General features: G+C 41.6%; 1 protein-coding gene across 1 annotated transcript; it reads left to right on the top strand.

The window, feature by feature from the left end:
- Positions 1-15,749: 15,749 nt before the first annotated feature.
- Tmem200a (transmembrane protein 200A) lies at positions 15,750-103,073 on the top strand. Its single transcript, XM_048425376.3, has 2 exons — positions 15,750-16,669; positions 99,881-103,073. The coding sequence occupies exon 2, from the start codon at positions 99,897-99,899 to the stop codon at positions 101,370-101,372; it is 1,476 nt and encodes a 491-aa protein (XP_048281333.3). The 5' UTR covers positions 15,750-16,669; positions 99,881-99,896; the 3' UTR covers positions 101,373-103,073.
- The last annotated feature ends 41,106 nt before the right edge of the window (positions 103,074-144,179 follow it).

Consider the following 144,179-nt stretch of genomic DNA (forward strand, 5'->3'; position numbering starts at 1 on the left):
AATTACCAAATAATGGGGAGACAGAGTCTCAGTTGGACATCTCTTGTCACCAAACAAAGCTTCCAGTACCAGAATTGAGTAGTTGGTCAAAAAAGTCCTATGCCTACATAGAGCTTTTACCCCTATGTTCTAGCATCTGTGGCATAGGAAGTTACTCTATACACTACTAAAGGAGAAACATAAATACTAACTCAACTGTAAATGCTTTGATCTACAATGGTGTCCTACCTGAAAGATATGCTAGCACATTGATGGCAGAAAACTTGTGCAAGTAACCAACTAATACCTGATTTTACTTAAGGCCCACGCCATGAGATGGAATCCATACATGATACTTCTTCGATGACCAAGAACCAGAGAGTAGATAGCCCAGGGGCCTAAGCAAAAATCAAATACTATTGTTATACTAAAGAACATAGAAATAAAATGACTCCTAAAGACATTATATTATACTCAAAAATCAGTGCCTTCCTGGACCTGGAGGGAGGGGGAGGAACTTGAACTTCCCACAGGGCAGGAAACCCTGACTGCCCTAAGGGACGAAGAGGGAGGAGGAGAGGGAGTGGGGGGAGTGGGAGGGTGTTGGGAAAAAAAAGAAAAAAAAATCAGTGCCTTGTGCAGCCATTGTTAAAGAAGCTTCCTCCTGCAGCAGTTCTGAACAAATACAGAGACTCACAGCAAGACATTATGCAGAGTGAGTGACATTGGAACACTCAGCCCTAAATAGAATGTCTCCATCAAATTCCTTCTCTCAGGGCTCAGGGAAATCTGTGGAAGTGGAAACAGAAAGATTGTAAGAGCCAGAGGAGATAGAGAACACTAAGAAATCAAGACCTCCTAAATCAGTGTGGTCCATAATGTACATATGAACTCACACAAACAAAGGCTGCTTATAACTCTGCACATAGGTTCTTCTGTTATATCTTTTGGTTTCCAGTTTGGTGTTTTTATGGGGTTCATGAGAATTTCACGGGCCTCTGTGTCTATATCTATTACTTGTGTCTTCTGGGGCTCTTTTCCTTCTGTTTGTTTCATACTATTCCAATTTGTTATTTTTAATAATATTATAGTATCATTCCATAGCAGCCTGCTTGTTTTCTAATGAGAGACAAGAAGGGGGTGGAGGCAGATGAGAGGGGAGGGAGGTAAGGGGAAACTGAGGAGTAGAGAGAGGGGGAACCATAATCAAGATGTACTATATGAAGGGAAAAAATGCATTTCCTGCCAAGAGGTCAGTTAGGAAACACAATAAAACTGTGGGTTGATTGCATTTTGTAGAAAATTCTTTAAAATACTCTCACATGTATAGAATTGGAGAAATTTCAGGAAGGCTTCAATTCATCCTACAGATCTCAGCATGAATTCAATTTTGCTTTTTACTGTTAAATCATAAAGTGAAAGGTAGTTCTAAAGTTTGCACTCGTGTATTCATGCCAGCCTTGTAAAGTGTTCTGACAATTCAGAAGTTAGCTTCTGTTTGTGTTTGAGACAGGGTATTACTCTGTAGACCATGCTGGTCTGGAACTCTCTATGAAGCTTAATGAGGAGGGATTTGATTGAGTTAAAAGTTTTTGCTGTATCTATAGCCAAGAGTCATATGGTGCTGTGTGCTACCTCTGTAAGCAAACTTCTTGAATCTGCTAAAACCCCTTCCCTTTATTTTTACAAACAGACACTGGCATTGTAGCCATGTTAACCTTATCTGCCCCACTTCCATGAACATGCTTGCTACAGAAATTTTCTCCCCATGGACCTCAGTTTTGTAAGTCAAAATTCAAACCTACCAAATAATAGGCAAGATGAAAGTTTCAGTCTGTAAATGGTGTAAGAAATCATGGATCTGGACAAATCTTCTCAGAGCATTCATGGGCGTATTGAACCTGTATTCCTCAGCTCTCTGAGTGGTGTTAATTACTCAAAGGTCTATTTCTGTAACAAGCCCAGTTGGGCTTCAATTCACGGTAATTCCCCTGCCCCAGCTGTTCAAGAGCTGCAATGACAGGCAGGAGCTGCTGTGCCCAGATTGGGGGTAACTTCTCAAACTCATCATTTATCTCTAGGACATCTCCCATTGGCTGCACTAGTGACAGGATGAAAAAGGCTCACTTTGGTTGTTGCTTTTAATTATAAAAGTGAGAATACCACTATAAAACTGATAAGAAAAACATGTAAATAAAAGTCATAGCAGGGCAGTCGTGGTGCAAGCCTTTAATCCCAGAATTTAGGAAGCAGAGGCAGGTGGATCTCTGTGAGTTTGAGGTCAGCCTGTGTTGTGGAGAGGCTGCTTGTTAGTTTCCCAGCTACCCAGACTCAAAATAACCACACAGACACTGTATTAATTAGACCACTTTTTGGCCTATTAGCTCTAGCTTCTTATTGGCTAGCTCTTACATTTTAATTTAACCCATTTCTGTTAATCTGTGTATCGCCATGTGGTTGTGGTTTACCAGCAAAGTTCTGGCCTAACTGCTCCTGGTGGTGGCTACAGGGTATCTCCCAACTCCACCTTGTTTCTCCCAGCATTCAGTTTAGTTTCCCCTGCCTACCTCTACTCTGCCCCGCACAGGCCCAAGACAGTCCTTTATTAACCAATGGTATTCACAACATATAGAGAGGAATCCCACATTACCTCCCTTTTTCTGTTTAAATAAAAAGGAAGGTTTTAACTTTAACATAGTAAAATTACATATAACAAAACAGTTATCAAGCAAGAATTACAGTTACAATATTTATATCTACTTTATCTTTTATCATAACTAAGGAAAACTATAATTATAACTATTCATTCTTCAACTCCATCAAAGACCCCAGAAGGATATAATATTACCTAAGTTAACTGGAAGTACATTGTAAGCATCTTCCAAAACTCTAGAATTTATAGAGACATCTCACTGCCTGTGCAGTCACCCAAAGTTCTTCTGTACCATTGAGGCATCCACCTTTAGCCTACAGGGCCATAATATGCAGCAGGCTTTCCCACAAAGCAGGAAATTTCAACGACAATTTCACTTACATTGGCAGTTTGTCATTTATTTTCTTCTGTGTCCTACAGAATGTCTGGTAGACTCTTTCATGAAGCAGGAACCCGAAAGTACTATCTTACCTTCTTTAGGTAACTTCAGCAGTCATTTTTCTGTGGGTCATGCATGTCCAGGTCATAAAGCATACCATCAAGCAGTCCTGGCAAGAGCAGTTTCTTGTCCAAATGACTAACCAACGTCATAAGGAGCCTCTTTGGTGCCCATCATCATCTTGAAGTAGATTGGTGCTGCCAGGAGCAGATGTGCCTCTTTGTCATGAAAGTCCTAACTTCTTTAAACATTTTAAATGCCATATTCTTTGAAAGATTTAAAGAATACTTATCTATCTGAAATATATCTCTGTACATCTAGAAAACCTAACAAACATGTCTATGAACTTGATTATTATAGATGACTCTCTATTAACCTATATATTTTTAATTATACATTATATTTTTAAATGAGTTGCACAAACACAATACCTTAATCAAGAGCAGAAACATACATATAAGAAAACTGGCCTTAAGTTTGTATCAGTAGACCAAGATCCATACCAATGCAAAGTATTCATCTCTATATCATATCCCCCTTTAAATATAAACAAACATTTATAAATAATCATTTATGGAATTTGGGCATAGTTCTCTCCAAATTGCATCCTGCTTTTTGTTGGGCAAAGTAACTTTTAGGGGTATTCACAGCGACCTTGCGGGGGATCTTGGTCCATCAAACTATATTAGTCTGGAAGGATTCCACAGGTTCTCATCCTCTGTGGAAACAAAAGAAGGACCCTTTTTCCAAAGCAACATATCCTTAGACTCAAATTTTGAAGACTAGAAACCTTTAAAACATATATGTTGGTTTAGCTTAGCAGTCCTCAGAATCAAATGTCTCTCTGCAGTCAAAAAAATTCAAAGGAAACACAATAATATACATAATCCAGACTCTCTGTGTATTTTCCATCTTTACATGACTTATTTTTTCTTTACTCCTTTTTATCTATGACGGTTTTACTCTGTCTCTCTAAAGACTTGGCTCTTGTTTTTCTAAAAAAATGATTGACTTCCTTTTATAGCTCTTTATACTCTTTTTTCTTCTCTCTCTCAAGCCTAAGTACATTTATCCAACACTGTGACCCATTTAGAGGTCCTTTTTATCTGAATCTGTCTGTATTATGTATCTGTAATTATTTTCACCAGAAGCCCAATCTTTCTTAATGTTAAACAGGCATTGCTAGGGCCAACACAGTCCTGCCTGCTTGCTCTGCCCAGTCCGTCATGGTAGAGGTCTGTTCACCTCCTCTGTGAGCAGTACAGAGTGCCCCAGTCCCAGATTTACAGTGTGTCTATGTCAGGCCATTAAGCAAGTTGTAGCACTCTGCTCACAAACCCCATTTAAATGCTCCATAGCTGGACCTCCTGAAAGAGTCAGAGTCCTTTGTGCTGGCAAACCAGGAAGCTGCTGCTTTTTAAAGAAGCCGCACAGTTTTTACTGCACCTCTCTTAAAGCAGTCATGGTGTCCCTGCTTACCATGAGCCCATCTAGAAAAAAAAATTGTGGCTACCAAGAAACTGTGCTAAACTCTGTTCTTCTTTTGCCTAGAATTCCTTTTCAAGCTTTCTCAGGTTTTATGTGGATTTAGCTAGCACATGTTGGAGTGCCAATCTGTTGTGAGGAGGCTACTTATTAGTTTCTCAGTTGCCCAGACTTGAAATATCCACACAGAAATTGTATTAATTTAAATCACTGCTTGGCCTATGACTTCCAGCATGTCTGTTCCCAGTGACAGCTACCTGGTGTCTCCCAACTCCACCTTCTTTCTCCCAGTATTTAGTTTAGTTTTCCGTGCCTACCTCTTTTCTGCCCTGCACAGGCCCAAGACAGTCCTTTATTAACCAATGGTATTCACAGCATACAGAGAGGAATTCCACATCAAGCCTGGTCTACAAAGCGAGTTCCAGGACAACCCAGTATTATTACACACACAAAAAAAGCAAAATATGTTATGGACTGAGGTGGTAACTCAGTCAACAAAATGCTTTAATGCAAGCATGAAGGATTGAGTTTTATCCTCAGAGTACACACTTGAAGTATAAGGACACACTTATGATTCTGCACTGGGGAAGCAGAGATAGGCAGGTCCCTGGGGTCTCACTGTTCAGCCAGCTTAGCATAGTAAGTGGGACTTGGAATACAAGTCTCAAAACACACAGTGGATGGCATTATAAGAATAATACTTAAAGTTGTCCTCTGCTTTTCACTGCACATATATGTGCAACCACACATTCCACATACACAAACACATACGTAGAAGAACCCCCTCACCCTCCAATTCAATTTCCTGACCACATTCTCTTTTGATTGTTTTGTATGTCTTTTAGCATATCTTATACACACACACGTGTTTTTAAAAGATGTAATCATATCATACAAGATGCTTTATGACTTTTTTAACCTAAATTTTCTCCTTTGATATCTGCCCATTTTACAATTACTATAATATTTTAATAGAGTCAATACTGAAATCTATTGCTTTATATGTATGTATCTAAACTCTTTGCCCCTCAATGGATGGGCATTTATGAGAACACAAAATGAAATTCTGGGTGAAAATAATCTAATGAACAGGTTTTTATTTTCTTCTCTCCATCCCATTTTCCTTTTCCTTCCTTGACCCCTCCTTCCCTATGTCCTTTCTTTTGTTCCTTCCTCTTTCTTTCTGTGCTAGATATTAAACCCAGGATCTTTATCCTGTTAGGCATCTATTTCTCGGTTCATTCTTCAGGTCTATTTAGCAGATGTGGAATGACTGAAAAGGCAATTCATTTCTCTGTTCACTGAATACCAGTGCTGGAAACTATACATAAAAATATAGCCCTCTTCAAGGCAGTGTTCCAGTCAATGACAAACTGCAGCTGCAATAGCAACCCCATAGGATTATAACAGAGCCGAAAATTCTCACCCACCTAGTTATCCCATAGATGAAGGACAGACGAAAGGGAAGAGTTTGCAGATAAAAAGGAAGAGTCCCATGGTGAAAGGCTTAGCTGAAACTTGCATGCTATTCAACAAATACTTTTTTTTTTAAATCTGAGAATGTCTGGGATGATGAAGTAGCTCAAATGATTAAGTGCTTGCTGTGGAGGCCAATGACCAGTATTAGATCCCTGGTATTCATGGCGGAAGGAGAGAAACAGTTCCTCCAAGTTGTCCTGTGACCTCCACACTCATGTTGTGGTGTGCATACAGCTGTCTGCACAAGTACGTGCATGTGCACGTGCACACACACACACACATACATGAGAGAGACAGAGAGACAGAGAGAGACAGAGACAGAGACAGAGACAAAGACACACACACACATACACACAGGCACACTCTTAAGAGATTAAAAGGAGCGACTGTGAACCTTGACAGTAGAGGAGTTTTATTAACCAACGTGAAATACCTGCCTACAGGAAAACATGCAATGAAGGATACCAAGCACGTCATCATGGACCTGTTTCTGAAGAGTGACACTTTTTCAAGAGCCATGTTCTGGTCCTGATAGGAGGGATTCTAGGTGTTAGCTCTGTGTGTCCCTGACCCAGAAGACTTTCCATTGAGAAAGGCTGTAGGGAGGGAAGACAGGAATAGGATCATCCAGACGCATGGAAGCCAAGGCAACGCGCGTGTTTGTGTCTTGGTTTTTTTAACCGAAAAATTCAAAAATAAAGTCTTATTTAAAAATAGCATGAATAAAGGCTTAAGGAAGGCATTTTTACATACCTCAACAATGCACCTGTATTTCAAGCTGTTACAGAAAGAGCCCATAAGTTAGAAATGTCAGTTTTATGGAAAAGCTGCCATAAGCCACCATTCATGTACGAGTGTGTAAAGGAGAACTTACACTAGTGAGTTCAGTGGAGTATGGATGTGTGGTGACGGCCTCTACAATAGGCAGCCCTGTGCCTTCATGTTTGTTCTGCTCCCTGGCTGGCTGACTTACCAAGAGCCACTCTGCTCCTGTGAAATCCACTTACGTTAGGTGCCCTAGAAAAAAAAAAGAGTCCTGTCCTGTACCTTTATTGTGCTTCCCCCATGTTTAGGTAGATTTAGATGAGCAAGTGTTTACCACTGCTCTGTGACAGCCTAGAGTCCCCATCACGGTAGCATTTCTGTAGAGGCAGACGACCTAGGAAGAACAGGTGAGACCACATAGCTGAGGTGTGTGCGATAAGCTAGACTATCAAGGCTGGTTTCAGAACTCTTGGTAATAGTCACACAACAAAATTGCCTAAGCAATGCCTTTTGAGAAAACTTGTGCCTCCTGTTACGCACCACATGACTCTTCTTCTAAATTTCTATGCTTTATCACACACCACTGTAGCACCCCCCTTGATTCACATTGTTGCAATTAAATTTTTTAAAATTAAAATATAATCACATCACTCCCCCTTTCCTTATTCTCCCTTCAACCCTTTCCACATCCTCTCCTTCCAATCTCTGCTATGCCCTTCCTCACTCTCTTTCAATTTGATTACTTTGGCATTTCTTTATTATTATTGCTACCTATACCGAAGTACATAAATATATAAATACAAGCTTCCGAGTTCATTTAAGGTGGTTTGTGTATATATGATTTCAAGGCAGACCACTTTGCATTAGAAAACTATTTGGAGGGCATGTCTCTGGAAGAGATTAATTCTCTCTTTATCATGAGTCATTGATTGCTTGTTATTTGAGAATGAAAATCCATGACATTTTCCCTTTCCCTTAGTATATCTATTGAGATTATCATCCTTAAGGTCTTATTTAGGCAGCCATTTTGTTGAGGTATCATTGGTGAAAAGTCTCTTTCATTTCTAGGAGACATAATAACCCAGCAGATTTCCTGGTTCTGTGAATCTTACAATCTTTCTATTCCCTCTTCAAAATGTTACCTGAGCCTTAGGTGCAGTAGTCATGTTGCAGATGTAGCTAGTGAGATTGAACTACAGAGGTAGTTGGTCACTACCTCTGACCTGCTGTACTTTTCTATATTGGTCTCCATTTGCTGTAAAGAAAAGATTCTTCAATGGGGGGGTCAGAGTTCCAATTATTTGTGGGTATAAGAATAATGTAAAGAATTCAGTTAGAAATTGTGCTTTTTAGTGGGCTCTTGTCTAAGATCTAATGGCCTCATTAGAAATTATGTTTCTAGTACCAGGCAAGATTTACCCCTGGTTGAGTTGGCCTTAAGTCCAATTAGAAAGCTGTTGGCTACTGCCAAAGCATGAGTGCTACTATTGTACCTTTAGGAATATCTTTCCATTCTGGCCATTGCTATAGTTCATCAAAACAAGACAGAACTATTGATTGCTTCCCTCACTTGGCAGTTTACACAGTACTTTTAGGTACTATGAATCCTAGACCTCAGGGAAGAGGTTTTCAGAATAATTCATATTATTAAGGTTATGCTATCTAAAAATTTATATAAAGTCCTTTTTACATATATAAATTAAGTAAAAAGGCTGGGAAAATTTTCTAAGGTCATCTGTAAGTAGATCATAGATAGTAGTTAATTAAGAGATCACTGAGCTGTTTAGTGGGTTTTAAAATGCTAAAAAAAATATCGATATTTGTTTAGAGCAGACAAGTAAAGTACATTTTGCTTAGTTTAAATTGCATCTTTCTACATCCCACTTCCCACCCACCCCCCATCTTTCTTCCCCAAGACAGGATTTCTCTGTGCAACTGTCCTGGCTGTCCTGGAGCTTGCTTGTAGACCAGACTAGTCTCAAACTCATAGAGATTCACTTGCTTTTTCTTTCTATGTACTTGGACTAAAGGTGTGTGCCATCACTTCCTAGCTCTGCATCTCACTCTTGACCCTGAGTCTGGAGCATCCTTGTTACTATATTTACTCTATGTCTCTGTCTCTGTCTCTGTCTCTTTCTGTCTCTCTCTCTCTCTGTCACACACACACACACACACACACACACACACACACACACACACACTACAGTCACATGCACACATAAACTTTTTATACAGTTAAAACATGACACTCTTTCTTAAAGTCTCTTCCCCAAAGAATCTTTACAAGGTGAAATTATGTGTTCCTTTTAGCTATGGTAGAGGTAGAAACCATGGTGACTATTTTCCAATAGGAAATAATGAAAGGATCCTAAAAATCACAATTGAGTGTGATAGGAGCATACACACAGAGAGAACCAACAATGAATAGGTGCAAAGTTCTTCAAAGAAAGTGATGATGCATTTTGGAAGGTGGCCAGTGCTGAGACTAGGATGAGTAAAGATCATCAAGCTTGGGAACCCTCAACTAAAAGTTTTAAAGCATCATTTATGCATTTTTCATTTTAACATAAAGATAAACATTGTAATACACTGCTTGTGGACATTGATTCTATTGACATGAGTAGAGTGTGTTCAGTGGTGTGGGAAGTTCTTCTGCATATGTGTTATTTTTATTGGTTAATGGATAAAGAAGTTGCTTGGCCTATGACAGGGCAGAGTAGAGCAAGGTGGGAATTCCAAGCAGAGATAGAGGAGAAAAGAAGGCAAAGTCGGGTAGATGCCATGTAGCTGCTGAAGGATACAGACATCCTGGAACCTTACCCGTAAACCACCTAGTGATAAGATATAAAATAATAGGAATGCGTTAATTTAAGATGGAAGAGTTAGTTAATAAGAAACCTAAGCTATTGGCCAAGCAGTGTTGTGATTAAAGCAGTCTCTGCCTACAGTTCAAGAAGATGAGTAAAGTATATGAACAGAAATTGAGATGCTAACCTGAAACTTGGGCATTATCTCATACTCTTCCTAATTTGTGAATGCTTTCTAGTCTTTACCTGTGTCATTCTTCATTTATGCTTTCAAAGAGCTAAGTCAAGTTGTCATCTTTCTTTACAAAAATATTCATCCATTTATCCATCCTCTTCACTGTTATTAGAGCTCGTTGAGACAATTCCCTGATTGTCCCACACTCCTCAACCTGGAAGGCAAGGCTCCCTCTGAGCAAGTCCCCACCTTCTTTTCCAGGGTCCTCTTTATGCAATCACTCCTGGCTTAAATTCTCACTCTCCAGTCATTACTGTCTCACCTTTGAACTTGCCCCACTGCATTCTCCTCTGGAATTGCACACACATTTCTTCTCTTTGTGTTCAGTTATCTGCCCACTTTTTGTTACTTCCTTTTATTTCAAAGTCAGTCTTATCTGCCTTTGAAATGAGATCTTATAACTTGAAAATCTCCTTTGACCCCTAGTTCCTCAGTATTGGCTATTTCTTTTGCCGTTGTGATCCAATATCTGACAAGAAGCCACTTAAGAGAGAAAGAGTCTGTTTTGGAACATGGTTTAAGGGTATCTGGACCATCATCATGGTTTAAGGGCATCTCGTCTATCATAGTGGAGAAGGCACAGTAGCAAGAGGATAAGACAGCTTGTTACCTTAGTGTTACATTCATAGTCAGGAACCAGAGACAAGGGACTATTGGTACATAGCTGATCTTTTCCTGTTCAGTTTGTATTTAGTTTAGGTTACCAGACTGTGAAATGGTACTGCCCACACTCAGCACAAGTTTTTAATCCTCTATGGAGACTCCTTCACTCAACACATGCAAAAGTGCTCTTTTATATTTTTTTTTTTCGAGACAGGGTTTATCTGTAGCTTTTGGTGCCTGTCCTGGAGCTAGCTCTTGTAGACCAGGCTGGCCTCGAACTCACAAAGATCCACCCGCCTCTGCCTCCTGAGTGCTGGGATTAAAGGCATGTGCCACCACTGCCCAGCTCTTTTCTAATTTTTTAATCCAATAAAATGCACAATGAAGATTGATCATTGTGCACTCAGAGAACCCAGCAACCCTTACCTTATATCATCATTATGTGTACTTATTAAGGCATACTTCATGATGTATCTGTTTATGGAAATGGTTTGCTTTTTGGAAATGTCCAACTGACTATACCATAACACATATAAGGGAAAATATAGGTATTTGATAGAAATACTCTCCAAATTAATGAATGATTAGTATAAAACTGAAACTCTGTATATATTTTTATATTCTGCTACAAGGCAGTTTCCTTTGGAATGTTGTGTGGTTAGACTGGGGGAATACTTATACTTGTATGCTAAGGTTTTTCTTTCTTCTATCTGGACTTTAAAGCAATTCATATTTTATAAATATCAAGTAAGCATTGAATACTGAATAAGGAGACTTGGGTTAAAGCCATGGCCTAGCATTGGTATGTGATGTTGAGCAGGCAATTAACTTCATTCGTAAATTAAGCATTGAGAGAAGAAGAAAGACCTTACATAGACATTCTGCAAGTATCTGCCAGGAGCCTTAAAAGATAAATATAGGTCCCCAAATAAGATCTGGTGTGCTCAAATCTATATCAACTCTAGTTATCATATCAATATTTGTTTCCAGGATCCCTCAGGGAGCAGTGATCTCTAGTATCAAAGGGCATGAAAAGGCTACTGTAAGAGAAGATAACATTGGGTTTAAAGGTTGTTTTGAAAAACCAGTGTGTCAATAGTTTCTCATGTTCCCAAAGAGATGTGTAAAAGGGTATTCTGAGATACCCTTACTGGTGCAATTTAAACCATACTCTATTTTACCAACATTGTGGCTTAATTAGGATCTATACATCAGTAGAAATGACTGCTTGTTTACAAAATCAGCTGTATGTGTGTAACAATTTCTGTCAGTAGCAGAACTAAGACAGCCAGATATTTATAAGCATTTGGAAATTCAAACCACCAAATCATCTTATTTTTATTTAATAAAAACAGATCTAATGTAATTATATCAACAATGACCTCATCTTTCTTACTCTAAATCATAATTACAAGCAGAGAAAAACCCAGATAAAAGAAAATTGGGTTGGGCTTAAATTTTTGGTGTATAAACTAATTGGAAGCCCTGTATTTGATTTAGCAGAAAGTGAAGACTAAGTTATTTTCACAGTAAGTTGAAGTTATACTTTGCCTGTGTTTCTTTTGGCAAGCTTGTCCTGCCTTGATCCAGAAAGTGGCACTAACATGTGACCAAGAGATGTGTTGAATACCGGGTACATGCAAGACTAAAAAAATCTACAACTGCTATTTTATTAATATGAAATACTCAAAGCCAGGTCATGAAAACATATGACAACTATTGGAACTTTATGAATGGGGCCAAAAATACTCAGGCTAGTCAGTAGATGTTGGGATTTTGACCTAGTTGTTTGACTCGGTGGAATAACACACAGCCAGCATCAATTAGTATGCAGCTAAAAGTGGCAGCACTTGGTCTATAATTCTGGAAGGGGCTGAAATGAAGGATGGCATATGCAAGGAAGCTGTAAGGCAAATGGATTGTGTCCTAATCCAGCACTTCCCAAATTCTGATGTGCAAACCAAACCAATCACTTTAGAGCATTGCTGGCTTGCAGAATGCAGTTCAGCAGAGTTATGGTATGCATCCCCAGGTGTGAGCATTCTGTAGCCAATGATGACAAGGACAGATGTCACACTTAGTGCCCAGACACCAACCAACAAAGTCTGGTTCAGGACCACGGACAGCAGAACACGTGGCTAGCCCCAGAGTTACCTGCTATTTGTGTTGGTGCTCTATTTTCTGTGACCAGAATCTAATCACAAAATACACAATCAGGATTTCTTTTAACTACTTGGGCTGCTGCTGGCCATATGGCGGTTGCCCAGTTCATGCAAGTGCATGTCTGCCTAGAGGAAAGAACTGGAAAATGAGCCCCTTCAGCGTTTTGGTGTCCTCAGACAAAATGAACCCAATCAGTTTATTATCTAGCACAGAACTAATGCTAAACATATAAAGTGTCTAACTACCATGATGGTGTTGACATCATAAAGCATCTACCTGAGAGGGAGTAGCACTCTTGATTGCACGATTGTTGAGTGCTAGTAGCTCCTGAGGCTGCCAACCCCTCTGAAGAGTCAACGAGACATAGTAAAAAACAAAAATTTGAGGAAGTGCTATTCAGAGTTAAGTGGAAATGGAGTGGACACACTCTATTAGAATATATATTCCCATTACCCTTTTCTTTCTCCTGTATTCCTTCTACTTGCATCTCTAAGGATAGAATCAGAAAGGTCATTCTCTCAGTTGACTTTATTTGTCTGTGTCCCTGCTTTGAAATGTAAACTTGGCTGCCAGTGGTGTAGCGCAGGGGCTTCCAGACTATCAACCTATTCCACAGTTTGATCAAAGTAGTTCAGCCAAAAGTCCAGCAAAGAATTCCCTTTCTGTTGGTGCTTTCTTTTTCATGCTGAGGACCCTCTTCTTAGGTCTGAGGACAGTCTAGTCAGCATTGGTGACAGAAAAGGGTTAATTTCACCCAATCTGTCTAATAATTTTTCTCTTAGCCTTGTACCTGGTCTACTTAAAAATACCCACGAATAGCTGGAGAGATTGCTCAGTGGTTACAAGCACTTGGTGCTTTTCTAAAGGACACATGTTGGGCATCTTGTAACTGTGTATTGTAATTGTAGCTCCTGTGACCTGGCCTCCTATTCTGGCTTCCATGGGCATCTGTACACAAATGGTGTATACGCAAACAGGCTCACACATATGAATAATTTTTTTAATCTTAAAATTTCAATGGTCATGATGTTCATTCTAATATATGTTTCCATATTTCATTAAAAATTTCTTTTCACTCATCAGGCTTGTATAGTTATAGTGTACTGAGTGAAACCATTGACCTTCATAGTTAGACATTTTTTTCTCATTATTTCTTAATAGCAGGGAAAGTTCTTCTTTCTTTTGGTACCATAGCATTAAACACATTTGGTGAGTGGGTGTGTATTTAGTTAAATGTACTGAGTATGTAACAAGTCAGAAGAATCTAATATATATTAGTTTAACATATCTCATAACAGCATCGTGTACTTTTTTCTACTCAAGGAAAAAGAGGAATGATATTCAAAAGACCTTCAGGTAGTTAACCCAATTAGAGAGAGCAGTGCTTTCTCTCTACTTGGTACCCATGTGATCTTTTAGGATGGACTTGTTCTAATGAAAACTTACACATCTCAGAATGACACACTCACAAAAATAATTACATGTGGAACACTGGCAGCTTTTACCCTGAGAAGTTGAGAATAGTTGATTCCCATCCTTTATATCAAAGTGGATATAAAGCCGCTAAGTCCAAATCCATTACTGGCAAGGTATGCTCACTGGGCCCTTTTCAGATGGAAAATATTGGCCATTATCAAAGATTAAATAATTTATCTGAGCTTTCCTGGAACACTAAGTGCGAGAGAGGAATTGATGATTGTATCTTGGGGGTTGCCTGAACTATTGAACTGCAGATAATCCTCAATTTTCAGGGCAATTTACTACTGAAGCTTTCAAACAGTAATTATTTTAAAATATGCATTTAAGTCATTGAATGTTGGTACTTTCACTTAGTCATTGTTATTATGATTACTTGGCTCAATAATTGGAATATAAGTTCAGATTGGTAATTATGATCAGTGGTGATAAGAATGAGCTTCGATCTTCTTCCATGGTCTTTCTTCATCGATCTGAGGACTGCATGGCCATTTCGTGCCTACAATGTCCGGATTGACATTTTACAGGTCTCATTGTATGTTTTAGATAATATATCACATTAAATGAGCTCCCTGAATGGGTAAGAACCTGTTACTCATTCCCCGGCAAGTCAGGAAGAATTCGTCCGAAGTGTCCACTCCTGGGATCTTTAAGGAGAAGGAAAGATTCAAGGCATTCTTTTACAAGAGGTAGAAGCTTAGTAGGTTCACACTCTTAATAGGGCTCCTTGACAAATGGATCAGAAAACTTGAAGAAACTGAGCTAATGGCTTTGGGCCAAAGACTACTAGATGAAGGTGGGAGAAAAAGAAAACCACAGATGGTTTGCAAGGTGACTCACTTTTCCAACCCCCATCCCTTCTTCTTTAATGTTTAAAAGGCATTTTGGTCGTGAAATTTTACAAAAGTATTTAACCTCCAGGTTGTTTAGTTGATGTCAGAAGATTTTTAGTTCCATTGCCCATTTTTAGAGTCTCTCCTCATTGCCATAGGCTGACACCTTAACGGCCTTGTCCGGTCTCTAGGAGTTGCGTTACATTCATTTATTTTTGAATGTAGATTTTTTTTTTTCCTTTGGCATGGAATGCTAAGAAAGGAGATCAGTAGATGACTCATTGCCATAGCTACATAGCACAGCAGAATATTTGCCTCTTGCCTATGAGTTAAAAACATGCAAGGAACTCACTGGTTTACAAAACCATAGCCTAGCTAAGGTTGGTGTGCTCCAATGCGGTAGCTGGAGTATGAAACTCTTATTTCCTGAATTGACCTTCAGCCAGAGTCATCGCTTTGGTCTCTTGCAGAATTGCAAGGTAACTATTAATTTACTCTATGGATAAAACACGGTTTCTACTCACTGATAATTTTGGGTAACTCGAAGTCTTACTTAGATTTGAAATCTGGAGCTGAATCTCAGACTCAGTCATTCTAATTCTTAGGATGCATTTCGGCCCTGTGTCCCTCCCCCAACCCTCCCCAACTAGTCCGCTCCATCGGATCTAACTTCCCAGGATCCTAAAGTAGTTTTATCCCCTTGGGGCTCAGGGCCTGTAATATCCCAGCGAGGGGGGGGGGGTGTCTTAAGACTGATTCTGTTAGCACAGCACTTTTGCAGCCGCCAGGGGGACCCCGACCCACCCAGGTTGCCTCTGATAAGAAAGCATCCTAGGGGCGTGGGGCCGAGGGTCCTATGGCTTCTGCTTCCAGAAATCACGGAGTGGGTCGGAGACCCCCGGTTCTTATTGGGACTGGAGAGGTGGGGAATCTCCGGCTCCGGTTCCCGCGGGGGTGAGAGGCGAGTGGGTGTGTCCGCTTCCGCCCGCCAGCCTTCAGCTTAAGCGGAGCTCTGGATAACGATACTTTGTTCCCGAGATGGGTTTTGTGTGAGCGCCATCCTGGTTCTAGAAGTACAACTTTGCAGCTACGGAGGGGGGCGGCTGTGTTGGGGTCCGGGAGGAGAGGGGCGGATCCTGCAAGCAGCGCCAGGCACCGTGGGGCTGCAGGACCGGCGGAGTTCCCACGGGTCGTGGGCGGCGGTGCGATTGGCTCCGTCTGGGTCCCCGGCTGGCGGCGACGCTCCGGGAAGCCCGTCCCCGCCCTCGCCCCCGATCCTCCTCTTGGGAGTGGGGGAGAGCTTAGGAGCTGGAATCCGTCAGAAACCGATCCCCAAACTTTCCCTCGAGCCCCGTGTTCCTTTTGTCTTTCTGGGCAGCAGCGGAGACGCCTTAGTTGCGATCGTCTTGTCCTGGTCTCGCTAACCGTGTCCCACCGGTACTGTGGGAGGGCAGGGGTGTTGAGTCTCCCGGCGTTCGATGGCGGCGGCCGCGTCCCCCAGATGCGCGAGTCAGGGCGCCCGCACCCCGGCCTGACTCATCCTCCCGCGGTGACCGCACGGCGTCCTCAGCCTGAGCCCCGCGAGGATGGGGTGTGAGACCTGGGCTGCCCGCGGTTGCCCAGATTCCGCCTGACGCCCCCGACCCCGCCGCCTCCCACGCTGGTCCCCGGAGGCGCACACCGTCGCGACAGCTGCTGGAGCAAAGAACCCCGAGAGGCCACCGAAGCCCCGAGACACGGCGCTCAGGACAGGTGAGGGGACCACCAGGGCGCTGAGGGACTTACAGAGGCGGGTGGGCGAACCCTGCAGCGATATTCTGGGCTTCTGTAGCCCACTGTCCTCTCCGCTTTAGCCTGCAGAGTTAGGGGAAACAGTGACTCCCAAAGTTTGGGGAATGAACCAAGTCTGCCATCAGTTCCAGACTTCTTGGTCCCTGGAGCACAGGAGAGGTGGTGCGGGGCAGCCTATGAGCAGTCTGCGAGCGCCTGGCTCCGGTGTTTTCTCCCAGCTACACCCTCCTTTGTCTAGGTTCCAGAGTCAGCATTCTTTGTGAGGATGTCTACGGCGTAAATCTATGGAGGAGCAAAGTGTGGGCAGGGGTTCTTAGAACAGTATTTCAGTGTGGTCTTGTCTACGTAAGAAAAACGAAGAGGAGAGACAATTATCTGTAGGATTCAGCACGACTTTTCTCCCAACAGAGTCTGCCTTAAGTGAAAGAACTCACAAGGTTTGCTTCATAGATTGTTTTGCAATAATTGATTGTTCACACCAACACTGTGCGTTATGAAGGCGCAGGCATTCTGTGTTTGCTGCTTAAAAAAATTGAAGAGTATATATGTGTGTGCCTGAGTGTGAGTATGCGTGTGTGTTGTGTGTGTGTGTGTTAAGAAGCGACTCTTTGTTCACTGCTAAGCATTGATAGTGTTAGAGAGAAAGGAAGATACCTAGGTACAATTAAGTAGCTTCGATCAGTTCCTGTGCTCATTGGTCTGATAGGCAGATATATTTGAGTCATGGGGTTCGGTCCCTGTACATCTTAGTCTGGCTTACCTTCTTACCATCTTTTCTTCTGACGACCTTCAGTGGTTGACAGCAGAAACCATTTCAGGAAACGGAAAATGCAGTTTGTATTGAACAATTTCCCTTTGTAGTCAAACCAAGTTTCAAGTTTTTTGTTGTTGTTCATAGATGTTACCCATCGGCACAAGAGCTGATTCCTTTAATGGTGTACCATTTGCTGCATGAGGAAAACACATAAAATGACCTTTCTTTTCTGACTTGATTGTTGCTACTAGGGCATTTTATCATTCTGCTGAAAAGGAGAATGTATCTTGAAACTTTCGAAGGCTCACTTAATTTCCACGCTGCTGGTCCCCCACACTGAAGCATCTGTTCCTAGTTCCCTGCCTTTCAGACTGCTTAAGTGAGGAACAGGCAGTCTTCTGAAAGAAAAACCAGTGCTTCCAATTAAGTGAAAACTGCCCCCCCCATGCTTTAACAACTTAATGTTGTATTTTGAATTTTAAAAATGAATACTGGGGTGTTTATAACTTTTCTTTAACAACCCTACCAGATATCTCCTAATTATGAGATAATTTATAGCCAGGGCCATAATTATCTTTGCAGCTAGGCTGGGAAAGCCTTCAGTAAGAGATCAGTGGAAAGGAAGGCTCTGAATGTTAGTTCCAGGGGACTGGCACAGAGTAACTTAACCTGTTGCTTCTGAGGCTTGCCTAGGTAAATACAAAGTATCTGTATGACACTTAGAACCGGAAAGAACTGGATCTTCAGGAGCCCCTGGTGAGGAGGGATTGCTGTCTTTGTCCCTTTTATGGTAGTGCAATCTTTTAGAAATGCCTTTGAATGTGCCAAGAGTTGGATTGCTACATTTGGACTTTCACACTTTCCAGATTTTGACAATGGTTCATTGCACATAGAAAGACAACTGACGTTGGGAGAAGAGAATCTGAAATGATTGGCTAAACTAATTCTCACCCAAACTCAATAAAAAAAAAGGAAAAAGAAACTCATGTGTTGCCTATGGAGATAAGAAAAAAAACAAGCAAATGTCACTTTTTGCATTTCTTTTTAAAAATGAGATTTAAAAAAGGAAGTGTTCTCAGGAAGTCAAAAGTTCTTACATTGTTTATCATCCCAGAATGTAGAATTTAAAATATGAGGTGTTTTAAAAATATATTTCTTGTAGTGTTTCTCTCCCTAAATAGGAGACGGCATAGACTGTAGTTATCAAGAGCAGTATATTTGGAAAAAGAACTTGTGTAAGGGGAAGGAAAATGAACCTGAGATGGGATGAATCCTTGATGCTATCCAGGAATAGGAGACTTGCAGTTGTAGCAAGTTTATCTGCTTGTCCCTGGACTACAGGTGGGCGCTGTCTGCTAGTGTCTGATACGTACCCAGATGCTCAGAACACCAATGAGCACTTGGTGAGAGGTCATGCCTCAGAGGACACCTGACAGGAGCTAGGCTGGTGAGAAGACTGGTAAACACAGCCCAGGCTTTGAAGCACATCAAGTGTTGTGGTGTCTGTGGACACCAGGAGTCTGGTGCAGACTCCAGAGCAGTTCAAGCAGATCCCAACTGGCACTGCTTGGAGAGCACTGCTTGGGGAGCACTGCTTGGGGAGCACTGCTTGGGGAGCACTGCTTGGGGAGCTGTCGTCTTGACTTTGCTACTGATTATGTAGCATCGGACACGTTGTTTGGCCTTTCCAGTTCCTGTTGTCCTCATCTGCGGAGTGACCTCAGATTGGAGACCTTCACATTCTCTTAAATAATGCTACTGGATGAACTCTGGTGGAATTAAGGATATGGAAAAAATCTGAATGTGAGGGTGTGTGGCTTGTCGTGTTAGGGCTGGAGAAGGCCGGGATATAAGTTTCGTGGGTGTGGGGGAAGGGTAATGCCTGACAGCTGGAAATGAAAGCAATCTAGCCTGGGGCATGTGCTCCATCATGGTGATCCCAGTTGACAGGAAAATCAAAGTGCAAACACCAACTTTCGCTTTGATGGTTTTCCATGAGTTTTCACAAATAATAGCAATTGATTTTTCCTAACAACCTCCAGAGGTAATTAGAGCAGAAAGGTGATGGAGGCCAGGCTGGTGCTACAAAACATGCTAGCCAAGTGCACTCGATTGCCTCTCCGCAGAACTGCTGGCGATAGAAGAGAAGCAAAGCATGCCTTGGAAATTCTGAGTAAAGGGGAAGCGAGAGGTAAGCCTGTTGTCTGACTTTAGTGGAGGCCTGAATTTTTTTGGGGGAAAACCATTTATATTCTAGAAGACAAAAATGTGTAATTATGAGTTTCAGAACATCTGGGATGCCTTGGATTTTGACCAATGGTGTTTAGTCTGGTGGCTCCTGTTTAATGCTTTCTCCCTACCTTAGCCCCCCTTTCCCCTTTCTTCAATGGGGATTTACTTATCACTGAGTCCTTGATGAGACTATTCCAAGGACTCCCAGTGCACTGTAAAAAAAAAAGAAAGAAAGAAAGAAAGAAATTCCTACAAACTGTATAAAGCCGAGGATCTTTGAACCAAGGCACTGTTGGTGGTAGGATGTGTAGGAACAAGTCATTCTTTGAAAACTTTATCACCAGAAAGGAATTACACAGAAAAACTAAAACAAAACAAAAACCCAGGAGTGTAGCGTGTAGCACGGTAGGAAGATGGGGGGGCTGCAGATCTCTTCCTGTTGTATCTGCTACCATCTCCTTCTGAACATCATGCTGCAGAGGATGGTCCGTTCCCTCTGCCGATCACTCCTTTTGGGATTTCTGTGAGTTGGTCAAGGATTCATTTGATTATATGCACATGTAACTAGATTAGGCCAAAAAGAATTTGCTGGCTGGTGTGAACGGAAAGTCTAAAAGTGGAACTTGCTTCAGTTGCTAGTGGAACCCGAGATGCAGATAACTTTGTCTAGATTCTTCCTCTCCTTATTTCTTACCCCCATTTCTCTCTGGATCAGTTTTATCCCAAGGTCTTTCTTTGTGAAGAGAAAATCACTTTTATTAGCTCCAAAGCTATACTTTCGAGTTAAGATCTGTAAGAAAGAGAGATCCCATTTCTTTCAAGTCCCTTTTATACTGTTTTGGAAGGATTCTGAGGTGCTAGGCTTCAGTGGCCACAGCATCAGTCCCTACGTATGGTAAAGAGTGCTCCGTGGCAGGCCGGGATAGAATCTGTGCCAGGCTCTTCCTATGTGTGGTTTTTGGTAGCAGTCAGATGAGAAGGCGAGGGTTGCTTCTTGACTGACAGTTCTCTGAAGACCATAGAGAAGTGGTCCACAAAGCAAATGATGCTCCAGATAAAAAACAATGCACTTGTTACCATATATAATTGTTCTCACTTACACAGTAATGTGTTCTTCTGCACATAGGCAAGTCTGGTGGTGTGCACGTGTGCAAGTGTGTGGAGGTCAGAGGTGGACATCGGGTTTTCTTCCTTGGTTACCTTCTCTAGCTTAATATTTGAGACAGAGTCTCTCATTAAATCTGTATTCACAAGTTGGTTAGATTGACTGGCCAGGGAACTTCAAAAATCTGCCTGTCTCTCTTCTCTTTCCTGATCCTAGCATGGGCCCCAGATCTATGCTGCGACACCCGGATTTTTATAGGGGTGCTGGAGATCCAAATTCTCGTGCTCGTAAATGACAGCAAGCACTTTACCAACAGACCCACCTCCCTCGGCCCTAAACTGCTATGAGCATGCTTTAAGTCATTACATTATTTAAGCTTCGGAAAAGCCTTCTAGAGTGAGGAAACCAAAAGCTGGGGGAGGCAAATAACCACGTTAAAATTTTGTGAGCACTAAGTGGTAAGCCCTAATGGCCGCAGTCTCTGCAATATCAATGCTCAAGGCCAATGTCACGATACATTGTAATAGGCCAAATGGAATGGCAGGCTTGGTAGACTTTCTAATATGCAATCTGAGTGCCAGACATCAGTGTCATTCAGTTGCCAAGTGTGCCTGCTCACAGTCCTGTCAGACAGGTGCCATGATGAGGCTCCCGCCAAGTATTCGCATGCACAGATTCTTGGTATGGGACTTGGCATAATAGCAAGAGTCAGGGATGGGGCCAGGACCGGAAGAGTGAACAGGTGGGCAGATCAATGGAACAGCTACTGTTTGATTGTTGATCTGAGAACAGCAACTTGACCATATGGCTCCACTTTAAAAATCTTCCCAAGGCAAATCAATAGAATATGGAATGGGGATCTCCTCAGAGAGAGGGGGAGTCTATTAGTTGTCAGCCATTATGTGCAAAGAGAAGCTGACATTTGCAATGTGTTTGCTATGCACCTTAGATATAGATGATCTCACTAAAGCTTCACTCCAGTTCTGGAAGTGTAAGTACGATCTACCTCCCTTTTAGAGCAACGGTATGAGGGTCAGAGAGGTTAATATTGTTTGCCTGAACTCCTGGAGCCAGACAAGAATCTGAAGGAACTGGCACGGAATCCCAGATCTGTCAGAATCTGGAATTCACTAGGGAGTCACTCTGGTCCTCGCAGGGCAAGGTCAACTTCAAGTCTGAGTGAGAAGTGGGGAGTCCTGTGGACATCTGGTTACGAAAGAGCTGACCTTTAAGACTCGTGAGGATGAGATCAGAGCAAACCATGTAAAGAGTTGTCCAGCAGGGCCGAGTTTGGCTTTTTTCAAAACGCAAATATCTAGAAGGACGTTCCCTGTTCCTATCACCCTGTAGGGCAAACACACCAGCAAGTTAGATGCCTGAGAGGTTAGTTTTAGTCACTGCCTTCAGTTACAGAGAAGGAAACCTCTGCCAATGGCCATGGTCTGCATGATCTGGGGTTACCTTCAGACATATAGATGTTTTGCCTAGAAAGATGGAAAGTAAGAAATAGACACAGAGAAAGAGACGGAGAGAGAGAAAGCAACCAACCACATGCTGAGTATAGTAGATACGTGGAACCTTCTAACTATATAGTATCACCAAAGGTCCTGCTTGAAAGACTGTACTATGAAATATGAATGGCATAATGTTATTCTGCAACAAACGCAAAAGTTTTATTGATTTAGATGTATGTGCAATTCACTGTGTGTGCACACATGTGTGTAAGAAAAGCAATGAGATATATGAAAGCAAATCTCATAATCTATTTCAGAAAGTGAAGCTCAAGGAATTTTTCAGAGTAACGGAGAGCGCAGGGCTGGCTAGTGTTATGAAATCCACAGTTGCAACAGCTGGGCATAAATGCTGTGACAGAAAGGAATAGGACATCTGAGATGCAGGTCAGACACCGGAGGCTTCCAGCAGGAGGGAAGTGTGGGACTGTGCATGAGCAGGGGAGAAAAAAGAGCAGCAGGAGGAGAAAGAGGGCATTCGGTGCTCTGCAGCCAGAAATCACCAGGAACTTCCCCGGGGTTGAACAAATTATTTACCGCTCATTAAAAAGAGGGAGAATGTGCACAGGGGAATGTGAGGTGTCTCAGTAGGAGAGTTGGGCATCACTGAACGGTTTTGGCCGCTGTTCAGGCATTCCGTGATTCGGGAATGGAGATTGAGGTGGGGGTAACGCCGTGCCTCTGTGTCTCCATAAAGCTCATCTGGAAGGAGGCCGGGCTAAAGAAGCGAACCCTGGAGATGAGAGAGAGCAGTGTTTGGGATGGAGGAGGTGGCTCAGTCAGTGAAATGTGATTCACATGAGTTTGTATCCCCATCATGCCTGCAGTCTCAGCATGGGGACGGAAGGATCCCAGAGGCTTGCTATGGCCAGCCAGGTGGACCGAATTGGTGACCTCTTGGTTCAGCGAGAGCCCTTGTTTCAAAAAATAATATGGAAGGAAATCGAAAACAATTGACGCTTGATATCAGCCTCTGGCCTAGATACACACACACACACACACACACGCGCGCGCACGCACACACACACACATACACACACAGTAACAATCATTCAATATTGAATGATCAGGGGATATTTTGTCATTACTCAGGTCAGACAATGTTCATGTTTTTCTCCCATTGGATTAAGAGGTTCTTGAGGTAAGGGACGAAGTCCCATAGCATCGTAAGAGAGTCGCATAAGCAACGATTGCAACACAATAAACTAAAGCTGTGAGTGAGAAGAATATTGGAATTTTATGAAACCCAAGTAAAACTAATTCCAGGGGTGCTGAAAAGAAGACATTTCCTTTTTAAAATTCAGCATCTTTAGGCTGAGATGTGGCATGAATTAAAAAAACCCTCAGTCCTCCATCTAGGCAGACTTTTAGTGTCAGAGAGACACATTTTGCCTTCATTAGTAATAAGAGTCAGATGGGCCCAGAAAATATATATGTGCACATATTTATAGCATGATGGATACTTCTGAGGAATTATTTTTGCTTTTAATTGCAAAGTAAAGCATACTCTTAATTAAAATTTTGGAAACATATTAAGGATTAAAAATCTATGGAGAAATCTTAACTATAATCCTGTAACCCAAAGGAACCTGTAACATTTGGCATTTTCGTCTCCTCATTTTAATGAGTTTTTTTTCCATACTTAATATTACAACCTGCACTGTTTGCTAAGCCTTATGTGTTAAATACTTTCCAAATTCTGGGCAACTTTAATAATGTCCATGTAATATTAGGTTACATGGTGTATGTCATGGTTTATTAACCATACCCTTAAACATGGACCTCAAGGCTATTTCCAAACATTTGGCATTATAAATAGTACTTCGGTGAAAACTTTGTTCTAGCAGGATAATTTGTTTTTCTCTTTGAGACAGGGTCTAATATCTGTGACCCTGGCTGGCCTGGAACTCACTATGTAGACAAGAGGTCCACCTGCCTTTGCTTCCCAAGTTTAGGGATTAAAGGTGTGAGTCATCCGACTTGGCTATTTCCTTTGTTTTAAAGGAATATTACGCATTAGTGTGCATTCTATTAGATATAAATTCTCTCTCATTCTGTCTCTGTCTCTGCCTCTCTCTCTCTCTCTCTCTCTCTCTCTCTCTCTCTCTCTCTCTCTCTCCCCATTATATGTGTCTGAACATGAATGTCATGGTTTTCATATGGAGATTAGGGGACAACATTAGAGTAAATTCTTTCCTGCCTCTTTATGATAGCCAGAGATCAAACTCAGGACCTCATGTTTAAGCACAAGTACTTTTAGTCTCTGAGCCATCTTGTTGGTACTAACACGCACAAGCACATGCACACATGCACACACTTACACATGCACATACCTATGTACATTAATAAATCTAAAAATACTTTTAGTAGACTATTTATTTAAGTAAAATATGTGGAGGAATAATTCCAAGAAAGGCTGTACATTTATAAGACTCTTGATATTTAATATTTAACTGATTATCATAGAAAGTGAAGCTGTGATTGATGTAGGAGGGACACTCCTTTCACCATGCCCTCCCTGCCTGATTGATTTTTGTTTGTGTTTTAATGATCTGTGTGTGTGCATGCACACAACTGCTTGTATGTGTATATTATATATATATGTATATATTATATATGCATATAATATAAATATATGGATGTTTGCCTGCGTCTGTATTTGTCTGTATACTACACATATGCAGTACCCGAGGAGGCTAGAAGAGGGCACTGGATTAGATCCCCTGGAAATGGAGTTGCGGACAGTTGTGAGCCACCACATGGGTGCTGGAAACTGAGTCTGAGTCCCCTGCAAGATCAGCTAGTGCTCATCACCACTTCTCCAGCCCCTCGTTCACTGTTTTTAGACAAAAGAACCCTTGGTTTCAAGTTTTCTGCTAGCGTATGTCAATTGTAGATTTCTTTCTTTTATTACCAAATATGCTCTTTTAGAATATAGATTTATCAAATATTGTGTTGAGACACTCACTGTACTAAAAATGTTACAAGTGTTACTGACCAAGCAGTTAGGAATGCATGAGTGGGAAAATGAATTTTTGAAAGTAAGTAGTCTCACCTTCTTTGTGATAAAGGGGATAGAGGCTGAGGGTTCCACTACCTGAACCTGCATCTGTAACCTTGGTGTTGTGTTCCAGGACAATGTGCTTTTCTGACCATGCCCTATGTGCTAGCTTCCTTTCTGTTGCTGTGATAAAACACCCTGACTGAAGGTAGCTTAGAGAAGGGAAGGATTTATTTCCACTTACAGGGTGCAATCCATCACGGAAGGACATCAGGGTAGGAATGCAAGCAGGAACTTGGAGCCAAACCAGCTTCCTGTTCCACACTGCATTACCACTGACCAAGGACTTCGCAGCTAAGGAGACACAGTAGAAACTGTGGTGAATGCTGCTTGCTAACTGACTCACTCAGACTCATGCTTAGCTAGCTAGCTTTCTTATATAGGTCAGGACTATCTGCCCAGGGAATGGTGATGACCACAGCAAGGCTGGCCCAATGACGATGACCAATGAGCTTGATCCTCTAACTTATTAACAAATAAATCCCCACAGACATACAATTTCTCAACTTAAGCTCTCTTCTCAGATGATTCTAGGCTGTGCCAAGCTACTACAGTTAAAGCTAACCAGGAGACCCTGCGTTATGTGCTTATGACCACACAGTTTCACAAAGCTGGGACCAAGAGAGAGCAGGCCGGTGTTTTTCATTCCTGATTGAGTGCCCTGCACATGACTGGGGGAAGACTGTCCTGGGAGAAAGGATGTGAAGACACTAGGATTTCCCTGATAACTGTTTCTACTCACTGACTTCCCCCAAGAAAAAAACAAATAATGAGGCTGAGTTTTGAAGATTCTAATTCTGTACATTTCCAAAGAAAAACCAACCATGATATAGCATTGACTTTTAAGACGTGAATTTTGGGTTTTATCATAAGAAGAGGTGATTTGGAATATACTTAAACCCCCATAGACATTTTTTGTTCTTTTGATACACTGCGTAAGACTATTCATGAGAACTATTAAGCTTTCTATGTCCATCACTCTGAGGTGGGCTTTAAATGTCAATTTCATCTTACCAACAGTTCCCATTTTCCCATAAAATAATCTGCAACTGAAAGAAAAATTAGTTTAGCTTTCGTACAAAGGAAAATATCATAACTGTCTTATACACTTCAATCAATTTTTGACAAAATCATTTATGTCTATTTAAGAAATAATTGCCTAGAGAATGTTATTCAGTAGGTGTCATTTTGTCGCGTGTGAGTCATCTTACTGTGTTTATGTGTGTTTATATGTTTACATGTTCCACAAGTGTACCCATTAAGCCAGAAATCAGCCTTGGGTGTCTTCCTCAACATTATTATCAGTTTACTGATATAACTAGGCCACAGGGTCAGTCAGCACGAAGAATCTACCTGGCTCCACCTCTACAGAATTGGGATTACAAGCATGCATGCACCACTGTGCCCAGTATTCTGTGAACCACTGTGCACAGGGTTCTGGAAATCAAGGTCAGGCTCTCATCCTTGGATAGCAAGTGTTTTTTTTATCCCAGCTTGAGATATCTTCTTATATGCTATTGATACAGGAGTCTGTGTAGAAAGGTATGTCCTATATATTTATTATTCCTTTAGTGATAAGATGTGAAGGTTCTGATAGCATACATAAAGCAGCAAGTATGAACTGAACAGGAAGTTCATTAATTAATAAGTGAGTCAATCAATAGTGTCTGCTGGCACCTGCAGATGGGGAAGGGAGCGAACAAAATGAAAGTGGTGACTGAACTTCTCTTGGACGTGGAGGAAGCAGCAGCAGTCACAAAGAGGCAAAGCAGACTCAAGCAGTCGGACGGGCTAGAGGAAAGTTGTAATCTCACAAGATCATGGTCGGGACAGGCAGCTGGGGCATCTGAGTGGAGACCTGAGAGACAACGAGAGGCCCACCCCTGTGTCTGAGAAGAGTGGCAGAGATTTTATAGAAGATCACGGGGACGCCAGTGTACGGGTGTGCTTTGGGTTGTGATTGTGGAGCAATGGAGCACAGGAATCGAGGGAAAGAATATAAGATGGCACCTCACTGTGATCATGACTATTGGGGCAGGAGCGAAAGCAGCGATTATTTGGGAGATTTCTCTATGAGATTTCTCTATAATCACTAGTTATGTTTAAGAAGAGGTGTGCCTCACTCTGTGGCTGGAGACATTAGCTATGCAATGTTCACCTTCCAAGTTAAGTATAGACAGAATGTATAAATTAGCATAAGTGAATAGGTATGCATATTTGATATATATGTAAATAAAGCTTCAGTAGAATGTACTATCTTTGGAGTCTACCACAGAGCTTTTTTTGTTCATCTATTTATTTTACATCCCAGCCACAGCCTTCCCGCATCCTCTCTTCTCAGTCCCTCTACCCCATTCACTCCTCCACACCTCCGTCTTCTCCTCTTCCATCCCATCCAGGAAAGGGCAAGTCTCCTGTGAGTAGCAATAAAACATGGCATATCAAGTTGCAGTAAGACTAAGCACCTCGTCATGGGCAAGGCGACCCCGTGTAAGGAGGAAGGTCCCAAAAGTCCGTAAAAGAGTTATTGACAACCCTTATTCTCACTGTTAGGAGTTCCATAAGAGGACCAAGCTACACCACTTTAACATATATGCAAAGTGCTTAGGACAATCTCATGCAGGCTCCCTTGTTGTCAGTTCAGTCTCTGTGAGCCGAAGTTAGTTGATTGTGTGAGTCTTCCTGCAGTGTCCTTGACCCCTCTGGCTCCTACACTCCTTCCTCTTCATCCACAGGATTTCTGATCTCTGTCTAAGGTTTGGTTGTGGGTCTCTGCATCTGACTCCATAAGTTGCTGGATAATGCCTCTCCGATGACAACTGGGCCAAGCACCAGTCTGGTCATAGGCGACAACCAGTTCAGTGTATTTATCCTTTGTTGCTTGGAGTCTGAGCTAGGGTCCTTTTCATAGACTTGGGAGATTCCCCTGTTCCAGGCTTCTCCCTGACCCCCAAATGCACCCCCACTCCAGCAGTCTCCCCATACATCCCCCCTCCATGCCATGCTCCCACCCCGATTGCTCATGTTCCCATCCCCACCCTCTCTCAGTCCTCTCACAAAATCTGTTTCCTCTTCTAAGGGAGATCTGGGCATACCACTATGAACTCTCCATGATACCTAGTCTCTCTAGGTCTGTGGATCATAGCATAGTTATCATTTATTTTACAGCTAATGCCCACTTATGAGTGAGTATATACCATATTTGTCTTTATCTGCTGGGTTACCTCACTCTGGATGATATTTTTTCTAGTTCCATTTATTTGCCTTCTAATTTCGTAGTGTCCTTGTTTTTAACAGCTGAGTAAATGTACCACATTTTCTTTAGCCATTCTTCAGTTAAGAGACATCTAAGTTGTTTCCAGGTTCTAGGTATTACAAATAAAGCTGCTATGAGCATAGCTGGGCAAGTGTTCTTGTGGTATGATTGAGCATCCTTTGGGCATATGCCCAAGATCAGTATAGCTGGGTCTTGTGGTAGATTGATTCCCAGTTTTCTGAGGAGCAACCACACTGACTTGCAAAGTGGCTATATAAGTTTGCACTCCAAACAGCAGTGGAGGAGAGTTCCCTTTGTTCCCTCCTTTGTTCCCTTCTTTGTTCCCTCCTTTGTTCCCTCCACAAAATTGGAAAAATGTAAAAAAAAATAAAAATAAAAAAATCAATAATTCCTAAGGAACTAGAGGAGTCATTAAAAGTCTACCAACAAAAAAATAGAAAGAAAGGAAAATAGAAAGAAAGAAAGAAAGAAAGAAAGGAAGGAAGGAAGGAAGGAAGGAAGGAAGGAAGAAAGAGCGAGCGAGCCAGCCCAGGGCCAGATGGTTTTAGTGCAGAATTCTACCAGACTTTTCAAAGAAGAGTAAGCAACAGTACTCTCAAATTATTCCGCAAAATAGAAACAGAAAAAACACGAGAAAATTCTTTCTATGAGGCCACAGCCACCCTGATACTCAAACCACACAAAAACCCAACAAAGAAAGAGAATTAACCATCAAATGCACTGATGAACATTGATACAAAAGTACTCAATAAAATACTGGCAAACCAAGTCCAAGAACACATCAAAAAGATCATTCACCATTACCAAGTATGCTTCATTTCAGAGATGCAAGGATGGTTCAACATACCACAGAGCTTTTAATATTGTGAAACATATATTTTTAACTTTGCCTAGCATGATGCCTGTGTATTATACCCATTTTGTAAATGTTTGCCAAACTAACTATATAAAATATTTTATACTGTAAGAAAAAAATCATAGTAGAATATGAACTCACACTTAAGATACAGCATTTCCACTGTTTAAAAAATGTATATCCATTAACTATACCCTGAATTCCATAGTAACATGAAAGTGCAATTGAAATGTCAAAAATTAAAATATTGAAAATAAAAATGTAACACACAGAAACAATCAACACTCCATGGACTTTCCTTCACATCTATATGAATAGAAACCTTGGGAAATCCATATTTATAAAAAGGTTTTAGGGACTGAATGTGGTGTTGTATGTCTTTAATCCCAATACTTGGGAGGCAGAGGAGAATCTTTGTGAGTTCAAGACCAACCTGTTCTACATAATGAGTTCCTGGTTAGCCATAGATACACAGAGAAACCATATCTCAAACAAGCAAACAGCAAAACCCAAAGATAAATAAATGAAAATAAAACGTAAAAAAAGTTTCCATTAGCATCACATGGTCCTGTCATCTCTTCCTCAACTTGTGGAAATTACTTATCCTCTGAGACTCCCAATCCTAGAATTGACCTTTAGTTAAAATGTCTCTGCTAACACCTGCAGATCCGAGTGTTAAAGGAGGGCACAGTACAATCACTGATGTTTCTTAATGAATATTTAGCTCACTGTCTTTCAGGAGATGTGTTAAAATAGACCTAGGCAGTACCTGCTATTTGTTGAGAGAATACTCAGTGTCTCTCACTCAGCTTGTGCTAGGAGATTAAGAGGTTTCTATCAAAGGGTCAAGGTCTCAAGAACCACCAGGTGAGACCATGTCTTCAGCAGGACTGAGACTTAGAACAAGATGCCACACAGGACTCCTTGAGTCTAAGTCTAAGAAGGAGGAGTACTGGCAGAAGATGTGGCTTAATTCACAGCTGCTGCCATCTGGAGTCTGCTAAGTGATCTTAAAAGTCATCTTACAGAAGATACGTGAAAACGGCCGTGCAGGGCAACCTTCTCCAGGTAGCAATGCCACCTGTGCGCAGACCCGCTGTTCTGCGGATATTACTCCGGATATTCCCTGCCATGGCTGCCAGAGGCTGATCTGCTCGTTTGACAGGAGAGGCAGCAGCTGGCATGCTTGGCAGACCCCGGGACTCTTGCTATTCACAAGCCTGCGTGCCTAGCCCCCGCTTCATCTTTGTTCTACAGGCTGTACGTTGGATCCCTATGGGGGACAGCAATCTAGCAGCTCCTTGAAGCCCCACAAAGCTCCCCACCACCCTGTTCTTCACATGCTCCCTAACTTTGGAATTGAAGTTTCAACCCTGCTTGGTTGTCAGCTTCTATCAGAGGGTCACTCTTGCTTTCTTTCGCTTGTTTATTCTGCGTGTTCACCGTCTACTCTCCTATGCCCTGGAAATGCTGCAGGAAGCCAAGTTCTCTAAGACCCTTCTATTCCAGCTGAACGAGACAGCACATATGTAATTTATTATAACAGGGGAGGAATAAAACACGGTCTAAGGACAGAAAGCACTGTGATGGGGACCCTGTAACCTTTGAATGGAGACCACTGTGAGGTCTGATGTGCAACAGAGACCCGAATGAAGCGAGGAAGGAATTGTTAGGATATATCGGGGAGTCATATTTCAGACAGTGCGGCTGAGAGTGCAGAGTTGCTGAAGAGACAGTGTCAGAGGGCAGTTGTCTTAGACTGTTGAAGTCCTTGAAGACCAGTGCCACGGAACTGTGTAGGCATCCACGGAGGCTCTGTAACCAGACGGGAACCACAGGCTGTCTCCAGAGGAACAACCCTGGAATCTTCTAGAGTAGAAACTCTTCTGCTTTTCATCCTCACCACTGGGACCAGCCTCAGAGGGAGCCACGCATCTAGAGGAAGTCCACGTCGGCCTGTGGTTTTCTTGTCCTGCCAAATAGGACTGAGCTCTACCCCAAGGTTCTTAGACAAAATGTAACTGAGCGACATGCTGATAAAGACCTTCAAGCAAGAGTAGCCCAGAGACGCCCCTGAATTGAAGACATTGTCGTTTGTTTGTGAGCGAAATTGTGTTGTAGGTTGAGGAGTGTGCCTTGACACCCTGACAGTGTGAAAGCTGAAGTGTGGGGCTGCGGTTGGCTTTTCCAAAGGCCTTCATCCCTACTTAAGTGTGGAAACATGCTGTCAGCACAGGCCTTTCTCCTCCTAATCATGGGCCTCCAGTAAGGTGGGTGACAGGCATGAATTAAGAAAGAAAAAACCTGACATGTAGACCGAAGTTAATGACTCTTCAGAAACCATGAGAAATGCCCAAGACAACTACCTTACACCAGTATTCATTTGAGCAACAGAGACCCAGACAGAGCTCCTGGGGTTGAAGCCATGACTGTGTGTGGTGCTTGCAAAATCTGATGGGCAGGGAGCTTATACAGTCCAGGAGTAGAGGCAAGAATAACAAACCATAAATAATGATGTGATGAGTATGATGGCCGCCACAAAGTCGGCCAGAGACGGACTCCCTAGAAACACTTCTGAGACTGGGACAGAAACCGACCTGTCTAGAGAAGATAGGAGGCAGGCGGAGTGGGGGATCTGCACAGGAGGGCTCAGAAAGAAAGGAGGGTTTTTTATTTTGTTTTATTTTTGTTATTATTATTATTATTATTATTATTATTATTTGAGAAAACCCTGGATCAGAATGAGCTAAAGAAAGCGGTGCAAAGAAGTCAAGGACTCATCTGGAGTCTTGCGAGGGCAGTGGCGACATCTAATGCTTGGTTCTAAGGCCAGCATAAGGCTTTTATAAAGGAGAAATGTCGTGCATTGATTTAAGGTGTGTGTAATATCTAATCTTGATTGACAACTTGATAATATAAAACAACAAAACAAAAAACACCTCGCAAGCCAACCTCTGAGCCTCTCTGTAGAGAGTTGCTGAGGTAGGAAGACTCACCCTGAATGTGGGTCATTCTGGGATCTCACCATCCTGGGAGCTGCCTTTCCGAACTGTATAACAGGAGAAATTCATTGTTGTCTACTTCCTCTCTGCAAATGTGGTGTTAGCGACTTCCTGCTGCTTCTGCTGCTGTGGCCTCCCTGCCTTCACCTACTGCCCCTCCATCCATGAGCTAAAGCAAACCCAGAAGTTGCTTTGGTCAGGGATTGTCACAGCAATGAGATAAGTAATTAATACACATACTCTGGAAATTTTGTTGTAAAAGAGCAGGGGAATCAAATGCGTGAGGGACCTGGGTGATGGTGGCATATGCTGTGAATCCCGGCACTCGGGAGGCAGAGGCAAATGGATCTCTGTGAGTTCTAGGCCAGTCTGGTGTACAGAATGAGTTCTGGGACAGTCAGGCTTCACAGAGAAAAAGAAAAAAAAAGAAGAAATGCAGGAGGAGTTAGTAGCTTCCCACACTGATGGTGGCCGGGGTGCTGCAGGGAAAGGATAGAAGGGATGGGCTTTGGATGCAGCCCTAGTAGGCGACAATAACGGAGAGCGCCGTGTTCGAGGAGAATCCATGGTCTTGATACAAATATAGGGAAGGCAGTACATGCCAGAGATGAAGAAGGCTTCCTAGTTCTATTCACGAGTTCATTCTGGAACACACTACATGTAAGATGCCGATGAAGCAGCGCAGAGGAAAAAGAGGATAGGTGTTTGGACAGATGAGTCTGGAACACAAATGAGAAACTCATCATGGAGACGTAAAAGTGAGTCATCAGGAAGGTGTAGTTAGCAAGGAAGCCATAGAATAAGACTAAGCCTGGGAGTGTGTTTTGGAGCATTTTTTTCCCCCGATGGGTAGGAGCAAAGATGGGTTTGATGTATGTCATGTATCAGTAAAAGATACACGACTGCTGTCATGTAATAAAGCTGTGTTTATACATGGTTTGTTTTGTTTGTTTGTTTGTGATGACTTGGTACTGTTTCCCTCCCCAACTAAATCTACTACTATAACCTGTGGTGTGGTCTGCCATAGTTTCAACAAAATGTGAGTAGAAGTTACTGGCAAGTCTTTTTGTTTTAGCCCCTGTGGTAGTTATGACATCGTTAGAATGGAACAGGCACACAGGCCATACCTTCACAATAAAATGACAGAATAGCATATCTGAAGGTCAGTTCTACACTCACACTGGTCACTAATTCATTCCTACTGTCAACCCCATCACTTCTTTCCAATGTAGTAGGGCTGTAGTTTCTAAAGCATTCGAATATTTATTATTAGCTCATGTATTGTTTTTGTGATACATGGGTTTTAACCCAATAGCCCTTTAAGCATTTCTAAGTAGAATATTGATTTTCTAGGACACTGTAAGGAGAGTAGATGATTTCAAAGAGAAAGGCTTGTGTAGCTAACAGAAGACTTAGTATGAGTTCATTTGAGGTTATTAAAATGGAAAAGGAATGTGTTGATGAACTTGGGCTGAGCATCTCCATTTGGAGCCCTGCTTGCTCTACTTCATGTGATGGTGAACTCTAAGGGAACATCATATTCTTGTTCTCATTTTCCTGCAGGAAAAGACACAGGGAAGAGCCACCAGAAGTACATGAAGCTAATGTACAGAAATTGAAAGTCAGTCATGTGTGAGCACTGTCAATTAGAGGTGATTAGCTACACTTATTTTACATTCGCTTTAATAGCCTAATACAGTCTATTCGTTTTCCAAAAACTTATTATATTAAAATATTGAAATTCATAAATTAACCTAATTTATACAGTGAAGTTTCAAAGCACTTAATAGGGCTTATTATGTTCCTAGTACTCTCTGAAGTTAAGATTTGAAAGCCCAAAGTGAGGCTGGAGATATGGCTCATTTGGTAAAGTCGGCTGTTGCAAACATGACTGAGTTTGGATCCCTATAAACGCCAAGCTTGGCTATCTGTGCTTGCAACCTAGGTTCTGGGTCAGTTGAGTGAAAATAAATGGATCCCTGGAGCTTATTGGCCGGCCTGGGTAATTACATGTGTTTCAGGTTCAATGAGAGACTCTCTTTTAAAAAGGTGTTATGGCAGAAGGCACCTGTGACCTCCACATAGACGTTCATGCATGAGTGTACACACACACACACACACACACAATTTAAAAGTGGTCTTGGATTTTGAGTCTGGGGAAGTTAACTGCTTTAGGTCTTTTGTTGATCAGTTAATCTTTGGTGAAACCATTAGCATCTTTCTTTTCTTGCACGGATGCTTGGGAGGGAAATTGACCAATAGTCTTCTCTGTCTTGGCACAAGTGTCCGGAGTTATGGAAGAACCACAGCAGAGAAGTGTGTTAGGCAGCACCAGGCTTGGCATGCTGCGTTGGCCATCTCTCTATTCTTTGACTCTAACCTCCCCAAATTATTGCTTTCCTCATGGAGTCTGTCCCTATCTGCTAAACATCCCTGAAGATGAACCTTGAGACAGGGATCAGAGCTCTTTTCCAGAAGAGTAAGGACTTGTGTGTCTGTGGAAGTTGATTTCCTCTTAGGAATCTATGCCCATTGCTAAAGTTAGGTGGAGGGCAGCCATCAGTCAGCCTTGAGTTATTGTGCCAGCAGTGACGAACTTTCTTCAAACACAGTGCTCTGAAGAATGTGAGAGCTGTCTTCTGTAGCAATAGTCAGGGACAGTCCTTGAGTAGCTATACCCTATGCCAGACGATCATGAGGACTTGATAGTGTATCTGGAAAATAGGAAGCAATCCTTTTTCCTCCATGTGACAAAAAAGGTTATCATTAAAGCTTTTAAGCCTGAAGATCACACAAGCATCTTTGGGTTTCATCACTGAGCTCCCATGGTACCATAGTAGGACTTGAGGAATGGCGAATTGCAGTTTAACATGGAAAGACTGCTTAGCCAGTCTTCCTGATTGCCTTTGAATGGGACCGCATCTCCAGTCTCTCCTCTTCCAAAATCCACTGCCACTTGGATGCCTTACCCAGATGGCGCTCCTTCCAAGATGGTTTTAAAAACTCGGAGTTCACTCTTGACTTGTCTAGTGGCTTGTTCTCAAGATCTTCGTTTGCAAGAAGAGTCCATTGCCAGGGATAATCTGAAAATCACTAGAGAACTTTGAGCATGATCACCTAAAAGGCAAATGACTTTACTTTCCCGAGCTCCTGTTTAGCTTGTGACCTCTAGCAACTTCTTTGTAAGGACTGATGGAAGGGGGTTATAAAATGTTATGTAAGTAAATGGTTGTAGTGGGTGCCTTGAAATCGATGGTTCCCTACTCCTGGCTCTGTGTTTCTTCATTCACTCTGCTCTGCACACAGACACTATGTATGGCGACTGTTATCTCCCCTGGCTGGAGAATTCTTACTGAGTTAGTCCTTCCTTCCTTCCTTCCTTCCTTCCTTCCTTCCTTCCTTCCTTCCTTCCTTCCTTCCTTCCTTCCTCCCTCCCTCCCTCCCTCCCTCCCTCCCTCCCTCCCTTCCCTTCCCTTCCCTTCCCTTCCCTTCTCCTCCTCCTCCTCCTTCTTCTTCTCCTCTTCCTCCTCCTCCTCTTCCTCCTCCTCCTCTTTCCCCTTCCTCTTCCCCTTCTTTTCTGGATCCGTCTTCAACCACAGCTGTTCTTTTAGGGAGTCTTCACCTACCTCCTTTGGGAGAATTGATACTGCCCTGTGCTCACACCAATAGGCCTATCTATACACAGTGACAGGAACTTATTTGCCTTGTGTGTCTGTCACAGACTTGGGAGTGTAATGAGCAAAAGTAGGACTTAATTCTCCTTTACAATAGAAAGAGCTGAACGACGAGTGCAAAAAGAATGGTCTGTCTTTAATGATATTGTTGGCAGTGTAGTTATTAAGTAGAGCCCACTTCTGCTCTATTAGCATTGAAAGGAGTGATTGATTTTGGGGACAAATGGTGGTCTCCATTCCATAGCTCCAGGAACTTATTCCTCTGTGTTCTTGGCATCACTGAGTCATACATTTATGACCAGGTTTTCCAAATCCCCACCATACTCCCCTTGTGACTAGATCAGGAGCCCAGTCACTAGAGGCATTGTTATGCTCTTCAGAACTGAGTGCAACACACCATTGTGTGCATGACTCCTTGTGCCCTCAGACATTGTCGAAGGGATTATTGAATTTGTCAGATTAAGTTGCATTAGCTGAGTAGTTCCACAGGGTTCATTAGGATTCTACAGCTACAGAAAAGGTGGTGTCTTCTCAAGATGCAGGACCTGTAAACCAAGAACATTAAGTAGTGCAGAGGAAAAAACACTGAATGCTGAGGAATTTCCGTCTGTGATTCCTCAGAAGTCAGCAGTACCATCCCATCAGCTTTGGGATGGAGGTCTGTGAGGTAGCAAGCCCAAGGATGTCGGTAAAGCCAAAGGAGAGCCTGCAACAGTAAATAGTTAGCCCTTTAGGAGAGCCAACAGCAGTCGGGGGGCGGGCAGCCCATTAGGAGAGTGGAGAGCCAGCCCCTCAGGAGAGCCAGCAACAGTGGACAGCCAGCTCCTTTCTTGGTAGGAATTTGAAACATTCTTGAACACACCATGACAAAACTACAAGTGGAACACCCAGATGCCTTGTGACAGCAGAGGATCTGGCTTCCTTATCTGTAACTCAGCTCTGGGCCCAGAATGCTTCCTGTGCCTTTGATCAATAAACTATGAGCCGTCATACATGCAATTCCAGGCTTCTTTTTTTCCGGTTTTCTTTTAATTTTTAGTTTTATCTTTTTTTCCCTCCCTCCCTTCTTCCTTCTTTCCCTTCTTCCTTCCTTCCTCCCTTTCTTTCTTTCTTTCTTTTCTTTCTTTTTCTTTCAGTATTGATTAACACAGACATGAATCAAATGAATCTCAGCAAGTAGTGGGTACTGAAAATACAGATTATTTTTTCTCTTTGTAATTTTTTGATAACTCTGAAAACGATTAAAAAGAAATCCATGGGAATAATTTACTCAAATAATATGAGAAAAGAAGAAACCCTTAAATATTTGCTCTACATTTAAATTAGATTGAATCAGCTTTGATAAGAAATACATGTATCCTTCATGAATACTGTTGTGTTTTTTTTTTTTAGTAAATTATACGCATTTGTCACATTACGGAGTTTTTTTCTGATTGTGAAAGTTTTCAAAGCATGCCCCTCTATAGGCTATGTGATATCCATCATACATTTCTTTGATTCAGAAAGGAGCAGCATTCTGCTTAGATGCATTATTAAATGTATGTATTCTCTCTAAAATCAAGGAAAACCTTTGAAGTGATGATCAGATGAGCGTCAGTGAGTTTGGCTGGGGATGTACAACTATCCTGTAAATTTTTCTGATGGATTTTTTTTTCTTTCCTTCTCTCTCTGTGTGTGTGTGGTGTGTGTGTTTCTTTTTAAAAGCCTGGAAGTGTTAGTTTCTCGGTGGTTTTGTTTTTCTTCTGATAGTACAGCTTGCATCCAGAGTATTTTTGTGAAGCACTGGTTTCTGAGAGGCTTTTTATCTGACAATCCATCTTGTCCACTTGGAAAATCTCATGACGACCATTCAGGTATGTTGGGTATCCATAAGGAAGAAAGGGGTGTGAAAACAGAGCCCTGCTCCTCTGGAAAGGAACTCGCTTTTTAAGAACCTGTTCCCCACCACGACCCCCATGCACTTGGAAGAATGTCATTTACAAGATCATGTAATAAACACTCCCAATGGGTTAGCTCAGGAGACACTGTAACCCAAACCTCCACCTTTGTTGGAGGCAAAGGTGTCAGGGCTACTTACTGGGACACTAGATTCCATAGCTGAGTGACAACCAGGCCTCATATTAGGGCCTCAGAGACTCAAAACCAGATGGTGGCTTTTTATAAACTTTAAAAAAAAAATATTTTTTCTCTCTTTTCCTTTATTATCACTACATATATACATTATATCTATGTATATAATTCATATACTATATATAACACATATACATACACAAAACTGTATATATACAATATGAAAATATAACCTGCTTAGCCCATCCAGTGTTGCTCATATGTCCATGTTATTAGGGATGACTGTTTGGAATTGGACAACCAGTTGGGGGACTCACTGTCTTGGAAAGGCTGATTTTCCCAATCATTAATTGCCTGTGGTTCTTCATCTAAGGGTGGAGTTTTGTGGTATCCCCCCCACACACTGGGGTGTCATTGGTGTCCTTCTTCAGCTCTTGTTTAGGCAACCGCTTTAATTTTGTGGATACAGCTTCCCTGATCTATAGAGACGCCACAGTTTCCCAGCAAGTGTCCCTGGGTCTCTGGCTCTTCCAATCTTACTGTCTCCGCTGTAGTGCTTCTTCTGTTGCTAATCTGTCAGAGTTCCTTTGGACTCGAAATGGAGTTTATTGTTGGGAATTTGTGAGACCATTTCTTTCATAAATTGAAACATATGCCTTGTTCTCCAATTCAGGGTTCCTTGCAAGGAATACTTTTAATGTGAAGTAGTGCCAGGTCACCTGTGCTACAGATTGGCACTAGATCGCCCCCTCGGCAGGTCAATGTGCATGCAGAGAGAACTGTCAGCACAGCTGAGACTGCGTCTCCTGTTCTTCCTCCCCCACCCACCCCCCAAAGACAAGGCTCTTACAGAAAAGCTCACTGTCTAAGGACAAAAACGAATCTTCCTTGCTATTCTGCGATTTTAAAATCACACTGTGTTCTTGAAATAAAAAGAGGTTTCTGACCTGGTAACCCAGGGTCCCTCATTTAATTTTTTTTTTTTTAACAAACCTGTTCTTAGAGTCTGAGCATTGACCAACACTTAATACTATACATATATATCGCTGTAAGTAAACACGGGAGGATTTCCAGGTGAGCTTTTAAGGTCTATCATTGAGCTTTTGGATATGCTTTGAAATTCAAAACGGGCAGTTGAGAAATTACGCCTTGTTGAGAAAGAAAATCCAATTTTTCTAGAACCATGTTGTTATTGTGAAGGCAATTGTTGTTGGATTTATAAAGGCACGCTTAAACTTGAAGTGTCTAGAATTTTCTATTCTTTATCTCTCCTGCATCCGGGAGTGTATTAAGCCAGAAAAGAACCAACATTTCTTTCAAGAGAGAGAAAAAAGTATCTGTGATATTGAAAGAGATTTATGAACTTTACATTCAGAGGGAACGACATCCCTCTACATGAAAGATAAATGATTTCTAAACCAGAATTAGCATCGGGAGTAGTGTCCTTGTGACAGTGGAGGGAGAGTTGGTGCCACTGGGAGGACCACCTGCATGCTCTGATGGCTTCTTTGATAAAATGCCACTCTGTAGTGTTGACTTGGAGCAGGAATAATGGCTGCTGTGGTCTTCTCTGCTGTGAGAGATGATTGCCCTAAAGGCATACCTCTTAAAAGCTAATGGTAGAGTCGCTAAAGGCAACTGTGTTATTGTCAGCCATAAAGACTGGCACAAGGGAATTAGGAACTTTTTAGACCAGTGGTAAACATCAAGAAGTCTTCCAATCCTGCTACTTTCATTTTCTGTTTTTCTTTAGAAGAGTGGCCCCATCTCTGCTTTCAAAATATCAATGCCCAGGACAGATAAGAACCATAAGTCTTTAAAAAACCAGTTGTGTATGTGTGTGTGTGTTGGGGTGGGGTGAATTGACATTAAGTCATATTTTTTCATTCTAAACAAAACCTCCTCATAAACTCAACAAAATTATATCACTAGATATGAAATTGAAACCTCTTCAAAAACAGCAAATTTTCTTTTAATTAGTAAATATGTTTCTTCCCTTTAATCTGCTAAGAGGTAACATTCCCTGCTATTCACTAGCAGCTTCTGAAAGCCCGGCCCCTGGAAAGATTCCAACACCACTCCCAGCTGTCCATTCCTAGAGAACCTTGCTAACTCTGAAGTCTTTTAGCAGTGATGGAATTTGCGCATTCACCAACACTTCTTTAATTATTTGGGAACTGTGTGGCAGTGCCGCTGGAGAAAGGAGATGGAAGATACCCATTGCCTTAGTTCACAGGACCTTTACGATCCCCTCTAACTCTTAGCTGGTGTGATAACTCACCTTTCTTACACTGAGATTGTCCGACAGCACACTAAGATACCCCAGAGAAAGAATGACAAGTTCTCTGCTTGAGTCTGTTTCCCAGCCCTCTGAGTCTGTAGGGAAACAACAGGAAAATGTTTAAAGGCATTTTTAAAAATTCACACAATTCTTTGGAGAGGAATGAGTGTTCGTGTTTGAATAGAATCTTTAAACCTTATCCTTCACCTTTTCAATTTGAAGTTCATTATTTGCCTTGGCCGCATGATTTCCCAAGTATTTGAAGATGTTAGATGAGTCCACTGGGCTCCAATGTGCAGAGGATTTCTAGACTGAAAATGTGAGAGACACAGTTTCCACTCAGATGTGTGTTTCCTGAAAGCCTAGTCAGTCATGAACTCTCTGGTAGTTGCACTTGGGGATATTTAAGTTTCAGCTCCCTGACTACAGCAGTTCAGAGCTCTGTCAGGTTCTGGGAGTGATGGGAAGATTGTGGAACTTGGCTTCCTTTTGTGGAGGTCGGAAAGAACGTAAGAATAGAAGGGTAGCTGTTTTGGGGATTTGAAAATGTATAGGTTAGTTTCTGATGCTCAGTTTTCCTTTGCTAGGTGACCGTGTTTGGATTACACAGGTGAGAGCTGAGCGGAGAGTGCCACTTACCACTTACAAAGGAGGGAGAAAACACATTAAAATACATTTTTTTTTGTTAAATTAAGCACTAAGGAGCATTACAAACCTTGGAGCCTAGCTCAATAATCTAAAACAAAACAGCAAAACCTCAAATACGATAGCTGAGGGTTTAGGCATGTAACAGGTCTGATTCATGTTATCCATTGAATATGAAGTTCATGCTACAGGCATATTTGAACTGATTATTCCCCGCCTGGTGGTACTATTTTGGAAGACTGTCGAAGCAAGGAGGTGAAGCCTAGCTAGAAGAACTGAGTCACTTGGGGATGCCTTCTTGAGAGTCCCTGGCCACTTGTCTCGCTCTCTGCTTTTTGGTTTGCCATTAAGTGGAAAACCGTTTTCTGTCATATGCCCCTGCTGACATCATGATGTCCTGTCCAAGTCCCTGGGACCAACTGACAATGTTTGTGACTCTTCTAAAACTGTGAGCCAAAAAGAAATACTCCTGTCCCACGTTATTTTTGTCATTTATTTTGGTCATGGCAGTACAGTAATTACTTAATACAACCAGGAAACTGGGAAACGTGAAAGGAACTTGTATTGCTTCTGGTGGAGAGGAGGCTTCTATTATTTGCATTCAAATATAGGACCTGAAATCTCCCGCCTTAAGGGAAAATCAGTTGAAAACATAACATGCTTTAATCAAAGTTTAGTGTATTAACTCCATGAATGTTTTCTAAATTTTTAGGTCCAGAATGAATTACACAATATGATGTTTTTGGTGTCTTTAGCTAAAGACCATAAGACCTGTCCTCAGAGGATGACAGTTCATTGCTTATCCATGTTTTTATTTTCATGGATTCAGTGTGTGTATTATTGCTCATGTGTGCTTTCATTCATACATAGTAGTCCATAACCTACATTCACATATCCATCCCCTTTTTCTCTTTTTCTGATGAAATATCATTGATTCTTTGGATGAGAGGCACAGCCTGCTAATCTTGCTTAATCTTGTAACATGAACAACACATACTCAATTATACACGAAGACTATGTATTTATAACCCTATGATTCAAACAATTCTTGAATCATTCAGTTATAAACACCAAGATTTAGGTATGAAAATGGAAAGCTTTAGGATATTCTCATAGAAATATGTGATATCCAATTTATGGGAATTATATAAAACCACTGAAAAAGTGTGGGCTTATAATAGGACATAGTTTATGATATCTACATCACTGTGCAGCAATAATTTAGGCACTAGCTATAATTAAGGAAGAAGGCAAACAGACTCAGAGAAAAGATTTTTTATTATTTCTGGAGAAATAAAAGATAAAATGCATCTTGTGTAAAGTATAAAATAAAGTATGAAGGTACATTCTTCCCATGATAGTCCTAGTGCTGCCGTCTTTAGACACTCTGGTTCAAGTGGATTCACACAGATCTCAGGCTTTTGTAATTCAGTTCCCTTACAGAGAGAGAGAGAGAGAGAGAGAGAGAGAGAGAGAGAGAGAGAGAGAGAGAGAGAGAGAGAGAGATTTAGAATAGGCACTCAGTCACACAACAAGATGTAAGTGAGGTAGAGCGAGGTAAGATCTCTCCTGAATTTCAGCCCAGGGCATGCCTTCCTGCCACACCTGACCAGAATCCCGACTGTAGATTCTGTCCATGTCACTCATGGTAAATGCTGTGAAGACATGTGCTGGGATTAAGGGTGAGACACTTTGCACCGCTCATTCCCTTGGGTGAGGAGAAGCAGGTCACAGTACTGCAGAGAATATACAGAGCAGAGAACACACTGCACTTCAGGAAGCCAGCTATACTGTGCACTAGTGGCCTCTCTGGGAGATGACCGTCCTAGTAGGTTGGCCTGTGTATAGTAAATACTATTTTACAACACAAATTATGTCTCTCAATAAAGGAAGATGGCTCACATTTGTTAATGTTTAGTCCTCGTACATTGTTCAGTATGTCTCCATGTGATCCTCAGTGTACCACATGAACTGACATTTCCTGTAGACGTTATGGAAAAGGAAGGCTGCTTCCTAGGTAAAGTGTATACCCCCTGAACTTTTTTTTTTCCATTGGAACCTGTAGCCTCTTACCTCAACCTGCGATTGTATCACCACCATATTATAAGAAACAGTTTAAACGCGAAGGGTGTTACAAACCTGAAATTGACTTATAAACTTAATAGCTAAGAGAAAGAATGATAGAACACTTTATAATTTTGAAAAACTATTTATTACTTTTATATGTAGAAATTTACCTGTTAAAATATGCCAGCGGTTGAGTCTGAGAGATTCATTCAGTTAGAAACTTTCTCAGAGTTCTGAGCAACTCTTTGAACTTCAGATTTTCTCAGAAATTTCAAAATGCCTCAGTTATATTTCCAGGTAAGTTATGCTAAGTAAAAGGGCGTGGTTTAAGATTCTAGGAGCTCATTTCTTGAAATGAATGTCTAATGCTATTCCAAGTTCTAGAACTTTTCTGTAGTTCTTTGTTAATAAACTTAAGACAATGCTGGGGACTTAGGCTCATTTATTTTAAAAGGTGTTTCCTTCATACATGAAAACCCGAGTTCATCTCCAGAACCCACATTTTTTTTAAAGTTTATTAAATTATGAAAGTTTTCATTTCCGCCCCTCCTCCCAACACCCTCCTACTTCCCCCTCCCCCTCCTCCTCCCTCTTCATCCCTAAGAGCAGTCAGGGCTTCTAGCCCTGTGGGAAGTTCAAGTTCCTCCCCACTCCTTCCAGGTCCCTGAAGGTATCTGAACAGACTGGATCCCAAAAATCCAGCATACGCAGAGGAAACAAGTCCCAGTGTCATTGTCAGTGGCTTTTCAGAAAGGCTCCAGACCAGCCACATTCAGAGATCCGGCCACATTCAGAAAATCTGGTTGGATCACATGCTCGTTCAGTCCCAGTCCAACTGGCCTTGGTGAACTCTCATTAGATCAGTCCCCTTGTATCAGTGGGTGATCGCACCCCTCGCGGTCCTGAGTTTTTTTCATGCTCTTCCTTTTTCTGCCCCTCATTTGGACCATGGGGGGCTCAGTCCGGTGCTCCAATGTGGGTCTCCATCTGTATCGCCATCCATCATCAGATGAAGGATCTATGGTGATAAGCAAAATCTTCATCAGTATGGTTATAGGCCAAGGCTGGTTCAGGCACCTTCTCCTCTGTCTAGAGAACAGTCTGGGGATCTCTCCTTGGACTTGGGATCCCATTTATAATCAAGTCTCCTGTAAACCCTAAAATGACTCCCCCAGTTGAGATATATTCTTCCCTGATCTCATATCCATCCTTCCTCCCTACCCCCATCCCAGTCCACCTAGCTTTCCCCATTGCTCCCCTACTCCCTTCTCTCTAACCCTCTCCCCTTCCAACAACCCTCCCACCCCCCCACCCCCCCATGCACCCGAGGTTACCTGGGACTCCTGTCTATTTCCAATCTCCAGGCAGATAGCTACATGATTTTCAACAGGTTCACCTTCTTATTTAGCTTCTCTAGGATCATGAATAATAGGCTCAAAGACCTTTAATTATGGTTAGAATCCACATATGAGTGAATACATACCATATTCCTCTTTTTGGGTCTGGCTTACCTCACTCAGTAAGGCGTTTTCTATTTTCATCCATTTGCATGCAAAATTCAAGATGTCATTGTTTTTTACCGCTGAGTAGAACTCTAATGTGTATATGTTCCACACCTTTATTAACCATTCTTCTATTGAGGGGTACCTAGGTTGTTTCCAGGTTCTGGCTATTACAAATAGTGCTGCTATGAACATAGTTGAACAAATGCTTTTGTAGTATGCTAGGGAATCTCTAGGGTATATTCCCAAGAGTGGAATTGCTGGGTCCTGAGGGAGGTTGACTCCCAGTTTCCTGAGGAACCGCCACACTGATTTCCACAAGGCTGCACAAGTCTGCATTCCCACCAACAATGGATGAGTGTTCCCCTCATTCCACATCCTCTCCAGCATAGGCTATCATTGGTGTTTTTGAGTTTGGCTATTCTGACAGGTGTAAGATGATATCTCAAAGTTGTTTTGATTTGCATTTCCCTGATCGCTAAGGAGGTTGAGCATGACCTTAAGTGCCTTTTGGCCATTCGGAGTTCATCTGTTGTGAATTCTCTGTTCAATTCAGTACCCCATTTTTTAATTGGGTTAGTTAGAGTTTTAGTGTCTAGTTTCTTGAGTTCTCTGTATATTTTGGAGATCAGACCTTTGTCTGATGAGGGATTTGTGAAGATCTTCTCCCAGTCGGAAGGTAGCCTTTTGGTCTTACTGACAGTGTCCTTTGCTTTACAGAAGCTTCTCAGTTTCAGGAGGTCCCATTTATTCATTGCTTCTCTTATTGTCTGAGCTTCTGGGGTTCTGCTTAGGAACTGGTCTCCTGTGCCTATATCTTGTAGACTACTTCCCACTTTCTCTTCTTTCAGGTTCAAAGTGGTCAGATTAATGTTGAGGTCTTTAATCCATTTGGACTTGAGTTTTGTGCATGGTGATAGATATGGATCTATTTTCATTCTTCTACAGGTTGACATCCAGTTATGCCAGCACCATTTGTTAAAGATGCTTCCCTTCTTCCATTGTATGCCTTTAGCTCCCTTGTCAAATATCAGGTGTTCATATGTTTGTGGGTTAATACCCGGGTCTTCTATTCGATTCCATAGGTCGACTTCTCTGTTGTTATGCCAATACTAAGCTGTTTTCAATACTGTTGCTCTGTAATAGAGTTTGAAGTCAGGGATGGTAATGCCTCCAGAAGTTCCTTTATTGTATAAGATTGTTTTGGCTATCCTGGGTTTTTTGTTTTTCCATATAAACTTGATTATTATTCTTTCAAGGTCTGTGAAGAAGTTTGATGGAATTTTGATGGGAATTGTGTTGAATGTATAGATTGCTTTTGGTAGAATTGCCATTTTTACTATGTTGATTCTCCCAATCCAAGAGCAGGGGAGGTCTTTCCATTTTCTGGTATCCTCCTCAATTTCTTTCTTCAAAGACTTAAAGTTTTTGTCAAATAGGTCTTTCACTTCCTTGGTTAGAGTTACCCCATGATATTTTATGCTATTTGTGGCTATCATGAAAGGTGATGTTTCTCTGATTTCCCTCTCTGCTTCTTTATCCTTTGTGTATAGGAGGGCAACCGATTTTTTGGAGTTGATCTTGTATCCTGCCACATTACTAAAGGTGTTTATCAGCTGTAGGAGTTCTTTGGTAGAGTTTTTGGGGTCACTTATGTACACTATCATATCGTCTGCAAATAACGAAAGTTTAACTTCATCCTTTCCAATTCGAATCCCCTTGATCCCCTTATGTTGTCTTATTGCTATTGCTAGGACTTCAAGCACTATATTGAAGAGGTATGGAGAGAGTGGACAGCCTTGTCGTGTTCCTGATTTTAGTGGAATGGCTTTGAGTTTCTCTCCGTTCAATTTGATGTTAGCTGTCAGCTTACTATATATTGCTTTTATTATATTTAGGTATGATCCTCGTATACCCAATCTCTCCAACACCTTTATCATAAAGGGGTGTTGAATTTTGTCAAATGTTTTTTCAGCATCCAATGAAATGATCATATGGTTTTTTTCTTTCAGTTTATTTATATGATGGATTACATTGATAGATTTGCGTATGTTGAACCAGCCCTGCATCACTGGGATGAAGCCCACTTGATCATAATGGATAATTTTTCTAATGTATTCTTGGATTCGGTTTGCCAGTATTTTATTGAGTATTTTGGCGTCAATGTTCATGAGTGAGATTGGTCTGTAATTCTCTTTCTTGGTTGTGTCTTTGTGTGGTTTTGGTATCAGGGTAACTGTAGCTTCATAAAAAGAGTTTGGCAATGATTCTTCTGTTTCTATATTGTGAAATACTTTAAGGAGTATAGGTATTAGCTCTTCCTGGAAGTTCTGGTATAATTCTGCATTGAAAACATCTGGACCTGGGCTTTTTTTGGTGGGGAGGTTTTTGATAACAGCTTCTAATTCTTCGCGACTAACAGGTCTATTTAGATTGTTCACTTGCTCTTGATTTAACTTTGGTAAATGGTATTTATCTAAAAACCAATCCATTTCTTGTACATTTTCCAACTTTGTGGTGTATAAACTCTCGTAGTAAGATCTAATGATTCTCTGAATTTCCACTGTGTCTGTTGTTATGTCCCCCTTTTCATTTCTGATCTTATTAAATTGAGTGTTCTCTCTCTGCCGTTTGATTAGTTTGGATAAGGGTTTGTCAATCTTGTTGATTTTCTCCAAGAACCAACTTTTTGTTTCGTTGATTTTTTGGATTGTTTTCTGTGTTTCTATTTTGTTGATTTCAGCCCTCAGTTTGATTATTTCCAATCTTCTACTCCTCCTGGGAGAGTCTGCTTCTTTTTTTTCCAGAGCTTTTAGGTGTGCTGTTAAGTCTCCAATATATGCTTTCTCCATTTTCTTTAATTGGGCTCTTAGCGCTATGAACTTTCCTCTTAGAACTGCTTTCATTGTGTCCCATAGGTTTGAGTATGTTGTGTCTTTATTTTCATTAAATTCAAGGAAGACTTTAATTTCTTTCTTTATTTCTTCCTTGACCCAAGGATGATTCAGTAGTTGACTGTTCAACTTCCACACATTTGTAGGCTTTCTGGAACTCGAATTGTTATTGAGTTCTAACTTTATTCCGTGGTGTTCTGACAAGACACAGGTGATTACTAATATTTTTTTGTATCTGTGTAAGTTTGCTTTGTTACCGAGTATGTGATCAATTTTCGAGAAGGTTCCATGAGCTGCAGAGAAGAAGGTATATTCTTTCCTTTCTGGGTAGAATGTTCTATAGATATCTGTTAAGTCCATTTGATTCATTACCTCTAGCAATTCTCTTATTTCTCTGTTGAGTTTCTGTTTGATTCATCTGTCCATTGGTGAGAGAGGTGTGTTGAAGTCTCCTACTATTAGTGTGTGTGGTTTGATGACTGCCTTGAGTTCTAAAAGTTTTTCTTTTACATAAGTGGGTGCTTTTATATTAGGGGCGTAGATATTCAGGATTGAGACTTTCTCCTGATTAATTGTTCTTGTTAAGAGTATGAAATGTCCATCTCCATCTCTTCTGATTGATTTTAGTTTGAAGTCAATTTTGTTAGATATTAGAATGGCCACACCAGCTTGTTTCTTAGGTCCGTTTGCTTGGAAAACCTTTTCCCAACCCTTTACTCCGAGTAGATGTCTATCTCTGTGGTTGAGGTGTGTTTCTTGTAAACAGCAGAATGTTGGATCCTGTTTTCTTATCCAGTCTCTAAGTCTGTGCCTTTTTATAGGTGAGTTGAGTCCATTAATATTAAGTGATATTAATGACCAGTGGTTGTTGATTCCGTTTATTATTTGTGTGTGTGTGTGTGTGTGTAGTAGAGTTTGTGTGTTTCTCTTCTTTGAGTTGTGGTTGTGAAGGGTCGCTAGATATCTGGGTTATTGTAGGCAGTGATGGCAATGTTGGATTCCTTGGGTTGCGATTTTCCTTCTATTACTTTCTGTAGGAATGGATTTGTGGCTCCGAATTGTTTAAATTTATTTTTATCCTGGAATATTTTGTTTTCTCCGTTGACAGTGAACGATAGCTTGGCTGGGTATAGTAGTCTGGGTTTGCATCCATGGTCTCTTAGTTTCTGCAGTACCTCTATCCAGGATCTTCTGGCTTTCATGGTTTCCATAGAGAAGTCTGGTGTAAGCCTGATAGGTTTACCTTTATAAGTCACTTGCCCTTTTTCCTTTGCAGCTCTTAATATTCTTTCTTTAATCTGGATGTTTTGTGTTTTGATTATTATATGGCGAGGGGACTTTTTTTTTTGATCCAGTCTATTCGGCGCAGAACCCACATTTTTTAAAAGTTGAACTTTCTTCACATTTGTAATCGTAGTGCTGAGGAAGCAGAGACTGGAGAATCCCAAGAGCTCATTGGCCAACCAGTCTAGGCCACTTGGTGAGTTACCAACTAATGAGGAACATTGTTTTTATTTATCTCTGTGGTTTGGGTGCTGGAGACAATCTCATTACCTCCCTTCCCAGCTGTGGTGTTTTAACCAAGCCCCTACAAGTTCAAACTTTACTTACAGTTTGAATGCATCACACCTTGGTCTAATGGCCACTGCCTTTTCCTGTCTCCCCATGGTGTGACATGCATTATGTAGGATGCTGTTATGCAGAGAGCAGAAGTGTGAGAGTGAGGAGGGTTCAGAGTCACTCTGTGGGGTCTGAAAAGGGTGCCATTTAGTCTCAAAAAGGCATTTCTGAATTTACAAAGCACAACCCACACTTCCTCGAATGGCTTGAGTTTAAATAATGAAGTAGGCGAAAAGGCTTGGCAAGCAGTGCTGTTCTTGATCCTCTTTAAGGGGCAAACCCTGCTCTTTTCATGAAGATTCCTCTTAGATAGCAAAGAGGGGAGTGCATTGCATACAGCGGTATTTATGTTTCATAAACACCGATAATAGGTTCGGACAATAAAAGAATACTTCCCAGTAAGGAGCAGGTATCCACTAAAACCAGGTACCCACTCATTAGCCTGGCAAATTGCTTCTCATAGAGTCTGCTCCATTGTTTGTGAGACTGCTCTGATCTCCCAAGGCAACCTTGGCTTTCTGTTCCCTGCTGTGGTCTCTGTCAGCTTACCTCCATTAAGGGTTTCTCAGCTGCCACACTACTGAGAGTTTGCCCCAGAAAGTCTTTGCTGTAGGATCCTGTCTTCTACGTCATAATGTGATTAGTTAAACTTTCCTAGACACCAGCAGCGTTTCACCCTAAGTTGTATAAGTCTTCTGACTTTGCCTAGAGTCCTCTGGAGGGAGAATCCTCAGGATCACTGCATGCTGCAGGCAGTCACTGCTTTGTGATGGCAATCTGGGTTTCCCTAGGTCCCATTCATAGCCCATTGCCAGCCTGCAGTGTAGCCCTGGGTCTTTCTGGAATTGCAGCCGCTGCTCCTGCATAGCAGAGATGTAAAGCCATGGAAAGAAGCTAGGCGTAGTGGGCCAAAACTGTTGTCCCAGCCTTGAAGAGACAAGAGGCAGGAGAATTGTGAGTTCAAGGCCAGCAGGGTTACATGGTGAGATTCAAACATCTCAGAGGCTGGGCTAGGGAGGTAACTGAGCAGGTGAATTGCTTTCCCTGAAAGTCGAGACCTGGGTTTGATACTTAGAATCCACACTGAAAAACAAAAGAGAAAAAGGTCAGGTATAGTGGTGTGCACTTTAATCCTAGAGCTGGCAAGATAGAGATAGACAGACTCTTGGAGCTCCTTGGTCATCTGCCTTAGCTTAATAGGGGAACTCTAGACCCATGAGCATATGTCTCACAGAAGCAAGATTGCCTACTCCCGAGAAGGAATTCCCAAAGTTGACTTTTGACTTCTATGTGTGTACATCTCTGTATGCATATTCACCTTCATTAAAATGCACACACAGAGAAATAGGGAAAAGATAGACTAGAAAAAAAATACTCCAGAACTAACTGACTATAGCAAACACACTGGTTCATGCTGTGCTGGGGGTTTTGGTTTTCTTCTGAACCAGGTATTAATTATAATTCCTGGTGTCCTATCTGAAGCCATGAATGCCACATGTTTTCAAATCAGGTTGTTTCTTCCCTGCCACCGCCCCCATGTCCCATTATCAAACAGAACTACATGCTGTATTTTTTCAGAGTGGAAGGTAATCTGTATCTGAGTGCCTGAGACTGAAGCTATTAGCCCGGATTATGCTTTCATGGGGACTGCAGCAACCACCTAGAACTGCAGGATCCTCTGATATGTGCTTCTAGCTTAGATGCTCCTGTTCCTGCCATTAGAGAGCTCTGGGGTATTTCAGAAGCTCAATGCACATAAATAAGCATCACCTTGCCTTCTCCAGTGTTCTTTCTTCCCGGGGATGGTGCAGGATGTTCATGTCAGGTTGTTTCTCCGTCACTCATGATAACTCCATGACTTCCCTCTCTTTGTTTTATTTTCCTCATCAGGCAAATGGATACTGGTCTTCTGGCATTGTTGTGAAGATTAACTTAGGCAACAAAGTTACATACATGAGGTGATATGTGTGACCCAGCTATAAAACAGTGTCCACCCTATGGTGAGCACAATTATTATCTAAACATGCTTTAATCTGATACCCATGGGCCATTTCTTAACCATAGCCTTACTATTTCTCTCTTCTGTATAAAGAATCCCTACTGAACACATCCTACCTGTCTGTGACTTTAACCTTATCTGGTCCATCTTTATTCATCTCAAGTACCATGGCTTCATGAAGGCCAAGGTTGTCACAGTAACCGTTTAGCCTGTCTTATCTCTCGGTATCCATTCTACCTTTATTTTTCTTGGTTAACTAGACATATTCTTCAATATCTTCCATGGACCTGAATGTAGACTCCTTTCTTCACCTGTATTCTGCTCAGTGTTTGGCCCCACCTTCAGTACTATCCCAGCGTGCCCTAGCAACTCAAATCTCAGTCGGGGTTCCCTCCTTTGTACCAGTCGTTCCTTCTTACCTTTCTTCTGTCTTACACTGGCTCACATCTACTCACCTTGAAGACAGAACTCCACCATCACTTCCTCCTAGAGGCAGCACCTCTCACCCTTCACTGATGTCATCATTCCACAGTGCGTCAGCTCTCTCACCATGTCGTTCCACAGTGCATGGCTCTCTCACGATGCCGTCCCACAATGCATCAGCTCTCTCACAATGCCGTCCCACAGTGACTCAGCTCTCTCACAATGCCATCCCACAGTCACTCAGCTCTCTCACAATGCCGTCCCACAGTGCATGGCTCTCTCATGATGCTGTCCCGCAGTGCGTAGCTCTCTCACGGTGCAGACACCTACTTCGAATTGTGTTCTCTAACACTCACCCTGCGTAGCTCGTGCCTCTTCACTGCGCTTGTCTCACTAAACTGTGGGTTCTTGACATCTCATTCGGCTTGGTTTCTATGGCTGCCGATCAATAGCTAATCATAGCTGCATAAAGCTGGGATTCTATGAGCCCGAACCAGGTGATACAACCTGACGCAATGTAGGAACAAAAGAGAAGTAGAGTGTCTGGATGGAGTTAGACAGCAGAATGGCACATTGCAATTCGTGTCGGAAAGAACAGGGGGATCGGTAGATTTATAAAGAGAAGCCTGGGGGCAGGGATCCAGTGAGATCACTTATAGTAGAGAGTGGGCAGCCCTAAGGGGAGGAGCACGAGAAGGACTGGATATTAAGCCACGCTGCTCCCTTTTACCATCCCTCAGTTAAAAAGAAAATGATCTTGAGAGAGAAACATCCAAAGGGGGAGAAAAACCAATCCCAGCCATAGAGTGCCATTCTCCAAGGTATGTACCTAGTGTCAGTGGAATTGAGATTAAAGAATTCTTCAGCAGTGCAATGATGCCTGCGTTTGTAAGCCAGAAGTGACCGGGTAAGCCTCGGAGCCGTACGCTGAGGGCAGCCGTTGCTTTGTATCAGTCTTTAGGCCTCAGGCGCCAGTGCACCTGCGTGTGAGGATGCAGAGATCACGTTCAGCAGATGGCACTGCCTGGGATCACACTGCCCCAGAAGTCCGCGCTTTGTCATTCTCTGTATGCACACAATGTTTTGATAGGTTGCTATTTAGAACAGTGGTCTCAAGAGTTCTTCTCGCAGGTAGGTTATTTCTCAGATTTGTCATGTAAAGCAGGGAAACAGTTTGCAGCCTTTTTGTTTTTGTTTTTTTTTTTTCAATAAAAACACCGAGGAGCGGAATACAACATCATATTGTGCACTCCTAATATTTTTGTTACGGCTTTTCAGAGAGCTAGCTGGGTTTTATTCCCAGGAACATGCTCCGGTTTGCCCACATAAGTGAATATATTTCTAAAATCATACTTGATAGTCTGGAGGAAGTCCTTGGTTGGTGAAGCTTGCCTAGCAAGCTTGCGTAGAGTGCATGAAACCCAGTATTCTATCCCCAGCACTGCACACCTGTAATCCCAGCAACCGGAGGTGGACATATAAGGTCACCTTTGTCTTACTATCGAAGCCATCCTGGGTTACTTGAGAGACCATCTCAAAAAATAAGTAACATGAAGGTTAAACTGACATCTTCACGCAGGATTTACCTATGAGATTCTCATCTGGCCTACTGAATAAGGACCCCTCTCCCTGTCTGGATCTCACAGGCTGTTACTGCACATGGTTTTTCATTAGAGCAGAGTAACAGGTGAGTTTCCATTCTCCCGTTTGTGCAGTGCTTCCCTCTTGATGTGTAGAGCCACACAGAGCCCTGTTTATATATAAAAAATATAATTAGTGACTCAATTCACTCTTCTTGAATCCGTGTTCTCATAGCCATCATTAGGCTTTGAAATGGATGTTTGTCCATTTCTCAGAAAACTTTTACCAGCCTGAAAGAGTCAGATACCCCACCCCCAGCCTCAGATTCTGGCCTTGACACTGAAGGCTCGGAATGGCGGTAGGATCAGATATCTGAGAAGGAGCCTTGTTCGAGGACTGCTAGGAGTTGCCCGTTCGTTCCCAACTGTCATCTCGAAATTGCCTTCCGCTCCTCCAGAAGGGAGTACTGACTTCTGCCGCAGGATCCTGCCTGCCGGGGAACTGGAAGAGTGCCCTGAAAATAACTCAGCACATCAAGGATGAGGAAGCTTCCTCCTCTCCTCACTCCACTCCTGCTCTGGCAGAGGCTTGGGTAATGGCAGGGGCTCCCGCCTCCGCACAGCCTGCTCTGGGAGGTGGGGGGATTCCTCTACCTTCCAATTACCAGCATTTTTTCTATGTGGGAGGACATTTTTTGGCAAAGGATTCTCCTCTTCTCTCCATGCCTGGCTGATAGCACCTTTGCTAATTTACCTTTTTGGCATCCCATTTGCATTTGTTAAGATGTCAAAAGGTACACGAAAAACACGGAAGATCAGATTCACATCTCCAGCATCCAGGAGACCCAAGACGTTGGAAGCTCTTATGGGAATAGAGGTTACTATCCAAGGCGAAGGGAGCCGTCACGCTGTACGAGCCTTCTGACAAAAGTCTCAAGGCCCTGGAGAGATACATAGCATCACAAACTGGGTTGAGGATGGAGTTCCAGAGATCATGTAACACATTGCCTTTCTTTCCCAGCTGTGGAAATTGAGGAGAAATGGCTGAATGATTTTCCCAAGAATACACAGCTAGCCAAAGTCAGGATCGCGGACCATTCTCTTGGGTAACTTTCATGTGTCTAAATACTTTGAAAGTAGCAGGTACTCGGTAAATATGTATGAGAAATTCCTTTCTACACATGGGCTTCAGAAACCCTCTCTCCTTCAGCGTACAAAAAGAAACTCAAATGAGCCACAGAGCAACACTGGGTAGACTCGTTCTAGTGACTGCAGCTAGGTTGAGTTGCCCAGAAAAGGGGTCACTTGAGTAGCTTCCCCTCTCCCAAGTAGATAGAGCCTTTAGTTGAAATGTCAGCCAGCTGAAACATGTCAAAATCAATCTGTAATTTCTAAGGCTGTGGAAAAGCAGTTCTAATCGCCTGCCGTGGACAGTCTGTTCCATTAATACAATCTGAAACATTAATAGCAGATTTGCGAAGGCAAGCGCAGGAAGAACGGATCTCACCATGGTTTCTTCAGAGGGAATGATTATGCAGACAGCCGGGTTGAGTCCAAGAGACACTAAAAATATCCCATGTCCTGCTTGAGGACCTGAAGTACTCAAGGAACTTTTTAAAAGCTCTTTTTAAAACTGTCACTGTGAAGTGCTGTTTAAAAAATAAATAAAATGTAAAAATAAAAAATAAAACGCCAAAACACAGCAATGAAATTTCTACTGATAGCAATGACTTGTCTGTTGACTGACCTGACTGGCGGAGGCCGGCCTCGTTGATTGTGATGAGGACAGACTAGGCTGAGCCCATCTCCCTGACCTGAGTGCTTTATGCACCCAGGAAAGTGACACAAGCCAGAAGGAAGCCTCATCAAATCAAAGGCAGGCATCACGTTCAGTGGCGGTTTGAAACGCCAAGACAGGAGTGGCATTTTGGCCACTTAAGACAATCATGTCACGGCAGTGGATTCAAAAGAGAGCGTAGATACATAACCACCTTGTCAGGGAGACGGCAGTGGTCAAGGCCTAGCACTTACATTTCCAGTTTTCTGCCTGGAGTGAAATAATGAGAAAAGATATTGGGTGTTGAAATCATGGTAAAGAAAGGCTAGGTGTGAATCTCTCTCTCTTTGTTTAAAAGCATCAGCTAAAACTTAAATGCTTGCTCTCCGGCTTTTCATTTATTAAATTAGTACTTCCTGCTTTTATGGACATGAGCTCTGTTGTGCCCTGCAGGTAGTGGGGTTTCTGAAATGGTGGTAAAATGATTCAAGAGATCAGACAATTTCCAAAATCCCTCTTACAACAGTTTATATATTCTATTTGCTGATCTTTTTATTAGAGCCTCGAAAAATCTCATACTTATTTTGGATTCCAATTAGGTTTGTAAACTGAGAATATTCCAAATTGATTAGATAAAGAATCAAGAAGAAACAAATCGATTTTGAGTATTTATTTTTGTGAAAATAATAACTATCTTTTAAAAATTGAGTCAGCTAATCTAGAAACATATACATAAATAAAATAAAAAAATTTTTAAATCAGCATTAGTTTCTGGATGCTGGTTACTCACATAGTGAGTACAGCTTTTTTTCTTTTAATTAATTAGTTTATTTTACCATTAATGGGGATTGAACACAGGACCGCATGCATGCTGGGCAAGTGCTTTGCTACTGAACAACGTCCTCCAGTGGTGAGCATATCTTTTTTTTAATATTTAAAACACAAAGCTAGACATAAAATCATGTATACACATTTACTTTAAAATCCAGTATTATAATAGTCTAATGCAACTTGATTCCTTTTATAGTATTTAACAAAAGTTGGATTGCTATATGTTTTTCAATCTATTAACATCGATGTTTAATAGTGGAGATTTTTCAAATGTACAGAAATAAGGAGGTGAGGAAGCACTCAGACTTAATTTGATATGTTCCTATATAAAAGCATTATTTTTCTTAAGGAAAAACAGACCAGTACTGAATGTACTATGCTAGATCCTTCCTTTTATCCCATGGTTCACTTCCCTGCTTAGACATAACAGGTACTTTTACTTTATATATCTGTAGATATGATGATTAAGAGAATCGTCTTACATAATTTAGAATTTCCATGTATTTCTATTCCATATGCCCCTGTCTGTATTTTCACAAATTATTATTCTTGTAAATTACCAGACAGATTCCTATATCTCTGGCTGATTAGACTGCTGAGGTATTAGGCAATTATACCACCCAACCTTATTGTTCTAATTGGCATCAACCATCAACAAACAACTAACAATTACTTGCAAAGGGAACCTCAGTTGAAGGATTGTCTAAATCAAGTTGGTTTATGTGCATGTTCACTGGGGGTTGTCTTGTTGTTATTTGATGTCCAGCCCCCTTTAGGCAGCAATATCCATAGGCAAGTGACCCTGGGTTGTTTAAGAACGCCAAGAGTAAACCTGAATGAGCCACCAGCATCCCCCTACCTGTCTACTTCACTCTCTCCTCAGTTTCTATTCTGACTTCCCTCAGTAATGGGCTGTGGCCTGGAAGTGTAAGCCAAGCAAACCCTTTCCATCTCTATGATAATTCTGGTCTGAGTGTTTGATCACAGCAGAAAGGCACCTGGAACACTAAGGTTACAGAATTAATTTGCTTCAGATTTTCTACATTGAATTTGTAGAGCAGTGGACTTCAATATGGCATTTACACTTCCACGTAGAATGGTAATTATTTCACATTTACTAACTATTGCCTATACAGAATCTATACTACCAGTACCAGAGATCAAACTTTGTAATATAGCCCCTCCCCCCATTTCTTGTATTTTGAGCCTTTCTTATTGGTTGACTTCAGGTTTATTTTACTGTTATATTATAATGGGAAATTGTTTCTGTTGTGTAGTTACCCCTTTTAGTCTTAAAAATGTCTTCATTTCTCAAGTTTATTTCGCATGAAGTTAAAACTTGACTTTTATTCTTTCTCCATCTCTTCATTGTGTGTTATTTGTGTTTTAAGTTTGTGATTTTGGAAAAATCTGACTCTAAATGCCATCTCTCTGCTTTGACTAATGTTAACTGACACACTGGTTTATCTCCGCCTTCATTTTGTTTTCTTTTTACTGGGCCCTTTGCATGCTGACTTCACATTGGCTGCCTCTTCATGGATTTCCATTTTCCTTGTGCTTTGAAATCTATGTATTTTTATTGGTAAACAAGTAAAAATATTGCTGTATTTCTGTTGGAGTGGGTGTCTTTAAATATACATTTCAAATAAGCATCCTAAAGCTAAAATCGCTTGATGGAGCCATTAACCAATATTATGTTTAAATAATAGATAAGGATGTTATAGCAGTTTAATTCTGCTTAGGGTAGCCCCTCTGTCCCTTCGCTATTGTGGCCTAGCACTTTCCCTTCCTCTTGCTTTCATTTTCTTTAGTAACTCACCGTCCAGTCACATCGCCTACTCTCACAGACAATTCCAGGTACTACTTAATCATTTGTTACCATGCCACCTTTTTTCTTGCTTCAAGCAGCTCTCCTTTTTTTTTTTCTTTTTTGGCCTCAGTTCCCTTTTTACTGAAGTAAATCTTTTAATAGTTACCTTCCTGAGGACGTGCAAGGCAAAGGCAGCCTTAGTTTATCTGGAAATGTCACTTTCTTCCCAACCCCAAAATGGAAGTTTAGCTGCGTACGCTGAATTTGATTGGCCCTTTCGTCATGTCATGGAGACCTTATTCCATTTGCTTCTGTCTCCCCTGTTTATTTTACGAAGTCTGTCCTCAAACTTGTTCCCTGGTATTTAACTTTTTACCCTTTTCTTGGTAGTTCCACTATGTGGTATGTAGGAGCGTTCTTTCTCTTCGTTCTCCTTTTCCTCGTTGATTTCTCCCTCCATCCTCTTCTATTTCCTCTTCCTTCTTCTCGTTCTTATTTCTACTTAGTTTATTTTTATCAGATTAATAATATCTTTCTTTTTCACCAGCTGCAGAAGCTTTCAGGTATAATCTCTCTGAATTCTTCTCTTTTAGTATGCCTATAGTTTCTCCTTCTAGAATTCCAAGGAGGTCAGTAGGGCCATTTATGTCCATGCAGTACACCTTTTCTTATTCCCAGTGCTTTATTCTTCGTATTTGAGTGGCATCTTCCAGTTACATTTCCGTCTCTAGCAGTGCAGACTCTGAAGCGCTGCCCTTCATAATCCAGTACTTCCATTTCCTTCTGCAGGGTTTCCTTTGGCATGCACCCTATCACATGTTCTCCAGTTCCTCTTTTATTCAAAATTTGTTTTTCAAGTGCCCTTCCTGTTGTTCTAGGACCGTCGATCCTTGGGTTGTGAGTCCTGCTATCTGGGGACTTTCCTGACGGTAGTGACCATTTGGCATCCATGCTTGTTTTCCTTAGTGACCATGAGCTCATGTTCAACCGATCACATCTTCTGGGAGCCCTGGGTTACACCTGTTTCGACAGGTGTTCATGTGTATCCTGTTGCGTTTTTACAGGTTTCCGAGACCAGAAGAAGTATTTTATTATAACTTCCTGTGACGTTTAGGCCCATAGAAGACTTACTGTGGTTTTTCTCTATACTGAATCGTGGAAAGCCTCACAAAGATAAGCTTCTTCCTCATGCCACTGAGACAATGATTGAAGTTCTTTGTGTTTGTTTTATTTTGTTTTGCTTGTTTCTTTTCGCTGCCTCTCAGCAATATTAACGTTTTCTCTTTTGTGTGTGTGTGTGTTGTTTGGAATTGAACCCAAGCTCTCACCCATCCTAAGCAAGCACTCTTGTGCTGAGCTAGTTCCCCAGTTGTCTGCATGGATGATTGCTTGGAGTCGAATCTCTAGGTAAAGATTCCAAGCCCGGATCCCTGCCCAGTGTGTTAGTGTGGCTATCTCATCGCATCAGCCAGCCTCACACAGATACCAGAGAAAACAAAACCAAACGGTTAATAAATAGCTGGGTGTGGCATTTTATACCTGTAACCTCTGCACTCTGGGGACTGAGATCGGAGTCTCACTCTTGGTTTCAGGGCATATTCAACTACATACATACTTTTAGGTCAGCCTGGACTACAGAGTGAAATCGGGTCTCAACAAACAAAACGCGGTCTTTAAACAAGGTGACCTGCACTCTACTCTGAAGTTGCCCTTCCACCAGCTGAAATTTTCTCTCTTGCTCTGATGCCTCTCCATTTCTGAAGTCAGGTAGGGAACAAGGATCTCCGTCTTTCATGAGCAGTGAGCTCTAGGTTGTCCTTTTCTTGCTATCACTTGTGTTTTTCCAGTAAGGAGTACGGAGGTTCATCTGAACTCAATGTCACCTCCATATCTATATTGCCCCTTTCAGTGACTTATCTAATGAGCATCTCTGTCCCTCTCCCTCTCTCTGTCTCTCTCTGTCTCTCTGTCCCTCTCCCTCCCCACTCTGTGTGTGTGTGTGTGTGTGTGCACGCATATGCACGCACACACTAGAGATCAATAACAAAAAGTCTTCCTTGATTATTTTCCACCTCTTTTGAGAAAGAGCCTCAATGAACCTGGAGCTCACTAATTGAGCTAGGTTGGTCGGCCAACGAACTGCAGAGATCCCCTTATCTCTGTAACCCCCAGCCCTGGGATTATAGATCTGTGCTTCTGTGCCCAGTTTTTACACAGGTGCTGAGGATTCGAACTCAGGCCTTCATGCTTGGGCAATAGGCACTTTACTGACTGAGCCATCTTCCAAGTATTTTTTGTGCTAGTAATTATCATTTTTATTAGACTCATGGTATTCCATTGTTCAACTAAACCATAACTTGCTTAATTCCAATTATAGATCATTTATATTAGTCCTATTTTTCACCATATCAATTAATGCCAAAAATAAACATCCTGGCACAATTTTCTTTGCATACCCTTCAAACAATTTTGTGTTAAATGGTGTAAAATTAGATCCAGTGGGTCTAGGAATGTATACATTTTGGCAGTTCTGATAAATGCTAAGTGTTGCAAGGTTATTCCGAAAGATTTTTTTCATTGTGTCTTCAGCCAATGGTTTTCCAGTACAGTCTTGTCAGTTTCTTTCAATGTATAAATCTGGGAGTTTAAAAAAATATCTCTTATTGCTTCTCTTTATTCATAAGGTATTTTGTATGCTTATGAGCTTTAAAATTTTTTCTCTTTTGTAAAATACCTACTTATGATTTATTTTCTATTTTTAAAAATCTTTGATTTTAAAAAGAAACCTCTAAACAGTACAGGCAGTGTTCTTTTGCTTGCCTCATGGATTGTGATTTGTCCCTGTTGGCTGTTTGTGTTCTGAGAGTGGTTGGTTTGCTTCAGAGGAGTTTTATATTTTGTATGTTGATGGCTACATTTTGTAAGTTTTACTTATAAGAAAATGCTCTATGATTTTTCTGTTACTACGACAAAACAAACAAACAAGTGAAAACTCAAGTGATTGAATTTATGAAGTGTGATAGAGGGGAATAATACCATCTGCCATTAGAATAATTCATATTTGCAAATGGAGTGTTTTGCAAAAATAATGTTTCCCAGGAAAAAAGCAATTAAAAAGCTTATTACCTAGATTAATTAAACTTATGAGAACATTAAAGTGAAAGGAAAAATAACTTTCAAGGAGCAAAAGTTGAACTTCTGTGTAGCCAATGGAGAGACTGCAATACTATGCTTGGAAATGGAGGACTAGTTAAATATGAAATGGAAAAGAATTGAGATTCAGCATGTGTAATTGAAAAGGCATACAAACCCACATTCAAGTAGTCTATGCCAATATTTCTCAGATTTTTTTTTCTTAAGTAGATAAACCCACATAGGAACTTTTTCAAGATTATACTTAGATACTCGGGTGATCTTTTCAACCCTTTGGAACCCTAATTGTTGCAGTCACTGTTCAGTAAGCTTGCGCTATCTATTTACTGGGTTTCAATAACTTGTGGGTGGTAATTTTGACCTCGTAGATTGATCCACATGAAATGTCTGATGCTTGACCACGTTCAAACTGAAGTATCAGCAATTTAATCTAGTGCAATCTACAAACATCATACTTCTTCCCTTTCTCCTTTTGCCCCTGTTCACACCATTTAAGCTAACAGGAGGGGCTGAGCTAATTTATCCACTTCAACACTCCATAATTAGAAATGATCACTTATATAATCAGGGGATCACCAGAGGAAGCAAATTCAGATGAAACAGTGTCAACTTTGATAGCATGCATTTAAGGAAAATGTTGTATTTTAGAAAAGCACAGACCCACGTGTGGGATTTTAGTAGGTCCTTGTCTCAGAAGCACGTAGGCATTGGTCTTCCTAGGTCTCCTGCCGCAGTTCTGTTTTGCCCTCTCCGTGAGTTCACTTTTGATTTGGGTTAAAGTACAACCACTTCCAACAAAGAGTGGGGAATTATGTCAATTCACACCTACAATAATCGTCATTTAAGTTTTGCGAGGAACCTGGGTTGCTTGGGCTGCTGAAGTAAACAGTGTGATGTCATAGACTGGTGTCATAACAAGTAGTCTGGAGCCAGGGTGTGCTTTCAATTGTAGCCACCTCCTTGTCTTGGGTCCTGTGTTGTTCCTAGGTGTCCCGAGCCCCTACATCCATTCTCAGCCCAGATGATGGCCTTACATGCAGTTTACTCCTTATTAGGCAGTGGTTTCCCCACATTTACCCACCCAAGACGTTGTTCTTGGTGGGCTTTGCCTAGAATCATCATCTGCTGCAAACCAACATGAGCTCATCTTCATTTATGCCCATTCAGCGACTTCTGGGAAAAGATGACCCTTTTTCTTCCAAATCAGCTCATCAGGAGAGAATCTCATTAATAGTTTCCCTTCCAGGACAGGTTCCATCAGAGCCGTGTGCTTTCAGATCTTGTGTCGAACATTTCACCTTGGTGTCTTTCTGTCGGCATGACACAGTCAAGCCTTTCTGTCTCATTCAGATGTGATTTTTAAAAAATACATAGACTGTGCCACAAATACACAGAAGTAGTGTAAAATATAAGTGCAGTCTAAAATGATCACGATTCAGCTGAAAACTAGACCCTTGACAAGGTCATGAAGTGCTTGTGTGCATCTTCGCTCCACCTCCAGTTAATGCCTGGACTTTGCTACTCTTCTTTGCTTCTCTTTACTTTTCTTTACAGGTGTACCGTAGAAGCATTTGTTCACCTCACGTTTTTCAGTGTGAGTGTGCTCTAAATGTTCAGTCTTGGAAAGTAGGTTTTCACTCATCATTATATGCTTTTGTTATTGTTGTCCTGTTTCTATTTTCTGAACTGGAGATTAAGTCCAGGACCATGAACATGCTAGGCAAGCAGTCTACCATTGAGCTACAGCCCAGCCGTAATACTTACTTTTAATTTGAGACCAGAGCTGGCCTTAAACTTGAGATCATCCTGTCTATGTCCCCAATCTCACCTTACCTTCTATCTTGTTCCCTTTGCAGGTACACAGTGCAGTCTCTATAACTGTACATGATGTCTTGAATTACAAAAACAACAAACAAACAAAACCCAAGTTTGTTTGACTTTAAGTTTCTGACCTCATTTCCAACACCTAAATTCTTGTCTTAAACAAACAAACAAACAAACAAACCCCTCTTCAGAACTGAGCATCTATTTCCAATAAGATCTTTCTTCTTTCTCTTAAGATTAAAGCCTTAGAAATCATAGTTCACTGTGACTGTCCCTGTGTCTTAACTACCATATAGGCTTTCTCAGATATCTCAATGGCTGTCATCTGTGCTTTTTAAATTTTAACAAAGTTCATGACGGGCTATTTTCTTTATCTGATCCTCTATTAAATGTTAAAATAGGCCATAAAGAGTTTGGAGTCCGTACTCTCAATTTTGAGCACAGCATCCCCTATTTTACTGTACCACACTCCTGCCCTACCTTTTTTTCTTGCAGGAAGAGTGAAGATTTTATTGTATACCTTGGGTGGATCTTGGAATTATTGTGCTCTGCAGGTCTCAAAATTCTGTATGAATCTCTGTGGATGATGGGACAGGGAAGGGAGGAAAACTTGACTTCGCCTCTGAAAACACCTAAATAAATGTGTTTTTAGCAACTTCTGAAACAGTGATAGAAGCAACTTCAGTGGGAAAAAGTCCAATCCAGTGTTTACCTTGGTCCAGACCCTTGACTCAGCAATGTTGTCGAGGATCTAAACATCACACTTGGTTAAAGTGCTATTTCGTTTGTCTTTTAATAAATAAAGCTTGCCTGAAGATCAGAGAGTAAAACAGTCTTACAGACCAGACAGTGGGGGCACACACCTTTAATGCCAACCCTAGAGAGGAATATATGGGAGGAGACAGATTACAGACACAGGTCCATTCTGAGATTCCTAGACCAGGATTGCCGTTTCCTACTGAGGTAGAGGTAAGAGCCAATGGTTGGCTGTTTTGCTTTTCTGACCTTCAGATTGAACCCTAATTTCTGTTTCTGGATTTTTTATTAATCATGCTATACTTGCTGAGCAACAGAACTAGTAAACAGCTTCTCCTGGGGTAAGGATCTTGCTACCATAAAATGGCTAGTGGTCAAAGAACTGTGTTTCATCTACATTTTCGCCACTTTAGAAGAAGGAATTAAAATGATAACCCAGGTGACTCAAAGATGAAACCTCTGTTGCTCCAATTAACTCTCTTCAGAGTAATTATCTTAATAATTTAGCATCATTTACTTGTGTCACCTCTGCGCTCACACGAAGACACTTGATTGTCAGTTTCGTAAAGCCTCCCGTGCCGAAACAACTGACCGGTGCCCCTGTAAATTCACAGATGAACGGTGAGACGTGGCCTTCAAGTTGTCCTCAATCTAAAGGGAGATCAACCAAGTAGAAAAACTAATTTAGTTTGCAAACGAGATGACAAGTAACATTTAGGAAACAGAAAGAGCATCGAAAGGGTCACATGTGGGGAGCTCGACTCAGCAGCTTGAAAATCTATCCCCCTCTGGAGCAGGCGTAAGAGGCTGCAGGCTAGCTTGACCTCTGGATTTCCTGCCCTCAGCCCTGTTTGCTTGTAAATAACAACTACATCATTAGCTTGTTTCTGTGTTGAGCCCTTTGCTGGGGACACAGCCCAGAACATGCTATAAGAGTTTCTGGTCGTCTGTCTGCAGGTGCCACATCACGTTCTCCACCAGCATATTCTCATGGGTCATACTGTCCCTGGAATGCTTCTAGCTGGTGTCAGAGCATGGTGGCGTCTGACAGTTGTTCCTGGGGCTGACTTTTCTAGTTGGCCAGTTGGTCACCATTGTAATAATCCTCTATTTCTAATTCTGTCTCGACATCTGCTTCTCATAAGCTGCAACTGACACATTCAAAGTTTACTTTTGAATTCTAGTTCTTAGCTTTAAGTGGTTGTTTGTGTTCCACTCTCTAAACCAGCATGCTTCCTTTCCACACGATAAACGTTTTGTTTTGTTTTTATGAAGCCAGGCATATTTTCAGCATGTGACTTCGGGATATAGTGGATATATTAGACCTCTTGGTCCTGCCAGATTCTCAACGATTTCCATTGCAGACTCAGGACTTGACAAGCCTCTGGGAACAGTACGGAGGTGCCAACTTCACTCACTCAGTTTCCCTTAGTAATGCATCCCTGTCCTCCCCATGGCAAAGTTGGCAGAAGTTCAAAGAGTTGGCAAACAAGTTCTTCAGACAGATTGGATTTTTTCCCCTGTCATTCCTTTAATATAAAGTATTTTTATATCTCTTGACTAGCAGGTGGCTAAGCCAGTGCTCTAGCATTTCAGAGGCTAGCATTAATTACAGTGAATCTGTGTGATCTATTAGACAGTTTCCTCTCCAGAAACTTTGCCTCCTCTCTCCCACTTTTTCTCTCTCTTTCTCCTCCATATAAAACTATGAGAATAACTCACTCTCCAAGAGAAAACAATATATCATGTTCTAGACATAGGCTGTAACTTCCCAATACCAGGAATGTATAAAAGTTAATTTCTAGTTTTTAGAGGCTTTGCCCCATTGGTCGCAGAGCATACAATAATGGTAGCAGCAAAACTTGCACGTCACATTTTCTTAAAATGCTAGGGTGAAAATTATGTATTTCAAAATGAAAGTAATTATGCTTGGGTGAAGTTGTGGACTTGAACTTCATCTTTTCTCTTGGGAAGATACTTGGGTGTTTCTGTCTTCAGAGTCTCAGTAAACTGTGTGGTCCAGATGGTAGAAAGAGGGGTGGGGAGACGACAGGGATGGGGAGGCAGGAGTGGGAAGGCAAGGGTGGGGAGACAGGGGTGGGGAGGCAGAGGCAGGAGGCCAAACTGGTTTTGGCTTCACAGCTTTCTTCTCATCTTGCACATGTGAAACTGCAGGAAAACTGAGCTTAAAGGCCAACAAAAGCTCAAACAGATTTTTAAAATCTGTGGAATGATATGGCATTAACTTTTCTAGTGTGTGTGTGTGTGTGTGTGTGTGTGTGTGTGTGTGTGTGCATGCTTGCATGTGGTAAATGTGGAATATGTGTGTATTCATGTGTATCCATGCATATAGGTATAAGTATGCAAAGGTACTTACGTGTGTATGATGTACACATGTGTGGAGAGTGCAAGTCAATATCATGTGGTTCAATCATTATCTTATTTTATTTATATGTGTGTGTGTGTGTGTGTGTGTGTGTGTGTGTGTGTGTGTGTGTGTGTTGGCACTCACAGAAACCAGAAGAGGGAATTCTGGAGCTGGAGTTACAATGATTTTCACCTACCTAAAATGGGTGCTGAGAACAGAACTTGGGTCCTCTCTATAAGAGTTTCAAGCACTCTTAACTGCTGAGCCATTTCTCCAGCCCTAGAAATAGTTTTGCTCTTTGTAAGATGAATTTGATTTATGTAGTCCTAGTGTTTGGACACAGGACCTCATGCAGAACTGGCAAGGACTCCACTACTGCGTGCTATCCAGCCCAGCCCTCCACTTTATCCTTCGAGACAGGATTTCTCACTCATGATGGTTCCACTAGACCGACTGATCAAGGAGCTCCTGGGATATCCTGTCTCAGCATCTCCAATGTTGGGCTATAGACTCTCTGCCATGCCTGAGTCTATGTTGGTCCCGGGGACTCTCAATTCAGTGCTCAGTCTCTTTTGCTTCTCTGAGTCCTTTGTCCAGCCCCAATGTTTTTAATGTAGGAAAATATTGTTTAAAGTCAAGACGATTTCATGGTGAGCATGGGTGTTTTCTATTAAATTTTCGTTCAAAGATAATACCTTGAAAGTGCTTTAGTAAAGAAGGATATAAAAGGAGCAGTGGGCTGCATTCCCACCTCGATCCTGGCTAGCTTACCCCTGAAATAATTACACGGAAACTATATTTATTTAAACACTGCCTGGTCCATTATCTGTAGCATCTTATTGGCTAACTCTCACATCTTGATTAACCCATATCTAATAATCTGTGTGTCACCAAGAGGTCGTGGCTTACCGGGAAAGATTCAGCATGTTTGACCTGGTAGCTGGCTCCATGGCGGCAGCTCTCTACCTCTGCCTGACTCTGCTTCTTTCTCCCAGCATTCTGTTCTGTCTACTCCGCCTACCTATGTTCTGACCTATCAGGCCAAGCAGTTTTCTTTATTAATTAACCAATGAAAGCAACAGATAGATATAAGACCCACCTACATCAGAAGGAAAACCTCTATTTCTGTAATAATAATCATCATAATAAATCTGTTTGGTGCAAGGATTTCACCAAAATGTCATAATTTTTAATATAGTTATTTTTTGCTTTCATTTCTTGTGTGTGTGTGTGTGTGTGTGTGTGTGTGTGCATATATATGTGGACACTTGCATGCCACAGTACATGGAGGGGTCTCAGAGGACAGCTTTCAGGTGCCAGTCTCTCCTTCTACCATGTGGCGTCCAGGGATTTAACTCAGCAAGTGATTGGACTTGGCAGTAAGTGACTTTAACAACCCAACACTCTCACCAGCCCATAATTCTGTAATGTTTAGTGTTTGCGATCAAGGTAGGGAATTCTCCTGTTTAAAGAGAGCTAACTGGTAATCAGCCAATATGACAAGAATGAGTACTTCAGAAGCCCAAGAGAAAGGCTAATGAACTTATGTCTTAACTGTGATAAGATTGAATTGGGGGGTCACGACCCTCTTATTTAATTAGAGTAAGTTATCTGTGTAATTACAGCACCAGAGACACTAGGAAACTGTGTACTGTTCTCACTGGAGTAGCTGACTACTTCAAGGGGAAGTTCTGGAAAATCAAGCTGGCATCTGACATTGACCCTTGAGGTTTGTTCCGAGTCAGTAGCTGCTGTGTAGGAATGGATGGGGTGTGCAGTGAAAGCCTTGCCACTTATTTAAAGTGCTGTTTTTATGTCATACTTCTTCCTGAAACTTTGCAAATATGGTGAAAAGATGTTTTCACTAACAGTGGAAAGTAACTTAAAAGCAGCTTGCCCTTAACTCTAAGGACTTCACTGTGTCCTTACAGAGAAATTTTCCACTCAACTACAGCATAGGCACTAGACCCAAAGCGCTCACCCAAGGGCTATCATGTAATCTTCAGATTCTACTGGAGTTTTTCTCGTTGTCCCACTAATCGTTTATGGCGAAAGCATCCCAGTTGAGAACCATTTAGTGGTCATTACTTTTAATTGCCCCTCAATGTTTTCTTCGTCTTTACTTCTCAAATCCAAATGTCCACTTTATAGAAAAGCTCTTGTATTGAGTGTCCCCAATGCTTCTTTTCTTAGGGCCAGGCTATCAAGACCCTCATAAGTGTGGTGCTGCATCCTCAGGTTGTTCGGGACATAATTTAATTCATGGCAGGATAAGGACGCTCACGGTGAACACGTGGTTAAGAAGAGCCTGTCCCTGGAAAGGTTTCTATTGATTTCCATTTTTAACTACCACAGGTTACATAGAATTTATGTGAGTATATTCTTCTGCTTCTTCCTTTTCTTAAGAATTATTATTGTTTGTGTGGGAGACAGTGCATTGCCACAGTGGACACATCTAAGTTAAAGCATCATCTGTGGAGTTGGGGCTCTTCTTCCACCTTGATGTGGGCTCAGAGACCCAGGTTGCCAGACCACACACTTTTACCTCTGAGCCACCCTGACAGCCCCTGACTGCTTTCCCCTTCTCCTCCTCTCTTCTTTTTTCTCATTCTTGATATGGGCCTTTATATTATATGCATGGAATATATACTTGTTGTCTGGAATTTATATTCTTGACCAGCTCTTGGCCCTGGAACTGCCTTTAAGTCATACACCTAGTATTGGTTGTCTTCTCTGGGCTTCATGGTTTGTTGCCAGCATCCACGTGACTTCTCCGGGTTGACATCTAAACAGCTTCTTAAACTCAGCGAGATATCTCACCTGAATTTCTTTTTCCCTAACACGACTTTTCTTTATTGTTCTCCCAACATGAATATTCCTCCCCTCTGTTTTCCCCAATAAATGTCACAACTGCCTCCAGTCAAGGTTCTAGAAATATCCTTGGCTCACCTCTCTTCTCCCCTTTCTAAATCTGTGTTTGTGGTATGCATGTGTGTATGTGTGTTTGCATATGTGAAAAGATATCTGTGTGTGCATGTATGTGAATATCTCTATCTCTCTCTATCTATCTATCTATCTATCTATCTATCTATCTATCTATCTATCTATCTATCTATCTATATCTCATTCTCTGTCCCTTGTCCCCCAAGTCTCATCTTGGTTCCTTCTGTAGACTTTCACGGCATCATGTGGTTTGTTCATCTCATCATTCCCCCTCTCCCAATCTTATATCAGTCACGATTCTTCACCTAAGTCTTGCTTTCATCCTTGCCACTTTGGGATCTATTATCCTCAGAGATATCAGAGAAATACCTGCATAACAGATCAAATCATCAATGTGTTTCAGTACACTTAACCAACCTTAGGATTCTTATGCCACATGTATGCACGAGCAACCAGCCCTGTCTATTTCCTCAGCCTCATCTTGTGCCTGCTTCTGTACTGTTGGGGGAGTAGGCTGCTCGTTTGTTTGGGTGCCAATCTGTTGGTGGGCAGGCTGCTTGTTTGTTCCCGGCTGCCCAGATCTGAAATAATCACACAGAAACTATATATTGTTTAAATCACAGCTTGGCCAATCACTTAAGCATATTGCTAGATAGTTCTTATATCTTTGGTTAACCCATTTCTAATAATCTGTGTTTGGCCACATGGCTGTGGCTTACCTGCAAGGTTCTGGTGGATCTAACTCCAGCGGTGGCTACATGGTTTCTCCTGACTCTGCCTTCTTTCTCTCAGCATTCAGTTTTGTTTCCCCTGCTTATCTCTATTCTGTCCTATTAGAGACCAAAACAGCTTCTTCAGTCATTAATCAATAAAAGCAACATATATACAGAAGGACCTCCCACACCACTGTACCAGTCACTTTGACCTTGTTTTTGAACCTAGAACAATTCAGATTTTTGCTGCCTAAAGCTTTTGAACATCAACTGCTTAGGTTGTTGTTATCTTTTGTCTCCCAAATAGAAGACTCGAATTTTCACACACAGACCTAGTGCTAGCCAGGAAGTACGATTTGGGCACTAAATTCTGATCTCTACTAGCATAATCTGTTTTTCATTTGCAGCAGGGTATCTGTGACTTTTGGTGAAAAAAATTGTTAAATGTCATTTACTATTAAAAAAACAACAAGAGAAAGGTTCCAAATGAAAGTATTGATAAATTCAGTGTAATTAGGATGTTAAGAATGTAGGAAAGAAAAGTTATATTATCTAGAGAAGATTGGATATATGAAGCACTCTGAAACTCCTGGAAGAAAAGGAAATGCAGATATTATTATTACCAAGTCATTAGCAGTTTAATTTTCAAATGATTCTCTCCAGTGAACTTCCACTAATAGGATGGAAGTTCCTCTTACCCTGAGATGCACAGCAGTGTTGCATTCATCATTGCTCTTGAATCCATAGCCTCCAGAGCTCAGAGGGCCTGTGCTGCTTGGACGTAGTCCCCAGGCTGAGACTGCATCCCTGGATTCCACTTGTACTCTGTCAATATTGCGTGACTCCATACTGCGTCAGCCACTGTGCCAGGAAATGGTGAACAACGAAAGTGTCCCTGGCATTTCTGATATAGTTGAGGAGACATGAAGTAAGTCAATAAGTCAAAAATATACAGGTGTCTTTGGAGGGCTATTTTTTTTCTTACTCTACACATTGTTTTCAGGGGCATACTGAAATTTTTTCCTTTATTCTTTTTCTTTTTTTTCTATCTTTCTTTTCGTTTTTAGGTTTTGGTATATGTGTATACATATGTCTACTTGTAGGTAGATGCACATGGTCGTGTGTGTGTTTCTAATGTTGAAGATGGCTTCTCAATGGCTCTCTGTCTACTTTAGTTTTATTTTTTTGAGACAGGGTCACTCTGTAACATCCCCAGCTGTCCTGGAACTACCTCTATAGATCAGGCTAACCTCAAACTCAGAGATCCACCTGCCTCTGCCTCCCGAGTGCTAGGATTTAAAGGCATGTACCACAATTGCCAGTCTATCCACTTTATTTTTTGAGACAGGGCCTCTCACTGAATCTAGAGTTCACAAACTATCTGGTGCAGGGGGCCAATTAGCTAAAGACCCCTGTACTCCTACCTCCCCCAGCACTGGTTAAAGGTTGATGCTTCAGTGCCTGGCCTTTACATGGGTGCTGGGATCTGAACTCAGCTTCTCAGTCTTCAGTGGCAGGTCCTTTACCCAGGAACCCACCTCCCAGATCTTATACTGAATTTCTAAACTAGTCTGTGGAGAAGAGATAGAAAAGATTCTGAGATTAGCAAATTCACTCAGTATTTAAAGTCATGATGAAAGATTTTATTATTTCATAGATAATTCAATGGAACCGGGAGCCCACTTCTACCACACATTACAAATAGATTTCTATAGAGCTAGGTGTTTGCAAGCTGGCATTAGGAAGGTGAGAGGAACAGAGCCAGGGAGATAGGAACCATAGGGGAGGGTAGAAGAAAGGTTTGCCCTGAGGAACCATAGGGGAGGATAGAATGAAGAAAGGTTTGCCTTCAGGGTACAAGTCTGATGTGGAAGTCTTTCTGTATATGTGTTGCTTTTATTGGTTAAGGAATAAAGAAACTGGCTTGGCCTGTGATAGGGCAGAGTAGAGCTAGGTGGTGGAGGGGGCGGTAAACTAAACTGAATGCTGGGAGAAAGAAGGCAGAGTAAGAGATGCCATGGAGTCACCAGAGAGGAAAGAGGCAAACTGCCAGCTAGAACCTTGCCAGTAGGCCACGAGCCTCGTGGTAAAATATAAAATAATGGAAATGGGTTAATTCTAGATGTAAGAGCTAGCTAACAGTATGCTTAAGTTATTGGCCAAACAGTATTGCAATATTTGTTTGCAATATAGTTTCTGGGTGATTGTTTGGGATTATAAGTGGCCAGGAAACAAACAAGTGGCCTCCTACTACATACGTCTGTTCCCCTACTAATCCTGTAATGAAGTGCCAAGGCTGGAGGGGCTGAGAAGATGTGCAGAGGCAAGTGACATGGTCACTTTTCTTGTGACCTGTCAAGACAAAAAGATCAGGTTTAAACCTGAAGGGGTGGCCCATCAGACAACTGCTGCTCAGTTTCATGGGCTTGACTGTCAGCAGCTTCCTTCTTCATGAACTGTGCCATTTATTGGTGGAGAATGCTCTCTATGGTGAAATGAGACACTGGTTCAGTAGTGAGGTGTTGGGGTGCAGGGAGGGGGAAGAGTCTCCCAAACATGATAGTTCTTAAACTTTGAAAGACCATGGAAACCCCCTTTGAACTCCTCTTTTATACAAGTAAATTCCCTACCTCCTCCTTACTTACAGAATAACCTTTCTTCTTTTTATGTGTCTCAAAACTCCCTTTTCTTTTCTGCTGCCCATAAGACCAGTCCTGAAGGGTTGCTGAGGTTGTGCACATATTTAGTAAGGAGTATTTTGATCTGGGTGTGGGTGTGTTAGTGTGTCATGTGTGTGTGGAATTATATCATCTATATGAATCATTATTGAACATTCCTCATTTTCACAGGGCAAGTCACTTGAAAACTAAATTTAAAAGAATTAGCAACATTGAGGGGTCAGCATTTTGATTTTGTGTCTGTTTGTTTGTTTTATCTTTCGATACAGAGTCATATCACATAGCCCAGGTTAGCTTCCAACTTGAGCTCCTCCTGTTCGGACTCCCAAGGATTAGAATAATAAGTGTGTGTACCATGCCCAGAGCAAATATTTCTTATACTACTTTTACAGATGTACTGTCTTCTCCCTTTTGTGTTTTAAATGTCATTCATGATCCCACTGATATTTTCTTAAGACTTTTGTTTTGGATGCAGTCATTTTGTTGTTGTTGTTTCTTTGCTTTGCTTGAGACAGGGTCTCACCCTGTTTCCTTGACTAACCTGGAGCTCTCCCAGTCTGGCCTTGAACTCATAGCTCATAGAGATCCTCATACTGTCTCTTCCTCCTGAGACCAGAGCTGTGTGTCCAGCTGGAAGCAGACTTTTTGTTACTGATAATTTCTTAATAGGATAACAGTTACTACATACTAGGCAATGCATGTTAGTTAGTACATGCCTCTAATCCCAGCTCAAGAGAAGAGAAACGAGATCACCTGAAAATTTGAGACCAGCAAGTTTCAGGTCAGTCAAGACTACATAGTGAGATTCTATGTCAGAAAAGTCTAAGCAAACAAGTACTCTGTACTAATTACTATGGCAGTGCTCCTTCAAGTTACAAAATAAGCGATGTTATAAGAGAATATGTATTCATTCATCAGTAAGCTTTTAACTCCAGTGTGCAGAATCAAAGATCTTTAAAGATTGCGTTTTGCTAAGAAAATCAACATGATTTTGGTTTGCAATCATTAAGGAAAAGTTTTTTTATCAGTAGATTAAATGCTTATCTTTTGATCACAGGTTTGTTCTGAGTGTATGTCTATGCATATATAGTCAGTTTTCAGAAAATCTCTAATAATGTGAGGACCAAAAGCATTCAAAACCAAGCTTCTCCAATTGCTTCTTTTTGTTCATATTTCAGTAAACAAGCCCTTATCCTTCAGTTACCAAAGCCTTGGCATTATCTTGACTGCCCCCCCATCTGACCACTCATATTTAATGTCAAGGTCTTTTTACTTTGTGTTCTAAATAACTCTGTGTTCTTTCTACTCTCCTTCCCCTCATGACTACCTGCCTGCTTCATCTCTCATGCCTGGAGAGGTTTGGGAATAGTCCTTGTAAGAAGACCATACTGGTGCCTCCCCATACAATACAGTAGCAGGATCTTTTCTTCTTCTTCTTCCTCCTCCTCCTCCTCCTCCTCCTCCTCCTCTTCTTCTCCTTCTCCTTCTCCTCCTCCTCCTCCTCCTCCTCCTTCTTCTTCTTCTTCTTCTTTCTTCTTCTCCTTCTCCTCCTTCTCCTTCTTTTTCATATTATTATTATTGCTATTACCATTATCATTCTTCCTTCTCCTCTTCTTCCTCCTCTTTCATTTTTTCAGACTGAGTATTTCTGTGTAGCTTTGGCTGTACTGGAATTAGCTCTATAGAACAGGATAGCCTCAGACTCAGCGGTCTGCCTGCCTCTGTTTCAGGAATGCTGAGATTAAAGGAATATACCACCACAGCAGGAAACAGCAGGATTTTTACAAAAATGCAAATCTCATGCTTCACCAGCTGTATGATTGCCTGCTCACAATGTCTCTGAAGTAGAGTTCAAAACCCTCATCATGACCTTAGGGATCTTCCCCTTACTTCCCCCTCCCCAGCCACCCGGGTCCATTGGGTTCTCTCATCTCTTTAGATCCAGCACGCCTCCAGTTGGGTCCTGGCACATTTGTTGCTCCCTCTCTTCACTGTGCTAGCTCATTTAAAAGTTGACTTCCAAAGGCCCTCCGACTAGAATATGCCACCTTCGCATTTGCTTGTGATCATTTTCTCAATCCATTTTCTCTATTCAGTATATTGATCTCAAGAGATTACACTCATGTCATTTTTATACCAAATCTCCCAGCAGAATTCTTAACCCATAGTTGGCATTCAGTAAATATTTGTTAGATGAAAATAAGTGAAAGACTGGTTTGAAACTCACAGAGATATTGTTGGTGTTGAATTACTCTAATGACTGAATTAAAAAAATAAAATTATGCAAGTTTGAGCTAAATAGGTGGTGGTGATGTCGGTAGTTTTCTCTACATGGACTGAAAGTGATTTGTCAGTGTATGAGCACATAAAGAGGGTTTCAGCTGGAAACCTCAGTTGCACCCATGTGCCTTAAGCAAGTGGGAGGGTTATCTAAGTGAAAGTTTATAAAGTGTAGGCAGTTACAGTAGGTATTTATTGTATTCTTGCTACAGTGTACCTCTGTCTCCAAAGTCTAATCACTTGAACACTAATGCTTCCCATAACTGCATTTTCAGCTTTTATTCATTAGATGAAGCAACACCAGGAAGTAGACATGTGCATGGCACATTCACACACACACACACACACACACATACACACACACACACACACACACTACATACACACACCACGCACACATACACAAACCACACACAAACCCACACACCACACATACACAAATCACACACATACACAAACCACATGCATACACCACACACATCACACTCACATACCACACACATACACACACCCACATATACACACACCACACACACTACACTTATACTCCACACAAATGCACATACCATATATACACACCACACATACCACATATACACACACCACATAAAGCACACTCACACACTACATACCACACACACACTACGCACATCACACACGCCACATTCACATATCACACACATACACACACCACACACACTACACACATCACACATGCCACACTCACATATCACACACATACACACACCACACATACACAACACACACATACACAAACCACACATACACACACCTCACACATATAAACACCACATACACATATATGCATCATACACATACACACCACACACACCACACACACACACACCCCTCAAATAGATGATTTTCCAAAGTTTTTACCTCTGCTTTGCATGCTCTTAATTGTCATATAGGATCTGTATTCGTTTTTTTTTTTTGCTTGATGTTGTGGGGAAATATTCTGACGAAAGCAATTTATGGGAGAAAGGGCTATTCTGGCTCACACACCAAGGATATAACTGTCAATCATGGCAGAAGAGCCAAGGCAGCAAGCGCTTGAAGTAGTTGGTCACATCCCATCTATGGTGAGGGACAAAGAGGTGTATGCATGTGGCTTTCTCCACTTACATGGTCCAGGATACCAGTCAGGAAACAGACCCACCCATACAGGCAATCTTCCAGCCTCAATTATCGCAATTGCGGTAATTCCCCAGAGTCCCATCTCGTAGGGAATTCTAGATTCTAGATTTAGTAATTAACGCTAACAATTGCAGCATCCATTCTTTGGCTATTGCCTTTCCAGGCCGCAGCAAATTAGCCCCCACAAGTGAGAACTTAGCAGCGAAGGGCAGCTGCAGTCAGCACCAGAGGTGGTGTTGACCTGGTGAACTCATTTTTGCTTTCTCCTGGCACCTGTGATCTTTAATTGCATGGAAAAACAGACTACATTGTGTGGTAGGAAAATAACACTGCCTACTAGTATGTGTATGTGTTTGTGTATGTAGTGTGTGTGTGTGTGTTTGTGTGTGTGTGTATTTGTGGTGTGTGTGTGTGTGTGTGTGTGTGTGTGTGTGTGTGTGTGTGTGATGAGTATGCATGCATGCATGCACGTACATGCTGGGGCTGCAGGCTAAACCCAGGGCCTAACTTGTGCTTAGCACATTGTCTGCTTCTAAGCTCCACCTTGGCTCCTCTTCTTAATCACAAGCTCCTCCAGGAATCTTGAATTTTCACACAGCTCTTAGGGTACTGCAGAAATCCATGTCATAGCTGATATTCAGAATCAAAACAAAGGAAAACAACTCTGAGTCATGAAGAGAAAATTAAATTATTGTTTAATACTGTTTGAGGAGCCTGGAGCAGTGAATTCCATTGTAAGTACTATATATAGAAACATTTCCATCCATCTCAAAATAACCAAATAGGAAGGTTTTTATCCTTAGAAAGGTGAATATAAATTTATTATATCCTGACCCCTACTCCTGCTAGATCTTCTCATAATTCAGCAAGTAGCACAGAGCTGAAGTTAGTAATTCTACTGATGGGCCATTGCAAATCATTTAAGCTCAGCTTAACTCCTAGTAGTCTGTGAGGAACAGAGGTCCAAGATCCCCCGTTTACAAACCAATTCCTGAGGTCATAGGTCACTCATTTCCTTGGAGTCACAGCTATTAAGAGTTGTGAGCAAAGCCTCTAGTCAACACAGAGTGTGAGTGGTATTGTGAAAATTCACAGGTGCTGGCATGGGTTCAGGCTTGCACACTCCTTTTGATCACAAATTGAGCCACACTGGGTTTAATGTTTTAAGTGAGGACAATCTCTCATCAGGTGGTTTTATCACACAGCAGTCTGGAAAGAAGGACAGAGCAGGGCCACAAAGGGAATCTGTAGATTCATGAGTTAAATTGCCTTTATATCTTTGAGCCGTGGGATCAGACATTAAGCCCAGTGACATCACCTGTCTTAGTCAGATCTCACTGCTGTACCGAAATGTCACAGACTAGGTGATTCAAAAGTCACAGGAATGTCTTTTCCACGTTCTGGAGGGCTAGGGAGGCCAAGATGAGGATGCTGGGAGATTTTGTGTCCAGTGAGGCTGCTCTGCATTTCCGAGGTCTTCGTATGACCGAGAAGAAAAGGCGGGAGGGACGGCTGCTGTATGAACCTCTTCTGTAGAAACACCAGTCCTACGAAAGAGCATGGTGTCCTCATGGCGGTCACATCCCAGCAGCCTCCTTAAAACTGTCATAGTGACAGTTAAGTTGTGACAGACATTTTGAGGACACACATTCAGACCATAACACCACCTCTCTATTTTACCCAGTTATCTTTATTTTCTCTTTCATTTGTTTACAAATAGCACTAGAATAATATTTATACTCACGTTAGTCAGGACTGGATGTGCGCAGTAACGGGCAGTCCCTAAATCTCAGTGATCTTAAGTAACTAAACCTTTTTCTCACTCATTCACGATCATTAATGGTTCGGCCAATAGCTTTTCTATGCTACCCTAACACAAGAACCAAGGGTGGGTGGTTTTTGGCCATGCAGTGTGCTGTTGGTCACCATGGCAGCAGGAAAAAGATCATGAGAAATCGTATACTTCCTATTAGAAGTTTTTCTTAAGAAAGGCGACTTCACTCCCACATGATCACTGCCCAAAGCAAGCCAACAGATCTGTGGTCTAGATAGACTTGCCCAAAACAAGACAGAATCATCATTATCACTGACTCATTTATAGTTGATTGGTTACATATTTCCACAAGGTATTTAAATATGCTAGTTTCAGTTAGTTGAGGTTAGAGGGTAACTTATGGGAGTCAGTTATCTCCACTATGGGGATGTATTTTGTATATAGCCAATGTATGTTTATATTTTCCTATATATGTTTTAGAGAAGTATAAATATATATAAATAGGAAATATTTGTATTTATATACATATATATGTATATGTATACATGCATACCTCTCCATAAAAGAAAGGAAATTTAAAATTTTAAATTGAAAAAATAGCTAAGACAGCCTATAGGCAAAGGGGTTGTGCCTACATATACATATCCATCTCCCTGAATATAAATATGTACATCTGTATGAGGAATATATTTACATATATATAAATATATATGTTGGAGAAAACTTGGCCTTCTAAAACAGGGCTGTTGGCTAGAATGCCATTAAGAGAGCTCAAATTCTTTCTATTTTTTAAATTGCCTTACAGATATTTACTGTGTGTTAAACATACTCTCCAGTCAGCAAGGTCTGGAACTTAGTATCTAAGTAGTGAGAAGAAAGCGCGGCAGGCAGAAGCACTGTGCTCAGACCAGGGCAAGCACAGTGACTTCTCGGCGCTGGGCCTCCAGAAGTCCTCTGTTGATGTGTTTTCTTCTTATTTCCTCCTCTAGTCTTTGTGGTCACAGTGGTCATTCGTGGAAGCTAAGGGACACCTGTCTGTGACACCCGTGCCTGTGAACTCCTGTTTCTGAAGCGCTCTCAGCCTGTCCCAGTGTTGTCATCTTGAGACATATATTTTGGGGCAGCATTATTCATTTGAGTTCTTCTCTGTTCCCTTCCTTTTATGTCTCAAGGCTTACTGGTGATTGCTTCTTTTTCAGGTCCTAGTTTTTGCTTGGCTTTGCTTTATAACTGAAATTGTGTATATAGCCATGCGCCAAGTAATCACATCTTTGTCAGCAATGGGCCACATGCTTGATTGACAGTGGTCTCATAATACTACAATGAAATGAAATTTCCTGTAGGCTAGTGGCATTGTAACCCCATGCCATGTCATGGCGCAACAGGCTCCTTGCACGGTTAGTGGTGATATTGGTGTAAATAAAGCTAACACACTGCCGTTTGTAGAAAAGTACGTACTTTTATGCACTGTGTACAAAGCTGGATAATGATGATATGTAACTATGTTGTTAATGCATGCATTCATTATGCTGTACCCCATCTACTTTTAGATAAAGCCAGTCTATGGTATGTTGTGTTGATAGTGGCCTTACACAGTAGAAGGGCTCTTGCTTACATTATTTTCCTTATAGTGTTTAATCCTCTGCTGTTGTTCATCAGATCCTCAGAATCAGTAGGATCACATATATGATATACATGATTTACATATATAACATATTATATAATATATTTATATATAAATATAAAATCATGCATATGGTACATGTGTGTGCGCACACGTATGTATGTATGTATATAAGTATGTATGTATATAATTTTATGCCTACTCTGTGTATCAGGTGCATGCATATTATACTCCAGGTATGTATGCAATAGGAAGTGCCATCTGCATTTTGAAAACTATCCTCTTGATTCACATCTCCCATTCCTTCTACTTTGTCACTCACATCCTCCAGCACCATTCTACTTTCTGGAACAAAGTCAGCTCTTTTAGACTGCATATATGTGAGATTATGCAGTATCTTCTTTCTGTGTCATTTCACCTAACAAAATGTTCCTCAGGCTCGACCATATGTTCATGAACGGAAGGCTTTTCCTTCTGTATTCCGCTGTGTGTGTGCATGGTAAGTTTTCTTCATTTTTCATCATCGGTAGCTCAGTGGGTTGTAGCATGAGGGGGCCGGCTTGTTGGGGTTTCTATCCCACCCGGTACCCCACAACCGGCAAATCCCAAAGAGAAAATCACACACAGGACTCCATAAGGTTATAAACTGATTGGCTCATTAGGTCAGGCTACTTATTAGCTCTTATAACTTATGTTACCCAATTATCCTTATCTACGTTAGCACATGGCTTAGTACCTTTTCCAGCGGGGCAGCTTACATCTTTCCTCTCTGGTGGTCTGGGCAGAACTGCGGAAGAGCTTCCTGCTTCCCAGAATACTCCCAGTCTCTTTGCTCCACCCCTACTTCCTGTCTGGCTTTTCTGACTATACTGCCTGCCTGGCCAATCAGCGTTTTATTAAAATATAATTGACAGAATACAGACAATTCTCCCACGCCAGTGGGTGTTTAAGTTGATTCCATACCTTGGCTGCTGTGGATGATGTGTGGATAATATGCTAACATCGGAGTAGCCGACTGACTTTATTTCCCCTTGGATATACTTTCCAGAGATGCTGCTGGGTAATATGGTTCTCATCCTCCTCCTCATTTGAGATTTTCTGTATGTTGTTATTGATGACTATATCAGCTTACACTTTTACCAACAGTGTACAGGGCTTCTCTTTACTTCACATCCTTGCCAACACTTGTCTTTTTATCTTTTCATAATAGCCACTCATTGCAGTGTTCAGTGTGGCTTTGAACGGTTGGAATGACCCGAGGTCTTCATCCGGTGTTTTCAAACCATTGTTTCTGCATCTGAGTGAATGCTGCCCTGGTTCATGAGAAGAAAGAATTCCTAAGTGTAGGAATTACCCTATTCCAGAATAACAGATACAGGAAGCCAAGGGGTCATTGACACATCTTTTAAAGTCTGCGTTTTGAAAAATAGTGAACAATTGATTCCTTTGTAGCAAAGACATTTGGACTCGTTCAGCGGACTATTTGAAAATGGTGCACAACTGTGTTTTTATAGTCCTAGTATCTAAGAAGTTGGTTTGCCTTTTGAAAACCGCTGAGCAAGAGTCGCTTCAGCCGTGAAGCATCTAATTTATATGGGGAACTGTGTCATTTAGTTGGTCGGTTCAAGCTGTAAATTCATTTTACGTTTAGGCTGCAGCTTTTAAATTGATTTTGATCTAGAAACAAAGTAATTTCACTCTTAGAGAAAAGATGCACAAAAACAGGAAAGACTACATCCTAAGAGATCTATTTGGGACTTTAATAAGTAAATCATAAAGACTAAAATTATATTTAATTAGGTGATGAAAAGAACACTTTTCCGGTAGACCTATCTGGATATTTTCTCTGTAAAGATACTCCTGGATGTCAGTAGTTACACTAGGGGAGTTTGTAGTGCAGAATCAAGTTTAGGATATAAAGAGCTGGGCACATCTGGCTTCTGTTCTTCAAACGTGTGTGTGTGTGTGTGTGTGTGTGTGTGTGTAAAAGAGAGAAAGAGAGAGAGAGAGAGAGAGAGAGAGAGAATTTCAAATAAACAAAATAACTCACCACACTGATTTTTTTCTATGCAATCAATGTATTTATTGAACATTTCTTCCTGTCTTCAAATGATTTTCTACTTGTTGAAATAATGAAACTTAGAAGAAAAATTTTATAAAAACATCACTATCAAGTGAGACAATATATTCTTGTATTGTGCTTGTCACATGATAACAAATGATTAAAAATAATAACAAAGTCTTGGGCTGCAGAGATGGTTCAACAGAGAAAGGCACTTGCTGCCAAGTCTGACTTGCAGAAGCTCAATCCCTAGGACCTACGTGGCATGAACTGATCTCTTGCAAGTTGTCTTCTGGTCTGTGCCATGATATGTACATGGCCCTGTGTGTGTGTGTGCGTGTGTGTGTTAGATAAGTAAATAATGTTTTTTAAGAAAAAATCAAATCTCTACGTTGATTGGATGTGAATATGCCATCAGTGAGTTTGAAGTGACAGTCACTTTTAATATCCTCAGCTTTGGAGATGCATGATCCAAATCACAGCAATAGAGAGAACAGCTCCCAGAAACTGTGCCTCAACACACAAAGATGCATAAGGCCCTGAAGAGGCCCCAAGGTGCCACCATCTCTTGACTTTCTCCAGTATCATTCTGCAGCCATACATTGGCCGAGTTTGTGCTCGCTGTTTGGGGATGGTTTGTAATCTCTCACGTGCAGATCTGATAATCTTATAGACATGAACTAAGGGTTAGAAGCTGAACTCATTCTGTCCTCCTCAGCAGCTGCTGCAGCTCTTTGAGGGCACAGCACTGAGCGAGGCAGTCAGGGATGTTTAGGACTGCTTTCTTTAAATAACCTTTTTTACGTCTCTCCTTAAATAGCTGACTTCTCCTCACTGAATTCTAAATTCATAGTCCTAAGCCCTTCTTCCTTCCCTTCATCTGCCTTCTCTCCATGTTTTCTTTGAACTGGGCCTCCCTCTCCCTAATTTGGTGCCCATTAATGCGCTCTACAGTGAAAGAGGAATTGCATATCTTTTAAGAAAACCGAATCTGGATGTGAAACCTTACTCTTTTACTGTATGACTGTGGCATTGAGTAAACCATGGAGCACCTCTTCTCCTTAATGAAATGGGACAGGCTTTCCATCCTCATTGCCCTGAAGCCACCATACAATAATGCATGTTGAGTTCCTAAAAGATATTCTGGGCTCCTGTCTCATTTCTCATTTTTCACTCTTCTTTCTAAATTGCAGGCTTTCACCAAAGTCTCGGGGTGAATAATTGAACTTGTGGGATGGTGGACTCTGGTAACAAAGGGATATGCCCAGATATGCCCAGACATCTTTCTCTCTGGAGTCCATCAATTTTTAGGAAGTCACCATTAATATAATCCTTACTTTGATCTCCAATGTAGGCCTCAGTTTAGTCAAATTTATTTCACCTTTATCTGAATAAATCCTAAAATGACCCTTTCAAGGAATGGCTTAGTGGTTTAGAGCCCTTATTGCTGTGGCAAAGGACCTGATTTGGGTTTTCACCACCCACATGGCAGCTCACAGCCGTTCCTACCTCCAACTCCAGGGGCTCTGGCTTCTTCATACACTCACTCACATAAATAAAATTAAATAAATTATGAATGACCTTTTTAGCAATTGCTAGTCCTCAACTTATTTGAAGGGAATGAACTTCTACCACAGTTCACTGAAGGGACAGGTAGGGCTGAGTAGGGAGCCATGAAGGAAATGGACATCCCTACCACTGAATCCTGGGATCTGCTTGGAGATCTGATAAACAGCTATGTTTCTGAGGGCTAAACTGTTACCAGTTTTAATTCAGACTAGCCAATTAGGCCTGTGCTCATGGCTCATCCTCCCTTTATGCCCTGCTTGGGAAGCTCTTATCCTCCCTTCTGTGTTTCTTCCTCCCTGATATGAAAACAAAGGCCTTCCCATCCTCAAAGGCAACTGCATCCTTCTGGTACTTTCTGTGCTGCACATTCTTCCATCTTTATATCTAGAACACCCTGGGTGCTTTGCCCTCCAGGAATTCAGAGGATGTCGGATTCCAGCGTGTTGGATTCAGTGTATTTCAGCAAATATTCCAAAGTATATATTAAACATAAAAGTCAAATTGTTCTGCAAGAATTTGAAATGCTATTTGTTTTATTTAACAGTATTACTTTAGTACCTTATGCATATTTCAGAAGGAAGAGAGTCCTCCTCATTACTCAAAAAAAAATACAAAACTAGTCCAGGATTTTTACGTGTGTGTGTGTGTGTGCATGTGTATACATGTACATGTGGTGTATTGCACAGGTGTATATGTGTATTAAGTTTGCTTTTTGCTAAATATTTTATTGCAATAGCATGTAAATATCTTCCAGTGCAAAAGACATTGAAGCCTTGTCAATAGCTCCATTTTAAAACCAGTTAATTTTGAAGGCACAGCCAACTTGGGAGTGATATTGTGGAATACAAGTCTTGGCAACTTGTGCCAGTGGCTACTAAAATAAAATTACACATCCCCTTGGCTTGTAGTTCTTTGGTGTAGGGGGATATCAATGACTGCTTTTCTAGGTTCTTGTGAGGAGTTCAAGGCCTGTGTGTGCCGAAGCCAAAAATTTGATTAATCATCACTACAAATAGAAACGGTGGGTTAATGTGTGACTACAGCCAGTAGGAAAACGATTTTTAGAGCATTAAAAGTTCTGGCCATCTGTGGGTTGGATATCACTGAAGATCAAGAATGTAAAAACTGCTAAGTATTTGTTCAAGTAGGGTATGCATTCCCCAACCCCATCATTATAACCTGATTAGTGTTTGATGGAAAAATCAAGATTGAAGACATGTTTAAAACTTGGGTTGAAGTGAGTTAAATTTGTAGAATTGCTTTCTGTTGGAGTTAACACATAATAATAAATTTTAAGGATTTTTAAGCATTCGTCAATCCAGGTGAAATCAGACAGAGAAAAGTTTAGACATCCTGTGAGTTCTGGACATCCTGTCATCCTGCCTGGACATTAGGTCCTCACAGAAAAGCCTCCTTCACAACAGTGACTCATCTGTGGGTCCCTGCAGTAAAAAGCTGTGATGAATGACACAGAAGAAGAAGAGGAAGTAGAACAGATTTGCTTTCAATGCATGAAGTTAAAGAATAATTAAATTTGGCTCCATCATCTTTAATGAGATGAATACAAAAGAGTTGAATAGAGGAGCCCCCATTTCAGCCCCAGATCAGACTTTTATCTTAAGGAAGCTGCTTCATGCACAATAAGGGGATGGTTTCAAAACTGTGAATATTCTCTGAAAGAAGCCTGTCTCTATCTATCAAAGTGCACATGGGACTGACGGACTAGCTTGAAGGTGGACATAAAACCAAGAACTGAGTTGGGGAGGCCAACAGAAAACCCATAAATGAGTCACGTGACTGAGAGGAAGTCAATTGGCTTATCCAAGAATTGCTTGCTTCTTGCTTCGCACTGAACATGCTTAGACTTGGGCACAGTCCTCATTTTCATTCCCTTAGGAGCTTAGGAACAGAAACTAATTTGTTTCTCTACAACCGGGGATGGAACCCCAGCCTCATGTGTGCTAGGCAAGTTCTCTATCACTGGGCTACACCAAGTTCCTCTTACTTTTGTTTCTGGGTCAGGGCCTACATTTCCCAGTCTGGCCTTGAACTGTCTCAGCATGTCTTAAACTTGTGATCCTCCTGTTTCAGCCTCCCTAGTAGCTGCGATTACAGGTCTGTACCATAAGGGTCATCAAGGCCAGAAACAAGTCCTTAAGACATCCTTTGCCACTTTACTCCCACAAATGCAGGCATTGCCCAAATGGGTGGACTTGTGTCTGTGCACCCTTGCTTACTGTTTGCACAGTGATTTTAGCCCTTTGGATGTTTCCTCTGGTCTTGGATCTCTGCCTCAACCCTGACCTTTATTTGCTATTAAATTAGCAGACATTCCTGATTCTGCAAGTGGATGTGAGGTTGATTTGTTTTACTATTATCATCCAGGTTTCAGCATTCCCCTTTTCTACTTATTTAACGGTAGTTCTCAAGTGGAAAGAAATAAAAAGCCATCCATGTTCTTTGCAAATATGTCCACAGCACATTGATACACACAGTGATATATGATAAAAATATGTTCACTTGATTGATAGCCCCATGTGTAAGCATCAGCTCTGGTAATGCCTTATTGTTGTCTTCCCCGTCATGTCAGCTCATATCTATACATGCTATGTCGTTCTCAGACACAGGATCTGCCCTCCAAATCTGTTCTAATATCGCAAACTACATTATATGAGTCTTTTTCTTCACTAACCTACGTTACTTCTTTTAGGTGTTGTAGTTGTCCACCCCTCAGGAGCAGCATTGACCACTCTTCTGCTGCCCGCTCCTGCTTTTGGTCTCCAGATTGTCATTGCTACAGCACCACAGTGAATCTTCTCACATCTCCTTTTATGTACACTCACATGAGTCTTTCTTTTTTACATGTATTTTGTGTGTATGTGTGTTGGCATGGGGTGCACACATGGCACAGTACACATGAAGGTCACGTCAGAGGACAATTTGCAGGAGTTAGTATACTCCTTCCACAGGTGGATTCCAAGGATGGAACTCAAGTTGGCAGGCTTTGAAACAGGCCATTTTACACACTGATGCATCTTACCAGCTCAAGTGTTTCCCTTGAATAATAATTATTAGCGTATATTAATTGTACAAATTAATGATTTCATTTTTTAACCCATGTGCATCCAGAGTCTGGATTACATCTCTCATTAATACACTCTTGCACTCTCCTGCCTCCCTCTTTCTCCTAGTTTCTTCCCTATTTATTTGTCTCCTACTGTCTGGTCATCCTTGCTTGTTGCTAATTTTTGTTTATTTCCACATATGCAAGAAAGCATGAGCACTGTGAATCTTGTTTTGAAAAGGAAAAAAAAGGGAAATGCTGTGGGGTAATGCTCTTGTATATTGTAAAGACTTGTCACTCACATTGGTTTAATAAAACACTGATTGGCTAATAGCCAGGCAGGAAGTATAGGCAGGGCAACCAGACTAGGAGAATTCTGGAAAGAGGAAAGGCAGAGATGCAGTCATTGTCCAGAAGCAGAGAAAGCAAGATAAGAATGCCTTACTGAGAAAAGGTACCAAGCCACATGGCTAAACATAGATAAGAATTGTGGGTTGGTTTAAGTTGTAATAGGTGGTTAGTAATAAACTTGATCAATAAGTCAAGCAGTTTATAATTAATGTAAGTCTCTGTGTATTTATTTGGGTCTGAATGGGGCCCAGCAGGAAAGAAACTTCTGCCTATCCATGAGATACTTCTTCCACATCTGGTTTATTTCCCTTGACACAATTACCTCCAGTGCCATCGTTTTCCCTGAAAACTATACAATGCCATCCTTTTAATAACTGAGCAATACTCTAATGTGTATAAGCGCTATTCTTTTTTAATCCATTTATCTGTTGGCAATTAGGCCCATCTTTTAAAGGAGATACTATGGGAGTGAAATTGGCAGGGGAGTAAAGGGAATGTACATGTCAGCTTGTTCAGGTCATTCTCAAATTAACCTAAAATATCTACCAATTCCTCTTCTCATTACGTCTTATAAAAAAGTATGTCCTCTTGAACTTCACCAGAAATAATAGACACAGCCCCCCCTCCCTCCCTCCCTTTATCCCTCCCTCTCTCGGTTAGTTGTGCTTCTGAAGTGGTCTTCATTTGCACCATCTTACATCATCCTTTTCAGTTGTTTTGGACATTGCTCTTCTTCTGCTATGGATTAGCTACTAACGCCCATGCCTGTGTTTCTCTTTGATTGCTACCTCATTAGCAGTGAAGAAAGCCCTTCTAAAGAATACCCCCCACACCTGCAGAATGATAATCAGCATGCGTGAAGTTTTTTTAGTAACATAGCATGATTGGTGTTACTGCGGTCTGAGGCTTCTCTTGGAAATGTTTTTGCTGCTAAACTTTTTTTTTTTTGCATTTTCCCCATATTCCTGACATCTTATGCAATTTGTCACTCTTCTTGTTTTCTCTGTTTTAGCTAATATACCTGGCACACATTTCCCAACAACCCCGGGGCTGGGGGGGGAATGTCTGTCTGTAGCAAATCTTTTAAAAAGAAGAGAGACAGGGCTTGAATGTAGCTCAATTAAGAGAATGCATGCTTAGCATGTACAGTATCCTAGGTTCCATTCCAAGCAATTACATAGATGAACACTTGCAATCCCAGAATGTGAGTAGTGGAGGCAGGAAGGACCAGAAGTTCAGGGTCATCCTCAACAACATAGCAAATTTGGAGTCAACTGAGGCTGGCTACACAGCATCCTGTTTCAAAAAACAAAGCAAAGCACACTCTGAAAGAAGAGTGTGGAAAGCAAGCGAAACATTTGGGAGTAGAACCTGGAGCTGTTACTCTTGCTTTCAGATATTTGCTGTTGTCATTGATTACCTTTGAGTTTTCTCTGCTACTACTGTCTCCTCTTCCCTGCTTTATTTTTTTCCCTTCTTTTTTGACTTCTCTTCTCTCAAAGAGCTTCCTCCATCTTTTCACTTCTACCTTTTTTTTTTTCTGGGGCAACTTTAGGTCAATCAATTATGTCTCCTGGAATTGCATGAAAAAACTAACTTTCCTTCTTTCTCTTTCTTTCTTTCTTTCTTTCTTTCTTTCTTTCTTTCTTTCTCTCTCTCTCTCTCTCTTTCTTTCTTTCTTTCCTTCCTTCCTTCCCCCACCCCTCTCTCATGTCTGTGTGTGTGCGTGTGTATGTGTGTATGTATGCTCAAGGAGGCTAGAGGTCAACTGTGAGTGTCTTTCCCTGATTTTTGTCTGACAGGGTTTCCCACTAAACCTGGATCTTGCTGGACAGTCAGATCCCTGTAATGCTCCTGTCTCAGTAATGAAGCACTGGGATTACAAATGCTCCCTGTCAAGTCAGAATTTTGCTTGTTTATTTTATTTTGGTTTTTTCAATTGTGAGTGCTTAAGATCTAAACCCAGGTCCTCATGCTTGTGCAACAAATACTTTGCTCACTGAGCCATCTCTCCAGTGTCTGGAAACTCTTCCTGAAACAGGCCTCAGCTGACACTTCTTTAGAAGTGAAGCCGTGGATGCTGCATCAATGCACTGGCAAGCCAAGGTGCTTCCATTCAGCCCCTCAACCTGTTTCTCTTTCTGCAGAAAGCTCTAAGTGAGACACTTGGAAACTACAGCCATAGACTTGAAATTGGGAAAGGGAGGAAAAATATCAGAATTACTTGTGTTTCTGACAAAAACTAAGAAAATGTACTAAAACATTTAGGAAGCTTGGTTTAGTAGCTTAGCTCAAAATTAATACCAGTAGACTCCTGTGTCTAAACAGCCATTTGGCGATAGACAGAACGACAGTAAAGAAAACACATTGTGTCACAGAAAATAGGACCTTCGAGGTCACAAGAAGACATCGGATGCTCTGAAACTAGGATTATAGATGGTTGTGTGTGATGAATGTTGGTGCTTGGAATTGAACCTGGGTCCTCTGCATGAGCAGCCAGTGTTCTTAGCTACTGAGTTATATCCTTAACCTCTCTATTTTGACCCCTAGACAAAAAGAAATTCTACATGCATCCAAAAAAAAAAAAGGAAAAGGAAAAGGGAAACATCAAGGAAACCCTGGAGGAATGAGTGTCTGTAACCTTAGACTTTGGTTATTTCTGGTGATGGCAGGTAGCCACCGATAAATAAAATGAGACTTTTATTGACAACTAAAAGTTTCTGTATTGTGAAAGATATCATTTTAAAAGGTACAGATATAAATGACATTTTGCTAAGCATGTCACCATCAGAGAGCTAGATTCCTCAACACATAAAGAGTTGCATATATCCATTTAAAAGTCAGATGAGAACCTTTCTCCTTCCTCAGCAAGAGCTACAGCACCCAGGACCACTAAGAAAGCAAAGACCACAAAGACTGCCTCTTCACTTGGTACTGTTGGGTTTTTAGCAGGAGTTACCATAGCAACATCTTAGTTCACTGGGGCCATTATAACAAGAATATTGTAAGTGAGGTGACATATACAGCAGAAGCTTTCTCGTGGTTCTGGAAACTGGGAAGTTAATATGGAGGCACCAGCAGATTCTGTAGTCAGTGAGGGCCTACTGGTGTGGGAGAATTGTCTGTATTCTGTCAATCATGTATTTTAATAAAACGCTGATTGGCCAGGCAGGAAGTATAGGTGGGAAAACCAGACAGGAAGTAGAGGTGATGCAATGAGAACAGGAGAATTCTGGGAAGCAGGAAGTTTCCTCTGCCAGTTCTGCCCAGACCACCAGAGAGGAAAGATGTAAGCTGCCCAGCTGAGAAAGGTACTGAGCCCTGTGGCTAATGTAGATAAGGATAATGGGGTAACATAAGTTATAAGGGCTAATAAGTAGCCTGACCTAATGGGCCAATCAGTTTATAATCTTATGGAGTCCTATGTGTGATTTTCCTTGGGGTATGCCAGTTGTGGGGTACCGGGTGGGACAGAAACCCCAACAAGCTGGCCCTTCATACTACAGCCTACTGCCAAGTTCGTAAACGGTCTCACTGGATCTTCCTTCACAGGGCAGAAAGCATGAGTGAGTCCTCAGGGGTCTCTTTTATAAGATGCTGTGGTCTGAATATGCCCCCTCAAAGCTCGTATGTTGAGAACTTACACCCCAGTTGCCAATGTTAATGGCATTTTGAGGTGATGACTTGAGGGGGTGAATGGGGTTCACTGCAGCCTTGAGGGTTGACTCTATGAAGAAGTATAATGGAGGATGTCTTAGTCACTGTTCTGTTGTTATGAAGCGACACCACGACCATGGCAACTCTTATAAAAGAAAGTATTTAATTTTAAGGGTTTGTTTCTGGTTTCAGAGACTTAATTCGTTATCATCGTGACAGGAAGCATGGCATCGCGTAGGTAGACACAGGGCAGGATAACAAGCGGAGCCCAGATCCGTAGGAAGCACGAAGAGAGAAAGCCATTAGGCCTGGATAGGGCTTCAGAAATGGCAAAGCCCATCTCCAGTGACACACTCCCTTCAGCAAAGCCACACCCACTCCAATAAGGCCATACCTCTTGATCTCTCTCAAGTAGTGCTACTCACTAATGACCAGGCATTCAAATATTTGAGCCCATGGGGGGGCATTCCTAGTTAAACTACCACATGGACTGAGCTGGCGTGGTCTTGCTTTTTTGCCATATACCTCTGCCAGGCTATGAGACTGTACCACATATAGCCCCTTGATCTTGAACATGTCAGTTCTGGAAATGTGAGCCACTCATTTTCTGTATAAATTATCTAGACTCTTTATTGGAATAATACAAAAGAGGCTTAGACAGAGGAGCAAAAATGTCAGTTATGGTTGGTCCATCCTGATGGCCTAAATTCCCCCTTAAGGCTCTCCCTCCTGAAGCTATTGCCGTAGGAGTTGGAGGTTAATATATGGCATAGTCAAACAAATATTCAGTCTAGAGCAAGTAGTTCACAAATAAAGAATATAGATGAGGAAAACTAACTGAGATCCATTGTGAAATCTGGAAGTTAGAAAATCTGTGTTCTCTTCAGTTCATATTGCTTCGACCGAGCCCATGATTGCAAAGGAGAAATGCGATGATAAAAGCAGAAATAGTTGTATATAACACTATAGCATCCCTATTTTTTTCTGTATGCTTTCTATTCGGTCATGACCTGCATGGCTTCTCTGAAAGGGCCAAGAAGCATGTCCTTCAGTGCTAAAGGAGTTTGCATACCCAAGATTAGAGAATTTTCTTCTTACAAGTATTGAGGAGCTGGGCCTTGTCATTGCTCCATAGGGCCTCCCTTCCCACCTTTTCATTCCTTGCTTTCAGAGCAACTCTGACTGGATCTTACTCAGGGGTGGTGAGAGTAAAATTCTCCAGTCAAAATGATACTTTAAAAATACCATAGGTTAGAAAATTTCATGAGAGGATTAGTGCCTATGAGTTAGAGGATGGCAAATTTTAATACTACGGTGAATGGGGAATTCGCTCTGGTGAAAGACAGCTTATTGGTCGTCTGTAGACTGTGAGTCCTTCCACATCCTCAGCAGGATGAATGTGTCTGTGTTGCTTGCTGATCAGGTGTCTTCTCCAGTTGTGCGATCATAAACGGAGCAACTCATGCTCAGATGATCATTTTCTCCAGATTTTAGTTCAGGACTATAACCAACACCAGTGTGTTCTGGATTTCTCAGGCCTAATATCAACGGGAACTTCAGATTCATTAGTGTCTCTCTTTACAGTGTTGCTCCACAAATCTTGGTGGCCATGCCGCTGAGGGCAGATATTTTTTTTCTGCTACATAATAAGGGATGAAAAGTGAAGTCTGTGATCGTTAGCACCTCAGTTCTTCGGGTGAACCATCTTTGCTGACACCCTGCCTGCTGGTAAATTGGTGACATCCTTAGCAGTGGCTTCCTTTCTAACAGTTCAAGTCACCTTCTTATCCAGAAAGAGAGTGAGTGGAGAATGTGACAGGGTTCCTCGAGAGAGTGTCCAGATGAGAAGAGCTCAGATGTGGGTTGGGATCCTATTTCTACTTTGGGGAAAACAGGTTTCTAATGCCTTCTGTTCCTGCAGACGATGTCTCCCATTGGGTCCCGGCAGGGTGTTTTCTGAGCTCATTATGGATCTGCTTCATGGCCTCCTGGAGATTTCTGTGTTCCAGGGCTTCATGGCGTTTAGTCCTTGGAGAGCATTTGTTCCCTGCCATTGTCACACAGCTCATAATTGGTTGAGGCCTGTGTTTTGTACTTTGTCAGGCTGGCTGGTTTTGTAGGAGCCATTGCTGACAAAAAATGCATGTAGGTTTTCAAGTGCTTTCTCTCTGTGCTCCATTGTCTGGGAGCTCAAGATGTTCTTGGTCCCAGTGTGTTACATTTTACATTTAGTGACTTGAGTGTCAGTCTGCCAATCCTCTGAACACCCTGGCCTTTGTTTTAGTTCCAGTGTTCTATACCAAATAATACAAATACCAGCAAAGGTCTCCAGAATGTGCACAACTTGTTGACAATATTTTTTGGATTGTCATATGATATCACCCTATGGCTTCTTTTCTAAGACTGGTGTCCCCGAGCTCCGTCTTCCTCATTATTTTCTGTCTGTTTTGTACCCTAGTGTCCCAAAGGCAACAGAATGGTAACTGCAGAACTTAAAAAAATTCCTTATAAACTTGATCCACCTGCAAATACCAGGTGAACAGGCTGAGCTTTCCTGCCTTACATTCCTCACATTGTATTTTTAAGATAATTCTGTAAATCTGAAGAAACAAAATTAATTAAAAAGAAAAACAAGCTCTCATATAAACTCATCTCTTCTTTGCAACCAATGGATTGCTTCTGGAGGCAGAAGACTCCAGGCTTCTTGAATCCCTACAGACCACTAACAACCACACTTGAATACTTCACCAAACTATTTTTACATTGCTTTACTTACCACGTGTGTGTGTGCATACACATGCATGTGTGTGCATATAGGCATCAGAGGACAATTTGCAAGAGTTGGTTCTCTCCTCTTCTATGTGGGTTCTGAGGATGCTCATGGCTAACCAGTGAGGTAGGAAGGACACTCAGTGTCTTCCAGCATCCACATGCAAAACCACTGATGTGTACATGAAAAGAGGATTTACATTTTAGCCTATTAGGTTTTGAACTCAGTTTGATTGAACTGCTAGTCACCTATAGGAACTTTCCCTTTCAATTCTGGTAAGAATATAGGTTCATAAAAAAAGAGAGAGAGTCTCAAAATTTGAAATGTCTCTACTGGGAAGAAAGTCCTAAAACTGTTGTAGCTTGAACAGAAAATATTTCCATCTGTCTCATTTGTGGTACCACATGGAGTTTTATGTAATGTGTTTGGTCCTGAAGGCATAGATTAATTTTTACTTCCCTTGGGCAGATAGTCTTTCATTTTGGCAATTTTTAAACCCTAAACAAGGATAGGAATCCAAATATATGAGAACAGTGTCAAGTATATTGAAAATAATAGACATACTTTAAGCGAGATGATGAAAATCTTAGGATAAGGCCCATGTGTAACATGAGGGCCAGGCTTGTTGGGGTTTCTGTCCTGCCCAGTTCCCACAGCCAGCAAGTCCCAAAGAAAATCACACAGAGGTCTCCATAAGATTATAAACTGATTGGCCCATTAGCTCAGGCTTCTTGATAACTCTTATAACTTATATCAACCCATTATTCTTATCTATGCTAGCCACATGACTCGGTACCTTTCTCAGAGGGGCAGGCCACATCTTGCTTCTTTGGTGATCTGGGCAGAACTCGGAGGAGTTGACTTCCTCCTTCCCAACATTCTCCTGTTCTCATCACCCCATCTCTTCTTCCTGTCTGGTTGACCCACCTATACTTCCAGCCTGACTAATCAGCATTTATTTAAAACATGATTGACAGAATACAGACAATTCTCCGATTCTATCTGCATGTACAGGTCTTGCTGGTGTGCCAAAGCCTCCATTAACTGCCACTGCCTTCTGGAAGCCACTCTGATTCCCCCAGAGGGTGTGAATGAACACTGCCATGTTGGTGCCTCAGAAGACAGTTCACTTCATTCCACAAGACTTCCTATTCTTTCTCGGCAGACTGGATTTTATTAACTTTGTATCCCTGTTGCTACCCATGTTTCAATCATATTTGAGAATCATTGAGTGAGTTCCTATCACTCTGTGAGGCACTCAGCTAGCATGCAAAACCACAGAAAGGCACATAGAAAGGTAAGAAGCAGCACTGAACCATGGGTCTAAGAGTTTGCATTCCAACCCTACTCTTACTGCTAATCTGGTGTTTGACCTAGACATCACTCCTGATCCTTAGTTATATATAAAGAATATTTAGATTAAAAAGCTTCTAAAGTCTTTCAATTCTGCAGGTCTGTTTAGCTGTGACTATCTGAGTTCAATGTGTATGCATGCCTGTAGAACCACATGTGTCAAATAGTGGCATGGTCTGCTGAGAATGGTAGACCAGTGTGGTCTTAAAAGAACCAAAGTAGGAAGAAACAGATGTTCAGAAGCATGAGAATACTGAACACTAGTGTGGATTAGTGCTGCAAAAGGTTATTCCAAAACATGATTAGCCTGTGGGAGGAAAAAGTGTGTGATCTATGTGTGTGTATGTGTGTGTGTGTATTTGTGTGACTGTGTGTTTGTTTGTGTGTGTGTGTGAAGGAAAACAAAAAAGGTTTTAAAATTTTATAGACAATTCCAGAAGAGGATAAACACAAAGATGATTATAATGGCTTCTGTGTGGTGCAGTGTTGCACATGGTACTTAACACAGAAATCTCCATAAAGACAAAATGAACTTCTACCTGGAAACAGTAGTGTGAACCTGGCTCAGAGAAAAGCAAGCCAAGTTAAGACATTGGAAAATCCAAAGCCATGAAGAGAAGTGAGAGTCCACTAGTCTCCTTCGTGAGAAAAGTAGCAAATGAGATTGCCTTTCAATGAGTAAGTTCTAGTATCTCTGAAGACTGTTAGACCCTCAGAAGACGGTAAAGATGTAGAGGTGGCCCATCACTGTCTTCATTGCAGGATAAAAATAAACGTTTAATTTGTAAAGTTTACACTGGTAATCTAGATGCCTGTACTAATGAAATTGTGACTGGTTTATGACCACTGGGAATGAAAAAAATAAATGATCCACAAGTAGCCATAACTTTATACTACTTTGTAAATTTTAGTCATCAGCAGAATAATAATGTTTCCAATTAGTCTCTTTTGAATACTTGCTCTCACAAGTCGATACCAGGTGTTTATTTCTGTGAATTGCATCAAGGAATAGTACCTAAATTGAGCAGCAAGGCCCAACAGATATGAGGCCCCCCGAAGAAGAGCACAAGGCTTTGCTCTATGTGTTCTTCAGCTTTCCTGTGTTGGCTGCTTTTAGAACTTGGATGGACAAGATTTGCAGGTGCATATAAATTTGGAAGAACAACAGAGTTTTGGAAAATGCACTCTAGATCGAAAGAATTAAATACAAACTCTATGCTCAAGTTAAAATGAAATTCAATGTCTCAACATTCTCCATTTGGATCATTGATGATGTGTTGCAATTTTTGTCACTTGGGCAAAACACCCAAATAAACCTAAGTTCAAGAAGGCTTATTTTGCCTCACAGTTCAAGGGCACAGCCCATCATGGTGGCAGGAGAGAGAGGCAATTGGTTCACAACACAGCTGCTATCAGGAAGCAGAGGACAGTGAATGCTGGCTCTCAGCTTTCTCCCTTCTCTTTATTCAGTTCTTGGCTCCAGACCATGGAATGGTACTACTCACCATTTGAAGTGAGTCTTCCTATCTCTGCTAACTCTCTCGCAAGCACGGCTGGAGATTTGTCTTCTAGGTGATTCTAGAATATATCCTGTCAACATTAATAATATTAATATTAAAACAAGAGATCCTGCAAATATTATTAATCATCACAGAGGAAATGAGTCCCATCGTGACTCTGACAAGAATGGTTGAGAATAAAAATGAGGAGTGGGAAGGGGAGTGGTCTCTTGAGGCCATAACTGGATGCTGAAGATGCTGAAGATGCTGGAGGGAGTCTGGACAAGCACGAGAGGCTGATGCTCAGCCACAGTCACACTTTCAGTCTTGCACCTCCTCTGTAACTTTTTGCAGGTTGTAATTTGAGAAGTACAATGACTTGCTCCAGTCATAGTTACAAGAAAACAGCATCCTTTAAATATGGGAAACCAAAATTAGGGTAAGAAAAAAAAATACGGGGAAACATTCTCAGATGAAAGCAAACCTGGAATGCTAATCCCCAGTGCATGAAAGTATCAGCTCTGTATCAGCCCAGGCAAGTTACTTAAGCTCTCTGTAATGTAAATTTTCAAACATTTATTTAAATCTGGTCATGGTGGCACACACCTTTAATCCTAGCAGTCAGAAGGCAGAAGCTGATCAATCTCTGAGTTCATGGCTAGCTGGGTCTACAGAGCAAGTTTCAGGACAGCCAGGGCTACCCAGAGAAACCCTGTCTCAAAACACAAGAACAAGCAAGCAAACGTGTATAAGTGTAGGACAGAAAAACTGAAGATTTAAGCTTTTCTTTTCTTTTCTTTTTTTTTTTAACATTTGCAGAACACCAAATGCCAGTTGGCACTGTAGTTTAAAGATGGGGATACCTGTAGATCTCACCCTGGGTCTCAGCTTACATAGTGGAACAGTCACTAGCATCCTCTTGCAGTCTGTCTCTCCATCTCCACCAACAGCTCCATCCATCTAGTGGTAGACGTTGATTTTCCTAAAATAATGACTCTGGTATCATGTCTTAGAGTGCCTCCTTTGTAGATGCCCAAGGGAATGAAACATTTAAAAAGGCCCTTGCCATGTCCCAAGGCCCAACTCTCCTTTCTCTTCTAGCCTTCTTAGTGGCTGCCATGGCTGTGAACCAAAGGGAAGGTCGTACTCCTGTTGTCCAGCCTGTTGGCTTTTCTCCATCCCACCTGAAACAATGCTAACCTGATTTCTCGCAGTGATGGATGTGAGACACTCTCCCGTATGCAGCCCGATGCAAAGCGCTTTGTAATTGAAACTTTCATTCCAGAGTGACCTCCGGCTGGTTGCCTCTGGTCTATTAGCTCTTCCATTAGGTTTCAAGCTCTGCAAAGCAGTGACTAAATTTGCTTCTCTGCTTTCCCCCTGGGGTCTAGTTTGGATCTCTGAGTGTCGAGATGAGGTCGTGCTGTGTGGGAATGCTTTGAATCAAGTTAAGTGGCGGGGAGAGGGGGACTACCACCAAACCTTGATTTGCTGTTCCTTGGGATATTTTTGTCCCTGTTTAGTCCTGACCAAGACAGATTGACTTTGATTATGATAGGATCCCTACCACTACCACCAAGTTTTTTCTCTTTCCAACCTGCTCTAGAAGCTTTTGGTTTGGCTTTCTATACATTGGCTTCCTTTCTTCTTCCTCCTAACCTAGCATGCTCGCCTTGCTTGCTCACGTAGAAGCCCATTCATTCCTTTTTATCCCCCATATTTATGTATTCCTATCTCCTTCTTAGAATATTTTCTCTCTTTCAGCCCCATTTCCCAGCAAACCTCAGGAAGGGGAAGATGATGGTGCTAGTGAACTCTTTTCACAAGTGGCAAAGACAAGGACACCTCTTGGAAATGCAGCTCACTATGGTTGCAGCATAGACAGTCATCTAGCCTCATTTTTGTTCCTCTCTTAAATCCATCTATCTAAAAATATTTCTGACTGCTTTCTTAGATTTACATATGGAAATAGGTAGGCTAGATGTCTGCAAGCTACACTAAGCATTTCCTTCAAACATTTTGAACTGGCTTGGGTTCCAGAAAACAGAGGTTGACACTAAATTATTTTAGCCAAGGTTTGGGAGTGGGTCTAAGCTTAGTATGTACACTTTGATAAATCTCATAGACTAGAATAATGCGTTATGCTCTTGTTTGTTCTCTCAACATTATACTACCTTAATCCCAGTTATAATTTCTCTGCAAGCTGGGTCTCCTTGCCAGCTCACTAAAGTGGTACACACCGTCCACAACCCTGTTATTTAAGAACAACTCAGAAATCATAAGTAAGTCAAAAGGACATCTCTCTCCTGGAAGATGAAATTGGATGCCTTTCAGAAACTTCTCAAGACCGAGAGAATCTCAAAATACCCAACTAAAATTGGTCGTGTGATGATTCTTTATTATAAAACAAGACAGAAATTTTACCAACTTACAAAGTTCTGCTTTTTGTTTGTGTGTTGGTTCTTCTTTAAAATTTTGTAAAAATTCTGGGGAAAGGCTCACTCTTTGTTCATCATGTTAGCAACATTTCTTGAACAGTGACTTTGTGTAAGGTTCTATAGTGAATAATAGGAGTGTCAATTAAGACTGAATTTGACCACAAGGCATGGAGAATTCAGACATTAAACATATATATCAAGTGCCCTAGAAAGCTGTTCAAATGCTCCAAGGAATTAACCTTGTGTGGGATATGGGAGTCTAGTCAGCTGAAGGACGTCATAAAGGAGGTGGAGCATGTGATTAACCCGAAGTCAGTATGCAAAGGCAGGAGCCGATGGGAGTTAGGTCTGCGTGGTCTTCCTGAAATATTCTTTTGTTGTTTCAAAGACACGGTCTCTCTGTGTAGCCCTGGCCATCCTGCGACTCATTCTATAGACAAGATTGACCCTTGAACTCAGAATTTCACCTGCCTCTGCCTCCCAGATGCTGGTATCAAAGGCATGCACTACCGCACTCGATTGGCTAAAACGTTCTTAACAGTCACAGAAATAACATGACATAGATTGTAAATAAGAAACAGAAGATATTGGTCAGGTTTCAGTTGTGTGTATGCTAAAAGGAACTGAGAGACTAAACCCCTAGGGTCTGAAATTACAGATTAATCTGTAGGCAGTAAAGTCTGTTTCTCTTACTAATGAAATCTTACAGAGGTATACCGTGGGATAATCTGCCACCTCCATGGAAACTAGCTGGTACAGGAAAAAGAGCCCAAATCCTGGAGAGCAGTTGAAAGCCTACTCAGTGGTAGTTAATACAGCTGTGCATGTCTGGAAAGCATGGGATCATAATATAGACAGAGGTGGAACTGAGATGCCATGAGTCATGAAATTTCTATGAGTTAGAGCCTCTATGAATTAGGGCCAAGCCTAAGGAACAGTTCCACTAAAAAGTCATGTGCGACAACGGGGCCACGGTGCACGGTAGGTGTGAGTTCAGCTATGCCAGCAGCATGTAGCTATGAATGTGTTCCCCCGAAAGCAACTGAAAATGTGAAATCGAATTCAGGCTATGGTCTGAAATACAGACTGGGGACTCATCAGCATCAAGGCCATTGTGGAAGATGTGGGAATGGATATGCATGCCAAGAGAAAGTCAAGACAAGTAGCCAAGGGCAGGACTCTAGGGAGTAACGATTTACTCTGTGGTGGCAGAAGAGCCAAAATTGAACATAGCAAGGTCAGTGTAGAGATAGGGAGACTTAGAAAGAGAGGGATTAGAAAGGAAAAGAGGGCAAAGATATCCGGGGGAGCAGAGAGATAAGGAAGATAAAAATTTAAAGAGAAACTAAATGGCTTTGTGTGTGTGGGGGGGTATTTGCTTGCTTGTCAGAAAGGGTTCATGGGTGACTTTTCATCACGTTTGCTTGGAATGTGTTCTTTTGGTAAGTTTGAGAATTGCTTTTGGCCTGTGCAGTATTCTGTGTTTTGTGTGTGTTGTATGTGCTTGTGTGTGTTGTGTGTGCACCAGCACGCACACACTTGCACTCATGCTTGTTTGTTAAACCAGAGGTGAAAACCTAATGTTGTTTTTCAGGGTGCTATCCACCTTGCTGACCTGGAACTAGTGGGTTTCAATAGGCTGGGAAACATGGGAGTCCAATGACTTCTCCTGTCCCTGCCTCCCCAGTGCCCAGCTCACAAGAGCATGACGTCACATCCAGATCTGAGAGGGTGAGGCCGCGGGGGGCAGAAGGGAGGCTGAATTTAGTTCCTTATGTTTGCAAGGCAGACACTACCAACTGACCTGTCTTCCTACCTAAGACCCCATTTCTTGAAAATGACCTAAATAATGATGAAAAGTTGTGTGCCTGAGGGTGGAGGTGTCTTGTGACCAAGGGACAGCTTAACATATTAGGTAACAAAATTTTTTAAACAAAATGTTTCTTGAGCTCACATGGCATTACTATGAGAAGAAGATGAAAATCCCCAGAAATTCACATTACTCCGCCAATACAACCTTTCCCAAAACTGTAAGAATTTAAAAGTCATTCTTCTGTCTTTATGATGTGGAACAATTAACAGCCAAAGTCCTGGCTAAACAGTGTTCAAATGTGTTTGCAAAGCCTCCCCAGGCACACCACTGGATCACTGTTTACTTTCTTTTCAGAGCACAAGAGGAAGCGATGATAGCCACTGGGGGAGTCATCACTGGTCTGGCGGCCCTGAAGCGGCAGGACTCTGCCAGGTCCCAGCAGCATGTCAACCTCAGCCCAGCGCCTGCTGCTCAGGACCAGAAACAAGTCCGCAGGCGCCCGCGAGCTGACGTCGTGGTGGTTCGTGGGAAAATCCGGCTTTATTCTCCATCTGGCTTTTTCCTCATTCTCGGAGTGCTGGTGTCCATCATAGGGATCGCCATGGCAGTCCTTGGCTATTGGCCCCAGAAGGAGCATTTCATCGACGCGGAGACCACTCTGTCCACCAATGAGACACAGGTGGTTCGGAACCAGGGTGGTGTGGTGGTGCGCTTCTTTGAGCGGCATCTACACTCTGACAAGATGAAGATGCTTGGCCCGTTCACCATGGGCATCGGCATCTTCATTTTCATCTGTGCCAATGCCATCCTTCACGAGAACCGCGACAAAGAAACCAAAATCATCCACATGAGGGATATCTACTCCACAGTCATTGACATCCACACACTGAGACTCAAGGAGCAGAAGCAGGCCAACGGCCTGTATGCGGGCTTGCTGGGGGATGCGGAAGTGAAACAGAACGGCAGCCCCTGTGCATCCAGGCTGGCAGCCACCACCTTGGCCTCCTTCTCAGGGATGCGGAACAGCTTTCGTGTGGACAGCTCGGTGGAGGAGGACGAGCTGATGTTGAGTGAAAGTAAGACCCCGGGGCACCTCATGCCGCCTCTGCTATCTGACAGCGCAGTCTCTGTCTTTGGCCTCTATCCACCTCCATCCAAGACCACCGATGACAAGACCAGCAGCTCCAAGAAGTGTGACACCAAATCGATCGTCTCATCTTCCATCAGTGCTTTTACGCTGCCTGTGATCAAACTTAATAACTGTGTCATTGATGAACCCAGTATAGATAGCATCACGGAGGTGGCAGACAACCTCAAAAGCAGGTCCAGGAATCTTTCAATGGATTCTCTGATGGTCCCAATGCCCAGCACTGGTGAGTCCTTCCAACCTTCCAGCACGTTACTCCCAAGGAACAATTCGGTTGGGGAGTCCCTCTCAAGTCAGTACAAGTCCTCTGTGGCTCTGGGACCTGGGACTGGGCAGCTCTTATCTCCTGGAGCTGCTAGAAGACAGTTTGGATCCAATACATCCTTACATTTCCTCTCCTCTCACTCCAAATCCCTAGACTTAGACCGGGGGCCCTCCACACTCACAGTGCAGGCAGAACAAAGGAAACACCCGAGTTGGCCTCGGTTGGATCGAAGTAACAGCAAAGGGTATATGAAACTGGAGAACAAGGAGGACCCGATGGATCGGTTGCTGGTTCCCCAAGCAGCGATCAAAAAAGACTTTACTAACAAAGAGAAACTTCTTATGATCTCAAGATCCCATAACAACTTGAGCTTTGAACACGATGAATTTTTGAGTAACAACTTGAAGCGGGGAACTTCTGAAACAAGGTTTTAGTATTTAATAATAGATCATCTTCCGAGGAGATATATATATACTATTTTTACCAGTGTTTTCCTTCTTAAAGCATTGGTTGTAAGCCTTCTCAAAGCATTGGCTGTAAGCATTGGTTGTAGTGTGTTAGAAATGGCTGGTTGATGCTGTCATGAAGATGGCTGTATGTATGGGTTCCTTTTCCCTGCAGTACTGTAGATTAGCACGTGGGATTCTGTTTTCTCACCCTTCGAAAGCATGGTTTCTTTTGTTGATGTGAAGACAAAATACCTGCATTCATATTAAGAACCTGGCTTTACTTTTCAATCCAGCGCTGATCATCATCCTCACAGGATGAAGTGGCCAGTGTAGAAAGTGTAGGGTCCCAAAGTGTGGGCAAGAAGTGTTCCCTTCAATAGATGTGTTTATAAATGAGAGTGAGTGCAATCTTAAGATGTGATTTTTTTTTTCTGAATTGTTGTTTTATATGGGATTGCTTGCATTACTTAAAATGAGAACTAATTTCTATTCCATCTGTTGTGAACCTTCCTCTGAACTTTGTGGGCAGTATATCCTTTTTCAACATCAGTTCTGTTAAAGTGATATTTTAATGAACAAAAAAAAGATGGCCAAGCAGGCCACGGTTTAGGGATAGATGCCAAAAAGCTATTAGTTGTAACGTTATAACCTCGGAATCAAAATTTCTCTGTAAACCGATTTGAAAATTGAATGAACCAATGTAGTTTGTAGAATTTCTGTCTTGACACATGCAGAGAAAACGCTGCCTAAGGAATGAAGATCCTATTTGCTAGTATTTAACTTTCTCTAGCCATCTGCGGTTGTCAAGTGTTCACTTGTTCCCAAGCCTTATTTTCTCCATTTTTTTTTATTATTTGAAAAACAGTCAGCTAACAACTGTGGCACGTCTTCATATCTCTACATACCACTTGCACTCGATAAACTGCCTTGTAATTTACCCTATGATGGAAAACCTTATGCTATCTCCAAAGACCTTTTCATAGTTGATGAAAGTTTTAAGGTTGTGGTTCTCAAATATATTAACTTACCATCTTTACTAAGTATAATAAATACTTTAGTATTTAGTAGTACTAAAGCGGGTGTTTCCATCAGACGTTTTTCACGTTTTCCAGGAAGGTAAGACAGTTTTAAGAATTGTTTAGTGGGGTCCTAGCAGGGTGACTCAGCAGTTAAGAGCATCTGCTGCTCTTGCAGAGAACCTTGATTTCGTTCCTAGCCCCCACATGGGTGGCTCACAGTTATTTGTAACTCCAGTTTCAGGGGAATCTAACACCCTCTTCTGGCCTCAGTGGACACCAGGCATGCGTATGGTGAACATATATACACATAGGCACTTATATACATAAAATTTTTAAAAAATTTAAATGTCAAATGGGATACTCAGGAAATTTTACTGGTTTTCCCCAAAGCCTAAACATTTCTGAACATTCCTATCACTGTTGCGAGGAAGAGCAAGAAAGGGTACATTTGTAAGAGTGGTGCCCCAGAATCCCACCCTGTATTTACACAGACATCTTCTTTCTTGAGAGGTACCCTGCTTCGTAGAACCTTAAGCCTTTGTGTTATAATAGACTGAGCTCAATATTTTACTATAAAAACATTTAATAAACTTCTGTTATTCATAGAAGTGTGTGTTCTTCATACCTTTGCTATTATTTTTAAATAAAATGTAATTTCTGCTTAAAATACTGGTTTGAAAACTTTCTGCTATACTCTGTTGATGGCATTTAATATTGTGGTACATGAGTGCACTGACTTTTTAATATTGCTTTTGTTGGGTTAAAGAGACACCCAGGTGCTCTTTTTATTAGATTATTTTCATACTTTGTTATCTTGAGATGGTTTTCATCACACTTATATTGACTTCTCAGAACAATAATCAATACCCACATACAGCACACAAATGTTGTAGGACTACCAGATTTCAGCACAGTGGTTCCCAAAATGCCTAGCGTGACACATGACATCATTTGCATTTCTGTACCCCATAAAGTGGTACAAAAATATGGAGAGGATTGGGCAGTGTGGCTCTTAAAAGATCTAAATAAAACAACTCAGAAGAGAACATAATGCTTCAGGCCTAATGGTCTTGTCATAAAAAAACCTCAAGTTTTTATTTACCAAATAAATCAACTTATTAAATGATAAATAGTCTTCACATTTAAATTAATCAGACTCATATGTCACTATTAGCAGGAGACAGCTCAGCTGCTATATTAACTTGGCATCTTTCCAACCAGGAAGACTGCTCATTTCATATTTTGTATATGACTCCCATGTGCTTATGAATGCTGAAAATAATTTTGAACTTTGATTTCTCCCTATGAGAAGGCCCAGGAACTTGGACATGGTTAGCTGCTTCCAGCCTAGATGGTTTCTAGACCTGTAGCCTAACTGCAGTGAACAAGTTTTCTAGCACTGTGATAAGAAAATATCACACACTGGACCGTTCAAACACTAAACATTGACTTTTCTCACATTCTTTTCAGAGCTACTTGTCCAAGATCAAGGTTAGGTTAGAAGAAGGTCCCTCCACTTGTGTTATTGGGTTATTTTCACATTTTCTTATCTCGAGATCATTTTTCATATTAAATTTCATTGACTCATCAGGATTGGTTTCTCCTGGGGCCTCTGTGAGCCAAGGCACACAGATGGTGGCCTTATCACCGTGTCCTTATGTGTCCTTTCCTCTGGGTATACGTATTCCTGTTGACTCTTTTTATAGGACACCGGCTAAATTGGATGAGATCTCTACCCCATAGGCCTCATTTAACCTCAATTCTTTCTTTAAATGATCTCTCTGCAAATATGGTTGTCATCTGAGCTGCAAGGTACTGGGAACATGATTCAGCCATAATGTACCCTGTAGAATGTTGAATGAAAAATTCTTAGTCGAAAGTAGATGGGAAAATCAGAACATGCTCTCAGTATCTTTGCCACCACACATGTGTGGCCCCAAGCATGACACTTAATCTTTCAGTGTCAATTTATTTCTTAATTTCCAGTCAGAACTGGGATTCCCCAACTGGGATGTCAGGTGAGTCAGAATATAAACTATCAAGCATTTTCTAAGCGTTCTGGCACTCTTGGGCAAGAATCCACTGCTTCTTATTGTGTTGATAAAGCACATTGATTATCCCGTCACTTGAAAGGACAGACACTGCAGCAGAGCGGAGTGGCTTTGTGGTGCAGCCAGGATCTAAGAGCATAAACCCAGGCACTGCCACATTCTCACTGTGAATGGGTAGTGCTCTCTCAGGCTTGCTGACATGAACCCATCAGTACGTGTCAAACGCTAGCTCTGGTCCCAGGATTTTGCAGATTATTTGAGATAGCCTTTATAGAGGGCTCAGAGTCACCATGGCAAATGCATAGTAAAAAGAAATATCTAAGTGTTGTTACCACATGGAAATGTTATCCGAAAGCTTTTCCAGCCTTCATTCCTTTCCTGCCCCACTCCAGTATATTACCCACTCTAGGAAGAACAGACATGCCCTAAGGCATGTCCATGCCCCAATGCCTAGAACGTGAATGTGAACTTAGCAAAATGGATGCAAGCAGAGAAGAGGTTACAGATCTTGCAGTGGGTGGATTATCTTGGATCATTCAGAGGAACATTGTGCGATTAAAAATATTGTCCTTTTAAGAAGGAAGTTAAGCTTTAGGAAGATCGCAAAGGTGTTGATGTGATCAAAGCCATTAGGGTCCCGGATTTGAGAGTGGAAAGTGGGTGCTTGTGCTAGAATGGTAAGCTCTAAGCACTGGAGAAAGCAAGAACAGAACAAACAGATTCTCCCCTCAGTTGCCAGACGAACAAACTTGGCCATTTTGACTTTAACCAGTGAAAAGGGTGTGTACCTTGGATTTCTAGAGCTGAACAAGAGTGTAATTTTCGAACCTCTTCTTTATTCTAATTTGTTACAGGAGTAAGATAACATCAATCCATCTTTCGCAACTGCAGGGGTTTTTTTTTTAGCAGCTTTTCAAGGACATCTGAAATAAGGTCTGTTGTACGTATGACACTGATTCTGGGGAGAAGCAGACAAATGTCTACATATCCCAGATAGAGAGGAAACACAAGCCAAAATAACGACACCACTGACATCCAATTTGGTGAATCGGTGAGTTTTGTCTTGGTTACTTTTAAGAATATGGGTGAGAGGTTGCTTACAGATGCAGAAACATCACAGCCCACCACAGCATGGGTGACAGACCCCCAAAGCTGGAAACCTATAGCATACTGCACAGCCTGCAGACAGTTCGGCAGGTTGAAGTTCAACAGTTCAACAACTTTCCAGGTAGTTCAGTTGGTCTAAGCCTTTTGGAGGCAGCTCAGCCAGTTTCTGTTTCTCCTAGGCAGTTTGACTGGTCGCTGCATTTTCCAGACAACTTGACTGACCTGTCACTTTGAGACAGCTCTGCAGGTCTGAGAGTCTCTCAACAGACCTTGCAGTTTATATAGGATTAGAGAAGGAGGAGCCTAATGTATCTGGTCAGTTTCAGGGATTTCCTGAAACCTTTGAGTTTCTTATTACTCAAGCTTAAGAATCTTCCCTGCAGAATGGAATTTTTCATCTCCTCTTAGAACATTCTATTGTCTAACCTTCCTAAGATCCCACATCTTAAGAAGATTCCTTTCAAGCTGGATGATTTTCATCCTGGAGGAAACGGCTGTAGAAAAAGGTTTTAAATAGAATATCTGACCAACACTACGTTTATTTTTGCACTGATAATATCTTTTTTTAGTTTAGCACTGATAATTTTAATGTAACTATAATAATCTCTGGAAAAAGGCAAAACTTATATAAGATAGGCAGTATTACTTTTTTGAGGTAATAAATCATACAATATAGTGCAGTCATCAATTGTAAAAGCACTCAAGCTCAGATATTTAAAATATTTGGAGAAATAAAGCTAATTTTAAGTCAAAAGAAAGAATTTTCATATAAATTTACTTGAGAAATGTAAGTTTTATGCTACTTTCTTAAACAATTCTATTTTAATACAAATATACCACAGAAACATATCGTGAATAAGAAAAACAATACACCTTAAAAAGAAAATACTGACCAGTTTATTAATACTTTTTCTATAACATTTTAAATGTTAGTGTCCTGTTGCAAGGAGGGTCCCTTGTTCATCCCAGCTGCCCAGAACCAAAATAACCACACAGAAACTTTATGAATTAAATCACTGCTTGGCCCATTAATTCTAGCTTCTTATTGGCTAACTCTTACATCTTAATTTAACTCATTTCTATTAATCTGTATATCACCACAAGGTCGTGGCCTACCAGCAAAATTCCAGCATGTCTGACTCTGACAGTGGCTCCATAGCATCTCCATAGCGTCTCTTCCTGACTCTGCCTTCTTCCTCCCAGCATTCCATTTAGTTTTCCCTGCCTACCTAAGTTCTGTCCTATCAACAGGCCCAAAGCAGTTTCGTTATTCATTAATGGTAATCACAACACACAGAAGGGACTCCCACAGTGTCCTTGCCAGCCCAGAGCTAGACGCCCACTGATTATAATACTTAAATTGATCAGAGAACTGTCACTCTTAATCTCTAGGGACTGGGAGAATAACAAGGTTACTCTGTCTCTTACAGTGAGACACCCTGTCATCCCTCCCCTCCTCACTGCTGCTGCCACATTTTATACCTCATGGCAAGGCTTTAGAGCACGTAACTGTGATGTTGAATTATTAAATAACCTTGCTTCTAATCTCACATTAGAAAATTAAAGTTCTTTGTGATTTGCATTCAAATTGAATTAAATCATTGGTTTCCCTCTGCCATCTTTCCCACAAAGCTGCACAAGACAAAGACTCTGCTTCACAGAAAAGTTCACAATTGTTATTGTGGTTTTAAGATAGGGTGTGAGTTTTCTAGAGCTGCTATAACAGCATAGTCCTCTACTAGCTACCAAGAGGTCTAAATACTGACAGTTGTAGAAGTCGGAAGCCTGAGGTCAAATGCCAATCATTTGGCTTTTCCTATTAAAGCTTCCTTTGGGCTTTCAGAAGACCATCTTCTAGTGAGAACACACTTTGTCCTCAAAGGATTTGGGCAGTCTTGGTGTCACTGTATACATCCAAATTCCCTCCTTCTTAAAAGAACAACAGTTAAGTTGCATTAGGGGCCACCATAACAGCTGCCTCCTAGTTCAATCATGCCATTAACTAAGATAACTGTTCCCAAATACAGCTTGATTCTTAGTTACTGGGGGCAATGAGGTCTCAGTACAGGAACTGGAGGTAGAAGCACGATTCAGCCCATGATGATGGTGATTTACATACCAGGTGTGTTTAAGAACACATCTTAAAGTGACATAACTAGGTCAATCAAGGGGAGGAGCTACTCTTCCGGAAGTGCTTCGTAGATAAGCTCATTTGCATTTGTACATAAATGTTTACCATTTATTGGAAGCCTCTCCAGACAGGGTCTTCTTGTTCTTACACCCCTAAGGTGGTTTTCAGGAAGCTGCAGACTGCCCCATCTTCAGCTTAGACTATTTTTTCTCTTCTCATTGCTTCCTTTTGCAATGAGAAAAGTGGTTGGCCCATTGGTCGGTTTACTATAGAAATGATTAAAGATGCTTTTATTTCTTTAATCTTTTTCTTGCCTTATAAATTATTTAATAGTTTTGAAATAAATGTATAATCTTTTAGTTCCTTCTCATTACCAGTGTCTACTTTATCCCTTGGCACAGGAGCACGTGTAGCACAAAAATTCATAAACTTTGCTTGCAGTACAATTGCTCATTGTATTCTATTGTAGTCAAAACTACAGCGTTTCCAGTACAAGATACAGAATCCTTTGCTAATAGAAGCATTTGAAATTTAGAGGAATATATAAGTTAATAGGACGATTAGGCCCTGCATCTATGACCTTAGATTTTTAACACTTGAGGTTTGTTTGGTTTGTATAGAATTCAGGACTGAATGTAGACTGAGAGTAGAGGCTGGTACATGCTAGCAAGCACCCCTAGTATGAGCCAAACTTCCAGTCTTTGATTCCCCATACTTACGTCAATGAAAGGAATTCTGAGGTTTTAAAATCATGTCTCCAAAGTGCAGTAATGATTAGCTTTGGAGTTCCATAAACAGGAGAAAGAAAAATATCTAGAATTTTGGGAGGAAGGTAAAACACCTTAGATAGGAAGGAGCTTAAAGAGGTAGAGAAGAGACGGCTCTTAGAGAAGGCACATAACCTGCAATGAAAAACTCTAGCATTTGTAGTAACGTTTGATTTCTTGTGTTTTAATATATTAACTTTCCAATACTACTAGGAAGAATATGCCTGTAAACTCTTCCACACCATGATACTCTTTTGGTGTGAACCTTAGAACTAAAAAACATTTCAATCCACACTCAATAAATTACTTGTATAGAAGGAGGCAGGAACAAGAAGGGGTGTGCAATCTGGGAGATGGGAGAGGAGGAGAGAACACCATATGTTGCTCTTGCTTATTGAAAACTCATGCATGGCAAAAAGGCATTCCATTTATACTTTATTTTGGATTAAAACCAAGTTCATAATTTTTAATTACTGAAGTGTGAGAAAATATTCTTAGTTGGTTTAAAAGAACATTTTAGCAGTGTTTATTAGCCGGCTCATTGAGTCAGTCACCCTAAGGGCTAGAGACTGGGTCATTCATTTGAAGTTTTCAACCAACTGTAAGTTGTTCAGTACCTGTAAGTAACTGAAATCTCTTGGGAGAATTTTATAGCAACAGTAAAATCACTTCTTTTTCTAAACTTTTTCTGTGGCCATTAGATATTTTCCCTAAAGCTTTTCCAAATTCTAAATATATAGCCGTGTGCTGTCATTTACACTGTTAATAATCTGGAAAGGCAAATTGACTTTCCATCAGTTCTTTAAGAGTGAAGGAAGACTCTTTCAAATATGCTGTATTATATTTAGTTTGTTATAAAATATCAAGAGGGTCAGATAAAACAAGTATGAGCGAAAAGGCAGAGAACATTAAAATATAAGATCAGATTAAATATAGATTGTATTCAACATAGACTATACTTTTCCTTGTCCATTATCATTGTAAAAACATAACCACATACTCTTACAAGCGAATGTAAGTAAATTATATGCTTTTTGGCAAGTGAATACTGTATGTTGTTTTATATTTGCCAGAAAGATGTTTAACGACTTTCAAAGCAAATTTAATACAAGCCATTCTTTTCTTACTGTACACTTTTCCTGGCAAAGATATACATTCAGAAATTATGACACAAAATGGCTGTATACTTTCAAAATTCTGTCAAAATGGTCTGGTCTAGTTCTAAAAATATAGCCGACTTCCAAACACTTCAGAGTTAGCTCTTCATCTGTGAGTCATCAGAACTCTTCCCTTCCGATCCTTATTTGCGTGTTTGCTTCTGTTAAGCCAGTTAAATGCCTATGCTTGCTGACTGGCAAGTGGGAGGAGAGGTAAAATTCTATACTGACCATTCTGCAATGAAATGGCAACTTGTACAATTACAAAGGAAAGCAAGAGAGGATAGGGGAAAGAAAAGGAGTGCGTCTCACGGCACCCTTGATATGTGCTCTCTTTGGTCTCTTACTTCCATTCCCACAGCCAACCAAGAGTCTATTGGAATGAGGGCCACTGTCAATCCATCCACGTCACTGAATTATTCTGAGAGAGCGTACAGATTCTGAATTAATTTTAATATATCACGGTCTTACACAGTGCTGGTGCATGCTGGGTGTCAGTGAGTAATGACAGAACTTCAGTCTATAGTGAAAAACACTAGCTAAGTTTAATTATCACATACTTATGAGTCAGTTTGCCACAGAGTATCTGATAATAAACGGAGAGTATGTGTGGCTCATTGTTCAGTTTCTGGGGTGGCTGAGCTGTCAGCCACTCACTGGGGTGTAAACCAGTTACTGGGATTTAGAGAAGGTAACAAGGTAACAATGCATGGGTATTCTTGTTCATTTCAGTTTGTAACTAAAGAGGAAAAGAATTTCAGATACTATGAATAGCATTTTCAAAACAAAATGTAAAAGCTCCTTCTGAAGTGAAACACAGATTTAATATGTAAAGAATAGGCAAGGATCTTTGAAATTTTATATTACCTTATAGCCCCATATACTTTTACTTTAATCTTAGGGCCTCTCCTCTCTGAAATAAAAAGACAGATTTGCATTTCATTGGTTAGTATTTAGAGAGTTTCGGGTTGCATTTATCAAGGTCCTAGGATTAGTAGGGGACATGTCTCCATTCTCTAGTCTCGCTGGAATGTCAGTATTTCCTGTGCATACAAATTATCTTCATTTCTTGGATGTAAACCTTAAATAGAAATCTGGTCTTAATTAAAGTTTTACACATTTGAACTAACACCAGGTACCAGAAAAGTAGGAAAATAGAAATTTCAAAGGCAAACATTCACTGTCATAAGCAGAGCAGAAAAAAGACTATGAGTTTCTTGTGCACATGCAGACAATTTCTGTCTATTTTACTTGAGCCGACAGGGAGACTTTTGACACCCTGAAGGAATGTTAAAAAGAGAGAATGTTCTCTTATAGAACAATTTGAGGTAGCCTTTGAAGGGCTTAAGTGAATTAAGGCAGTGTTTCAAAGACAACCTCATACAGAGAAAATGCAGTCAAGATTCAGGCCTGGAGTCCGGAGGCAGTCACACCCATCTCAGGATGGACAGGTGGCCGCAGTGTCAAGTCTGAGGTGGGGAAGAGCAGAAGACGAGGTTGGAAAGGTATGGAGACCAGTAATGACTCAAAAATCAGGCCGAGGAGCTCAGCTCCAAGGTGGTGTTAAAACTTCCTGAGCATCAAAGAAATGGATGGAGGGACGGCTGTTAGGGATCAAACTTGGAGGTGATCCACTTGGTGACTGGGTAAATACTGCAAGAAAGAAGAAAATATAAGATGTCATTGCAGCCTGGATCAATGTCATAGTAGGAAAAACAGGCTGGGTTTGACTCTGTCACACAATGGAACTGTGCAAAGTAAAAAGTAAAATTCCCTCAGAATTTACAATCAAATAATAACTGTCATGGTCACCTTTGAGCTCTTTTTGCACACAAGGTATTGTGGAAGATATTGCAGAAACAAAACCAAGTCAGAGAATGTCTTACCCTTCAAGGATCGTGCCAGACATAAAAACTCATATCCCCTTGTGCCATATGGCATGGCCACTGCAATGTGCTGGCCTTCAACTGTCACCCCACCCTGGACACTAACCCTCTCACTTTAGCCTGAGTGACCTACTCCAGCAGTGTGGGTGCAGAGAACCCCTCTGATAACACAAATGATTAGGGCCCGAACACTGGACTCCAAATACAGAGGTTAGGTTGGGCCAGGAAGAGCAAAGGCAGTTTTGAAAACTCTGAAATGGTGCAAACCCTCAAAAACTATTAGGAAAAACTATTATCAAAAACTATTAGCATTGTTAATGGGTAGATCTGTGTATATCCAAAAAGTGTTTTTGCTTTCACGGTGGAATATCTGAAAACGAAAATCATTCTTTATTTAAAAGAAGGCAAATAGAAAGGATGTCCTCGACCTTTGGAGTACAGAATAGCATCTATTCTCAGCCACACTTGAAAAACCATACAGGCAAGGAAGTTGAAGACCCAAGCTGGAGGCAACTACAGGGAAGCATTCAGTACGTGTCCTTTAGCCCAGAGTCTTTGCTGCTGCCCCCTCCACATCTCCATGGTAAGTCTTTGTCATCCCCCATCCTCTATCCCCTCAGCTCCCCAAAGAAAAATGTAAGACAATTACTCATGCGTGTTAATTGAGTGCTTACATGTTCACTCTTTCTCTAATTGGAGTCCTCTAATCTCTACCTGTGAAATGAATGTCTTTGCGCTCCAGGAAACCAGCAGAGGCTTGGCGAGCTGGAATAAGGGGAACTGCATCTTGCAGGCTCTACTTCCCCTCAGAGCACCCTTTTCTTCAGACCAGAAAGCAGGGTCGGCCTAGGACAGCAGCCAGAGAACTGTTTTCAGGAACTGCTGGGGAAAGAGGAGCCCAAGGCCCACACCTCCAGACTGTTTTCATTCTCTGTATATCAATCCTCCGTCCCTGGATTCCACTCTCTCTTCTGGCCCTTGGCCCCCTGCTGCCTTCTAACCTTCTGTTCTACATCTTCTGAGCATAGGTTTATGGTTTCCTTTATTAACATAAACAAAGTTAAGCTTATCTGTTCACATATAACCATAAAATTATTTATTAGTTGATTAAAGCACCAATAGTTACAGGTGGGTGAAACTAGTGTCACGCTACTAGGTTATGTTAAATAAAATGTCTATAACAAAATGTAGAGGAGGCCAGTTGGGCTCAATAAACCAAAGCAAGGCAGAGTCACTCAGGCTGAGTTCCATACCAATAACTGGAACTGTGCTATCAGACTTTCTGAGAAATCAGAGAGTCAAATTTGCTCTGGGCCAGAATTAGCCCACTTTAGGCAATTCTGTTTTAATCCTGTGTCAAACTGATCAGTCTGCCTTTGTAGTCTGTCCCTGATTTCTTTGGCCTTTCTCTGCCTATAAAAAAAACTCACTCCCCTCTTTTATGGGAGAAGCTTTCTAAGCTTTTGTGAGGTACTCCTCAAATTTATCAATCTCAGATAAAAAGCCAATTCAATCATTTAATTAAATTTGGACTTTTGGCATATATATTGAAGCCAAGGTTCCTGCCTGTGGTGGTTTAAAAGAAAATGGCCTCCAACGGGAGTTGCACTACTAGGGTGTGTGGCCTTGTTGGAGTAGCTATGGTCTTGTTGGAGGAAGTGTATCACTGAGGAGGCTTTGAGGTCTCATATACGCCCAAGCCACGCCCAGTGAGACAGACCACTTCCTGTTGCCTGTGAGTCAAGATGTAAGAACTCTCAGTTACCTTTCCAGCTCCATGTCTGCCTGCTTGCCACCTTGCCCCCCACTTGATAATGAACAAAACTTCTGAAACTACGTGCCACCACCTCAATTAAACATTTTCCTTTATAAGAGTTTTCGTGGTCAAGATGTCTCTTCACAGCAATACAAACCCCAACTGAAACACTGCCTTAGAACCCTATGGCAATATAAACATCTAATTAGCAGTGTAGACAAGCTGTAAGTAAGTAGATGACGTAGTCTGCTGCATAAGCTTGATAAAAACCCAAATTTTCAAAAACATGTGCTTCTATAATATTGTGCATTGCAGTGCCCCTCAAAGCAAACATGACAACAAATAAAATCATAGCTTTCAAATTTTCAGCCCCAGGAACCTCTTTTAGTCTTAATACATGCATGGAAGACTCAAAAACATAAATTTATGTTTTTTGTCTGTGCGCATTTACTGTATTAGAAAATAAAGTCAAGAGCATAAAGAAAAAAAGAAGGAAGCAAACAGGTTTCCCATCCACTGACCTCCAGCAGCCATTGGAATAGCATTTTCACATTTCAGGACAAATCTAGAACCCCCCTCAGTTTCCTCAAGACAGAAAGAAACAGCAGAGGAACATAGATCCTTCATTTCATGGGGAGAATGAGTCCAACGTCCTCCCTATAAGGCTCCCAATGCCTCTCGCTCATCCTGGGAGAATGACTAACCTGTGGTCAGGATGCAGTTATTTGAGCATGAGCCCAGGGCACCAGGATCCTCCAAGCCAATATCTGAACGTAGAGTTTGTAATAAAACCTCAGGTGCTGTTTCTCAGAGTGGAAGATGGGCATGAAGAGGCCCTTGCAGGTCTGTTAATGCAAATGGAGAATTAAAGACATTGCTTCCGGTGAGTCCACTTCTCATTCGGCACATATTTCTGCCATGTTCAGCTCACTAATAGAAAAAAATAAGTTTTTAATTTTAAATATTGAAACCCATCTTTAATGTCAGTTTTGCTAACGTTTAACAAAGTCTCTTCTGTTGATTTTACGAAGCAAAGGCCTCACCTTCACTGTTACTGGACACTGATGTATTTTTGAAACTAATCCAAAGCAAATCATTTCATTTGTAAATAATTTCATCATTTGTCCTTCAAGGTGTCTCCTTTCATCTCCATTATTTTGTTTACATGTTTTTAAATTATATCCATTTATTTAGAGAGCATGTGCCATGATATGTGAGGGGGTTCAAATGACAACACCTGCTACCACGTGGTCTCAGGTATTGAGCTCAGGTCATTAGGCTTGGCAGCAATACCTTTATCCAGCAAGCCATCTCTCAGACTCTTCCTTTTATTTTATTTTTATCATATTTGTCTCACCAAAAAATTAACATCAATTCTTTAATACTATCAAATATTACTTAGTAGTCCCAGTTGATTTCTTCATATCACAATTCAAATAATGTTCACATTTTACCGTTAGTTAATATGTCTCCTAAGTCTCGTTTGGGTTCTTCCTTTTTCTTTTTTGTTTTTTCCTCTTCAATTTCTGTGCTGGAGAAACTGGATCATTTGTCCAGTATCCATTTTCATATTCTGCACAAAGATGATTGCATCCCCCTGGAGATGCTCCACGCACTCTCTGCTTCCATGTGTCCTGCATGTGGTCAATTGATCTGCTAAGCTGTTTGGCAAGAATACTGTATAGATGGTAGTATGCGCTTCATTTGATCTCCCTAGGATACATGATAGCCACGATATCTTGTTGTGGTGTAAAAACTGATGAGCAGGATATCAAATTGGAAGATGATGGAAATGAAGAGAGAATTTCCTTATTAAATAAAAAAAGATGTTCAGGGTTTTCTGTAACAGATTCCAATTTACTCACCATTAATAATCAGCCTATACTCACATCTTTTTGTTCATTTGGGAGTATCAAAAAGCAAATTACATGCATTGGAACAATCTTTGTCATTATTTAACTTGAATAACATTTTTATAACATAATCCTCTCTACATGCAAAAGCATAATGACTTGCATTTTTATCTCTCCCTCTAATACTGAAATTCGAGGTAAGTATATTATTGGGACAGTCTTTTTGTTGATAATGATTGTCTTGTTTTTTGAAGCCAGAACAGCCTGATCTCCACAAGGCATGCCATGTAACAACAACCAAAATGTGTTACTCTACCTGAATTCAAATATGAAGTCTTTTGTTTAAAACTAACAATGCTTTCTTATCCAGTGCTAATCTTTCTTGGTGAAAGCATTGTGTCTTTGATGTTTTGCCAAAGTCCTCTCAGGCTAGACCATTTTTGTAAAATCCACAAACATTAAGAACTTCAAATAGGATCATTTGGAGTCAAAAGATTCTCAAAGACAAGGACTCATCATAGAAGAAACATAATAGATACTAACTCAAAGTGTTTGCAAATTGGAACCGTCTCTTCCAAACCTCAAAAACACTTTCAGGCCTTGCAAAAAGTTGCCCAGTGGTTAGAAGTGTAACCATTTTCTAGGGTAGTCCCACATTCACAGAGAGACACATCGCTATGATTCTAAGTGGTCTCAGAAGGAAACCTCTGTCTCTTATGCCTTAGAAAAATGTTTGCCACTCTTTGTTTGGTCATGATTGATTGCAGCCTTCACTGTTAGTCCTACTGGTGTTAATCATCTCCAACAGGTGATTCTGTTTCCTTGGCAACTGTAATGTTTATTTTTGTGTGACAGCATTGGTCTGGTCGGTGATGGCTAACATGGGAAGGCAATCCTGCAATGCTAAGGTGCAGGCATAAGTCTTCCATATCACTGACATTAGAATCACATTTAGTCAGTTCTCAGCATGATGACTACCCTGTCTTCTGATGTTTGGATGACAGGCTGTTCTAAGCTAACACTCCTCTCTGATTCCAAGAAATCATGCCTTAAATTCCACAAGGCTTTCACTGACTAAAGAAACTCTTGGTGTTTTATCTAAATTGTCATAACTTCAAACATGCATAATGCATCACCATCATATTTATATGGAAATAACCATAGGTATAACTGCTCCAAGGAAAAGAAATAAATACTAAGTGAAAATCATACATTCTTTAAGCCAAAGGAATCAATCAACTGCAACTGACAATAAGTTAAAGCTTCTGAATTTCATTAAAATTAATAAAATTCAAGAGTGAATTGCAAATGAGGTAAGTCTCTGATCTTTTCTGTCTTCACTGGAAGTAATAAATATCTCAGTGAATATAAAAGCTTTCCTAGAAAATCACTAAAACAATGGAAGAGGGCAGACAGCCTCACAGTGGACGGAGAGGTTAAAGTCATTTGGGAAAGATCTGGAAAATTCAAGGCTGTTGTCTTCTAATATTACCTTGTTTCTATCCCTCTTATGTTTTTCCAAATCCTCCTTATCCTGTACATCTTAAACTGAGTAAGTCATTTAATTAAGTCAATAATAATAATAATAATAATAGTAATGTTATTAAGCCCAGCAGAAATAAAGATATTCTAAGGAGACTATTGTGTTTCAATCTGTCTAACTATTGGAATCTCCTTCTAGAAAGAAGAAAAGACACTAGCCATGAAAGAGATTTCATAGAGCTCTAACAACTTGTCAGACCATCTCACAGGATGAGACTAATGGTCTGATAAAGAGTCAGTAGTGGGTAGGACCACACCTTTACCAGGATGACTTAGAACTCATCTTAAATCTCACTTCAGGACCCTGAGAGTGAAGTTGAGGCAGCATCTTTTTTCTCTTAATGTGGTCAAGTTGAATAAATCTCCATTCTTTGCTTTCTACTATTAATTTGGCCCCTTTAAATGTCTTATTGAGAGTGAGCAGCCAATCTTAGCTTGGGCACAGGCTGTGACTCCTAAATTTGGACTAACAAGATTTTTAAATGCTAGCTCTTTTCAGGTTTTAAACAACCATACAATGTAGGCATTTTTCAATTTTCCCATGTATAAATTTTCTCTCATATTTTCCTCTGGACAACAATTAGACTTAGACTATACAATAGCACGTGATTCCCTTGGAAATATGTTCTTAGAACCCAAAATGACTAGGGCATCAGAGAGGTGAGGTCATCAATGCTGAACTGGTCACTTTATATGATCAGAAGCTGTGGATACTGTAGGAATGCTACTCAGATCTCTAGGAGAGTTGCCCACACTGAATTTCTAGGTATTCATGGGTACCAAGATACCTGTGAAGGAATAGAAGTTTATGGAAACTGAGCATACAGAGGGGTTTTGTTTTAAGATTTTAGTTTCGGTTATGTATATGTGTTAAGGAAATGCATATGAGTGCAGGAACCCATGAAGTTAGAAGGGAGTGGGATCCCCTGAAACTGGAATTGAAGGTAGTTGTGAGGTAGCCACAATATAGATTCTGGGACCCAAACTTGAGTTCTCAGTGAGAACGGTACACACCCATAATCCCTGAGCCACCTCTCTGTGTCCGGAGGACAATTTACCTATGGGGTTCTCAGAGTAAACACAGCAAGAAGATGAGGAGAGAAATAAGTAATACATTACTATATTCCCACCAAAGGCACAATATTTAAAACAGAAATCTCTTGGATTCCACGTATCAAATATTTGAAATTTTTTACTAAATCCCTTACTTAATTCAGAAGCGCAGATATCACCAGATGTGAAAATATTGCTCAATAGAATGATATTAATACAGTAATATTATATTACTAAATAGAATAATCCTGTTCAGATCAGGGTATGCCCTACTTTAAGTTACTCTATATTTTATAAAGTCTTGGTTTTTCAGGCTATGCATGGCTGTAGGCTATGCAAGCTCCTTTGACAAGCAACCTTTGACTCCATTTTGAGGAAGAAGGATGACTACAGTCCCTGGGTGGACCTAGAACGTGCATCATTTATCAGATGCTACCTCTGCAGCAAGACAGATAAATAGCTTATTCCTGAGGGTGAAAGGGAAGCCTCCTCATCAGTTTATTGGAGAGCAGTGAAACTTTGAGAACATGTGGGCATATTAAAGTATTACCAGAAAAATTTGGTCATACCATATCTAAAAAAGAGTGCAGTTTCTGGACTAGAGACATCTAGCATTTCCATGGTATGGACCCACACCAGTCTATCAACTTTGTGTATGAACACCAAGAGTCGAGGACTCCCAACTTGGATCTGTTCCCTACTGTTGATATGGCCAACATATGTCACCTATCTGCCACCCACCACATCTCCCATATGGGCCTTGACCACTTATGAAATGTATTGAATTCTGTTGCACTGTCTCTAACTTGTATTCATTTGTAACCTATGATTTTGTATAGAGATGTACAGAGTTACTTATTACTTTAGAAAGAGGTTCTGCTTTTGTTTCCAAAGAGGATGGAAAGCTGTGGATTTCTTACTGGCTGATATGATTTGATCTAACAAGACCCCCTCTGAAGCAATGACCCAGGTGGTCTAACATTCACAATAGCTTCAGGACTGCTGGCTGAGATGCACCAACCACATAGGATCCCTTATGAAAGGTTTGATTAACAGTGCCCCCAATCAGCAGGAAGTAGTCTAAAAAGTACACCTAAAATCCCAAATATTGTTTATAAATGTTTGTTCTTATTTAAAAAGGGTTGATTATAAATGGTTAATGGTTACAGTCCAGGTCTTTCTAAAGAAACAAAAAGGGATATGATATAAAAATGAATATTTTACATTGGTATGGATTTTGGTTTTTTTATACATATGTAAGGTCAGTTTTTATATGTATATTTCTACTTCTGTTTAAGATATGCTTATACAACTCATTGAAAAATGTTATGTAAAATAGAAATTATGGACTAATGATAGTCATCTACAATAGTCAAACTTGTACTACAAGTTTGGTTTTTTGTCAGTTAGACTTGTTTATTCAAGTATCCAAAAACACTCTTTCCACTTCCTCCCCTCTTCCCAATACCCTCCTACTCCCCCCACTCCCTCTCCTCCTCCCTCACCATTCCCAAGAGCAGTCAGGGTTTCCTGCCCTGTGGGAAATCCAAGTTCCTCCCCCCTCCCTCCAGGTTCAGGAAGGTGAGCAACCAAACAGGCCAGGATCCCAAAAAGCCAGTCCATGCAGACAAAACAAGACCCAGTGCCATTGTCAATGACTTCTCAGTCTTCATTTGGACCTTGGGGGCTCAGTCAGCCCTCATGTCAGTCACATTCAGAGAATCTGGTTTGCTAGCCAGAACATGGACACAACCTAGGTGCCCCTCAATAGAAGAATGGTTAAAAAAGGTGTGGAACAAGTTTGTTTTTTTTCATGTTAAGTTTTCTAGATGAACAGAGATACATTTTTGACAGATAGGTATTAAATTAGATATAAAACTTTACACTCACAAAGATAGGATAGACAATAGAGCTTTTTTCTTAATTTGCCAAATGTAAAAGAGCTACATATTATAACCATAATTTTTGCTTGATAACTGTTTTGTATATGTAATTTTACTATGTTAAAGTTAAAACCCTTCTTTTTAATTAGACAGAAAAGGGAAGATGATGTGGGATGTCCTTCTGTTTATGTATTGCTTTTAGTGGTTTTTGTATAAAACTATTTTGGCCAATGGCTTAGCAGACTAAATCCAGGTGGGAAATCCAAACAGAGAGAGAGAGAGAGAGAAAGTGGAGACACCATGTAGCTACCAAAGGAATAACCTACCAAAGGAATAACATGCCGCACTGGTAAGCCACAGTTTTGTGACAATACACAGATTAATAGAAATGGGTTAAATTGTAAGAGCTAGTTATTAATAAGTTTGAGCGATAGGCCAACTAGTTTATTATTATTATAAGCCCTCTGTGTTTATTTGGTACTGAATCGATGTGGGCCTGGACAGGACAAAAACTTCTATCTTTAGCTACTTACTGTGTGCTGATAAGAGAGAATATTTGTAATTAAGTAGTAAAGAACTTTCACTTACCTCTACCAAATTTCCAAGGTAGGAAGACTTTTATGGCAAATTGCTATCATTGAACCCACTAAACCTTGTGAATTTATTGCTTTTTAATAAATTATGACATTATGGAAAGTCACAGCACATATGTCCATGATTCTGGCCAGTAATTGGGACAATTCTTTGCTACTTTCCCCAACATTCAAAACACTACAGTAAAGTCATTCTGGATTTCTGTTTGTTTGTTTGTTTGTTTTTCAGTGCTTCTAATATCAAGAGAGAGGGGAGGACATGGGAATTAGGTTAGCTTCCCTGCCATGGTCTCAGGCTCCTATCTAGGTAAATTGCCATAGCCCCATTGTAGAAACTCAGACTGATTTCAAAATCCACTGGCATCATGATAAAAGGGATCACTTGAATAAGACATGAATGTAATTAGCTCCATTCTCTGAAAGAGAGCACTTTATCTTGGTGGTAGCAGCTCATAGAGTAGACACTCCTACAGGGAAGCCTTTAAAATAGACAAAAGGGATGAAATGCTTTAAAACCAAATTATTTTGTGCCAGTCAGTAGCAGAGTTCTTGGTGATGACTGTTCTCCAAGTTTCTTTCTTTCAATTTTTTTGAGTTTTTTTTTCTTTCTTTTTTTCTTTCTTGAAACTCGAGGAAATTCCTCTGAGTGGAAACAAAGGACTCTTCTGCTTGCTTTCCTCTCAACATTGAGGGTTTTTTCATATTATATAGTAGCTATCTCCTTTGCAAACACAGATGGCCACAACAAAGACATTTAATTGTTGGAGCAGAGTGCTTAAAAAGCATGCTTATAAAGTCTGGCCTTGAGCTGGATGAAAGCCTGCCTGCTGAGCTGACCAACCAAGCCTTCTGCACCAGGTTAAGTGGCTCACTTAGGGCCCTAAATTCCACACTGGGATGTGTGTAAGTGCTTCAACCTGAAGAACAAGAGATACTGAAGCAAATAGGGGGCATGCCCACAGGGTACTGGGTTTTGCAGCTGCTTTAGGTGTGACCTTGTTCAGCTCCACACGAGGAAGAGCCCTCTGTGAGCCCCCTGTTTCCTGTTGTTATTCTAGACATAGTCAGCATGAGTCCCTAGTTTGGCTCTCTGGGGAAAATGTTCCAGCTAAAGGCCATAGCACTTTTTGAAAACCAGCTGCAGCATACTTTATGTTCTGATAAATATTTTCTGTGTCAATTATAGAACTTAACCTTTGAGGGACAGGAAGCAATCAGGTTGCCCTATAACATGGGTTGGGATGCTGGCAACCATAAAGATCAGCTTGCTGTGCTCTTAGATCTCGCCTCCCCTAGGTGGTATGTTCTCCAGGCTAAATAAGCCAGGGAATAAGCAAAACAAAGGAAAGAAAAAATATATCAAAATATCAAACATGAGAGAGTAAATCATATAAAACAATTCTAATTTAATATAATTAGGGGGCATTTAATATCATGTGGTCCAGTCAGAGTACCCTGTGTTCTTTCTCTGCCAGATCTCTCCCCTCCCTCCTCTCCTTTCCTCCCTCCTCCTCTGTCTTCCCACTTAGTTTTGAACAAAGCCATTCTTGCTTTAGACCCTCAACACCACCTTCCTTTCAGCCTGGACATCTCTCTTAGTGACTGACAACATCCCAGATGGGCTTCAGAACCCCAGGAGCTTAGGCCTGCTCTGACCAGTCCCTGAGCAAGAAGACTCTCTTTGAATGGTCTTCATGTTCCCTTTTATTTTTATATGAATGACTTCAGATGAAAGCCAATGTCTTGGGGGAGAGAAAGAAGGCAGAGCAGGTAATTTGCATGCAAAAGACAGTGTACAGAGAGACATCAAGGTGGCTGAGAACTGTTTAAAGAGCCCCAGTTGCTTTAAGCAGTTAAGCTCTTGGCCTCCTCTTTCTGAGTCCTGGGGGTTCAGACCCAGGCTCCCCTGATGGACTTCAGGAGGGTGGGGTGGCCCGACAGACTCCATTCACACTCTTACTTTACTTAAGACCACCCTGCCAAATGACAGCAGGCAGATCAGCGGCTTGGGAGAAACCTGAATGATGAACTGAATTAAACTCTGTTTTCACAGACTAGATTAACTACCATATCTACACAAGTCTACTGGAATCTGTATCCCACCTCTTCTCAGACAGGGCTTTTTCTTATGAATCTGAACAAGATCGCCAGTGTTCTGCAAGTAGAATTGCATGGAATTTAGGCATCCTATAACGTCCTTGATAAGAGCCTGGGTCAGAAGGGAAAGAACTGCATTTTGTCTCTCTGGCACCTTGAGTTTTCCAGCAGTCATAGAGAATAATAAAGGTGCCCTTTTCCTAATCTGTTGAGATTAAGTGAACACAGAGTGCATACATCATAAATTTAAACTATTGTGATTAGCAGAGGCAGCCTTAAGATAAAATTTAAGGCAGACTTTGTTAAATTTTAGGGTTTTATTTTCTCTTTCAGTTCCCCACTTCTTAATAGAGTGCTTCCTTTCCTCCACCCCGCAGGGATTCATGTATCCGATCCCTGCAGCTACCACCTCCCTACCGCCACCACCTCCCTGCACTTTGATAACATTTGAATCCATTCACTAAGCACATAGCGTCCATGAATCATGTGCACCACACATCAAAGAATGTTCAGAAGAGTATGTGAAACTATGTCCACAGAAGCATCTTAAGGGGATGTCTAGCAGAGACAAGCAATTGAAAATAAATGTCTTCTATTGAAAACTCAAAATTCACTTCATACTTTTTCTAAACCGAGTTCTCTACGCAGCATTTTTCCATGCACTGTACTTGAACTTCACTTAAAACTAAGAAGCACCAAGCTGTAAAGGGTTTCCTCTTCCAGGTAAGTCATTTTGCCCAATAATAGTAACTTTCCTTGACTAAAATTAGAGGAACAACAAGTGATAGGACAAACAAGTTGTGCTGGCCATGCAGGGTGGAGGGAACATGGATCAGTGCAGGAAAACTGTCTTCCTATCCCCGGTGATGCGTTGACTACATATTATCAAATACTAAATTCTCCAACCCAACTACCAGGGAAGATGGTGGGTTTCATGTGTGAATTTAAGTGAATGAAGTTGTAGCTCAAGGGCAAAGTGTATGCCGGACATGTATGAAGTCCAGAATTCTATCCCAGAACTGAGAAAAATGACCTTAGTATACGCATTAAAATAGAAATGCTGGGAACCCAGTTATTCTGGGCTGGCCCCCAGGATTCTGTATTTTATCAATAGAGTTCCTATTTCTCACAGATAGTTTAAGATGAACATTTAGAGAAAATCCACCATAGACACACTGTCTATAGCAGCTACTTCCCATTTACTCTCAACTATTTGTTATGATATAATAATGAATAATAACCAGTTTTTCATTAAGAACAAATCTGCCAGAAGAGGATCAGTCAGTGTATGCAAACAATTCCCATTGTCCTGAATTGAGGAGATAGAGTACTGTAAGCAGAAACTGTTTGTTCATTTCCTGGCTGCCTAGACCCAAATAATCATGCAGAAACTATATCAATTACAACACTGTTTGACCTATTAGCTCAGGCTTCTTATTAACTAGCTCTTAAATCTTAAATTAACCCATTTCTATTATTCTGTGTATCACCACGTAGCTGTGGCCTACCAGTAAGGTTCTGGCATGTCCTGCTCATTTTGGCAGCTATGTGGTGTCTCTTGACTCCACTTACAGTCTCTATACATCTCTGTTCAGATTTCCTGCCTGGCTTTACTCTGCTAAGCCATTGGTTGAAATAGCTTTATTCATCAACCAATAAGAGCAATACATATACAGAAGGACATCCCACATCAGAGGGCTGCTCCTGGCATCGAATAGAAAGAGGACAAAGATGAAGCTAGACACACTATGGTGTACTGTTCCCCATCACACAGCTGATTCGAATGTCAGTGGTGCTGAGGTGAACAAAGACTCGAATGGCCACACTGCTTTAGTCGGATGCGGTCCCATAACTTAGTGTATTTTGTCATTGGCCTGTTACTTCTCCATCATGTAGTTTGAGGGTGGTACCTATTGCCCACTACCCCAACTCCTTTTGCTTAGTCCCAGGAGTTACTATGGAGAATCTGACCATGTTGGTTCAAAGACTACAGTTGGAAATTGTTGACTCATCTCTGAACTTTTGGAAGCTTCTAGTGAAATAACTGGTAGGGGGAAGGGTAGTCCTAAGTCACCCTTCTTCTGGCAAACAGATAGAAGCTGGAAAGAGTTCTCTGTGGCCTTACATTTGGCTAGTAATCCGGAAGGAGTAGCTCTGGAATTGTAGATGATGGAAAAGCATAAGTAGTCTGGAAAGTCCTGGAGAGCTTGCTGACCACTTATGTCTGTGTGACTTCAACTCAAGTCAACAAACACATTGGTGCCAGGCTGAGCAAGGAGAGGCACAGCGAAGGACTTGACATTGGTCAAGACAGGCAAGTTCTCAAAGAAGCAAACCTCGGCTTCCCTGCTCTCTCTGCTGTCTGCCTTCTTTTTCTATGCCCTTCCTTTTGGATTACTTGTAGTGATTGGCTGCTTAGGGCTTGCAGAGCTAAAAAGACCCAAAGAGACTAATCTAGGAGCTCCATAAAATGCACCAGAACAGTGTCTTCTGTTAGGAAGATTCTGGTAACTTATCATTTACAAAGTAGTCAACTTCAGAGGGACCATTAAATTCTGCTTCTACATGCAAGAATGGTCCCTGTAAATGATTCTAGTTTTACAGAATGTGCCCACTGGCAGACAAGGTCACTCGGCGAGTTTAGGTATAAAAGCACAGGACTCAGTTATTCAAATTGCAAGACAATAAAAAGTCATCTCAGAAGTAACAGCCGTTCCTACCAGCCCACTCTACTCACGAAGGTCCCACCGTACTCAGAAACCACCCAAATAGCTTCCGCAATCTGAAGACACTGGATTATGCTTAGATTTCATAGACTCTTTTGAAAGATTTTCATGAAGATGAGAAATTGTTCAATAAAACTAAGTTCACTCCCCTTTCACTCGTACCATTACGACTTACCATTTTGTATCCTTTACATTCTTTGTAGAAAAAAAAATAATCTCATATCTTTTGGCTCTGAATTCAGAGTAAGATCACCACTAAACAGGAATGAAGAGAGGGGTAAAGTGAGGGTACCCAGGGGCCTTCAAAAGTGGAAGGTATCAAATGTTTTAAGTTGTATGGTGAGACTATGGGTTTTGATGTATTATAATTCATTAACCTTTAACTGTGTGCTGCACAGATTCTATGAGTTGTATACAATGTTTTAGCAAAGTGAAATGGAGTGTGGGTGTGGAAGCACCCTCTCAGCCTCCAGGAGGCAAAGGCAGAATTACCAAAAGTTCAAGACCAGCCACCATTGCACAGCAAGACCCTTTGCAAACAAAACAGCACAACAACCAGAGAAATGGGAAAATTCCCCCCAGGTAGTTAATCTGCTCAGGAGGACTGTGTGCATTACATATCCTCATTGATTCTTGCTGCTAACTCCAAATGTCCATTTCTCTGTATTTTCATTCTTATTCATCTGTTTTCTCTCTCTCTCTCTCTCTTTCTCTCTCTCTCTCTCTCTCTCCTCTCCTCTCCCCCCACCTGCCACTCCCTCCCACTGCCTCCCCTTCCCTTCTGGCTCAGTGTCCCATTTCTGTAAAGCTTCCCACTTCTCCCTCCCACAGCCTGGGCATCTGTGTGGAGGGAGGTGCTGGTGTGAGCAGGCAGTCCGGTTAATTCTAGCCCGTGCTTCCACTTTAAGATTGTCTACATGGTCTCTAAATCCTCAATTGCATTCAAATCCATGCTTTAAAAGGGTCTGTCACTCATGTGATGGCACCAATGATTTAAGCTATTTGCAAAGGGGTAGAGATACCGGAGAGACCGAGTGAGATGTGGATACAATCATGTGTACCACATGTGGACTCACATGTCTTATGGTGCCTGTGTGAGGTCGGAGAACAACCTTAGGTATTAATCCTTGCCTTCCACCATGTTTGAGACAGGATTTCTTGCTCACTGCGGGCATACACCATGATCTTAACCCACCCCCACTCCCCATCTCACTTAGAGAACTAGGGTTGAAGATGTACACTGTTTTGTCCAGCTTTTCTCGGGTTCTAGGATCCAAACTCAGGTTCTCACAGTGCTTTATCCACGGAGTCGTCTCTCCATCATCAATTTAATTAAACTGGAATGCCACGTCCTGGAATAATTATCTTTGAGTGGTAAGAAACGGGGGTTTCTTGAGGCAGAATTCAGCTCTAGCCTCTTTCTCTGAAGGTCAGATGACCGCAGGTGCCAGAAGCTTCCAGCTCTAACTTCAGCTTCTTTTCTGATTTTTCCCTACTTCACACCCCCGCCGACTAGTAAGTGCCTCAAACCCCTCCTCAGATCCGCGGCTGTGGATCCACGGACTTCACCACCACCACATACCCTCTGCAACTCACGTCAGCCGCTGGATACTTAGCTTCTCTAATTGACTGCCCATTGACTCCCCTCGTCTTCTAGCTCCTCTTTCATCCCCCACACCTTCCTCCTCGCCACCACCGGGAGAGGCCCAACTTCTGTAAGAAATCTATTCACTCAAGTTTCCCGTTCAGAATTCTGCACGAACGAGATGACCATAGCGCTCAGGAGCAGCCAGATGGTGCAAGGAAGACCTTCCCCCTTTGAAGCTTCCGCTGGAAGCCCCGTAGGAACAACTCCGCTCGCCACATTCTACAAATGATGACTCTGAAAGGCAGAGATCTACAGTTGGTGTTAGAGCACTGGATGCAGGTACTAAATGGGTTGGCTCCCCTAAGGTCACTTAGTGATATTAGCAGGCCTGGGGACTGGATCCAACTTAAGATTTGCATGATATTCAGTGTCTTATTTAACAATGACTACAGCCATATTTTATCTTTCTTTCGTATTTTTCTCTTATATATTACATCCAGACCACATTTTTCCCTCCCTCCTGTCCTCTAAGTCCCCCCCTCCTCACACCCATCCACTTCTCATCCATTTACCCTCAGAGAAAGGTAGGCCTCCCAGGGATGTCAACCAAACATCAACCATGTTTACATCACTGAGTTAATAAAAAAAATAGTATGTCAAAGCAACAATTATTACTTTGACCTTGATTGGAGCTATTCTAAAAAGACAGAGGACTGTTACGATTATTTTGTTTAATGTCTGACAAAAAGTGAGCTGTGAAGTTTAATTGTGAAAGCAAGCTCTGAATTTTACTTTCCCCAAAAAATCAATAGTGAAAGTTATTAGAATTAAAAATACTTAAAGCATAAAGGATCTCAAAGTCAAGTCTGGATCTTAGGTTACTATGGTAACATTACTACCAAAGTCATGTTATTAGTCATGTGGCTCCCTGAAAATATCAGCATCTTTGATATTTTAAAAATAAACACTAGTTTCAAGATGTTCCTATTTATATTTTTAACAAGTGGATATGCAGACGACAGAGTATGTTTCAGTTGTCATTAAGACGGGTGTGCAAACACTGGAGTTTCCTCACTTCTAGCTTAGAAGTTTTCCTCCTTAACTCGAATTTGCATTTACGAAAATATAAATAGAATCTGTGTTGATCAAAACATCAGTAGTTGCCTGAAATTATTTTCTGGGTGTGAAAGAAATGTAGGACTAAGCTAGTGCCAAGCCCTGTCTACATAGTTCCTGAACAGGGCACAGGGACAATATGGAGCCTGGTGGTCTTGGTATTCACTCTTGGGACAGGCCCAGGGTGGGTCATGGTATAGAGATGTACTCTGAATACCAACCCCTTTGTCATTCCTACTGCCACCCTGAGCAAATCATGTCACCCTTTCTCAGGTCTGCTCCTTATCTATGAGTAAGAGTGAATCTGGATAGCCTCTGAAATACATTCTGTCCCTAAATTCCATTTCTCTTTGTAGGGCTGCAATATAAAAATAAACCTGCCTATATGCCTAGTACTCGAGAGGCTGAGGTAGGAGGATCCAAAGTTCGAGGTTAGGCTGGGCTATATCTCTTTGTCTTGAAATATCTTTTGAGATTTCTTTATTTTTATTTCATGTGTTTGCTTTCTTTGTATGTGTATGTGCGTATCTGTGTACCATACGTATAGGCTGTGCCTGGGGAAGTCAGAAAAAATTGTTGGATCCTCTTGGATCTGAAGTTACAGACATTGGAATCAAGCCCAGGTCATCTGTAAGAATTTGTGTAGTATCCATGGAAGCCAGCAGACGGCATTAGATTGGATCCCCTGAAACTGGAGTTATAGACAGTAGTTAGCCTCTGAGAGGGTGCTGGGAATTGAACCTGGATTCTCTGGAAGAACAGACAGTGTGCTCTTAACTGCTGAACCATTTCTCAACTCCTATGTCCTTCTCTTGAAAGAAAAAAAAAAGCAGATAATGGTACAAGTGGTTTTGCTAAGGATATTTGGCTATCACACATATACTCTATTTTCCCTAGCTCCATGGGTTTAGACTCAGAAAAAAATTCTAGATGGTGTGGCAATCTCTAGCTAGCTTAACTTTGGTTGAACCTATGGTGTAGGTATAATTCGCTTTGAGGAAATCTTTTTCTACAAGGTAGCTTGGCTCCTCAGAAAATGAAGCATTTTATCAGGTCATGTGTGAGGTCCCTGCAGACTCATCCTGGAGCACAATGGTGCAGGCACCATGGCTAGGATAGCCAGAGTGGTTCCCTGCCTGTTTTGATATGTTTGGAAACATATCAAAAGAGCAGCACATGATCTGACATCTCCTTGGAAGCATCCCATGCCAGCTGACATCACCCTCCGTCTCTGGCTCACCTGCCCTCCCTTCAAGTCATTCACTCAAAGTTGAGACCTACAGTGGTGCCCCTGACACCAGAAGGCCAGCGCTGTACACCAAAGAAAGGGAGAATTCAGAAGAATCTGGGCCTTGGTATGATTTCCTGTCCAGTTAACCACGACTTAGTCTCCCCCTGGAAGGCAAAGGCCCTACTGGTTTAAGCTTTGCAGCTTCTAGTGTTGTCAGCCGAACTCAGTCTAAACTCATACATGTGAATCTGCGAGCATGTTAAAATAGAGATCTCACTTACATAGCTGAAAGTAGGACTGGAGACAGAAAATTAATCACTATGCCTCAGTGTAAGAATGCTTGTGTAAATGCAGCAGCAAAGTGTTGATGTAGGCTGCTTGTTGGTTCCCGGCCACCCGGCTAGTTTAGACCCAAAATAATCACACAGAAACCATATTAATTAAATCACTGCTTGGCCCATTAGCTCCAGCTTCTTACTGGCTAACTCTTGTATTAATTTAACCCCATTTCTATTAATCTGTATATTGCCATGTGGATGTGGCTTACCGGGTAAAGTTCCCAGTGTCTGTCTCTGGAGGCTCCATGACTTCTCTCTCACTCTGCCCTCCTTTCTCCCAGCATTATGATTGGTTTCCCCCACCTAGCTCTGTTCCCCATAGCTCTGCTATAGGCCCAAAGCAGTTCCTTTATTCATTAACCAATAAAAGCAACACATAGAGAGAAGCAAAGTCCAAAGCCAGAGGGAGAAGATGGTGAGACTGAGGGGAAGTGGAGAAGCAGCAATTGGAACCCCCACTTTCCTTCTGCATGAACTGGACTAGAAGATCCATGGCAATGAGAAGATGTATGTGTTATTTAAGTAGCTGGCTAAAATAAATACATGGACCCAGAGTGATGGCTCAGTGGTTACGTTCCCAGGCTGTTCCTGCAGAGGACGTGAGTTCATCCCTTTATTCCCAGCATGCATGTTGAGTAACTCACAACTGCCTTACCTCCAGCTTCATGGGGTCGGATAGCCTCTTCTGAACTCTACGGGTATGCATACTCACTTGTGAGCGTTCTCTCTCATGCACATGCTCTGTATCTGCTCTACTGTGACCTACTCATTAGTGATGTGGACAACCCTCATTTCTCCACACTCTCAACAGCACAGGGTCCAATCGCCACTGCCATTTTCATTACGGCGAGGTAAAGAACGGCCCCTAGAGATTTCCACAGTTTAATTCTCAGAACTAGTGAATGTGACCCTTTGCTTGTTGAAAAGGGATGGTACAGAAGACTAGGTGGAGACCACATCAAGATGCTAACTCCACTCTCTTCTTGGGGATAACCACAATCATTTCAAAGGAAGAACCAGGTGGGACAAGGCCTTCTGTCTCCTGCATGTTCCCTCTGGGTGCCCCAACCTTCCACCCATTCTCTCACCCACCCACGCCCAGACCTCTCATTCCACCCCTGCTGATAATATTTCCTGTCCTGTTTCCTATGAAGTATGCACTGCCTCTTGTACACTCTAGTTTAGAAATGAACTTGTCAATACAAAGGAATGTTCACAAGTACAGAATCTGGAGTTGGCCTGCCAAGACTCAGCTACTTACTGTCCCTGTGGCCTTATGCAACTTAGTTTCCTCATTTCAAAAATAGGGATGGTAGCAAATGCCTTCTGGGGAAGGGATGGAGATTTGTTTCTTTGTAAAAATATTTAGTGCAGGTGCATAATAACAATTAGCATGGACGATGAATGCCAGTGGCACATTGTTGTGTCGTCCAGTCCTCTAGAACTTAAGAAGGACTTTCTCACAATTGCTTTTTAATATATCAGCTCTGGGGACACTGGATAGGACTGGTGTGTGAGTGTGTGTGTGTGTGTGTGTGTGTGTGTGTGTGTGTTGCAGAGCGAGACAGAGAGAGGAAGGGAGCGAGGTCTATGGGTATGATATGGGGGAGGTGATGCTAGGGGTGGGTGGCAACAGATAAGGAATGGTTTTTTCCATCTGGGATTTCATTGTGTTACAAGCATCTCTAGTCTTCCTTGAGAGCTAGCCTGCCAGATATTCACACAGCCCTTGGGGTGGGTTTGAACATGTACAAGAGGGGTTCTGGGCAGACTCTCTGAGCTGCATTAAGACTCCTGAGAGCACAGACCCCTTTACTCGGGGACCAGAAAGTAGGAACACAACCGACTCTGTTTTGTGCCAAATCAACGTTAACCTCTACTGTGTGTGCAACCAGACAAGTCTATTTAGATGCTCAGAAGTGGCCACTGGCCCCGGAAGGGTATGGATTTCTGAAGTCCATGTTATAATTAGCTACGCTGCTCGTCTGTGACACTCTTGCCAAAATTAAGATGATTTTCCAGTACCAAATGCCCTAAATTTAGTCCAAACAATTTAACTGGCCATAGGGGGTAGGTAGGGAGCCCAGCTTAGGACTAAGGAAATTAAAAATAGGACCGTTCTCACTGACAGCAAGCAAGAGTGACAAGCAGGTAATTACAACTTGCATGTTTCCAATTAAAACTCTAATGGCATCAAGCTATTCTGGCCCAAATAGCAAGCCACAATTCCTACTGCTTAATGATCAGTAAACTCTTCCCAATCCAGGCTCACCTGTAATGCTCACTCCTTTATATAAAGGTCAATTGCCCCATCCTATGCGCTGCTGATTGCCACCCACAGAAAACGTGGTGGGAGGAGAAGGACGCGGTACTGTGAGTTCCCGGCTTTTCACAGTGGCCCTCTCAGACGATGAGTACACCATGCGGTCCTGATTGCAGCTTGCTTGCCGATAATGGATTGGAAAGCCTTATCTTTTCCAATGTGAGAATACTGTATTGGCCTGTGCCTGCAGGACAGCCAGTCCTGTTTGTTGTCATTATCATCACAGTTAGTCATGGAATACGGAAGCGCGTGGCCTGCTCAGTTTCTTAAAATGCCCTATTACTCATCGGGAAAGTATTATCAGGCACAATTAATTCATGTTCCCACCTGTCACATATTCAAGCTCATCTTCAGATGGTGGTAGAACAAGGTAACATGCCATACACCAAATGAATTAAAAAATAATAATATCTCAAAGGAACCCACAGCCAAATCACGGGGCAAATGTTCCTCCTGAATGTTAATCTGATCTGCATGCTTAGGACTGTGTCTGCTCTGCTGGTTAGATGGCCAGGAATTCAGAAACAAGCCCCATGCCCCAGAGAAGGTAGGGCAATCATATGGCACAAAATGGAAGGAAGTATATTTTTTGTTGTTGTTATCAGTGAAAGTAATATTGGGGTGACAAATTTAGTTGATAGCTGGAATATTTATTATCTGAAACAAGATCCAAACATCAGAAGAAAAGCAGTTCAAAACTGAGGGGTGGCTGGGCCATTGAAGTTGTGGGATTCTGCAGACAAGAGAGGGTTGTCTGGGGACATGAGGGTGTAGGATTCTGCAGATAAGAGTGGACCAAAGTCTGGTGCACAGGGGTGGCTTCAGAAGATCTTCTAAGTCGTGACAGTTGTGATGTGGGCTGGCACTGTCACACTGGAACACCAATCTGTTGGCCTACAACAATAAACAGACTGTCTGTAACTTCTCCTCTGATTCTCTTAGGACCCTTGTTTCCTCTCCTGCTAGGGTCCGTTGTGAATATTAAGAGGCTCACACATAAAAGGGTCTGGATCTTCTCATCCTAGACCCTGTTCCTGGCTTCACAATGCAGATTGCTCAGTCCTTCTTTCCCTAAGACTGACTTCTGCTTCATTTCTCTAAACAAAGGTCTTACATCCTAATCTGAAAGTATTGCACCCATAGCACACAGGTTTCTGTAATGTAACTTTGTTGTGTCTCCCCAACCCTAACTCCCATGTCCTCACTGATCCTCATGACCAGAACCTTCACCCAATGACAAAACTCTTACTCCCATGATAAACCCGCATCCATATGTCAAAACTCTCTCCTCATCACAAAATCCTTACCTCCTGCATTCTAAGCTCCAACCTACTTTCTCTAACCCTCACCACCATTGTCACAACCCGCAAATCACCATGACACCAACACTCATCCCATTACTCTATTCTCATGGCCTTTGCAAAGTAGATAGGGAGCTTTGATGAAACAATATTCTTTTTCTTTAGCACATACTAATAATTTAGAACAAGAAGTTTCATTATAATATTTTCTTCATATATATATATATTATATATATAAACACAATTTATACCCATTACCCTTCCCAATTCCTACTCTTCTCTCTTAAATATTTCCTTCCTGTGGTTAATGGTCTTTTAATTCCATTACTCCTCCACAACAGCTCCCTTATGCTTTCGTATTTAAACATAGGTTCCACCTATGAAAGAAATATGACTTTTTTTTAACTTTCTGAGTCTGACTTATTTTATGTGATGCAGAGATATTTGGTTCCTACAAAGAACATGATTTTGTCCTCTATCTTTATACATTCATCACGAGAACATCACATATGTGATAGTTTGAATGTAATTGGTCCCCATGAACTCCTTCAGAGTGGAAAGAGTGGAACTATTAGGAGGTGTGACTCTGTTGGAGTGGGTGTAGCCTTGTTGGAGGAAGTGCGTCACTGTGGGGGTGGGCTTTAAGGTCTCCTATATGCTCAAGCCATGTCCAGTGTCTCAGTTCACGTCCTGTTGACTGCAGATCAAAAATGTAGAATTTGCAGCTCCTTCTCCAGCACTGTGTCTTCCTGCACATGGCCATGACCCATCATGATGACAATGGACTGAATCTCTGAACTGTGAGCCACCCAGTTAAATGTTTTCCTTTATAATCATTGTCATGGTCATGGTATCTCTTCACAACAATAGAAACCCTAACTAAGCTATCATATCTCCAACCAGAGGCTAAGGTATAAGCTTCTCAGTAACCAGACACAGTTGTTCTGTAAGCAGAAAGTGGTCTCAGGTGGAACTGTTGCAATGACTTACACGTATTGCCACCCATACCCATACCCACTCTCCACCCACACTAATCGGGAGTCTTCTGTAGCTGCAGAGGTCACAAGGACACTGAGGTTGAGGATCTTGGACTACAAACGCGCTCACAGCTAGCTATGACTGGACTATGGTTCCAAATCCCCACTCAGATCCTCGTCCTCTGGGTGCAGATTAGCACATGTTTAAGTGTGCTCAATTTTCTTTCATGTCCCTTTACATAACGCAAAGAATTTTAAAGATAGTTTTGCTCCTTGTAAAAGACAGGATGATCTTTCAAAAATGCAAATCTGATCAGATCACTGTGTGGCTTGAAACACTTCAATGACTTTCCATCCTCTTTTAACAGAGGCCCAAATCTTTGATGTGATGTGGGAGCCTCTCTGTGATCTGGTCCCATCTGTCCCCTGGCCTCCTCCCCCTGCTTCCAACTCCTACTGCCCTCTCTAGGCTTGGCCCTGGTTAGAGCTACAGACTGGTATTCGGGGTTCTTGTCCCAGATGCAGGACTACCACACCAAGAAGAAGATTGAGCTCCACCCTAAATACTTAAATACTTCAGAGACAAGTGAGGACTTACAGCCAACTAGTAAAGTCTGGAGGAGGGTGGATAGGAAGCACTAAGTTCAGACACTATGGACAGGGGTTCTTGCTCATGGTAGGCCAGGGTGGCCAAACACCAGGATAGGGATTCTTTCAAGGATGCTTGCTAAAACTAGGCCAGGGAGACCAACAAGAAAAGGGGGTCAGTTTGATTGTCTCATCAAAAATTTCATTAAAGTTTGTCTAAGAAACAGTCTTTGCCACTTCCTAACCTCCAAGACAACCTCCTTTCCGGTCCCCTGATCCCTGCTCTACTGTTAGAGGGACATTCTTCACCACCCACTACCACAGCATCTCTTGTCACCTGGCTGTCAGTTCACAGGAAAGTGCCCCCCACATCCCTCTGGAGCCTTCCCCATCCCCACAAACCTCAGGCAGAATGTTCCCAACTCTCTCCTTTATCAGCACAACACAGGACAGAAACACCTGATCCCTCACTCTGCCAGTTCTCACAAAGTGCCGTCTATTTCTAGACACTGAAAGGCAGAGCACATACACAGGAGACATTGTAAGACTCATGGAAGCCTGCTCAGGTGTTTGTTTTAAAGTCTTAGTTAATGAAAAATACTTGTTACAACTTTTCTAACATCAGAGTAAATTTTGGTATAGCGTGAAAGCGTCTATCGCTAAATGGCGGCCAAAGAACACTGCAAAAATCACACCATGCAATAGACCTCGTGCAAGAGACTTGAGGGTGTGTGAAATGGCTGCTTCTGAGCATGAATGGAGACGGTGACATGGCAGGCCATGACGACAAGCTTTAGAGGGGCTACGGACCAGGAGCATAGAGAAAAGACAGCGAAGGTGAAATGTGTCAAGTTCGCTGCTAGTGACGTCTAGGCCATTGGTGCTGAGTCACTGAAGGCTGGGTGGGTGATGGGGAACTCGGAGGAACCTGAGTCCAGAGTGTGGGTAGAGGACTTTTGGTGGTTCTTACAATCGTGTTACAGCTCTGAAGGAAAAGGTTTCCTGATAGTTGGTAGTCAAGGACCACCTGTAGGTGTTACAGCTCTAAAGGACAAGGTATCCTGGCGGTGAGAAGCCAAGGATTACCTCCAGCTCAGAAGAGAAAAATATCCTGGTATTCTGAAACCAAGGAACACCTACAGCTGGAAGAGGTATCCCAGCAGCAGTGTTAACAGCTGTGCTCTGCTGGGGGATGGTTTCCCCAGCAAAGTGTTACAATCTTTGCTCCAGGGAAGGTTTCCCTAATGCAAGTGTAACAACCTGGCTCCCAGCCAGGTTATTACAGCTCTGTTCTGCCCTACTCAGGAGAAGTGTAGTAGCTCTGCTCAGCATCTCTGGAGTAACAATTCCGCTCTGCAAGGGAAAGTTTCCCCAGCCAGAGTGTTACAGCTATGTTTTGCTCTGCCTGTGCTCCACTCTTGCAAGAACAATTACAACTCTGATGTGCTCTGGTGAAAGCTGTTACAGCTCTGCTCCACTAAGGGAGTTTCCCCATGGAAATACAGTAGTTCACCTGTGCTCTGGCAAGAGCCATTTCAGCTCTGTTCTGCTCTGCTGAAAGTTGTCACTCTGGCTAAAGAAAGTCTTTACAATAAACCTCACTCAAGAGACTTATTGGGAGGGAGAAATCCAGGAGCGTGGTTGCCTCTGTCAGGGTGGGAAAGGGCAGCCCCAACTGAACAGGTCCAGGCCTTATAAAGGATTTGTTAAGGGTGGAGATTTCCAGGGTGGAGACTTTCAGGATGGGTATTGGTGATCTCAGTTCCTGAGCTTGTGACAAGCTCAGAGGTTGGGTGGATTTCGTGCTCATTGTTTGGTTGGTTTTCATGCTCAGGGATTGGTTGTTATTCATGATCCGGGATTGCATAGATTTTAAGTCTTGAGTTGGTGAAGGGCAAGGTGTGTTTCCTTGGCTCTAGTCTCAGGGTCAGGGTATTTTTCCACTGGCCCTTTTACCCTACAAGAATACCCAACATTGAGGACTTTTCTTTTTCCCTTTCTATTTTCTTTTTCCTACGTGGCCCAGACATACACCATCATGCACACATAAGTGTTCAGGTTTTTTTTTATCTTTATAAGATTCCATACAACACAAAAGGGTGGCATTACACTCCATATTCTTTTTTATTTATTTTTTAATTTTAATTTTACTAGGTAGGATTAAATCAGACTTTATGTATGCTAGGCCAGTAAGTTGCTTCCTACACTGGACCTTTAAGCTCCCTACCTGAATCCTATCCATGCTTAGTCTGTGTAATTTATATAGTGTTCATGGATGATTTCCCTCATTTCGTGTAGAGGGTGATTTTTAGTTAGAAAAAAGCCTAATTTTCAAGAACATTGTAATCTCTTCTAGAAGTCTGATAGTGTTTCCATCAGCATTTGATGATTTCTGTATACTGTGTCCATGAATTTTGGCTTCATACCCTGTAAGGCGTACCCCAAGGACATGCTCGCAGCTGTTTCAAAAGCTCAGGGAGTCCAGTTTAGTTTGGTTTTTTTTTTTTTTTTTGGTAGGGCCCCAATTTCTGAGCCGCTTTAATAATTAGAACTGAAGACCTCAGGAAAGTCTTGATTGGGTGTAATTTTAGGATCATAAACCTTTTATCATAGTTTTTTTTTTTAAAGAATACTTGACATCACCAATGAACCACCTGTAAGATCATATACTTTAAAAACACTGAATATGCTCTCCTGTGCAGGCTGAGTGGGTCCTTTGAATCATACGAAACTGCTCACGTGGGCGTGGGATGGCCCTTTGGTGATCGTGGCCAAGCAGCTTCAAATGATAAAATAGCTATTTATCTGATTTGCCAGGAGATGCAGAAGGGTTTTGTCTCTCTCCTTCATTGTGATAGTTCAGCCACCACAGTGCTCAGAGATGCCCAGGGTACGCTGAACCAATAATCCTTTGCTACCTATTGCTAGGGCTCAAAAAACAATACCCCAAACTTGTTTTTGAGTCAGGGGAGGTAAGGCATGTTCTATATGGTCGCATTAAAAGGAACTAAAAGAACTTAGAAATGTCCTCAGAACCAAGACATTTCTAACCTCAGTTCCCTTTCTCTCACCCAAGTTCAGGGAGAAGCTCTCTGGGAGTGCTGCTTGGTGGCAAAGTGTTTAGGAAGCAGGAGGGAGGAGTGAGAGGCCCAGTCCAGCTTTCCAACAAAGAAAGGGAAAAGCAATCGTCTTAAATCTCCTCTCTACACCTCTAGGAACCTTCTATTTCCAGGAAGGAGTAACCTCTAGGAAAGAGAAGACACTGGTGTTTTCTTCTGAGGGCAGCTCTGAGAGATTACCTAGGCAGGGCAGCCCTGCCTCCTGCCTTCCCTTCATCTATGCACAGGCTATCCCATGTCTGTGCACACCTGTGTGACAAGAAAATCACTTGGAAACTACAGTTTGAGCTTTGGGCCTATCCGATTTTCTCTAAAGCTCATACAACCCCTCCAGATCACCCAGGTAATCACCCAGGTACCAGGTACTCACCTCCTTCAGTGGGAGGCGGGGCCTCACAGCATCTGCTCACACTGAGTTAATCAGTGCTCTCCTTTTTATGATGCCCAGTGTACTTTCATAAAATACACTCCTTCCTCCTGCTGGGCTGCTGAAAGTCCACTCACTTCATCCGTCCTACCGACTGCGAAGGGGAAACTTCCAAGCTGTTCCTTTGCCACACAATGCTCACTACCTTACACTGTTTGTCTTGGCTTCTGTCCTACTGTAAGCTCGTAAACTGTGTTATTAAAACAGTGAAGTGCACTGTCAGTGTGGATTATCGTGATTGAGAACACACAGTTGTAAATTTGCCACACGGTAGGATTGTGTCATCTACCGGCCTAACCAGTAAATATTGTAATCAGTGGCTACGGGCTTGGCTATTGACTGAGAGCTAACATTGGAGAGCACTTCCTGAGGCAGGTGCTGGGCTAAACACCTTACATCTTTCTTCAGCACTGTCTTCCAGGGTGATAATTATCAGTGAGTTGGGTAGATTCTTCTAGAACCATTACTGTTTTTAAAAGCATAGTTAATACCACCATTACCTTGAGTCTTTAGTCAGGATAATTTACTTTTTTTGAAATAGATGTCAGACCCTCCCTCAAAAGCACATTTTAAAGGAATTTGAAAAAGCAGCATTTTCGAGGAAAAGGAAAACACACACACACACACACACACACACACACAAAAGCAAGTACACACATAGCTGTGATACAAAGACTAATAAGATAAATACCACAAAAGATGTCTGATGCAAGGTCTCAGCTGACTTGAGAAGGGCAGGGTGGTGAGTGGGGAAAATATCTTAAGAAGAGAGATTAAGTGGAAGAAGACGTCTTGCAGCTGGTATCATTTTCCTGATGGGAAAATCCCCAGAGAGCACAGTGACATAGAAGGAAACCACACTTATGAAAGCAGGGAAGAAATGCAGGGTTTTTTATGTGGGGGGCAGGCTGGTGATATGGAGGGAAGGTGAAGGAGAAGTAGAAGGCCTCTGGAGGTTTCAACTGGGGTCCCCAAAGCAACACAGGGAACAGCTGGGAAGCAATTTGATGAACAGCATGAACATCCAGGCTTCTGAGTGGCAGGGTGAAGACAGCTGCTAAGGAATGGGAACTGGCAGGGATGCATAATGAGACCGATTTGGATAAAAGCAGTGCGGCTATTAGGATGGTCCAGATGAGTGAGAACGAATGAGGACCAGAGTGAGGTTGTGACCCTGGTAAAGAGAAAACTGGGGGAGAATGAGATCCCACACTGAAGACCTTGATCTTGGAAGCACATCTTTAGCCCTTCCAGTGATGGACGCATGGCATGGAGATTTCTGGAAAGCTGTGAAGACTCTGCAAATCTGTGTTTCATTCAGCAGGGGACTCCCCACTTTCAGTCCAGGGAAACATTTTTCCTCCTTGCTTCCTTGTAATGAAAGTCAGGGTGGTTTTCCTCAGAACAATGTAATAGGAATTTGACTTTGAATAAAAAAGCACAGTGAGGATTTTAGTTTATTTCACTGGGGATTACGAGAATGGACCAAGTGTGTGAAGTCCAAGTTTAAGTGAATGCTGCGGCTACAAAAGGCTTTTATGAGATTCATATGTGTGGCAAATATACTAAAGAGCTAAGCTATATTTAACTTTCTAAAGAAACCATATGTAAGAGGCGACAATTCTGGCAAGATGGCTCCTTTGTTGACATATTATAATTGTATTTGAGCTGCCAGAATGCTCAGAGGGAGAAGCCAAAGCTTCTGATGATATCTGTGACAACAGGGGCATCTAGTACCTGCAACACAATTAACTCATTACAAATATGTTTTTAATTAAGTTATACTAGCTTTCCCTTCTAATTCCTCCAATGCAATAAAATTTCATGCTTTGTGGGATCAATTGTGCAACACTGATAACCTTCTTATAAGCCTCCTGCCTCAGCCTCTCCTCTCTCTCTCTCTCTCTCTCTCTCTCTCTCTCTCTCTCTCTCCTTATAACACCCATTTCCAGAATAGAACCCCCAACTCTTGCTTTCCTTTCCTGTGCCCTGTGTACCACTCTCTCTGTTCCACGACCCAGTACCTCTACCATCTTTACCATCTTACTTTTTATCCACTGATGAGAGCTTAGGAGTTTTCTAGAAACAACCCCCTTTTTTTCTCCACAAACCTCAACCTTCAAGTCCCAGCTATTTTTAGTGTAGAAATCGCTGTACTTCGTGACTGTTTGCTCATTTCTGCTGTACTTTCGTAGCTCGGGTTCATTTTATTCTTGACCTATGACAGCCTCCCAATCTTTTTTTTTTTTTCAGCAGATATGCAACTAATATACACACCTGAACTTCCAATGAAAGCTGCTTGATTATTACAGGAAAGGCTTCCCTGCATAGCATGTGTGAGTTCTAAGAATCCACTACAGTCTCCATTTTGGGCTTTCCAGTCTAGCATCATGAGTAAATGTGATTGGACTTAGTGGCCAGGTGAGAGGCGAGAAGACCACGCAGGCCAACTAGCCTGGTGTAGGCCTGGGAGCCCAGCACTCGTTTTCAACCAAGGTAGAAGGTGAGGACTGATACCCAAGGTTGTCCTCTGACCTCCACACACCCTCTGTGGCATGTGCACACCTGCACCCACTCACTTCTTCATCTTACACACACACACAGAGGTGGGAGGGGGAGAGGGAGGGAGGGAGGAAGAGAAAGAGATAGGAATTTTAAACAAATCTCATGGCCCATGTTAGGGTGGAGCTATTCCAAGAGAGGATTATGGAAATACTGTTCTTAGCTAAGCTGAAAGAAGATCATGAGACAAATCTCAGGATATGTAAAGTTTACATTTCAAGAAATATCTGCTGCCTGCTTTGCTTACCACCCCCCTGATTCTGAGAATGAAACAGGCTCCAGGAAAGTGACAGCCACTCTGTGATGTGCTGGAAACAGACAGCAAGGGTAGGCTGATCTCTTCTTTTCTGTGGTGTTTCAGATACCTTTTCCGTCCCACAGATAGTTTGTGAAGTATACAGTTGTCTTGGTTATTTTTAGAACCATTGTTGCTGGCAGTAAAAACCCATATTAAATAAGCCAACACCCACTGCCTGTGGTAAAGACGCTGCTGAACAGAGCGCCCTGCATTCTGAATGAAGCAGAGAGGTAGAATTGGATTGTGGCCAGATGGCTGGCCATGAAACTAAGGTCCAGTGAGTTAGGATCTGTTCCTTGTTCAAAGTTTTTACATTTGGCTCTCTCCGCGGAGTTTTCCCTCTTGTTTTACATTTGAATGGAATATGTTTGTAAATTGGCTCTTTGGAATTTAGTTTTCTTCTTTTTGAAAACCTGGCATCAGGAAAGGGGTAAAAGTGAAGTCTCTTTAAGGGGTGTCCATGCCTCTCTGAGGATCCTGTTAGAAGCTGGGGCATCCAGTGAGTGGAGAAATGACTCAGAAGCTGTCTGCTTTGCCCATTGCTAACCACCCTCGCTTTCAAGTCTGCTTTAAAACATCATGGCCATGCAGCTGATGCTAACAGCCCTCCTTCCCCATCCCATAGAGTATGCGTATTTTAGCTGAGGATAATGGGGCTGGAGGTGATGGCAGCTAACTTGTAGAGCAGATACTAAGTGCTCTTGTTTTTTCTCACTGCTTGTCTCATATATCTCGCCCCAGGTTAGTGGGGGGGGGGGGAGAGAGAGAGAGAGAGAGAGAGAGAGAGAGAGAGAGAGAGAGAGAGAGAGATTGTGTGTTTCAGAAGAACAGAAAAACAAAGTTCAGCCCATTAGGCCAAGCATGCTTAGAGATCATCCTGTCTGAGCAGGCAAACCTCATGCAGCGGTGTGTGCTATATGAGAGTAAGGGAGCACCATCCAAGGACAGCAAAACTCAGGGAGAACAGACGTTAGGAGAGTGAGAGGCCGCAGGCCTTCAGAGAGCAAGCTAATGTAGGCCAAGTCTTCTTCACTGGGCACTGCCCGGGACTGTACGTCATCAGTCTTTTTAACCCTCATACACTCACGGTAATAAATGTACTTCAATTATCCTCGGTTTATAAACTAGAGACTCTGAGATGCAGAGGTTAAGCCTCTGCTTATAATCACTCACCCAGGAGGAGCCACAATGGGCTTAGCGCTGCCATCTGCTTCAAGGCGCTGCGTCTTGTAGCCGAAGAGACAGCCAGAAATGGTTAGCAGAAGATACACGGTTTGGTCCATCCCCTCTCGAAGTCTGAAACATTGATGAGCGCAGGTGTCAACCACATACCAGTCAGCTTTGAATACAACCTGCTCTTAGGCAGAAATCCTTCTCTGAAAGTCATCTAATCACTAGTAGATGCAGGGAACTTCTTGAAATTGGATTCACAGGACATGGGATGCATCTGTGTTTAGGAAAAATTAGTGTGCATGTGTATGTATGTGTGCACGTGTGTGTGTGTGTGTGCATGTGTATGTATGTGTGCACATGTGTGTGTGTGCGTGTGTATGTATGTGTGCACGTGTGTGTGCATGTGTATGTATGTGTGCACGTGTGTGTGTGCGTGTGTGTGTGTGTGTGTGTGTGTGTAGCACTAGGGGTCAAATTGGAGGTATTATACAAGTTAGGCATGTGCTGTGTCACTAAGTTACATGCTCAGCCTCAGAATAGATTCTTATACAAGTAGTATTTTGATCAAATTTTTAGATAATCTGAAGTAGTCTTCTTCTAGTGATTTGGTGGTCCCTGTGATAAGAGATACTACAGCCATAGTCAGCCATCCACAGTGAGGAAGGCAAACTTATGGCTCTTGGTAGGGTTTCATCATATTTTTTTTCTGCTTTAATATCCACTAAGGGATACTGTAAATATCATCTTCTTTTCTAAGTGTCCCTTCATGTAGTGCGAGAGTGCTGGTTCATGCTCTATAGTCTGCCTTGTCAATTTGATTTCTCGTTGTGCATTTATAAATTAGAACTCAATGACTCAGCCTCCTGTGAATTTCATCAGTAGGAACCTGTCTGTAAAGGTCTTTCCAATTCTTGAGGCACTGACAAAAGTGACCTTCTAGTTCTCCAAAGATGTGAAAAGGACAGTTTGGGAGGAGATGGATGTGAGTTTACTCTTAAATTCTAAATGACAATGTATGAGCTTAAGCAGGTGCCAATTTTTTTTTCTGAGTCAGTTTCTTGGTTTCCTGTTATGAAAATGTGAGCAGTATGGACATCAGATGATTTAGCACAAACAAGGATCCTGGGAGTGAAAAAAAAAAGTGTGGCAAGTGTTCAGTTCTTCCCTTTCAGCAAGGGGGAAAGAATGAGGTAAGCTGACTCCTACTCAGAAATCAAACCACCTGCCCACATGCTGCCAGACAAACCTTGGGTATCTATCCCAGAAGACACTGCTTTTCAACATGTCTAAAACTCAAATGAGCTAGACATCAGAGCAAAGTGTGTATGCTTCAGGTATCAGTCCTGGATAGATCTCATTAGGATATTAAAGAGCCTCCACCAGCCTGCAGTCAGACTCTATGGCGTCTGTCAGTCAATTCTGCTTCCAGATATGGGGGAACATGGATGTCATCTCCTTGCTCTCAGACAATTGGGGACTGTAGGGCATTGTAGGCCTACCAATGTAACACATCCAAATTTCCCCACTCTGGGGAACTCTACTAATTATACACAATTGTGACTCCATCATTTTCTCTCTCGTTACTCTTTCTCTGACTTGCGATTTAATATATTCCAGAATATATTAAAGTTGGTGCCACAAGTTATATTATTTGCTGTATGAACAGACTTATTTAAGTTTACCGTTTAATACATCTAGTAGCCAGAAAAGCCTTATTATTCATGTTATAGAAATGTAAATTTCTCAGATGTATTTCAGTAGCAGGAAAAATGGATTGTTCAGTGACAAGTTATAAAGTATTTGCATCATTAGAGTCCTTAAATACAAATTGAATATAGGTTAAAAAAACTTTTAGTTAGTATTATTTACTTACCCCAGGGAAAGGGTATAAGTCATCAATTATAATTCCAGTCAAAGCAAACATCATATTACAACAGTTTTAGGTTGCTGTTTGTTGCACTGATCTTAAACACAGAAATATACATTCTCTAAGCCTGGCTGTACACAAATTATATGCTACAAACATGGGCAAATCCTCTATCAAAAACCATGCCAAATAATTTGCACCTAAAAGATAAATGTTTTTTAGCCATATATAATCTAAAAGCAGGTTCATTTCTGATCTCATTG

Source organism: Myodes glareolus, chromosome 1 (genome assembly GCF_982192425.1).
Source record: "Myodes glareolus chromosome 1, mMyoGla1.1, whole genome shotgun sequence".
Taxonomy (NCBI): domain Eukaryota; kingdom Metazoa; phylum Chordata; class Mammalia; order Rodentia; family Cricetidae; genus Myodes; species Myodes glareolus.

Coding starts and splice junctions, on each gene's coding strand:
- Tmem200a (XM_048425376.3), top strand. CDS start 99,897: ATGATAGCCACTGGGGGAGTCATCACTGGTCTGGCGGCCCTGAAGCGG.